This window comes from Conger conger, chromosome 1 (assembly GCF_963514075.1).
Source record: "Conger conger chromosome 1, fConCon1.1, whole genome shotgun sequence".
Taxonomy (NCBI): domain Eukaryota; kingdom Metazoa; phylum Chordata; class Actinopteri; order Anguilliformes; family Congridae; genus Conger; species Conger conger.
The window spans coordinates 81,338,766-81,482,061 of NC_083760.1; the positions used below are offsets into that span (position 1 = coordinate 81,338,766).

Consider the following 143,296-nt stretch of genomic DNA (forward strand, 5'->3'; position numbering starts at 1 on the left):
ATGAATTGAATTGGAATGTCAAAGGCATTCTAAATTCAATTTGGAATCGTGCACAACCCTGGTGCGCACATAGAAACGGTCTTTTGCGTGCAAGCATTCTCTCAGGAAAGTATTTTTTTTATCATTGAAAGCCTTTCTTCAGCTATCCTCTTATGACCGCTTTGCGCAAGCAAAGATGTCTATGTTCATCATCCCACAATCAACCACAAAGCAGACAGTTAAGAACACATGCCAGTAAAGAAAAACAGGAACGGCTGCAAAAGATAACCTACGCGAGTCTTGTTACTCATGCAAATAAATGATGGTTACTTCAAGGAGGAACCTAAGGGAGCCGCGGTGTTGCCACAGGCTAACATTACATTACATTAATGGCATTTGTCAAACGCTCTTATCCAGAGCGACTTACAGTTGATTAGGCTAAGCAGGAGACGATCCGGGGATCAAACCGCCAACCTTGCGGGTCCCAGTCATGTACCTTAACCACTATGCTACAGGGCTCAGCAGACTTCTGGTTGCAGTTTGTTGCAGTTGCACATTGAGGACCAGTGCAGCCAAAAAGCCGAGTTTGGCTGGCTCTTGTGGAGCGGCATAATTGGCTCGCTGCTCCAGGGGAAGGGACTAGTGGGATCTACAAACATGAATGGAGAGAAAGCAGGAAGCAAGCAAAGCAAGACAGGGAAGGAATTGTGGGAAACCAGAAAATTCTGAAAACACCCGAATAGTGAATCACGCAGACAGGGTAGAACTATATAAAGACACAGACCTCACAGGAAAAGACGAGTGCAATGAACAATGACTGTAAACGGAAACCAGGCATGAATATGAAAAATAATAAAGTTACAAAAACACAGAATAAACTAACAGACATAAATACAGGATACTACAGAACTATTGGGTCCTTTCATTCCATCACAGTACAGGAGACCCAGTTTGTCACCAATATATTGTTAAAAATGGCTTATACATTTGCAATGTTGGGCAATTTTACTGCTGATCAATATCACAATTTCTATGTCCTCAGTGACTGCATGTCTTAATAATAAGCGTCAACCATGTGCTAGAGCTTGACATTTTGTTCTATATAAGAAGATAAGCGCCCAAACTTTTTTCTTTTGAGATTTTATCCAGATTTTCAACACCAGAGACAGCCACAACCAAAACAACCTTGGGTGCCAATTTTTTTCTATCTTAAAGGGCCCCTCATTTGGAAAACAGTAACATATAATGCAGAGAATAATAAATTAAGAATGCCCCCACACTTCGGTTCTGTTTCATAGTTCCTTAAATATAGAAATAGCTATTTATACATTAATGTGTGAGATTGGTAGAATTGTTACAAAGTACACAACACATTTTTATTATTATTAATACATTTATTTAAAAAGGACAAATGCATAGAACATTGCTTTATATATAAAATACAAAGTCGATGCCATGCATACAGGTTTCTAGTTTCTAATTTCCAACCCCTGTCCAGGCTTTTTAAAATGAAAACAGGAAGTACAGAAGCATAAAATCAGCAGCACAGCTGCATAAATCATGAGAAATCTTACAACAATATTATTATTTTATTTTTATTATATTTTGTAACGCAATAAATATAAACTTTAAATATAGACAAAGGTCTCATCATACAAAAAATGACGTAATGAGGAATGATGGAAGCATATTGAATGTATTCATATCTGTGGCCTATATATAAATGCAGCATGTGTTATCCAGACAACTTCTGCAACAGCAACCCAAAAACCCTGTGATTTCCGGTTTCATAATATTCAGCTGAAATGCAATCAGCCATATTTCTGTGGAAATACATGTCAGTCCAGGGCATGACATTGTACCTACAAGTCCAATTACAGACTGCATAGGTCCTGAGAACGGTCTCAGCGGGGATTTACAGACTACCAATCAGCACATCCCAATCACAACATGAAATCCCCATCTTTCTTATATGAATATATTTTTCTCATCAGATCTTTCAGGAGTCCGAAATGACCTATTGTACCTTTAAAGTGCATTGACACAAAAACGGTGAGCCGCTCTCTATGGTCCAATAACTGCACTGAAATGAAAGGGGAGAAGGACCATTATTCTAAGGGAGGGAGATTATGGGGAAAGGCATGACACAACACAAGCAACGAGATAAATAAATGTGCACCCATCTGGATTCAAACCAATGTCCAGCATACACTACAGGATTTTTTGTGAAGATATAGCAGTTTTCAAGATCTTTATGAGAGGGACATTAAATGTGAGATGCTCTTTGTTGTTATGATTTTGAAAGTCGTGTACATGAGGCATAAGGCTTGCAGGACTAGGAATCCAATTTAAAGAGTGAATGCTCAGGCACACATCAGCCTCTTTCTGCCACCTTTGGTTTTTTCTTTCTTTTTCTTTCTCTTGCCTCCCGTATGAGGCTTCATTGGCAACGTGACCACGCCTTCCCTGTCCCTGCACTGATGCAATGAGGCTGGACTCATTGCATCAGTTTTTGGATAACAATCATCAGTGGAGGTGCAAGGCAGGAGAAAGGGCAGATGTGGTGGGGTCTGACAGAGGAAGAGAGGAGCATGTGTTACCTGTGTAACGGGACTACAGGACTACTCCCACTCACTGAAGGAATTAGTCCTGTCCTCATCTTCCTCATCCTCCTCTTTGACCTGCACTGACATCACCACTTCCTCCCCCATCTCCTCCTCTCCTGCAGTGAAGAGCAATGGAGGGGGCAGCCAGGGGGGTGCTTGACGTTTATGAGGCATATTTTGGTCTTTGCGTCTGTGAAGAGGAAGTTGCAGTGAGGCCACTTATTCTGATCAGGAGAGGGAGGGGCAGAGGGGGAAGAAGGCTCGGCGAAAAGTTTATATAAATAAGAAGAAAGGAGAAGAGGTAAATCGTTAAGCAGTTAAGAATAAGTAACCTGCCAATATGTTGCATGTTCCTCACCCTGAAAAAAGAAAAGAAAAAAGAAGTTCTTACTGTTACAGACTTTCCCGTATGAACTGCAAAAAAAAACATACCAGCCGTGCAACAGTGGTAATCCCTTTATGCTTTATTATCAATTAAAATGCATGATTAAGGTCGCTCATAGGGGTATGAATACACCACAGAAAACCAGCGTCCTTCCAATAACTGCGCGTGTGCTCACATGCCCAGCGGCTGCTGGTGGCATTGCCAGCGGGTATGTGGGTGTGGCAGTGCCCCAGAAGCTGAGGACTGACCCCCTGGTTTTTGATCTTTCGCCTGTTTGTGACTACGCTGTCTGCCCCTTCACCTGCTAGTAAACCTGCCATTTTCCACACCCCTGTGTCTGCTTCTGGTTCCTCTGTCCTCCCCGCCTCAACATAAATATTCAGGTTGTGGCGTTTTTGCACAGGATATTAGTGATCACAATCTGATGTGTGTGTCTGTGTGTGTTAGAAACGGCAGATGCCAAAAATACAATGTCAGTGTCTTCACAAAAAGGAACTTTTGTAGAACAGGGATTCCTATGTCATTTATTTTATTCAGACATAGAACTTGTTATATCCCTGAGCCTGACCAAGCCTTGGATAATTTCTCTCAACTTTTTAATTCCCCTTGCTGACAAACATGCCCCCTTTAAAAAATTCAGAATAAAACAACGATCAAATCCCTGGTTCTCTGTAGATCATTCTTCAGCCATTCATCCACCAGACCTCTGGGGCAAGAATCGCACAAAGAATCACGACTGACTAGCAAAATGATTGTAATAAAATAACACAGGGGGCTACCTGGTTAGCTTATGTTTTTTGTGATTTGTAGAGGATAGCTTCGTCTGAATCTCAGAGCTTGTTTCTACATCTTTTAAAAATTGTCCTCTGTTTCTGTTGGTGGCTGGCTTCCATTTAACCACAGGATTTATCTGAAACAGGCTCTGATTTTATTTTAACATAAGAATATGGCATTATCAAAACATGATTTATACTTACCTATTTACCTGTCTATTTTTCTTTCTTCCATCTAGACCTCTTCACATCACATTACACATAAAGTCAGTCATTGTAAGCAGAAGACATTTAGAATGATGACCACTAACTTTCAAATTGCCTAAATTAGGGTGCATGTTAGTTTCCATAATGGCTTCAAAACACCATACTTCTGTACACTGTACTTCAACAGACGTCAAATGCAAATGACCTGAATCCAAATATATAACATCCACATTATATTCCCATAGGCAGTACTATATTGTTACATCTGTTATTGTTTAATCCATAATTTAATGGTGTGAATGCATGCTTCAGTGTGGAATTGGCCTTCTCTGTGTTTCCTGTGTTAGTACTTCAAATAAATATACTGCTTAAATCAGAAGAAAGGCTGCTGTATGTATTGAGCAAGTGACTCTCTAATTTACTGTGTGAAATCATATTTTACTCAGCTGTAATCATGCATCATACACAATCAGGTGATGGATAAAATGGAATGCTGTGGAAAGAAGTAAAGAAAGTGTTTGACCAATCGAGATATAGCTTAATGCAATCAATAATTTTATTCTAAGGAATGACAATTACGACTTCACTGGTTTTTCATCTCTTGGTCCCTCAGACATCTGAAGATGACAGCAGTGACTGTGCTCTCCTGAATAACGTAGGAAGCATATTCTACCACTAGGTGGTGTACAGTTTCTATCAAAGGTGAGCAAACTTGCGTGATGGTAATAATAATAATAATAATAGTAATCATTTGGGTGCAGTGGGTAGCACTGCTACCTCACAGCAAGGAGGTCCTGGGTTTGAATCCCAGTCGGTCGGGGCTCCTCTGTGTGGAGTTTGCATGTTCTCCCCATGTTTGCATGGGTTTCCTCTGGATCCGCACAGCCATTGGGCCCTTGAGCAAGGCCCTTAACCCTGCATTGCTCCGGGGGAGGATTGTCTTCTGCTTAGTCTAATCAACTGTACGTCGCTCTGGATAAGAGCGTCTGCCAAATGCCAATAACGTAATGTAATGCCAGCTATTTTATGCATGGTCTAACAATGAAACTTAACAGACCTGTCCAAGAAACATTTGAGCCAAATATGTCCAAAGACGTATGGAGTGCACTGTACAGTCTCATTTGTTGAAACTACTGCAAATTCTTCTGTAAAAGTAGGGAATGCTAAATGTAAAATAAAAATAAAAGTACAAGACCGCTTAGGTAGTGATGAGCCTACGTTTATGTTTTTTTCACAATTAAATGAATGACAGGTGTACTTCGTTATAAGTTGAGCGCGTACGCCTTTGCGAGTTAAGCCGTGGTTACAAGTCATTTTCACACCCGTGCCCAATATTGAAGTCTATCCTGCAAGCCTTGCAAAAGGCATGATGACGTTTGTCAATACGGCCTGCACACAAAAACGGGAAATCATTAACTGCAAGAATTTGTTTATTTGTTTGGTGCTGCGTACTCAATCATGTTCGTATGGTAGTGGTAACCAAACATATTCTAGACAGCCGGCAGCATCAAGCACACGCTCATCGGCACATCTTATTTTTCCCTGAAGCGTGCTACATTTAGGTTGCCAGGTTATGTGGAAACAGATGGCGTGAGATGGTGTAGTGTGTGGATTGTGTTTAAAAACCAATCAAACAGACAAGACTAATTGATACGTTCATCATGAATTAACTTTGAGAGCTGTGGATTTACGGAGTTACCCGGGAGAAACAGCAAAACCGGAGGACGACGGGAGACAGCCTTAAATTACGGTAGAAAACTTGGAAAAACCGGATAGTTGGCAGTTATGTAAAAGTTCAATATAGTTACCACTTATGCGTTTTCATGACATCTCTCTACATTAACTAACATTTTCAGTGAATACAAAGCTCATTCAGAGATGTGAGCCATGTCAACTTCATAAAATATTACTATTTGCATATTACCATTTAAAAAATATTTTTTCATGGAACAGTGATAATCAGGCTCTGGTTTTTTATATTATGAGTGCTATTTGCGTCTCTCCAGCCCTGTGTTCATATTCCTATGTGTGTACATGCCTTCCTATGATTGAAAAAGGCTCACAAACATGTTGCTCACCTTCTGCCTGTGATTATGGTTTTCAAAATATACAGTTGACGCACTGACGCTGTACACCAAAACATTGTACAGCTGTACAATAATTCAAGCTCATTGGTTGAAAATTGTTTCTAATTGCCACAGCCACTGGCGTTTCAACATCAGCGTGTTCACAGAGATGGGGGAGGGATAACCTGTGTTGTGGTTTGAAGTTCCTCTCTTGACCGTTAGGAGTCCAAAATTACCTATTGTACCTTAAAATCATGTTTGCACTCTCCTTTATTTGGCCTGAGAGCAATGATGCATTATTGTTTAATCTTGCTGAATCTACCATCATAGCAGTCCAACAAGTGGGCCAAAAGCAGTTGGCTTTAAAGAAAATGGAAGGTTACATTCTGACTGATTGGTTCATCATATGTTATACTCCAGACTCACCTATTAATTAATTATGCTACTCAATTGAGCCCTTTTGAACCTTGCGCCTTCAAAGGGACTGTGAAGTGTAAATGTGTGAATGGCTTCAAACTACATTGAATGGCTTTATTATAGCATATATTAAGCATCAGCAAAAGCAAATGCATTGCAATATCGACTTATATCAGTGTAAACATTTCCATCTATTGAATGGGTGGAGTTATGACCAGACTCTGAGCTATTGGGTCAGGTGACTTGACAGTGGCATAACTAAGACCTGTCGTAACTAAGACCCCAGTGCAAATTACGCTCCCCTCCCCTCCCCTTCAATTACATTGTCCACACGCATACATTACATTACATTACATTATTGGCATTTGGCAGACGCTCTTATCCAGACCGACGTACAGTTGATTAGACTAAGCAGGAGACAATCCTCCCCTGGAGCAATGCAGGGTAAAGGGCTTCCTATTTAACAGCGGTATGGCTTTCATCTGCACTGCTGTCTGTTGAGACCCCTTGGTAAACATGTGTGGTTGTGCCATTTGTACAGTATAATTGCTATGAAATTATCACGCACATTTGTTTTGCATGCTTGAGCAGCCGTGGTGTGCCTGCGATGGGTAAACATACTGCTTAAAATCTCCAAATATGAAAAGTGCTTCACACCTTTCTTTTTTTTCTGCCGCCATTTTCGACCCTGCTCTCTCCTCTCAGGAGGAAGGAGTCAGCTTCGCCTCCATTCAGTTCAAAAAGATTCTGTATCCTGTTTTCAACTGCAATTCAAATCCATGAATTGAATTGGAATGTCAAAGGCATTCTAAATTCAATTTGGAATCGTGCACAACCCTGGTGCGCACATAGAAATGGTCTTTTGCGTGCAAGCATTCTCTCAGGAAAGTATATTTTTTATCATTGAAAGCCTTTCTTCAGCTATCCTCTTATGACCGCTTTGCGCAAGCAAAGTCTATGTTCATCATCCCACAATCAACCACAAAGCAGACAGTTAAGAACACATGCCAGTAAAGAAAAACAGGAACGGCTGCAAAAGATAACCTACGCGAGTCTTGTTACACATGCAACTACATAAAGACACAGACATCACAGGGAAAGACGAGTGCAATGAAAAATGACTGTGAACGGAAACCAGGCCTGAATATGAAAAATAATAAAGTTCCACAAACACAGAATAAACTAACAGACATAAATACAGGATACTACAGAACAATTGGGTCCTTTCATTCCATTGCACTACAGGAGATCCAGTTTGTCACCAATATATTGTTAAAAATGGCTTATACATTTGCCATGTTGGGCAATTTTACTGCTGATCAATATCACAATTTCTATGTCCTCAGTGACTGCATGTCTTAATAATAAGCGTCAACCATGTGCTAGAGCTTGACATTTTTTTCTAGATAAGAAGATAAGCGCCCAAACTTCTTTCTTTTGAGATTTTATCCAGATTTTCAACGCCAGAGACAGCCACAACCAAAACAACCTTGGGTGCCACTTTTTGAAACCATGTTTTTCTTTTTTTCTATCTTAAAGGGCAAAATGTTACTTTTTAAAATCAACTCTGATATAGAGTACTTGTACTTGTAACTCTATTAGAGTTACATGACAAGCTGGTTGGTGCCTTGCATGTCAGCCAATCGCCGTTGGTGCGTGAGTGTGTATGAATGGATGGATGAGAAGCATCAATTTTACAGAGTTTGCATAAAGGCACTATGTATATATGGCAACCATTTACCATTTACATGTGAGCTGAATAGAACTACCAACTGATTTTACACTGGTAGATTTGACATTGAGATTGTCTATGATTTGGATGCTGTAGACCAGGGGTCTCCAATCTTATCCAGAAAGGGCCGGTGTGTGTGCAGGTTGTTGTTTTAGCACAGGACTAAGACAGCTGATTCTACTCATCTAGGTCTTGATTAAAGACCACGATTAGTTCATTTGTATAATCAGGTGTGTTACTGCTGGGTTAAAACAAAAACCTGCACCCACGCCGGCCCTTTCAGGATAAGATTGGAGACCCGTGCTGTAGACGGTCTATAATGGTAAATGTCTGCATTGATATAGCGCCTTTAACCAAAGCCCTGTACAAATGATGCTTCTCATTCACCCATTCACAAACCAATGGTCACAGCAAGGCACCAACCAGCTCGTCAGGAGCAATTGGGGGTTAGATGTCTTACTCTGGGACACTTCGACATAGCCAGGGTGTGACCGAACCGGCAACCCTCCAACTGCCAGCCGACCACCCTTACCCCCTGAGCCAATGTCGCCCCTATATCCATACACTATCCTACCTGTACATGCTGCTAAACACCACAAAAACAAAGAACAATCGGAGAAAAAATTTACCCAAACATAGAAAATACATCATACATTGAAAGTGGGGATTGTTCTCTAAGGAAGCCAAGGTCAAACTAGACCAATTACCGGACAAGCTCTTACATGGACACCACAAGGAAACCAAGGAGCACCTGGAGGAGATCATCACAGGCAGAGCCCAAAAAACTGGGTATTCATGGAAGGTACTGGGGAGTACCGGACTAAAACAGACTGCACTGGAGGACTCTCGTGGATGAGATATGCGCCGCATAGGAAACAAATGGTTTAAAAACTACAGCAACTCTATGGCATCCGCAAGCCCACCCAATTCCTCTTCCAAGACACAGCTATCTGTTTCTCCCTTATTGTGCTTATAGTGATAGCTTTTTTTATCATCATATTAACCAAGCCTTTGTGTTCTTGCCATAGCAACCACACATTTCTCATCTTAAGTTCCTGTCTGGTGCTGGTTTTGTTAGCGTTGCGTCTGTGTTATTCACCCGTTTTCCCCACAGGAAACACCAGCGGTTTCCAGAAAACAAGCGCTTTTTGTGTTAGCACATTATGTTATTGAGTGGCTTTTTATTTATTTTTTTTCATTGGCAGTTGTCGGCAGTCGCCGTTGGTGTGTGAGTGTGTGTATGAATGGGTGAATGAGAAGCATCAATTGTACAGCGCTTTGGATAAAGGCGCTATATAAATGCCAACCATTTACCATTTAAGCATGCCATATTTCTTACATTTTATAGGTACTGCACACCACCAATGAGGATGTTTCATTTTTCTGACTGTGTAATTAGTAGCAGTCATGGTGAATGGGCTGTACTGGGTTGGTATCTGCAACTGCAACTGCAAACGTGTCGTAATGTCGTAATGACGGTTTATTAACTCAGACTGCATTGAAAGTAACACAAAATGTGTTGTCTTTAACTAGTCTTGGAGATGTGTTAAAACAATGACTGAATTACCACTCAGAAAGAAATTTACACAATTGCTCACAGTATACAGAAGCCACAGAACTAATTTGGCAGGCTACAGACAGAAAACCAGAGACTTGCCTGACACCAAACCATCTGGAGCAGAATGCATTTCTCAGCAGAGCGAGCAAGGGCTTATGGTCTTTGGTGGTGCAGCAGAGCCTCCTGGCTTGTACACACCCGGCCGCAGTGCCTGTCGGCATGGCCCTGGGTTCCTGGGGTCCTGGGTAGGACAGGCATTTCCTATGCCGTGCCGGCATTGCCTGGTGACTGTGACCAGCTGCTGGAACCCCTTCCCGCAAAGGGCACACTTTGCAGGCTGCATGGGGGCAAAAGAGGAAAAAGAGGTTAAAGGTACAATAGGTACGATTTTTGTGTTAAAACATTGTAAACGCCTTCATGTCATTGAAAAAGGCTTGCTGACATGACGACTCACCCACTGTCTGTGTTTATAGTCTTAAACTACTCATTTGGGTTCGAAAACATAGTCGGCGGGCTGACACATCTGTACCAAAACTTTGTTCAGCTGTACAATAATTCAAGCTCATTGGTTCCAATTGCCACAGCCAATGGCATGGGGGAAGGGGGTTTCAATGTCAGCGCATTCACAGGGAAGGGAGAGAGATAAACAGTGTTGAATTTTGAGGGTGTTTGTTGCTGCAATTCCTCTCTTGACCATTAGGAGTCCGAAATTACCTATTGTACCTTTAAAGTGCATTGACACAAAAACGGTGAGTCGCTCTCTATGGTCCAATAACTGCACTGAAATGAAAGGGGAGAAGGACCATTATTCTAAGGGAGGGAGATTATGGGGAAAGGCATGACAGGATACTGAAATGTCATGACACAACACAAGCAACTAGATAAATAAATGTGCACCCATCTGGATTCAAACCAATGTCCAGCATACACTACAGGATTTTCTGTGAAGATATAGCAGTTTTCAAGATCTTTCAAGAAGATCCAAAGAAAGTCTTTGCGTGATTACTGTGCACAACCGGAGCTCTCCTGATCCAGTCTTAAGCTAGTCTGCCACATTTACGAGACTATCAAAGTGATTTGATTTTATCCAAAGTCTTTAGGGACAACTTGTGTAGTGTGTGAAATTCCAGCAATTTCTATGAGAGGGACATTAAATGTGAGATGCTCTTTGTTGTTATGATTTTGAAAGTCATGTACATGAGGCATAAGGCTTGCAGGACTAGGAATCCAATTTAAAGAGTGAAAGCTCAGGCACACATCAGCCTCTTTCTGCCACCTTTGGTTTTTTCTTTCTTTTTCTTTCTCTTGCCTCCCGTATGAGGCTTCATTGGCAACGTGACCACGCCTTCCCTGTCCCTGCACTGATGCAATGAGGCTGGACTCATTGCATCAGTTTTTGGATAACAATCATCAGTGGAGGTGCAAGGCAGGAGAAAGGGCAGATGTGGTGGGGTCTGACAGAGGAAGAGAGGAGCATGTGTTACCTGTGTAACGGGACTACAGGACTACTCCCACTCACTGAAGGAATTAGTCCTGTCCTCACCTTCCTCATCCTCCTCTTTGACCTGCACTGACATCACCACTTCCTCCCCCATCTCCTCCTCTCCTGCAGTGAAGAGCAATGGAGGGGGCAGCCAGGGGGGTGCTTGACGTTTATGAGGCATATTTTGGTCTTTGCGTCTGTGAAGAGGAAGTTGCAGTGAGGCCACTTATTCTGATCGGGAGAGGGAGGGGCAGAGGGGGAAGAAGGCTCGGCGAAAAGTTTATATAAATAAGAAGAAAGGAGAAGAGGTAAATCGTTAAGCAGTTAAGAATAAGTAACCTGCCAATATGTTGCATGTTCCTCACCCTGAAAAAAGAAAAGAAAAAAGAAGTTCTTACTGTTACAGACTTTCCCGTATGAACTGGAGAAAAAAAACATACCAGCCGTGCAACAGTGGTAATCCCTTTATGCTTTATTATCAATTAAAATGCATGATTAAGGTCGCTCATAGGGGTATGAATACACCACAGAAAACCAGCGTCCTTCCAATAACTGTGCGTGTGCTCACATGCCCAGCGGCTGCTGGTGGCATTGCCAGCGGGTATGTGGGTGTGGCAGTGCCCCAGAAGCTGGGCCGGGGAGCGGCCGATGTGGGGGCAGTCACAGCAGGTGTAGAGAGACTGGCGGATGTGGCGGCGCTGGGGGCTGAGAAGAGGCGTGAGACTGGATGACGCCGTCCCCGCCGACCGGGCACTGGAACGAGCAGGGAACCGCTCTCCGCGGTTACTCCACACACCACATGGATGACACCGAGTGCAGGGATGAGCCTGACGTTACACACTGAATGAGTTTGTGCAGGGTGCTAAGATTTGCTGCATAGAAAACTGACCGCGTATTTGAATACAAATAATGCTCAATATTGTAAATTCAAGTGCATTGCACAGGAAGGTGGCTCAATTTTAGCCGACGTCATAGGTGTCGAGACCACAGGTGTCAAACTCCTGGAGGTCCCGGAGGGCCGCAGCCGACTGAAAGGAAACCACATAGATCTGCAGACGCTGCGGCCCCCTGAGATTTTAGTTTGACACCCCTGATCTGGTCCTCCGTCACACCAGGGGGACGCTGAGAACGTCGGTGCCGAACGAGTCGCTGTGGCGCCGAGCAGGGGAGGCTGCAGTGGTGGCACTTTAGGGGAGGTGGGCCAGCACCCGGTCCTGGTATTCCGCTGGGCGAGACGAATGGAGGTGGGGCAGCCGGGCCCACCCGTTCCTGAGGCCTGCCCCCAAACGGCCAGCACTGCCACACTGCTGGAGATATAAATTATTTTTTTACCTTTACTTTAGCCAGGGCCACATTCAGTCCCGACAAAGTGCAGCAAAGCGTTCGTTTAAACAGAAATGGTGGCACGTTGAACATCCTGTTACAAACTGTGGGCGGACTGACTGACGTAGAACGGTCTCCTTCTTTGGAATTTGAGAAGGTGCTTTCCACCAAAATGGAAGACAAAAACTATTTGTGATTATGCCAAAGTTTTCTATTCATACTCTTTGCACAATATCCCCCCCACCTACAGCTGTTCCTCTTAAAGATTGAAAATGCTTTCAAACCCTTGAAATTTATTCAAAACAAAAAAAGCTAAATACTCCTCAGTCCATATGAAGAAATGTTAAAAGAAAATGAATAATTCAAGTAGTAAGCATATGTGTCTTTTCTTTTTGTTGTTGGTGAAATTCTCATCTCTACTGTACCATTTTAATTAAAATGTTATATTTTACCCTGTTTTATTTATCATGTATTAAAGATGCACTACTAGGTTCTTGTGATTCTACAACTATATGCTTGTACTGTCTTTGTAATTAAATTCAATATACACGAGTTCTGTACACTTTGTCTTTCAAGTAATATAAATAAATAAGATGCGTTTAAAGCATAGGCCTTCGTAATTATTGGGCTACACCCACCAAACGGGAGCAAACATATCTCAGCCGGTTTCAGAGCCTTGAGCGAGTCAGAGCCTTGGTTTAACATCAGCTGAAGGACACACGTAGCCAAGTAGGTTAAAAATGCTGGCTAACACAGACACTTAATTGGCCGAAGTATACAAACACCATGGGTTAGTTACTAGTCAGATACATCTTAAGAACTTTTATTTTGTATAGCGCTTTTTACAAACGAAAGTAGCCTGAACGTCACAAGAGCACGTCGAGGGCGACAATGGCAGGAGAAACTCCTTGACCAGGAACGGGGAAGCCCATTTGGCTAATTGAAAAAGATTGGTTAAATAATACAGGTATAATATAACGTGAAGCCTGGCTAGCACGATTCGTACAGTGAGCGCAGGCTTTAAGGCTCGTTTAAGGCTTTCGGATTTATCATTGCCTCCTGCGTTTATTCCATTGCGTGCACGCCATCTTCTGGTTCACACATTGAACAGTTCAATGGGTTCACATCTCGCCAACGGGCACAACTCTGGGTAAAACAGCAGGACCATTGTTAACGAAACTAATTAGGCAGCCTCCTTATATTTAGCGAGCCAGCGCGAGGTGTTTTTATTGTACATTTAGCCAACAGTACCTCAGGTAATTTTATGTGCTTGACTGTGGCATACACTGTAAAATTCACTTTAGGATACGTTATCATAAACACACTAGAGACGGCTGAAAACGATTATTCGAAATCCTAAAATGAACTAAAAATAGACACATGGCGATATCTACATCGTATCAACTAAATTTTTTTTTTCTCTTACGGTGTCATTTTACTAATACAAACGGTTGGACATCAATCTATATTTTGTCCTGTTGTTGTAATATTACTAGGCCTACCTTGTATTCTTATTCTGGTAGGACCTATTATTGACACTGCGCTTAGCAGATCTCATGTTAATTTTAATTAAATTAACAATTTTGAAAATGGATACACAATTTGTACCTTAGGTTTCTTGGTATTGGCTTTACACAATTGCTGACTGCATATAATGCACTCCTCCAGAAATGGAGAAGGAAAACTACAAATATAAAAATTATTTAATTATGTCTAGAGAAATGTATTTAAGACATTGGAATGAGGGCGAAAGGGAAAGGCAAACCTTCAATCATGTACCACATAGATCTCACACAGGGCAGCAAAGGAACAGGGAGAGCAAGTTTCATTTCAGACATTTATTAAATATCTGGCAGCTTGATTGTCTTGTCTTCCAGTCTCAGTTGCTAGCCATGATTTTGTTGACCCAGTCGTTGTAGCGGCAGACTTTGGCATAAACCCCAGGGTAGCCACTCTCCGCACAGCCGTATCCCCAGGACACAACACCCTGCAGCTCACCATTACACACCACAGGTCCCCCAGAGTCACCCTGAGAGAGAGAGAGAGAGAGAGGGAGAGAGAGAGAGAGAGAGAGAGAGAGAGAGAGAGAGAGAGAGAGAGGGAGAGGGAGAGGGAGAGAGAGCATCAGAAATAATATAACTGTACTAGGAAGAAGCACGGATTGACTCACCTTAATAATGGATTGCCTCACCTTGTATAGATGAGTATCAAATCCATGGAAGGTGTCAGAATGCACATTAACAAACCTGGCAAGAGTCTTTGCCTCCCTCCAGGAATCCAGCACAGAACATGTTATCCGTAATCAGGTTACTGTAGGCATTCTTGCACTGGGAGTCGGACAGAATGGGTAGGTCCAGGCACTGCAATACCGATGCATAATTCACTGGAAGGCAAAAGTGACACCACGCAATGGTAAAGTTATGTTCAAGCCAAAAATATTATTGCGCTCATGGGTCTAAGGCTGAACAGTGAATCTCTCAAATGAGTTTAACTGCTGTAAAGCTCATCCCCCTTCTCATCTTTAGTTAGAATCGACTCAAAACGCACTTCTTTGTGGCAAAAAAAACACGACCGCAAATGTGTCCGCATACAGCAGAAATTTCCATTAACTTTCAACATGTTATGCAGCCTACTGAAGCACCTCCCCTTCTACCCACAAACCCTCTCACCTCCAGTGTTGATCATGTTTCCCCAGCCAGACACGAGGCAGATGTCACCAGCCTGGGCACAGCTAGTCGCCAAGGGAACAGGCTGCACGTACTGATTGAAGATGGCAGGCTCTCTCAGCTTGATGAGCATGAAGTCGTTGTCATGGTTATACGTGCTGTAGCCAGGGTGAGGTATGACCTTCTCGGCCCAGATCCGCTGCTCCGTCCCCTCCTCGCTGAATATGTCATGCTCCCCAAGATGGAGCGCCAATCGAGGAGGACTGGGGGAGGAGCTTAGGTCAAGACTCACCTGCACATACACTCAGTCAGCACTTTAATAGGTATTTATTACATATTTTTTAGACTTCTACTCCACTTAGAGTTCTGATGTGTTGTGTGTTCAGAGATGCTCTTCCACATACCACTGATGTAATGTGCGGTTATTTGCGTCTTCTATTATTCTTCTAATTTATTCTATTATTTGCGAACTCTAGAGACTACCGTGCGTGAAAATCCCAGGAGATCAGCCGTTTCTGAGATACTCAAACCACCCTGTCTGCCACCAACAATCATTCCACAGTCAATTAAATGTTTTCCCCATTCTGATGGTTGATGATCAACTGAAGCTCCTGACCTGTATCTACATGATTGTATGCATTGCACTGCTGTCACACAATTGGCCGATTAGATAATAGCATGAATAAGTAGGTGTAAGAGTAAAAATGTTCCTAATAAAGTGCACGGTGAATGTACATCTCCCATTTTAGGAGAATTTGCTCCATAAAATTGATGTGTGCAAACTGGAAAAATAACTTGGGATCACATCTACTAATTGGGATGCTTTAGACACACATGCTCCTTGTTAGGGACCCCTGTATATTTCTCACCACTACAGATAAAGGTGCGCTTTTTGCACAGGTTTCATCAATGATGCCAGGATTTGCCAAGTCGGATTCAAAAACAGCAAAGACACAGCAGAAGCACACATCGCATAACGAGCGCTACCATACATCAGATTTACATAGGATACAGCTACGTGATATCTGCAGACATGGCCATCATGTCAGCAAACTATCATGGCGTACAGTATAGAAAATGTATAATGAAAATGTTTTAAGGTATAACTCTAAACAGAAGTCAAAATCGGTACGCAGGAACATAACCGATACTCACGGAACGTAGCAGTGGGCCGCTGACACCGCCCACCATTCATTGATCAGAGACGCACCACACCAGCGAGCCCCGTTATCGTAGGTGAGGTACACCTGCCACGGCTGGGAGTGACGGCGGCATTCGTAACCGCCGATGATCTTGTCGTCCTCCCCCTTCGCGCTCCACACTGCCGCACACACAAGTTACGTTCAAACCGCACCGATTCCCCTATAACAGAGCCAACGAGCTAATGCTGAAATTAAAAGAATCACAGAGAGGTGCAATCACTGCCAAAAAGGGCCACTGCCACTCTAGTTTAACAAATTTCACTTTGCAAGCAACGTACACTCAGTAACCACTTCTTTCGACATTACATGACTTCTTGGGTCTCATGCGGGCGTTTGTTGGAGATGGTCTTCTGCATACGACTGTTGTAACGCGTAGTTGACTTACCATCACCTTCTTCCCCATTCTGACGTTTGGTCCGAACCAGAACACAACCTCTTGACAATGTCTGCATTGAGTTGCTGACACACTATTGCCATGATTTGCATTAATGGGATGGTGTACATGCCCAATAATGTTGTTGCAGTGTTAAGTATATGCACGCACGCACTCACTCACGCACGCACGCACGCACGCAGACACACTCATGACTGTGTCCTCAATGTAGTTCACTTACCAGCTGCCACAATCAGCAAGACGAATACAGCGGCCCTCATCTCGGCTTGAAAGTGCAGTCCACAAATGTATTGGGAGCAGAGTCACAACAGGTGTATATATGCACACACTTATATACATGCAGGGCAGCAGAGCCTCTGCCCTTCAGCAGTTGGGGCGAATTATTGTTCATGACAAATTTGACTGGACGAATAGAACACCTATACATAGACTGTTGGGCAGAGAACATAGGAAAAACGATAAAGCTTGGTGTGAAATATTCCATCTGTATAAACTTTTCTTATCCAGTTCGTCCATGACCTACTACAGTGCCAAGGTAATTTGCACACAGCTTGCATGAGACAAACCTCTAGGGAAAAAAAAAAAAAAAAAAAAAAGAATGCTCGTTTGCATTTGCAAGCCCTTTTTACTACCTATTCCTTTACCAATTTTGGAGAAGAAAGACTCCTGGCACATGCTGTCAGCTTTCAGTTCTTTTCACTTTGCAGTCCACCAGCTGACCCGTGAGGTCATTCCCTGGGTGGCATAGGAATTGCCATCATGCCAGAACTCCTACAAACTCCTCTCGGGACAAGCAGTCTGCAACTCCATACTCCTCTGTACGGTGCATTCTCACAATGGACCTCTGCCTTAGCTGGATGAGCCACCCAGCAGTCCCCAAATAACACAAAACTATGAGCGCTATAATAAATAAATACAAATAGAGATTGCTCTCATTGAACATGCACAATATACTGTATAATAATAATAATAAAAAGATTATGTTTCAGATATACCATTGATAATAAACTTTTAAAAAGTCAAGACTTCACACAATATAATACTGGCAAAACCATTTATTGTTTGCAATTTTATCATCATTTTTATGTGTGGATATTAAGCAAAAGCCCAGGAGAAAAGGGTATAACAGTGTCGCTTAACATAATGTTAAATGGAGGTAGCATAAGTGGTTTTAATACACATTATTGCATTCAAGTTTGGAAATGAAATCCAATAAATGCAGCATATGGTAATGCGGCATCAAAAAAACAGCTTACTTTTGTGAGCACAGTTGACTAAAAATACCCCAATCAACAAGAGCTTAAAGAAACTTCTGAACCAACATCTGTCAAAACAAAAATAAAAAATCTTAGTAAAATAAATGGTAGAGGCAAAGGGATTAATTAGTGGTCAGTAAGCAAGGCACTCTAAATGTTAGGCTGTACATACAGTAAAAATAAGTCTACATATGCTTCAAAATCATGAGCATGCAACTTTTTCAAAACTTTGGGCATAAGCTTAGCATTCCAAATACACCTTTTCCCCCCCATTATATAGCTGTGTAAGCAAGCATTTCAGAGAATTAATGAAATCACTGCTTTCATTTCATTTAGTGAGATCTCTTCACCCTTTAACACTGCAACACAACGTCCCATCCCTGGAGTGCCAGTGCAGGGACACACAAGACTTCAGCTGCGATTCATGACCTTACCTATGAATGTAGCAAAATTGGCAGATCACGAACACGACTGCACCAATTAAATCCAGAAAAAAGGTGGCAGAAAAATCCAGAAACCGACATGGCCCTCCATTGTCTACTCCTCTTCCATATGCACACATTCTCTACACTTTTATCATTTTTAGTTTGAAGAATGTATGATTTTCCCAGAAAATAACAAACATAAGGCAAAATATTTATCCATTAGAAATAAGTCACCCGTTTCATCTCATGATTAACCTCACAAATCTAAGCTTTTTCAGAAGAGCACAATGAGTAGAATGCATGCTCTTCACAGGGGAGAACAGGACGGGTGTGAGATAGGTGTTCAGATCAAATCAATTCACCAGCCAATAAATTTATCTTCTCATACATTTATCAACTTCTCATTTATCCCTCCCCAATGTAATTCACCAATTATCACCACTACCACAAAATCCCATGTTAAGAAAGGCCCATCCAAACAAACACATTGACCATGAAGGAATAGGAAATACAATTAACACAACAGTTTCGCCAAGGCACACAGGGCCCTACAGAAATCTTTGCATATATTCCCAGGACCACAAAAATTCAGAAGCTTTACAGATGCAATATTCTGGAACTGTGTCAAGTACATGAGGTAAATCCATCACACAGTGTGATGGCTGATCTACAGTGTTTTCATTAAAAAAACGTTTTTGGGACAATAGCTGAATGTTTCTGAAGGACAGGTCATTCTTTTTGTGTCAGGAATTAACACTGCAAGTGTGCCAAGTTGAAGCTTATTAACACAACTGAGCCACTTATTACAGGAATAAAAAAAAATAATAAGAATAAAAAAATAGCACTCCTGAAGAGCAGCAGGTATATGCTGGTTTTCCTTCTTACTCAGCGAGGTTAATTGCCAATTGTAAGGTAAAAACCCAGCAGATCTTAAGGCTCTGCAAGACCAAGGTTTCAGACCCAGTCTTGGAGTGTCCTTAATGCACAGTAGTATAACATTCATCCATGTCAGCAGCAGGAGTAGCAGCTTTAGGATTCACATGGAAGCCTTTAAATCATTCTGCCCCAATACAATGACCTCTCTGGGGCAAAGGAGAACCCAAGACAATGTAGTTTCTTCAAAAACTTCTGGACATGAAAGTTCACCCATGATGGTAAACGTAATTCTGCAGCATGGCGGGGAGCTCGTTGAGAAAATGTCCCCACAACACGGGCTGAAATATTTTGCACTGGTGGGTTTTGTATGTGGTCGGTAATTTAACTCATCTTCTCAGTTCCATTACTACCAAGCAGCGATTCTCTCACAACTGCCCGCTGGCATGTTTCATATAATGCAGGTGTAACTCTGACTCGTGAGTGAACCAACTGCCACACTCAAAGCACTCAAGCTCCCCCTCTTCCTTATCAACCTCTTCGGCTTCCTCTTCCTCTTCCTCCTCCGCTCGCTCCTCTTTCTCGGACTCCTCTTCCGACCGGTCCCTACCCACAGCTCCCTCCTCTGGCTCCCTGCCCTCCGCTCCCTCGGCTATTTCCATGTCATCCACCGTCATGACGATGAGCTTTTTCAGTTCCGTCACTCTTCGGCCTCCGGGCAGAGGCTTCCCCCCGATAGGGGTCTCGCTGCCTTCTTTGTAGACGCCCACGTGCTTTTTACGATGGGTAATCAGGTTGCCGAGCTGAGAGAAGGTCTTCTTGCACAGCTGGCACGTGTAGGGCTTGGCACCAGTGTGGGTGTTCCGGTGATAACGCAGCTCGGCCGGCACACGGAAGGCCTTGGGGCAAAGGTCACACTGATGCCGTTTGAGGTCGTGCCCCAGCAAGTGCCGGTCAAGTCCTTTCGCGTCCTTGAACCCCTTCGCACAGGAAAGGCACCAGAATGGCTTCCTCTTATGGATACCCTTGTGGGCTATCCAGGTCTGCTGGGAATTAAAGGTCTTGTTACACTGGCCACATTTGTAATCGTTGGAGACATCGTCGGGAGTGTGCATCTTTAAATGGAGAGAGAAACTGGCTTGTCGTCGGAATGTTTTGCAACACACAGGGCAGGTGAAGGGCTCCCGCTGTGGCAATTGCTGAAGATGCATCTTCTGATGATTTTTGAAGGACTCCAGGTAAGAATAGACCTTACCACAGACACCACAGGCATAGACTTTGTGTGAGCTGCCATAGACTGGCTTTTCCTCTTCTGAGAGCATAGCAACTCGGGGGCGAACTTTGAATACTTCTGAGGGATTAATCTCCCAGCCACCGGAAAACCAGGTCTCGTCATCATCGTTGTCATCACCACCTTCACCCTTTTTATCCTTGTCAAGCCCAGATCTTGCCTTTTTTATTTTCGTTCCTTCCTGAACTGGTGGTATTTTCTTAAACTTTTTTTTTTTCTTTTGCTCCTCTTCCTCGTGTTCATGCTGACGCAGGTGGATCTTGAAGGCTTCCCAGCGGATGAACTGTTGCCCACAATCCTGGCATCTCATGCTACGCAGCTTCACTATGGGAGGAGGAAGAAGAAAGCAAAATGAAAAAAGACCAATAGGACCTGATAACTCAGGAGTGCTCATCATTTAAAACCGTTCTCTGAAGGGCACACTTTTCAGGGCAAAAAACAAAACACACAATCAAGTTAAGAATGTTTATTTAGGCATCCGAACAGTACTTGTAAATGGACTTTCATTGCGAAGTAACCTTTCTAATGGCGGCTAAAACGCAACACCAAACGTTATATAGTTTTCAGAATGTTGTAGAAAGAAATGTGTTCCACCTGCCTTTCTGCACAAAAAACAACCAATTTGCGACTTGAAAGGAAAACTGCCGAATGCTATTCAGGGAATAGCCAATACACTTTCAGAAACTGGCTCCAATTGCAACCGACACATAATACCGGTAAACAATTCTGTGCAGACATTGATACCTAACAGTGTTAAACTTTTTACAGTCTTTAATGGAATGCTACTGTACACCCCTATCTGAAAGACCATTACCGTTTTTTTACTACATTTTCTATTATCATACCGCAATATGTACCGAATCATTGTATCCGGATAACAAAGATCAATAAACATTATAATGCAGAATATGAATAGGAAATAAGCAGGTCTACAGTTATCAGTGCCAGTGTGAGGTACAGAGTGAAGAGCTGAATCAAAAGCCAAGGAAGGCAATAACCCTGCCATGTCCTGTCTGAAAAAGGCTAGCAGTCATTGACCACACAGCCAGCCTCATGATCATGGCATAAGTGCGTTAATCGTTGACTGGGTTTGCTGTAATTTCACAGAACTGTGGCCGCATAAGCTGTAACATGATCATTCATCATTTACATTCTGAAATGCAACTCCTAAATCATTGACAAGCTAAGTTAAAAGCATATATTGACAGTGGCTAGTTGCAGTTATACTCAAGAGATTACTTACAAAAATGTTTAAAAAAATGTTACCTGTCCAAAGTTAGAGAATTATGGACTTTTATCCAAATGTAAATGCTAATAGTCCTACATATTGTACTAGAAAAAATTCACCAATGAATTTATATTTTAGAAACTGGTCTTTACTTCAAATCCAATTATATGCAATGCAATTGAAGAGGGCTGGAATTTCTTGATTGCAGAAACACGTGCCAAAGAATGAATCAAATAAACCAAGGCATGAGACATTTTCTTTCCATTACGGCAAAAGGCTTTTAAATGGCTTGTAAAGCACTGTGTGGTACACAGTTTAAGTATTCGGCTACTAATCAACACCGAGACAATCGGAATTCTCAAGGACCAGGACTTACTACTAATCATTGTAATCAATACCTTTCATCATGTATTACTTTCAGTTTGTGGAGAAAAAAGGCTTACTCTAGAAATGTATTAAATTTTACACCATCATATGAAGATCAGACTGGCAAATGGTTTAGACGTCTACATTTAAAAACATTTCAAGCAAAACACATCTAAATATTCATCATTAAATACTTCCTGATTTCAAACACTACATTCTTGGCTGTGCTTGAATAAATAAGCCTAGGGTATATACAGAAAAATGCAATTATGTGCCTGGGAAGAAAATAAAATTAAAACCACAAAAAGAAAATGAAACCACTAAATTATTCAGATTAGACAAAAATTTGCAATAAATTATGGAACATATACACACAAAAGCAAATGCGTATTTCAAATGCCTGCAAGACTGTAGTGAAAAATAGGGACAGCGAACATAGTTTTCTTATTTTATTTCTAGGATCTAAACTACTTTAGTTATTTTTAGACCACAAATCACTATGTTAAAGCTATTCACACACAATACAAAATAATGTGGGAAATTAGATTCAAATGTACTAAGAACTTTGGTATTACATTTAGTGACAACTTTTCAAGTTTCTGTTGATTTTATAAAAGCAAAGTTGACAATACAACATAGTAGTAATATCAGCTTTCATTGAAGTGTACAAAAAAAAAGGTAGAACCAGTATAAATAAACAAACCAATAGGGTGAATCGTCAGCTATAACCACATGAATGAATGTGATGACACCATCCGAGTAACAACTGGCTTGAAATCACTGTGTGCAGATCACTGAATGATCTGAACAACTGAATAGTTGCAACGACTACCCTCACTGCACTGAAACCCACATGACCATCTACACCACACCCTTTTTAAATACCATTACCACTCTTCACAAAACAGCTTGTTTCCTGTCAATTGAAATTGCAAACTGGAAAATAAAGAAGTGCATCCAATTTTAATGAGGGCACATTTTAAAGACAGGTAGAGTACTGTGTTTCCACCTAAAGACTTCTTTCCCTCTCACAAGTCCTAACAGAAACCTGTTTACTTAATGCAGGTTTATAACAATTCATAAAGCAGAAGAATAAAAATATATAGAGCACCAGTTTTGTATGAATAAAGACAATGAATTAAACTTAAGTTTTTATATTTAATATTAATGTTTTTAAGAATCAAGATTTGCAGCTAACTTTCTGGAGGGCACCTGTATACAGTACATATGCAAAAATGTATTTTAGTAAATGGATTTAGGCATAAGTCCAGTTCAAAAGAGAGCCTGAGAAAGAGGAAAAGTTAGTTTACTATGACCTGAAGAAGGTATTTAAGAACATCCGCCCTATTTTACATCGTAGTTGCATACTTGTTAGAAAAGAAATCCACATGACTGTCATGATTCGGGGTGTTTCAGAATCCCCAGCAAGTCAACTTTCTCTTGCAAAAACTATGAACAAAATGAATGAACAAAGGAGAAGCTGCTTGAGCCACAAGAGTTTAATTCGAGCTGAGGCTCCAGCAAACAAGTGGAAAGTCAGCAAAGTCCAAGCTTCTCAGGTTAAATAACTGAATGCACCACATCCTCACTGCAGTTTCCCCAAAATGTATTTTCTGTGAGTTTGCAAGCCAAGTTCCAGGTATAAGTCACACAAAATGGCTCAGTATTGTCCACTAGCATGCAAAATATAGTGCTGGTGAAGCTCCACTTCTCTGCTAAACGTGATTCCACAGTCAATGCAAGTCAGTCCATTGCCATCTCTTGATTGATCTATCAAGACTGAGTCCCCACCATTTTCATTCTGCTCTTTTTTGTCACTCATGCATTCCTGGTGATGGTCAATGAGCTCATGGACCTGGCTAAAGGTTCGAGGACACAGGGAACAACGGTAGGGTTCATCCATGCTGTGCAAGGCCTGGTGCTGCTGAAGGGCAAGGAAGTTCAGGAATGTCTCTTCACAGTGCGGGCACTTGTAATGCACAGGCGAGTCCTCAGAGTTAGGACCAACCTCAGTGGGTGCAGAAAAAGTGCCGAGTCTATATCGTAGGTCAGCTGGAAGGCGTCGACGGACCTCGTCATGCCATACAAGATGCTGCTGGAGCTGCGTCTCTGTCCAATAGCCACGGCAGCACAGTGCACAACAATACGGCCGGCTTTTGGCTATGTCCTTATGAGCTTCCAGTCGGTCAAGACTGGGGAAAGCTTTGCCACACTTCTGACATTTAAAGAGCCATTTATACGTGTGCTCAAGGAGTGTAGGTGGTGGTAGTGGGTCCTGCACCAGTGCCTCAGCAGATTTTATTTCCCTCTTTGCCACTGTACACACTTTCCTGTGATTATAGAGTGCCCCTTGAGAACTGTATCGCTTCTCACATCCAGGACAAATGAAGGATTTGGATGCAGCTATAGAGCCCACAGTCTTTCGGCTTTTGCGATGCATCTGCCATCGATGTGCCCGTAAACCTCTAGCCTTGTAGAAACGCTTACTACAGTCAGGGCAACCATGTAGCTTGAGTTTAACCTTCTTTGAGGTTATAGATGTGGGCTTCTCAGAGTCCAGTTCCCCATGTTGGGCAGATTCTTCACCTGAATGGACCTGGGAATTATGCTTCAGCATATCATTCTTTGAAGAGAAGCTCAGGTTACACTGGACACACTCAGAGATATCGGCATGGTGAGTCTGGTAGTGGGTAGCCAAAATAGAGGAACGGGAGAAACTCTTCTCACATTTTGGACAGGATAGATTGCTCGTTGAAGGCTTGCTATTGGACATCTGAGTGGACTCATGAGAAGACTTGGGCTGTGTCTGGGCTTCGGGTTCTGGGTGATGCATTTGGTGTCGTCGAAGAACACAATAGTAGAAGAATCCTTTTCTGCATATGTTGCAGCGATAAGGACCCCCATTCACAGTCTTGTTCTTGGAGGTAGGCATATCAGTTGATAAAGTGCTTGCAAACTTTTTATCAGTGTGCCACCTTCTGTGTGTCCCCAGAGCTGAATTAGTGCCAAAGCTCCTCCCACATTCTGGACAGATGTACAGACCTTTAGTTTCATTGGCCTCTTTAGATTTTGTCTCCTGAACTACAGCGACTGGAGAGCTTGAAGTGGCTACAGCAGTCGGACTCTTCCGATGAATTCTCTTATGAAAATTCAGAGCTCCAACAACAGAAAAACTTCTCCCACACTCATTGCATTTGTATTTCCCACCATCTAAGGACCTTTTTGGAGCACCCAAAAAAGATTTTGAGTCTTTGGACACACACTGTGCAAGCTCACTAGTTTGTTCAGTGACCTCATTGAGGCAGCCACTGTGTTTTTTCCTGAGGTGAAGTTGCAATTCTCTGTCACTAGAGAGACGGGCACGACAATGGGAACATTGAAATACTTGAGCCTTAGTCTCAGATTTTGATGAAGTAAATGGATATCCAGTCTCGTAGCCATGGCTCTTCATATGGAACTGGAGGGCCATAGCACGAGAGAATCTTTTTCCACAATCAGGGCAGCTGTACGTATTCTTCTCAAGCTGCTCCATCTGATGTTCAAAAGATTTCACCGGTGGGGGTATGCTTTCAGAGTCATGCACCTGCAGGTGCTTGAGGAAACAGGTGAGTATGCGATAGGACTTCCCACACACCGGACACGTGTGGTTCATTTGTGGCACAGAGCAATGTCTCTTCATGTGACAAGCCAAAACCCCTCCGTGACGGAACCGCTTACCGCAAATGGGGCAGGTAGGCCTCTTACTAATGGAACGGGTGTGGCCATTGACAGGGGCAAGTTCTTCAGACGTGTCATTGCTTTCCTTGACTTCTGTGCAACGCTGATTTTGCTTGTGTTGAGAGAATGCTCCAAATGACCAAAATCCCTTTCCACACTGCTCACAGTGGTAAACCTTTGGGCCAAGTAGGGTCTTCCTAGGATTGAACACTTCCTTTTTAACGCTGGTTGCTGCATCACTGTTGTCTTCGTCATGATGGCATGTTTTTCGATGGTTACAAAGTGCACCATAACTAGAGTAGGCCTTCTCACAACGTGCACACTTGTGAGTTCTATTTGGCTTTGCGTGGTGCTGCTGGTGAGACTGCAAAGCAGATGCTCGAGAGAACCGCATCCCACACACTTCACATTTGAAGTTCTTCTTCTGCAGCCCTGCAAGTTGATATAGCAAAGATTTATAAGGTTTTGGATCCTCATGCTGCCTCATGTGGTTGCGATGTGAGCCAAGTGTGGTACTCTCCTTACCACACTCACCGCACTTAAAAAGACACTTTTTCAAATAAACCTGTTTGGGAGCACTGTGGTTCCAGTTTTTCACGCTTGCAGCCCGCCCCATTGGTCTTCTATGCCACAGCCTGTGACAGCGTATAGCATTGGGACTGGAGAACATGCGACCACACTCTGGGCAATCAAAACTCATCTTTTGTGGTGGAATTTTCTCCTCCCCATCTTGTTTTGCCTCATAGTTGATTTCTACATCAGCATCTGCCTTTAATTTCAAAGGAGGAGGTGCCTCATCTAACTGGTTCAGGGGCACCGTTGTTTTTTTTGCTTCTTGGTTTGATTCACAGCCCATCTCAGGTTCAGTTTTTGACTCGGACAGTGGCTCTGGGTCATGGTCTTCCCTGAAGGAGTCATCTGATCCACTTACACTTATAACCTCCACAATTAAACCCTCAATTTCATTCTCATCCACAACTGCATGGTCATCGGCTTCATTGCAGCCAGTGTCTTCGCCAACCTGATTAGCTTGAGGGGTTTCCTGGGAATAGACCAGGGCTCCAATCGCAAAGCTTTCAGGCTTTTCCTTGTCACACAAGTACAACTTCTGAGGCGGAGACAGAGACGCTGGGGTGGCGACCGGTTTCTGGGCCGCCTTCCCAATGGCATCACCAAAAACATCGGTATGACAAAGCTGATGGGACTGAAGTGCCGTGGCCCTCGAGAAACGGCGCCCACAGTCTTGACACTCAAATGCCTTCTTCTTGAGCTGGCATACCTGATGCAGAAAGGATTTGGCTGGGGTCTCCCCACTGTGCACTACCCTCTGATGCTTTTCGAAGAAGGTGAGTGAAGTAAAGACCTTCCCGCATTCCTCACATGAAAAGGACTGTCCACTGCTGCGATTTTTGGCCCGCCTGATATGCCAACGCTGATGGATCTGAAGGGCAGTATGCGTCAGAAAGCTCTTGTCACATTCAGAACAACTAAATGGCTTCTTTGTGTCCTCCTTCAGCTTCATCACGGAGCATTTGGAATGAGAGGAGAAGCGCTGGTGTGTACTCAAGCCAACGCTGGTGCTGAAGGCGCGCCCACATTCATGGCACTCGTAGCGCTGCTCATGCTTTTTGACTCCTTTGACTGCCGCATCTCCATTTTCAACCACGGGAGGCTCCGGCGTAGAAAGAGACTTCTCTGCACCACTGTTGCGGGACTTGATCAGTTTGACCTCATGGCAACGACGGTGAGCGTCAAGCGCTGAAGCACGGGAGTAACAGCGGCCACAGGTGGGGCACTCAAATGACTTTTTCTTGAGGTGGGCCAACTGGTGGAAAACAGACTTGGAGGCCAGTTTGTGTGAACGTTGATGGTTGAGGCAGAGGCCGATTGAAGAGTAGGTCTTGCCACAGTATTGACATTCAAAAAGACGTTGCTTTGACACTGCTACTTCGGCCCCTGGTTCCTGTTTGAGGGCTTGGGTGCGGTGCTTAAGTTGGTGAGTGAAAAAACCCCTTGAACTCGAGAACTTTCGGCCGCAAACGGCACAGCACAATGTTCGGTGGCCCCCATCCTCAGAGACCAGCAGATCATCCCACTGCGCATCCGAGTCCAGGCAGACTATAGGGCCATCATGGATATGTTCACGTTGGTGCTCCAGGTAGGCCTCCCTCTGACCAAAGCCTTCACCGCAATCCACACAGCGGAAAAGCCAATCCCCTAAAAATAGAAAGGGGAAAATGGGAGGTCAGGGCCACTCCTGCTCTCAAAAAAGAGGAAAAAGAAAAAAAATTATAAAGCCATGAATGAAGAAATAATTGGAAAAATTAAATACAAACTCTTTCCAACCCCTCCCCCCTTAACAAATTACATCCACATGTTTATGAGAAGAACAATTTATTTCCATTTCTTGGTACAGATTTTTAAATTCTGGGGGTACAAAAACAAAAACAAAACAATCACTAACAAATTCACACTGTGACAGTACCCTATTTTTAGTTTGACAATTTTTTTTTTTCTAAATTGTAAAATAATATGCTCATACATTACCAGAATTCTCAATTTGGTCAAAGTAGCCAGCTAAGAGGTCCGAGGTCATGCACCCCCAGAGATGCCCATTTTGAGCCACAAGGGGTCAATTTGGTGACCTCTGGAGCAACGTGATAGTTCATGCATTCTAAAGCTAGCTGGCTAGCCTGTTCTGATCTTTACTAACATGCAGAACACACAGCAATATTTTATTTTAAATAAATTTGGCATCTCCAAATTTATAATATTAAGACAACAGTTGGTAAACTGTAAAAATACAGTTTAGGCAAGAGCTTTCACTTCCAAAACTCTAGCACACGCATACACACGCAAGCTCACACTGACAGGAAAAAAATGCGTGCGACAGCCTCCAGGCTAAATTTGACTTTGCCTAATCAACCTCAAATGCAGGCTACAGTGAAAGTCCAAAAAAAAATTTACTTAGAAATATAATTGCCCCTGTTGCCTGTTACTCAGAGATTACATGCAACAGGTGCAGTTCCATTTCCATTCAAGAAATTAATTAATTCTATTTATGATTTTTAAAATGTCCAAAATGTTCTTCAACTAACACCGTTGGCCATTGAAAAATACATTGAACCACAGGCTCTTTGTATGATATAGCAACACTACGAACATAACAGTAGCTTTTGTATTCATTTTTCACAGGCCCATTTTAATTGAAAGGATGTATTAATACCATTACTGCCATTATGATACCAAGAAAGAAATATGCAGCACATGACAGAATCTTATGACAGAAACATGATGGACATATGAAAAGTAAAACTGTTCTTCAGCTATGTTTTAGGCATGTAATTCGATCCGAACAACAATGTACAAAAACATTTCTGGGATTCACATTTATGCGTTTAAAGACTGAAAAGCAGAGTCATAAATTTGTCCCCAATTTAAAAATAAAATAAAAATAAACAAACATTGAATGAATGCCCACAAAACTACCAAGTTATCAAAATTAAAGCAGTTCTGCAAAGAGTGGACTGTAATTCCTCTGCAGTTACAGACTGATATCAAATGATGAAATGTGTTTTGTGTACTTCAAATCCCTTTGTCTAAAATAAGGTTTTGTTTAAAGATCCAAAACCATTCAGTGCGGTAATGCAACAATGGAGCAAATCGGGAAGGGGGCAAATACTTTCTCAGCGCTTTCTTCTTAGCCAACCAGCTAGTAAATACTCACGGGAAGACTTCACAAACAGTTCATCTTGAGGTTGATAAAAATGCAATCCCATTCAATAGAGGAATAAATACCCATTCAGGTTTTCGGAGTGATACAAAACATCCATCCATCCATCCATCCATTATCTGAACCCGCTTATCCTGAACAGGGTCGCAGGGGGGCTGGAGCCTATCCCAGCATACATTGGGCGAAAGGCAGGAATACACCCTGGACAGGTCGCCAGTCCATCACAGAGCACACACACCATTCACTCACACACTCATACCTACGGGCAATTTAGACTCTCCAATCAGCCTAACCTGCATGTCTTTGGACTGTGGGAGGAAACCGGAGTACCCGGAGGAAACCCACGCAGACACGGGGAGAACATGCAAACTCCGCACAGAGAGGCCCCGGCCGACGGGGATTCGAACCCAGGACCTCCTTGCTGTGAGGCGGCAGTGCTACCCACTGCGCCATCCGTGCCGCCTGATACAAAACAATGAAACCAAATTAACACATTATTTTAAACTGAAGTTATTTTATAAATTGATCAATGATGTACGCAAGAATAGATTTCACCCAGTTTAAAAACTTTAATAATCCAATGTGGTTATACTGGTAACTGCAATTGGACTCTTCCATTTTAGACAAAAGGGGTGTTACAGGTATGTAAAGATGTTTGAAGATAGGAGAGTTGGAAGTGGCAAAAAACTAAACCCACCAAAGTACAAAAGCTAAATCTTTCTAGAAAAATCTATTAAGCATGTAAATTCAATATATCCAAAGTAGAGGATTGGGAGAAATTTATGACATTGGTTTCCATAAAGGATGTGCACAGTTATTTGTATAACCAAATATCCGAACGGGGGTCAGTATTTGGTTACAAGCGTGAGTGAAATTTTGGTTAATCTAGGCTATTTTATTACACAGGGGTTTTAACAGCATTTCCGATAACACAAAGAAATCCCAGAGGAGCAGGGTGCCTTCACTAGCTGATAATATAATATATAATAACGTTACATGTCATATTGAAATGATTAAGTATGTTTACAGTTTTCTGGTAATCTAGTTCAGAAAATATGTTCCTTCCAAGTTACGCTGTCTAATCATGCGCTTTATTTTTTACTTTTCTGTGAGTGATTTTGATCTTTATGTGTGTGAGATACGTGTGTATGTATAAGCTACTGGATGCCTAAAATTTCCCTCGGGATGAATAAAGTATCTCATCATTATCTACCAGCACTCTATCTACCAGAAATTGAAAAAAATTCAAGAGGCACTGTGGTGCATGGAATGTATTCGGCATGGAATGTCCCTGCTCTTTCCCCCAGACAGCTCCAATTTTAGGGACCAGTAACATCAGTTCAGGATTTCAAAATTCCGAAAATGCCCATTATGCTCATTATAATGCCTGGCCATGGCTGGTCTTCCTCCCCCATCCAAATATGGTCAGCCTGAATTGTTTCTCATGCAAAGTAGCTGCTCTTTATACATACTTCTGTGTGAAAAATACATTTGTCTTCCTTTTCACATTCAGAATGATTCGGTGGTCAATTATATTTAATAAATATTAATTAATAATATAACAAAGATATTATGTAATAACGCTGGATTAACAAAGGTTTTATATGACATTCTTCCGCAGCAAACTGCAACCTCAGCAAACTGTTTACAACATTTAGATACCTGCAATCAATGAGCCAGCAAGAGAGAAAATTCTGATAATAGGTTAGTACCAAAAGTATAATTGCAATTAATTTTAAAACTAATAAAGCGCTTGCAATTATTGCTCTTGTGTCATGTTAAAGAGCGTTCAACCCTTTCACTCACTTTTGGTTTATGTCAAGTGGCCACTTTTTTTAAAATTCTTTTTAATTTTAGGTCTATAAAAATCGCAGATCGAACCGAACGCGCCTCAGGAGACGATGTTCGCCCTTTATACTCTCGCGAGACCCGCACAATAGAAAAAACACCCAAGATATGCTAGCTATGCTGCTCGCTAACAGCACAGAATAAAATAATAGCGGGCTGCGTTAAATGGTACAGACACACTCGGCTATACGGCAGTAATACCATATTGGTATATTACATCAAATATATTTGTTTTGATTTAATCGCCGAATTTCGTTTTTAAGAATGCTTAATCGATGATGGACATCAAGCTAGCTAGCTAGCTAGCTAACGTTAGCTAGCCAAGAAAAAACGAGTCGCTCGCAAAATAGCTCGCTGACCCCAAATGATGTTAACAAGCAAAGTTTTGCAGCAAGATTTGCGGCATGTGTAAATTGTAAAATACCATCCAATTTCCAATAAATAGTTACTGGATGCAAGCAATAACAAAATAATGACGAAAATATTAATACCACATTTGGGACTTCCTTCAACAATTAGCTAGGTACTGCTAGGCTAGTTGTAGGTTATGCTACACTGCTCTACCAGCAACGTTATGCTTTAGCTAACTGGCAAACATTATAAGAGTAAAGATTGAAGTCACTCACCGTCTACACTTTCATTGTCTCTGTCAGGTTCTTTGTTTTGGGTTCTCTCCAAACTGTCGTCGACATCGACTAACTTTATCTGGACAAACTCGTCGTCCTCGATGCGTTCTTCTTTGATTGCTATGGCTGGGGCAGCGTCCATCACTGCAGTTTCGTGGTGACGCTTGGTTGGTGTTGGTTCGGCGTGGCTTGAATCTTCGTCCTCACTTGATTCTTCCTCTTTAATTATTTTGGCATTTATATGTAGCGGGGACACAACAGCCTTCTTGACACCTGCTTGCTTGTTTTTAGCGGATAACTGTTCTACGTTTGTCTCTATACGATCTCCGTCTGCCGTGTAAACAGCAGCCATGATGGCTCACCTTGTTTCTACGCGCACCACTCAACTTGCTTCTTCTGTACACAGCACGGACTAGGCAACAGAGAAAGCGCGGCCGTCTGGTCCCAGGAAATTACGCAGAAATTACTACTGACAACTTCCTTCGTAGTGAAACATGGCTACGCGTTATTGTATAAAAAATAAAAGGCAAAAACATACAGGTCTTGCATACATGAGTAAATTGGCTTAAGTTTTAAGTTGGCAAAACGTTGGGAATCCGAGAATAATATATACATAAATATATTCACGTTTTTCTGAAATTGTAAACGTCTAATATATTTTACCTTAACGTGATCACGTGGTTGTTATTGACGATTGCTTGTTCGTTCTGTGTATTGGTCACAAGAACAATATAATAAATAGCCTACCTGCTATTACCCAATACAGAACCTCACTGAATTTAAAAAATAGTTTTTAGGCCTATGTGATTTGCTCAAAGCAACGCACTTTTATAATAATATATAATCAGCTATTATAGAAAACGGTTGTGTTTTCGGCATTGTAGTAGAGCGAAGTGAAGAAGTTTCAACCATTAATATTTAGCAATAGCCTTGAATTTGTACTCATGATGATTGTGATTGGTCACATGTTGGCCTACAAATTGTAACACTTATTAAACACTTATTGGCACCCCTGATAAATATGCACAAAAATACTAAAACACAAAAAGAAAGTTATTGACATAAGCTTTATTTTCCAACATGTGTAATGCTTTAGTTGGAATCAATCAAGTCTTACAATACTTTGTGCAAACACCCCTGGCAAAGATGACAGCCATGAATCTTTTCATATAGTTTGTGTTAAGGTTAGAGAACACAGCTGGAGGGGATTTTGACCATTACTCCATGCAGAAATTTTCAGGATCATTAATATCCTTGGATTTGTGCTTATGGGCTCCTATCTTCAGTTCAGACCAAAGGTTTTTGATCAAATCAGGAGACTGAGATGCCCATTGCAGAGCATGGATATTGGCATTTCCTTATGGATTTAATGTCTGGAGTCATTGTCCAACAGGACAATCAACCAAGGCCTAAGTCTTGCTTCCTAGCAGAGACAACCAGATTTTATGCCAAAATCTCCTGGTACTTTGCTGAATTCATTGTGCCACTGGCAGTAAAATATCTACAAAACATCAATGAGCCACCTCAAAATATGCAATTCTTAAACTGTGCTCCTTGGGTTCTTAATGGCATCTCTCACCATTTTCCTCACAGTCTGTGGGAACACCATGCACTTGTGTCCTCTTCCTGGCAAGTTTTCAACCATTCTATATGTTTTCCATTTTTGTATTATAGGCCCTACAGTGCCAAGTGGTATTTTTAACCATTTATGTATTTTCTGTAACAGACTTGTGACGGTCAATTACCATCCATCTCTTCTGAATTGACAGTTCTTTGGCTTTTCCCATGCTGGTTTTCATTAAAAAAAAAAAACCTTAACACTTAAAAACATTTGAAACATTACAGTAAATTTTTTGAAATAAAAGTATACACTCACCAAGCACTTTATTAGGTAATTATTGCTTGACTTCTACTGCTGTAGCCTATCCACTTAGAGATATGATGGGTTGTGTGTTCTTCTGCATACCACTGTTATAATGTGTGGTTATTTGCCTTACTGTCACCTTCCTGTCAGCTTTGACCAGTCTAGCCAGTCTCCTCTGACATCTCTCATTAACAAGGCGTTTCTGTCTGCAGAACTGCTGCCCACTGGATTTTTGGTAGTTTTTTGCACCATTCTTTGCAAACACCATTCTTAGAGACTAGTGTGCGTGAAAATCCCAGGAGATCAGCAGTTTCTGAGATACTCAAACCACCAACAATCAATCTGCCACCAACAATCACTCCAACAACCATTCTGATGGTTGATGTGAACATTAACTGACCCGTATCTACCTGATGGTATGAATTGAACTGCTGCCACACAATTGGCTGATTAGATAATCACATGAATAAGTAGATGTAATAAAGTAAAATGTTCCTGATAAAGTGCTCAGTGAGTGTATATTGTTCCCATATGTTTGAACATAACATAGGTTGTAGATTATTATCTGTGTTGTTTATTTTATGCAGGCTTTTCTCTTCATTTTTATTAAGGGTGCCAATAATTCGAGAAGGCGGCACGGATGGTGCACTGCCGCCTCACAGCAAGGAGGTCCTGGGTTCAAATCCCAGTCGGCCGAGGCCTCTCTGTGCAGAGTTTGCATGTTCTCCCCGTGTCTGCGTGGGTTTCCTCCGGGTACTCTGGTTTCCTCCCACAGTCCAAAGACATGCAGGTTAGGCTGATTGGAGTCTAAATTGCCCATAGGTATGAGTGTGGGAGTGAATGGTGTGTGTACCCTGCGATGGACTGGCGACCTGTCCAGGGTGTATTCCTGCCTTTCGCCCAATGTATGCTGGGATAGGCTCCAGCCCCCCTGCGACCCTGTTCAGGATAAGCGGGTTAGGATAATGAATTAATGAATGAATAATTTGAGATCCCACTGTATATGTTACCTTTTCATATGAATTATATTGTTCAGGTAGGCCTGGAACTTATCAACAATCAGCCTGAAGAGGCCTCCAAAACACTGGCTGATCATTGTTTTATCACCATTCATTTAAGGTACAATAGGTAATTTCGGACTCCTAACGGTCTGCAGCAACAAACACTCTCAAGCCACAACACTGTTTATCCTTTCCCTTCTCTGTGAATGTGCTGACGTTGAAATGCCATTGGCTATGGCAATTAGAACCAATTTTCAACCAATGAGCTTGAATTACTGTATAGCTGTACTATGTTTTGGTACAGAATGTCTGAAACCCGAATTTAAGGACTATAAACACAGGCAAAGAGTGAGTCAACATGTCAGTGAGCCTTTTTCAATGATAGGAAGGGATTTACAACGGTCTTATAATATTGTACCTTTAAATTACCTACAACCTATAAATAAACAATATGAACTAAAATGGAATTTCCAGTGATTATCTTAGCTATATACAAAATATATTTCCCATTAGCAACTTCATCAAAGTGTAAAATAAAACATTAAAATATTTTGGGCACCTCAAGGCATCAAAACAAATATTGGCAATGCTTTAAACAATTGCCTTACAATTATTTCTTTAAAATGAGTATTGCAGTATTTTATAGGTATTCTATAGTACATTGTACCGACATAAATACTTGTTTCATGACATTGACGTATGCTTACCAATGATGCTATTACCAACGTAAGAGCAGTGTTTCGCAATAGACTTGACAACTTGGATCTCTAAAAAAATGTATTTGGATTGCAATTATTTCATGCACGGTTTTCATTTCTCTCAACTAATCATTCTTTTTCCTACAGTACAGTCAAAGGTTAGTCAAAGGTTAGTCAAAGGGCACCAGGTGAGTCATTCAGGCTGCAGGTTCAAATCTCAGATGAGGTACACCCTTGAGCAAGTTGTGCAACCTGAATTGTTTAACCTGTTTTTAGTTGGACAATATAAAGAATGGCAGAGCAAATAGGAAAATTGTCATCCGTGTCAATATGAATTCTTCACAACTGACAATGTGGACATTTTATTTTGAAGAAATAAGAATGATCATATGGAGATGGTTGTGTATGAACTTTCATCTCTTTTATGTCAGAGATGTCCATTCGCATAAGCTTGTAAATGTCACAGAACAACATAAAATGGAGACTAACTTGAAAAGAACTGACCCAAATTTAAGATGTGACTACCCCTAACTGATCCAGTATGAACAGGATCCACCCTTTCTCCCAGCTTTTCTCAATTAAATTATGATCCTCCAGATAATGAATGTGTGGCATTCTGTCATATTTTTACTGCTCATCTCCCCCTCGTTTACCTTCTGTGCTATTCTCCTGTATGCTCAGCTGCGGCACCCTGGTGGCCCTGTGTGCGGCAGTGTCGGTTGAGATTGGAGGCCTGGTTGAAGCAACGCCCACAGTCACTACAGTGCCAGGGCTTCTCACCCGTGTGCACCAGCAGGTGGCGGGAAAAGTTTTGCACGTGGGCAAAGCCTCTGTTGCAGTGCGGGCAGCGGTAGGGCCTCTCCTTTCTGTGGCCCTGTTCATGGATCTCCAGGCTGTCCTGGGATAGGAAGCCACGTCCGCACATGTAACACAGAAACTGGGCTCTAACAGCAGACTGCCCAGCAGGTGCGTTACCCAGGCCCTCAGGATCTGTGCTCTCTTTTCTAGTAACTGCAAGAAAGGAAGGAAAGACACACAAAGAAAGCAAGAATAAGATAAACAAACGGAACCCTGTTACCAATGAAAAAGTCAACAGCAGCAAAATTAATCAGGCAGCCAATGGGCTTCCATTATCATGACAATTTGGTTTTAGGAAAGGATAAATATACGTGGCTTCCCAGTCACTGCTTTAAAGGTAGACCCTGGATACAACATGGAAGCAGAATGAGCAGGGCAACTCTGCCAGATTGTTAAAAACAGGCTGCAGGGACAGGAAACCCTGCCATGAGCACAGAAGGCTGCATTTTGCATAGATTTGCGTGCAGCATCTTCATTATTTTTTATGTCATGCTCATTGTGTGCAAGACAAAGTCCCTCTGGTGCAATAAGCTTCAGTCATTTACTAGCAAGTTATTATCATTGTAAATTGAGTAAGTTAAACTATAGCTTGCTAGCTAGCTAATTCAAAATAAAAATGAAAATGTTGTGTATTATAGCTATATAATGGCAGAATTGTAATTGTAAACTCATTGTATGCATAACAATGAACAAGGTTGAAGCGTGTTGCAGCCCCAACCTACCTCTCAGCCTCTGTGAACTTTTCCTGGTCTTCCTCTGGCTCGTCATTGTTGCCTCCCCCTGGTTGCTTGCCTTATGGTGGCCATGGTGATGTGAGCGCTGATGCCTCAAAACATTGCCTGATTGGTTGAAGGTCTGGCCACAATCAGGGCAGCTATAGGGCCGTCTTCCTGAGTGTACCAACATGTGCTTCTTCAGATTGGACCGGGAGGAGAAATTGCGTCCGCAATGAAGACACTGGGTGTCTGAAACAGATGTACCTATTGCTTTCACACTTGAATTAACACCTGGACTCAGCACGTCTAAGGTGATGACCACATTTGGATGTTGGGTCTTAAGGTGCTGTTCCAAACAGGACAAAGTGCTAACGGCCAGTCCACACAGCGGGCAGTTGATGGTTTGCACCTGAGGCTCATTTGTATTTAGGCAGACCTCTTCTTGTTCTCTCTCCTGGTCAATTTTCTCCATAATCTCCCCTTCTCCTCTTCTGCACCTCTCCCCTTCTGTCCCGTCATCCTTCTCAGTCATTTCCTCTTCACAGGCCTCCATTGCTCCCCGGTCAGACTGCTCCGGCTCAAGACTAACGCATACCTCTGTTCTATCCCCTGTTGACACATCCACTGCAGGCATCTGTGGGATTTCCTTGCCTCTCTCACTTTCTTGTATTCCTTTGATTCCAATCTCTGTTGTTAATTCCCGATCTGAATCGATGAGGACTGTGGAAGAACTGGCCTGCCCGTCAGCTCTGCCCAAAGAGAATGAGTTGCAGTTTTGGGTCAGTTGAGCCGGAGGTGAAATCCCACAGAGTGGATCTTGCTGAGCAAGGTCTGTATTCCCCTGGAGGGAAACAAAACATTGCTGATCCTGTAGTGGTATCTCTTGGCCCATCTCTGTCACTGAATCCAGGTTTTGGCACGTGGCAGTTGTAGTGGCACTTTGGTGCCTCTGCATGCTGTCTTCTGCTATTCTGTCTCTTTCTTTGGTTTCCTCCCCTCCCATGTTAAGTTCATCCAAACTAAGCTTGCACAAAGATTCAGCTGCTCTGCAGGTTTCCCCAAGATCAAGTTCACCTTCCGTTTGATTTCCCACAATTCCAGTGTCGACTAAAAGCAGGCTGCCCCTCTTGTTCAGTCTTCCTTGGTGCAGATGTAACTGCTGATGCCTCTGGCAGTTAGACTCCTGGTTGAATTTGCGGCCACACACTGGACAGCTATAAGGCCTCTCTCCTGTGTGGACCTTCCAGTGACGGTTTAAGTGGGACTTGCAAGTGAACTGACGACTGCACTTGGGGCAATTGTATAGGCCTTTTCCTAGCCCTACCGCAGGTTGTTCTAGTTCAGAATTTCCACATGCGACATTACTCAGCACAAGCACAGTGGGGGAGGACCCTTCATGCTCTGCAATAAGCCCGATCCTGTTCAACTCTGACCTCAGCGGGGCCAGAATTTCAGCTAGGCTACTATCCATGGCAGAGGAGTCCTGGCCCTCTTGGTCCAATGAGAAAAAAGATTTTCTCTCCTCACATTCCCCTAGCTTCAAATGCTCGTTGACTTCGCTCTGGAGGAGGAGGGCAGGAGCTGGAGAAGCTCTCGTTCGCGAGTGGATCTTCATGTGCCGCTGCAGATTTCCCATCTGGCTGAAGCCACGGCTGCAGACTGGACAACAGTGGGGGCGCTCACCTGTGTGGACCAGGATGTGACGCCGGTAGTTTGCCTGCCCTGAAAAGGATTTGGAGCATTGGGTGCAGCTGAGGAGTATCTCCCTATTATGGCACCGTTGACGGAGACCTTGTGTCTGAGGAGTGGCAAAGGATTCGCCACAGGGGTACTGGTCCTGGTTTGTGCTCGGTGAGTAGCAATGGCTCAGAGCACTGTCTGTGTTGTGGGTATGGAGGATGGCAGAAGGGGAAAATTGCTGTTGACAAGGCTCTTTCCAGGATGTTTGTGTCGAACCTGGAGGAGGGATGGGGGTGAGCTTATCATTTCATAATATGGGAGAAGAGCAGGATTATTTTGAGAAGTTCTGACACAAAAGTCAAACAAAAACAAAACCAGCCCTAAGATCTTGACAACCCCACAGTGGAACATATTATCAGTACAGACACACCCCACACCTGAGTTCTGTGCATGTTCAAATGAGATCTCAACAGACACCCTCTCCAAAGTCTGCGTCACAGTGCCACACGACTTCCTTCTTTTGCTTCTGCCTCTGGTTGGCATGACAACTCACACTGAACCTGGGAAAGCACACACAAATATATAAAGGAAAAAGTAATAAACTATGTAGGACAGCATATATGCAAAGGAAATGTTACCTTGTTCAACTTATAGAAACACTTGAGCGATGTCAAAATGACTATGAGTGTCACAGTAACTATGAGAAAGGTGAACACTTCCCATGCTCCCTTCCACTGAAAACTGTCGTATTCGCAATTATATTGCATACTGTCAAAGCATAATGTTTTGAAAAATGGATCTGAAGAAGCCCAGATAGTAGATATATTCATACCAGGCTCCAAAATACAAAATATTAGAAGTCCAGCGAGCTAACCAACAAACTGACATGTCAACACTTCCCCTTTTTGGTAGATACGCATCACATGAAATACAGTTAAGACGATGCATCATCCTTAAAAAGATACAATACAGCTTTCACGAAAAGAAGAAATGTACACTATGAAAAGCACTACCAACAGTACCTTAAGATGCAAGTTAGTGTTATCCCTAACTCTACTCTATGAATAACTTAGCCGAAATAACGCTGGGCAGCTAGGAAAATAATTCATACAAAATCAGGTCATTCTAAATGTGTGTTTAGCTAGAAATGAACAACCAGTTAACTTGAAAATAAACCAAAGAAGCGACGTGAACAGTTTGATGACCATGCTTTCCCATCTTAGATAAAAAGACTTCTAGCAGGCTATGGAGCTAAAAATCACACCGTTAAGTTGCTTAAAAACACACACACATTCGAGAAACCCAGCGACGCTAACAGTAGTATTTAGTTAACAAATGGCAGCTTATTTATGAGGCGGGCTATGTGATAAACATTTCTTTAGATTATGTATCACTTGTCTACCGATCAAGGAACCACTGTAACTGTTAGTTGTATGCGAAGTAACGCTAAGCTACACCCAAAGCTTGCTGCAAACTGTTCAGCGAGGACAGCTAACATTATTTAGCGCAAGGAAATTACTGACGCATCCTACCGGTAACAGTAACCAGTGGTTTTTCAGATTGTTGGCTTTTGCATTCGGTGTGTATATGTCACATTTACATAAATAAAAACTTTATCGAGCTTACCAGCTACTGGTATTCCTCTCCACCTGTTCATTCGGTTACAACTTGTATGCTAGTAAGGAAGCTAACCATTCTGAGCCGTCACATCCATATGACGTCACGGTCAGCAAGCAATACTGTACTCACCATATTATCCGAATAAAATACTCGAAAGATCAGAGAATATTCAGCCTCCGCGAGGCATGGCGCCCTTACCAGCTTACTGTTATTCCTCTCCACCCGTTCATTTGGTTCCAACTTCAGCGCTAGTTAGGAAACTAACCATTCCGAGCCGTCACATCCATATGACGTCACGGTCTGGAAGTGCGACTTTAGCGTGAGTGGCGCTCATTGTGTGTATTTTTGGGTTGGCGAAAAAAGAAAGAAAAAAATAAATAAAATGATGTCCTAGGTATTTATAGGCTATATGTTTAAAAATTGTGAAAACGTACAGCACGAGCAAAATAAGTTCCTCTGGTCTTCTGTGAAGGTCACCAGATCCAATGGCAAATTTTCAGGAGCATGCACCCAGGAGCATCAGTTGGCTTGCTGTATTCCCTACTTTAGGCTGAGAGCAAGAAAAGGGTGAAAGGACTAGACTTCGATGTTTGAAAAAAAACTTTAAAAAAAAATAAATGAAAGGCCTGAAAGTGTCCACTTTTTTTACATTTAAATGCATAATTGAATAGTGAAACGGATTGTTTCAGGCCTACATGTATGCACACATTTATTTTTCCAGTGCTACACCAAAAATAGTGACAACAGATTCTGTGACCCTACGAAAATGTGACCTGGATAAAACTAAGAATCGAATATTGTCAGGTGAGGATTGTCTCACTCATTGCTGTTGTCACTGAAGCATTTCTCACAGGGCTCAATTCACAGACCAATACACAAGGAGTCATCAGTCATGGTAACAGCTATCAAAATGTGAGATTTGCAGGGCACTGCTGAAACATGTGTACCATGTGTCCTGGGAATGCTCTGGCCAGTTTAGGGAGACAAGCCAGGGGCGTTATCTCCCTAAACAGGTTGTTGCCAAGGTTGTTCTGAATGCCCAACAATTCGCAATACTCAGTTATGTTGTAACTGAAACTTCAGTCAATGACACTGGCATACAAGTTAGAAAAAGCATTTTACTAAACACTTCCACCATTCATAAACATGTTGAACCATTACTTAGTTCGTATGCATTTCCACCTTTTTTTTTTAAATCATCTCATAGTATTTTCTTATCACTTTTCTGAACATGTTGCTTGTAATAGCTTTGTAATGGAACTGACAGTGGCAAGAGAACGACAATGACAAACTGTTCCAGCATTGCTTCCACAGCAAGTACATTTCCTGCATCCAGAGGCCTTTGTAGGCACTTGAGACTTATTGCAACACACAACAAAATAAATCACCACATGCCAATGTGTAATAGAGAATTGACACTGAGGTTTAGTTTTTCCCCCCCAGTGCTGAAAAATGATCTTCTCAATAGCAATCAGAAAAGAGAAATATTGTTAAATGATTCACCATCAGGAACAACTTAACTAGTTGGGTAAACTTATCAGATTTCTTCCAAATGCCAAAGCCAAAGACTGAACTGTTTTGCTCTACTTGTTTCCTCGAAAATTCCCTCCATGAATGGAAGCCTCAAAATGGACAAACCAGAAGTTCAAAAGACCACAATAAATCTAGCATGCTTCCAACTTGTGTTTTGATGCATAAGTACCAATAATGTGTTAAAGGTACAATAGGTAAGATTTGTGTTATAACATTGTCACAATCCCTCCCTATCATTGAAAAAGGCTCACGGACATGTTGAGTCAACCTCTGCCTGTGTTTATAGTCCTTAAATTTCTGTTTAAAAATATACAGTTGATGGACCTACACTCTGTACCAAAACATTGTATAGCTGTACAATAATTTGAGCTCATTGGTTGAAAATCGGTTCTAATTGCCACAGCCAATGGGGGGGGGGGGGGGGGGGGGGGGGGGGTTTCAATGTCAGCGTGTTCACAAAGAAGGGGGAGGGATAAACAGTGTTGTGGTTTGAGGATGTTTGTTCCTGCAATTCCTCTCTTGGCTGTTAGAAGTCCGAAATGAAAATTTAAATCCAAGCACATGACACACACCAAACCTAAAATGGTGGTGTTTCACATAATCCAACTAAAGGTATTACAAATAAATTCCCCCAAAAATATAGAGTTCTTGTGAATCTCAGTTGTGGACTGTTTCCCACTTTGCAGTGTTACTGACTTTCTACTGGAGTAACTGTTCTAAAAATACAATGTCTTTATACATGGAAAAGAACGCACATATTCATTGTAAATAAAGTAGTAAAATACAAGTGGGTCTTTTCCACTGGTCCCGGCAATCACTGTACCTGAAAGCCAATGTCCACGAGTATGACGCACGGCTGTGCACAGTCTGCAATTCAACAGCAAATGTTTTTAACAAAAAAAAAAAAACATTCAATGAGGTGTTATTCCAAAACAAGGCTGCACATCCAAGCTTCTTAGAAGGCTGCCTTGATTAGGCACAGCTTACCACTCAAATGAGAGGACAAACCTTTTGCCCAATGAATGGAATAGATTTAAATGACACATAAAATCATTTCATTTTAAATAAGCAATAGCAAAACCAATACCTAGAAAAAGAAAGATGGGAGAACAAGCTGATGTGTTAACACAGATAGGCCACATGGACCAAATTTCAATTTCAATTTCAAGGCTAGTTCCACAAAGATGACAAATACATTTAAACAAATCCTATGCAATGCAAGTGTACTTGTTTAAAAAAAAAAATGTAAAAAAAAAACCTTCAACATGATGAAAACAAGCATCAAAAATTAGGCTCAATAACTGATTAATTGATTTAGGAATCAGTCGTATCACTGAAAGTACTCACTTAATATGATGTATGCAGGCAGGTACAGGATCAGCCCACACACTATACAACTTTTCTCACTAAGATATGAAACCTAGCACACAATGCAGGCCTTCTTGCAGCTGTATGACCTCCCACCAAAAAAAAAGTTCCAGCAATGGTCCAACATTTAAAAATATCAAGACAATTATTGATAAATCCAGGTGCATTTTGGACTTAACCCCATACTCTGTAGTAGCTTGAAAACAAACTTAATGACCTTTGTCTATTTATTTGGCTGAAGCTAAAGGAAAAACAAGTGAGGCGGTTGAAATGACCGTTAAGGAAGCAATACTGTCAGTGCATATTATCCGTGAGTTTCATCGGTGGGAGAAACATTAAATCTCTCCCTGCGCATGCTGCATGTAGTGCAAGTGCAAGTCCAGCTCTCGGGGTAGAGAGCGCCCACAGATCATGCACTGGAGAAGGGGGTTGCGGGCAAACGGCAGAGGCCGGCCGCCGTCCGGCTGATGCACTTTGGCTAGCGGCGCAGGCTGCAGCGGAGGTAAGGCCGGCGGGCAGGGTAGCCTCTCGCAAATCATGTGCTTCGGCACGAGGTAGCTGTTCTGTGTGGAGGGAGGGAGCAAGCCGGCACCGTCGGGACGGTGGGGCTGAGTGGGCGGCAAAAGTAGGGACTGAGGTGGAGGAAGGGGAAGAGGAAGAGGCAAAGAAATAGGGGGAGGGAGAGCGAGGGTTTGCGAGAGAGGTAAAGCAAGGGCCTGAGTAAGTGCTAAGGAAACGGAGGGAGAGGACGGTAAAGCATGGTGCTGAGGGGGGGGAGGTGGAGGAGGAGGAGGGAGAGGAGGAGGAGGAGGAGGAGCAGGGGGTGGGGGAGGGGGCAGTGAGAGAACAGGGGTGGTCTGATCTGGATGGGCTTGGTGATCAGCCATCATTGACTGCTGCACTTTCTGCTGCTGCTGCTGGTCTTGCGCCTCCCCAAATTTACTTGGAGAATTCAGGGCCTTTGGTCTAGCTAGAGAAGCCTGAAAGCTGAAGATAGCGCCTCCATTCCCTCTTCTGGGGTGGGATTCCTCGGACTGGACTAAAGTCAGGCCCATTTTCGTTGAAGCAAGTGCATTACTCCACACCGTAGACAGCTGCTGGTCCTGCCCATTCCCCATTTGTTGGGGTGAACTGACGGTCTGGGGCACTGACGGGGGTGTCTGGAAGCCCCACACAGCTGCCCCATTGCCAATTTGGGAACGGGGAGACTCCCGTTGAGCTACACCCGTCGATGCTGCCGAGGCACCATCGGCCCAGCCCAGTGAGGGCGTCTGCTGCTGCTTCTGCTCTTGTCCCTCCCCAGATTTTGCAGGCGAGCTCCGGGCGTGGGGTACAGACGTAGGTGTCGGGTAGCCCCACAAGCTGGCAACGTCCACATGTGGAGGGAGTGGGGAACCATATTGAATGGTGCCCCGGCCCACCAGGGTTGAAGTGGGCACATCTGCCCAAGTCAGCTGCCGCTGCTGCTGGACCAAAACCTCTGATCTCCACTGCTGCTGCTGCTGCTCCTGTTGCTGTTGTTGTTGCTGCTGCAGCTGTTGCTGCTGCAATTGTTGTTGTTGCTGCTGCAATTGTTGCTGCTGCAGTTGTTGCTGCTGCTGCTGCAATTGTTGCTGCTGCTGCAGTTGTTGCTGCTGCTGCAGTTGTTGTTGCTGCTGCAGTTGTTGTTGCTGCTGCTGTTGCTGCAGTTGTTGTTGCTGTTGTTGCTGCTGCACCAAAACCTCAGGCCTCCACAGCTGCTGCTGCTGCTCCTGCTGTTGCTGCTGGACCAAAACCTCTGATCTCCACTGCTGCTGCGGTGTCTGGTGCTGCTGCCACTGCTCTTGGAAATTGAATTGTGGGGTGTAGATTGTTGGCGCCTGCTGAGCCAGCCTTCCAGGCCACTCAGGCTCTCTCGCCATGGCAACCGAATAAGAGGGCGGAGGCGGCATCCCTACGCCCTCTCCCCCTGCCCACCTGGGCCAGGCTGACGTCCACCTAGCCCCTCTCCGGCCCCTGATGCCCCTGCCTCTACCCCTGCCCCTCTGGGCTGCCATTGGGAGAGAGAGGGGCTGGCTGAGCCCCTGTCGCTTGCGTGCGTGGATCTTCTGGTGCACCAGCAGGCTGCTCAGCCAGGGGAAGGACTTGTTGCACTCCATGCAGTGGTGGGGCCTCTCCCCAGTGTGGGTGTTGAGGTGGTCACGCAGCAGGTAGGCCAGCCCGAAGCTCTTGTTGCACAGCTGACACTTGTGAGGCTTGTCACCGGTGTGGGACACCATGTGGCGCTGGAGCTCACTCTCCTCCCTGTAGCCCTTGCGGCACTGCGTGCAGCGATATGGCTTCTGCTGGTGCAACCGCTGGTGGGTCTTCATGTTCTGGAGGAAGGCAAAGTCCTTGCCGCAGTCCGGGCATTTGAAGGGTTTCTGGCCCGTGTGGATGATCAGGTGCTGCTGCAGGTAGCTGCTGAATTTAAAGCCTTTCCCGCACACTTTGCACTGGAAGGGCTTGTCTCGGGAGTGAATGCGCATGTGCAGCTCCAGAACCGAGCGGTGACGGAAGCTCTTACCGCACTCAGGGCACTTCAGGGGCTTACGAATTGCATGGTCCCCACCCGACCCTCCCCCGGGTACTTGCTCCGTGTTTTTGGGGCTTGGCTTTCTCCCTACCCTCAGCACCCCATCCTCTTCCTCCATTGGTATCTCATGGATCACAACGTGAGCCTTTAGGCTACTCAGGCAAGGCAGGACCAGGGGACAGTGGGGGCAGGTGAGGGGGCGTTCTTGAGTTCCGCCATTGTTCATCCTTACTCTCTCTGCCCCACCAAAACCCTCTTCTGCCTCATGGACCAGCATGTGTGCCTTCAGGCCGGCCACATTGGGCAAGATGAGGGGACAGAGGGGACAGGTGTGGGACCGTTCCTGAACATTGCCGTTATCCGCATTCACTTTGCCCACCCTTCCAAAGCCCTCCTCTGTAGGTTCATGGCTCTTTATGTGCGCCTTCAGGCTACTTGGGTCCGGGAAAGTGAGGGGGCAGCGTAGACAGGCGTGCACGAGCTTGCGATGCTGCCGCCAGTGCGCGCGCATGTTTTGGGCGAAGGCAAACTTCTTACCGCAGTCAGGGCACTGGAAGGGCTTCTGCCCCGTGTGCAGGAACTGGTGCTGATGCAGGAGGCTGCTGAACTTGAACCGCTTGCCGCAAATGCTGCACTGATGGGGCCGCCCCCCCGCCGAGTGCTTGCGTCGGTGGTCCTCCATGATGGAGCGATGGCGGAAGACCAGGCCACAATCGGGGCATTCAAAGGGCTTGAGGGCAGCATGGGACCGCTGGTGCACGCGGAGGGTCATTGCGCACTGGAAGCCCTTGTTGCACTCCTGGCAGCGGAAGGGACTCTCGAGGGAGTGCGTTTGCATGTGGGCGTTGATAGACACCTTGTACTGAAACTCTCTCCGGCACAGCGGGCAGCGGTAGGGCTTCTCCGGGGCCTGCGGGCAAGCGTGGCACCTCAGCTTAACCAGACTGCGGAACGTCTCCCCACAGTGCTCGCACTGCGGGCGCCTCCCTTCCCCGCCATGGTGGACCCTCTTCTCCAGACCGACGGACGCACCCTTCTCTTTGTGCTCGCTGCGGTGCTTGATCAGGCTGCTGCGATGCTGAAAGGTGAGGCCGCACTCCTTGCAGGTGAGGGAGGCCAGCTCGTCCTGGTGTGTGTGGAAGTGCCGATGCAGGTTGTACGTCTCGCGGCGTGTGAACAGCTTGCCGCACTCCCGGCATATCAGCCGGCTCTTCCGCTGCTTCACCGGCGCCTCTGCTTTCACCACCCCTCCCTCTTTCTCTCCCAGTTCTTCGTTTGTGTCCTTTACCATTTCCTCCTTGTCCTGGGCCGGTGAAGGTGATTTCACAACTTCCACTTCCTCCACTCCTAGGCTTGATTCCACTCCATTGTCAATTATTTTGGGAGAGATGTCCACTCCCATCTCAGGCACTGCACAGAAACATAAGTGATAGATATTAGCAGAATATTCAATACAACGTGGAGGGAAAATACAACAGCAAAAACACATTTATAAGTCATTGTTTTCGTATTTGCATAGGGTCCTGTTGTGTCGAAAGGTAACATTAACGTTAGCCAAAGTAATTGCGTGGCGAAATTATTTTTCTTAATTAACATATCTAGCTAAACAACAGAGGAATATTATTCATGGAAGCCGGTCTAGCTGGCTACAATAACCGACGAATTGTACCATAATATCCTAAATGAATTCCACTAACGTTACGCTGTAGTTGAATCACGCACTTGTAAGAAACTAATGTTAGCTAGCCAGTTAGCTTGTCTGCTAAGACCGTTAAAAAAACAATCGCTATGTTTACTGACCGTTGTTATCGTCGTACTCCACTGCATCTCTGTGCAGTTCTGACTCTTCCTCCGCATCTGACCATTCAAATTCCCGCTGGTTATCACAGGAAACGACGGGGTGCGTGTGGGCCTCGGCTTCGGGCGCTGTTAAGTCAATCACAAGACTGGGAACCATCGTAGCATTGTTTGTATGGTGGCCAATGCTAATTTCAGTCGGACTACCGCGCAACCCCGCTACACCATCACCAGATACATTAATTTCACAGTTGCTTTCATTCTTGTTTCTACTGTTATCATGATCTACTACACTACAAGGCGGACTCGACGTACACCCTTCCTCGTGTTTCTCTGCCATATCCCCCGGGTCATCTTCCAAGCTGCTGAGCGACTCGACCTGGTGTCTCTGGGGTTCTGGTGACTGCTCAGCGGCCATTTTTTTTGTCCCACGCTACCTCTGTTCCCTACTTAGAAATGTAAGAGACTACGTCACTTTCGTCACTTTCCATGGCGAGAACTAGGTTCAGCCCCCGTCCGATCGACCGCAACAAAACTAACCACAGTCTTCATCTCGGGCATATAGTTCTGACACATTTTACTCAAAGTTACAAAGTTAGTTCTTCCAGAACATTACGTGTGGTGTCGAGTCGAAATTTTAAATGAATTTTTATTAATTCAATTACTTAATTCAACATTTATTCATTTATGGATTGTTGATTTAAACTGACGCTGACGCGTTCTGGTATTTGTCGTATCACTGAAACATGACATTTATGTACCTGAGCATTATTTTCACTATGCACAGGTCTGAGAGGAGATTTCGACCAAACATATGTGCCAAATATATGCCAATTGTTTTTATTCCTGAAATTAGATCAGTGATCCGTCACTGCAACTAAAAAAATAGTTTCTAAGTACTTGGATCAATTATTTCTATCTTTGTTGGATTACGATTATTTACAAATGTAAAATTAATCGAGGTGTAGATCCAGGAAGTCATAATTAAATGCAGTCTAACAAAACAACTGAAATGCTGCTGTCAGGTTCTCTTTATTTACATTTAGATAATTCTTCCATACAACTTGACAGAACACATCCTTTAAATATTTACAAGATATAAATTGTGCAAAATTGAACATCAATGCTGAGCTTAATTTGCAGATCCCTTGCATTTTATTTTCCAGTTTGAAACTGCATGCAAGATAACAGCGCATACAATAAAACCAGCATATTTCTGTTTCAGAAATTTGGGATAATAAAATACTATTAAACCAGCGGCTAAAGTGCTTATTCTAAAGCAGGTCTTTACACAGGTGCATATAAAATGGAAAAACATGTTTCCAATTTGAATATCGCCATACGATGACATGAGCCAATAGAATTTTGATTGTCTATCAACAAGAATGATTATTGTGAGCTTTAATCTGAATGGATATAGCTTGTCAGTATTGTTATTATTAGAACTGATTTTACAAATGTAGTTGTCTGCAATGCTTAAAGGCATTATTGGGCTGAGAAGCTGAAGAAAACTTTGGTAATTCTGGGGTAACCTAATAATAACAATTAACTTCAACTTAAAGACCAAGCTTTACTTTACTTGTTTATTGTATTTAAAGCCTTTGTTTTAATTTCTCTGGCTAGCGCCTTCGTCGGCGTCTCTGGTCACCAGTCCTCCCCCGCCGTGGGCGTTGGGCTCTCCCAGCCATTTCTACTGACGGATCAGCCTGGACAGTACCATCTAGAATATCAGGTGGTGCCGGTATTGGTGGCACAACTGGGGGAGGAGGAATGCCTGGGTTTTGGGGCTGTTGTTGTTGTTGTTGTTGTTGTTGCTGTTGTTGTTGCGTTTCAAGGATTCCCAGTAGCCTTTGCAAAAGTACATTGTTCTGCTGTAAGCTAATGGAAAGGGCTTCCTGGGAGGCCACTAGCGTCCGTACATCACGTCTAAAACCTTCACCAAACTCTCTTAAGTGCTGCTCCACCCTGTCTCCGAGATGAGCCGCAGCTTCTCCCAAGCCCCTAAGCTCATCTTCCAGCCATGAGCTACGAAGGGGTACCTCCACAGGGCCATGCGGAGCCACAAGAGAAGGCTGAGGACTAGGCTGTGGTGTTCCGTTAAGGAACGGGGCGCTGTAGAGGGGGGACGGAGGCAGCCAACGCTCCGATGTAGGGGGTGGCCCCAGTCCCAGTCCTAGTCCCAGTCCCAATTTGTCCTCCATGTTGCTATCGCCTCCATCATGGTCCCCTTCACCTTCCTCCCCACCTCCTGACTGTTCCTCCTCTTTCTCAAAGATATCTCTCTCCATCCCATCCACAGCTCCACCGACCACTGGAGGGAAAGAGTGAGAGACAGAAGAACAGCTTTGATGACTGCACACCTTAAGTAAAACCTTTTATGCTCCTTAGAAAGGTTGGATTCCAAGATTTCTGTTGACAACCACATGTTAACAACCACAGGTGTCTTTAAAGACTGCTGAACAAATGTGTAAAGTAAAAAAAAAAAACTTTAGGTACTGTTCAGTTTCAGTTACAATCTTTCCACTTTCTACCTACCTACATCATTATCAGAAAAACATTGGTAACCGGCCTTCCCCCTGCTTCCTTGCCTCTGTCGAGCCTGCTGAAGCCTGGGACTCGCCTGAGCAGATCGGCCCAGCGTGGAGGCACTCCGCCCAGGAGGCAGGCAGCAGCTGCGGTGCCGGGCATCGGCCAGCCTGCCCCCGTTACGTCTCTTCAGGTCATCCCAGCGCTTCTTGACTTCCCGAAGGGTGCGTGGGACGCGGGACACGGCGTTGACCCGTTCCAGGATCCCGCCCCAAATCCGTTCCCTCTCCCGGCGCCGTAGTCTGCCTGCTGGCCCAAAGAGCTCCCCCTCACAGCGTGTCACCTCCGACACCAGCACCTCCAGCTCCGCCCCACTGAACCGGCTCTTCCGCTTGCCCCCGCCCCCAGCCACCATGGCGGCAGAGACACTGCTATCTACAACAGCAAAACACAACTGAAGTCATTTTTTCAGCTGGTTCCCTAAAAGTGTTATTTTCGGAGATACCGAGTCTCACTTCCGCTGTTTGTATTATATGGGGCTAATTGGGGGGGGGGGGGGGGGGTCAACTGCTTACTTTGTTCATGGGGGATGAGATCATCTGCAGACATTCCCGGGGCCATGATACTGGGGTGCACAACCACCACATTGAAAGGAAGGGCCCCCGGCAATTCCCCGTTGTCACAGCTCCCCTCCGAGTCGTCGTCCTCTCTAGTGAAGCCATCCTCAGACACTCCCCCTCCAAAGGGTCCTTCTGGAGACTCCACTTTAATGTGCATGGGGGGTGAGTGCTCATACAGCAACCCCCCCTCCTCGTAATACTCAGTCATGAATCAAGCCTGGTTTTCAGACACGCTGACCAGACCAGGCAACCTGATACACAATCACATTCACACAACAGTGGGCTGGACACCACACAGTACCTTTCCTAAACATGCACTTGACTGGTTTACTAACTGATTGGCCTGAGCAGCCTGACTGAAAATCAAAAGGCATTCACACACCTGCTCATATACAGTGATTTCACTTATCATTGAGCTAGTCTGCCAGACACACAAAAAGGCACCAATATCATGGCTCACACTATACCAGCTTACTTGCATATATTACCATTCATGCGTTTTGACAAAATAGCTTAAAATACTTTAAAAAAAATATTTAGTCATCACATACACACACCTGTACTGAGTGCTAAAGTGCTAAGGCATTTCCAAGAATTCACACAAAACTGACAATACAGAGATATGCAAACACAAGACATATATGTGCAAACACAAATACAGTACTAAAACATTAAGGCACAGAAAGACTGAGATCACGGCAACTGTACAGACATGTTCATTCACGCCACAATCAAACCAGTAACATAACTAAGGGGGTTGCTAACTCCTACAGAAAAAAAGGAACAATAGAAGAAATATTATAAGCCAAAATTCTCCAACATTCTTAACATTTCATCGTCAATACAAAAATGTGTAAGAAGTATGATAATACTAGCTATCTATTAGCAAGCTGATATCAAAAATATTAGCTGTCGCATCAATGCGCATTTTTCTGCACCACATCCGCAACGGTTGCGCATTCCGCATAAATTACGCTAGCAAGCTAGTTAGCCAGCTACAATACTGTCGTTAACATGACTAGCAATAGCAAAAATATTTCGAGTGAAAGTAACTACACAAGGCAAAATAGCACTTCTCACCTTAAGATGGTGATAACAAATAAACGAATAAATAATGATTAAAATAAATGAAAAATAAAATCCCCCTGGCCCTTTGCTACGTATGTCTGACTCCTCTTCGATAATGTACACAGACTTGAAAGCGTCGCTGGATATAGACGTCATCAAAGATAATTCTAAGACGCGGTTAATGTACACTGATGTTTTGGATACACGTGGGAAGTTGACAGCAACATTTAAGAACATAAACTGCCATGGTAATTTAGTGAACAGATGCAGCTTGTAAGCTATTTACCGTTATTATACTTTCCGGACTTTCATCGCGTAACATCCCCCCAAAATAATAAGTAGGCTAAAAAAATAAAAATAATAAAAGGACAAGTTCTTCGAAATAATAAATAGAAAATTCAAATAAAATTTTGCAGCTGAATTTCACTGTTGCAACTAGGCAGCAGGCACAATATCATCGTCGCGTTTTTACAAACGGCCCAGGTTATATTTGTTTCCACAAACCGCAACAACAATAACAACAACACACGCACACACACACGCACACACACAGACACATCTTTTATTGCTACTGACACAGCCAGTGTTGAAAAGTTGTAGAATATACATTTCATATTTGTCACACAAAAGTGGCCATAGCAACTTTGGCACAAGATGTATTGAGAGTAGCACAAACGTAGTAACATAAAAAGTGTGTTAGATATTTACACACCCTTTTTGATGGTGTATTTTTTAAATGTACAAGCGATCAGCATTAATGAAGCTTCATGGGTTGGATTGTACCACAGACAGTTCTGGTGTTGCCATGTGACAATACCACCCACTTGTGGCTGGTAAACAGAGTTTCAATCTCAAATCGGGGGATACCAATGTTATAAAAAAGCCCTCTTTATCACATTTCTATTTTAAATTAAACATAACGTTCAAATGTCAGATGTCAGTTCACAGGTTCATCAACCAGTACAACAATTCATTATCTCTGATCCAGGAAAAAAAGTATGAATGTACTTGCAGATACCATTTCAAAATCTCTCTGCGGTGACTGTAGACAGACTAATCAAAATGATTAAAGTGGGAATGTGACAATTTCAACCAGGATAGTTGTGACCATTCTGCTCATTTTGGTAATTTTCTGTAACATCTCAACAGATTTTGATGGTATCATCAATCCATCTCTATTTTTTTATTGAAATGGAATATGAATATAAAGTTTGGGGGATATTAAGTTTGTAATCTCGCGATGTGTGTGTACATTTACATTTTTACATTTACATATTAGTAATTTGGCAGACGCTTTTAATCCAAAGCGATTTACAAGTGCATAGGTTCTTCCACAAGTCAAAGCATCACATCCATAACTAGGAAAATACACATGAAATGCTGTTCTAAACATATAGTCATCATAAGTGCAATGTTTTTCTTAGTTTCTTTTTGTTTTTTTGGGGGGCTTAGAAAGGGGGGTGGGGGAAATCAGGAGGGAGGACTAAGGTAGAGTTTGAAAAGGTGTGTTTTTTGAGATTTGAGATTCCACCACTGAGGACCCAGAACGGAAAACAGGCGTGAATGTGCAGCTCGACCGCCAGGTGCACGTAGAGAGGGAACCATAAGGCGACCAGAGCTGGCAGACCGGAGTGGTCTAGCTGGGGAGTAGGGAGTGATCAAGGATTGTATGTAAGGTGGGGCAGTCCCCTTAGCAGCCTGAAATGCCAACACTAGGGCCTTGAATTGGATGCATGCGGCAATAGAAAGCCAGTGGAGGCCAATGAGAAGCGGGGTGACATGAGCCGACCTGGGCTGACTGCTGATCAGGCGGGCTGCAGCATTCCGGACCAGCTGGAGGGGCTTGATGGCACACACTGGGAGATGTGCTATATACATACATACACAAATACACATTGATTCCAAATTCCTCCTTTTTGATCTACTTTATATGGAGTGACCTCCATAGTGTGCAATGGTGGGCTACAGATCAACCCTGGTGTCTAATCAAGTTTCACTCAAAAACCTGTATTGGAATGGTTTATTGATATTGATTTAAATGTGCAGTCTGTGGATGCTTGTGTGACAATGAGCATAGAACAATCACAGATAAACAAAGGGACAAGGTATGGGACAACAAGCTTTCCGTTACAGTTCTCCACTATACTGTAGTTATCAAGCAGACTAGTCAGAGATTCCAGATTATTTTTATGACCAATTCAAAGCAAATATACACTTGAATAACAGTTTAACTCAATGTACAATGGCATTACAGCAACAAACAAAAAAGAGACAGTTACCGTTATCACTCCTATTCACGGGACAGAAATCAACATATACACAACATATACAGAAAAATATCTAATATCTAATAAATAATGTTGTGCATGCTGTTGTTTACCTTTTACTGGACTTCACAACAGTCCACTAATGTAATGAAAATGAATTTTTGCTGTTAACTCCCAAGTTAAAAAATAAAAATAAGAAACCCAAACGGAGCAAATCTGCTTGTGATGGGGCTACCGGTTATTATGACACTTAAAATTGCACAGTATTTTAACAGTTTATTTACACTCTTGGAAATTGAGCTGGTTTTGATCATCGACACTGCAGAATCGCCTTCCATATCAACAGCTGTCTTGGACACATTCTACACTGCAGGCCTGCTGCTCTCGTTCTTCCTCAAAGCTACCATACCTCTGCCCACCCTCATTATCCCACAGGTCATCCCAGGGTATGTATTACACTCTGGCCTTTGGGGGCAGGGGTACGTATGATCCTGTGTCCAGGTGAGTGGGGTTGGGACGGGGGGATTGCGAACCAAGGTGGTTTCAGGGTTTCTTTCGAGGGAGCTCAGGTCTCTTTTGGGGGCCAAGAGGAGCAATTCAAACCCTGGTTTTTTTCCCCCTTTCCCTCCATCTTTTCAGCTGGCGTGTGACTCGGTGTGGTGCTTCGTCAGGGAGCTCTCCTCTATAAACTTCTCGCCACACGTGGAGCAGCTGTAGGGACGCGGTTGGCCTCGTGGCGGCCTAAGTGAGAAACATCCAGGGGTTGCCTGAACGGATGTAGGCGGGGGTGGGTGCTTGGCGGTCATGTGTCTCCCCCACGTGCGAGGGTCCGCAAAAATGATGTGGCAGTGACAACAGCGCATAGAACCAGCTCCGCCTTTGTCGAACTTGCCGCCTAGGAAACACAGAAGGCACAAACCAAGAAAAACGGTTTAAAAATGGTTTGTGGAGCCTAAACACATGGAACCTTAAAGCAAATTGATCTTAAAAGCTTCATGTATACCAGGGATTTCAAATTCAAGCCCGGGGCTTGCAGTGCCTATAGATTCATAGTATTTATTTGAATCAGTAGCCATTTTAGGCCTTGGAAGAGGAGAGCAACAAGGTCTGTATCGGTTTCTGATTTTCATGCCAACTTCTGGCCTTCTGGCCAATCAATGACTTGTTTGGCATCAGAGATTGTAGCCCTCCAGGATTTGATCTTGAAATTCCTGGTACAGATGGATAAAAATGTAAGATGCGCAAGCTGCCCATGACGGGTGTCTGCTAAACACACACAAAAAGTGAACACAAACGGACTACGACAAACGACAGCAAAAAAAAAGGCACGCATCGTTACAGGCGAGGCGCTTGGTTTTGCCGTCGCTCTGCCCCTCCTGCACCCCACCGTCTCTTCTCCTGTCCTGCAGGGCGCCCTCCGAGCCCAGCGAGCTCAGGCTCCACTTGCTGTGCGTGCGCTGGTGTGCGGAGAGCAGGCGGGAGGAGGGGAAGGTGCGGTCGCAGGCGCAGCAGGCGAACACGGTGCGGCCCCTCAGCTGCCTCTCGTACTCCGCCGGGTGCTTGAAGCGCAGGTGCCTCTCGGCCGTCTCCGCGTCCCGGAACGTCATGAAGCAGAGCGTACACTGCGGGTTCTGGGACAGCTCGGCTGAGGGCGTTGGGATGTTCAAAGTCATTCGTCATTTTACTTAACCGTGCAGGTTTATAAAAATAAATGAATAAATAAATAAATTAAGATATTCTGCAAAAAAAAAAGAAAAACATTCTGGTGTATTTTAAAAAATGTCAATATATATTCGGGGAAAAAAATACAATAAGAAGGTGATAGCCAGCTAATAAACAAGAAGTAACAACACATAATAACACTTACGCAGATCGTTTGGTGAGCTGCAGGAGAGCATGGGCACACAGCAGTCCCCCTCCTCCTGCTTCGTGCCCTCATCCACGGCCCCCCGCTCCTCACCGTGCTCCCTGGCCCGGTGACGGCGGAGGGCCTTCAGGCTCCGGAAGCTGCAGCTGCAGTCCTGGCAGAGGTGGGGCAGGAAGGGGCCACGAGTGTGGGACCGCCGGTGGGCAGCCAGCTGGCGGAGGGTCTTGAGCGTGCGGCCACACACCCCGCAGACGTACCGGGACTGGCCCACGTGGCTCCGCTTGTGCAGGATGAAGGCGGTCGGCCTCAGGAAGCGATCGCCGCACACGGGGCACCAGAACTCCAGCTTGGCTACGTCCCTGTCGGGGCCGCCCCGCGCCCCAGTAACACCCGGGCAGCAGTGACCCGTCAGCTCCCAGGACGAGCTGAAGCAGCGCTGGCACAGTCCACAGCGCCACAGCAGGTCCCCGCCCGAACCACCTTCCGCTCCCATCGACGCCCACGCCTTTGCTTCTCTCCTCCTCTTCTTCTTCTTCACCTTCTTTCTTTCCCTCTCTCCTCCTGGAGCATCGGGGTCTTCCTTTTGGGCAGAATAGAGTGGGGAATGACCTGAAGGACATGAAGATGGGCAGGAGTAAAGCAGGTTTCACAAGAAAACAGAAACCAATTTCAATTGCAATGAAAAAAAAAAAAATAATAATAATAATAATTCAATCAAACAGAAAAGTGTGTAAAACTGAAAGAACAGAAACTCATTCACTGTGCTCGAGAAATACAAACCTAACGGCTCCTTCAAACACGCATCTTCACCCTCCTCCTTTTTTACGCACAGGAGGGAATCAGATAGCGATTCCACTTCCTCTTCTTCCTGCTTGACAGTGACCATCAGTGTCTCCAAGGTTCCACGGGTCACACAAATGGACTCCATCGCACGCTTGGACAGAGAGAAAGCCAAGTGACAGGCCATCAAAGTTAGACATTTCTAAAAGCACACGAGTCAATGGCTGCAACGAAAGTCAAGACATAATATTATGATATACATATTATTATTATTATTATTATTATTATTATTATTATTATTATTATTATACGGAAATACGAGCGGTAGTCCCAAAGAGATTCATTTTCATTTTGTTGTCATTTAAATTCAGTTGTGAGGTAGCCCAAGTACAAATATTTGACATGGTATGACAGATGTTGTACATTTAATGTTAGTGCTGCATGTTCCCCCAGAAACGCTTAAATTATTGATTGAACGTGTTGAATTCGATTATCCTCTTGACAACGTCGAAACGAAATTCTGAACGTGAACGTAACTGCCGTGCCTAAGAAGCTGTGAGGTTCCATGCACAGAACCGCCGTATAACACCCATTTGTCTGAATTTCTCCCGAGACCATACAGTGGTTGCAAACGTGCCAATTAAATGCACACTCAATTCTTTGTTACATTCTGGCGCATTCGCTCCCAATATATATTTTCCAATTTCAAATGCAACTGTATGTGAAATCCAATAATTGATTAAATGTAAATACAGGCACTGACCAGAAACCGAGTACTAGCTTACCTTGCCATATAGCCGAAGGTAATCTTACCTGATTTGCTCTCCGTTCCAGATAGCTCAGCGACTCAATATAGCGTTCTTAAGTGGCAGCTAAGTCAGCTCGTCATAATTTATTGTATTCATATTGTATTGTCTTTTTATTGTGCAATGGCCATTTACAATAAGTCTGCAAACAATATGAGTGGTTAGTGATCGACCGCTATCCATCCATTACTATCAGATGTCCTGAAATGTTTATTTCGCAGATGAGAAAGGCCGGTCGCTTTATGAATACGCTACAAGGCGGGATTGGCTCATCTTCCCGTTACGTTGTGCGTGGCCGCAATACCGTAATACCCATACCAAAATATGTGCACCGAAATCACTCCGTAGTGCTCATGGGCTATAATACCACCTCCCGACACACACAGTTTCATGCAGTATCTCATTAAGCATCTCAAAGTGTGTCCAGATATGTCATTACCTAGGATACCTGTATTCGGATAGAATACCACAAAAGTTGTGTCTTAAACAGGACATTCTGTAAAATTAAATGTATAATTTGGCATTTAGCAGACTAATCAAAAATAGCTGAGCCAACTGTCCAATTACAACCCTGTCATATGCCTTTTACTCAAGAGTGGCTTGATCTATGTCTCGCCACAATTTTATCATGGATGTCTGTTCCTTGCTTTTTGTCCTGACATGCAGTGTGAATTGTGGTACCTTATATACACAGGTGTGTGCCTTTCTAAAGTATGTCCAATCAATTCAATTTGCCACAGTTACACTCCAATCAAGTTCTAGACATATCAAGAAAAATTAAGTGACAAAGGCTCTGAATATTAACGTAACTGAGATTTTTAATACATTTAAAAAGAAATCGAAAACATGTATTCACTTTGTCATTATGGGTTTTTGAGTGTAGATTGATGGGCAAAGTGGCATTTGAACCATTTAAAACTACATCTATAACATGTAGAACAAAAAGTGAAGGGGTCAGAATAATTTGAAGCCACTGTATGGTAAAAACAGAACAGAACATGCTCCCATGACATCCCATTTCCCTTCCCTTGGCAATACCAGGCTCGTTACAACTGAGAAGGCCTCAACCAAGTTCCAGAAAGCCACATCACAACTTGTGTTAACTTCCATCTGTTGTAACATAATTGTCAACTGCATTTCAACAAGTGAACAATACTATGTATTTGAGTTGATTACAATTGTTATTAGTAGTAGTAAATTTATTTATATTCTGTAGATTGTCAAATTAACTTGCATATAATACTTTAATGATGTTGCAAATACTTATGCTTGTCTGGGAATACTATTCACTTAACAGAGATGGCTGCATTTATGTTCCTTTGTAGCGGTTGCACAGGTTGTCTCTGATTAAAAGCAGCATGAAGTGAAAACAGGAAAAATTAGTAAAACTCTTTGCTTTATTTGGTTAACCTTGTCAACAACTTTCTTCAAGATATTTACAAGAGATAAAAAAAGGAACCTCTTTAAAACTGTACAAACTGGTGTGGTGTTGTGTGGACTTCTACTTTGCAATGCTCCCACTTTAAAACGAAAAACATTTTTGTTTAAAGATCACATTGGCTCACCTGATTATATGCTTCAGGTGGAACAAACAAAAAGTAAATAAAAAATACAGTAATCTACCTCAAACTTCTTGCAAAAACACTAATTATACGTTAACTTACATCAGCAACCAAGTTCTCTGACACAAGCAAACGAAAAAAAACATTTTGCAAGACAATGCGCAGTCAGTTTTGTCTCAACTGTAAACACTGTAAAACAAATAACACCATGTAATATAATATTACAAAGACACTTTCTGTCGCTCCTCTCCAAGGACATGGGGACACTCAATACATTTTTATAAGCCCATTTGATGCAGTGAGAATGTCCTAGGGCACAAATGATGCAATGTGTATATGCTGCACAACTCAATCTTAAGACATACATTTGACTTCACAGTTTAAACAATGCTCAACAACTGAAATGACATCACAGTACCCATTTTAATGTGTTACCATCTGAAATGTCTTTGTGGTAGATTTACAAGAGGAAATAGGAAGAAAAAAAAAACTAATGGGAATAAAAATAATACAAATGGAGACATTTTAAGGTGTACTGAAAATTAACTCAAAGATCTCAGTCAAGGTAATACAAAACCATTACACTTTAATGCCCAGAGGCAGCACAAGGAATACATTTAATGATGATTGGTGATTTCTAAGTAAATAACTCGTATTTTTAGAAAAGCATACCAAGATACCTGCAATATTTGGGATGTGTGCAATCGCCACACAGCACTATCCTTTCCCCCCAATCACAAATATATCCTAACAGGCCAGTATTGCAAGTCTTGTCTATACCACTGAGGTATTGTGTAATCATTCCCCTTACCCATGTGACAATCATGAATAAAAATAACGGAATATTTACATGTACCAAGGGGGGGGTAAGAGGTTCTTTGTCCAAAACAGTAGACGTAAATTAATTAACTTTTAGTCTTTCCAAAACATTTCTGTATTTTATAGTTTCTTATAGCTCTCCCCTGGCATGCTGCAAGTAATGCTCATATAATTCTGGAACAACATTAAACTGTGCCCCACACTCAGCACATGCTATACTGTCCCTACAGTCCTCTTCATTATGGGGTTTGACACTAGGGGCACTAGGGACACCTCTCTTGGACTTCTCATAGGTACGGAGTGGCTTCTGGGGAAATGGTTTTTCACATTTGTGAGACGTTTGATCCTGGTTATGGCTCGGGGACTGGACGGATGTACTTGTCTGGGGATATTGTGGGAGAGGTTGAGAGTCAGAAAAAGGCACAGCTGCAGAGGGTGACAGTGTCTGAGGTAGGTGTGCGTTGTTTTCCAGAGATGGAAGTTTGCTAGGGTGACTGGGCTTGTTGCTTGCCAGCTGAAAATGATCAGGAGAATAAGTATGGCTGATCACAGAACCCTCGTGGGAAGATGGATTAGTGTAATGAGCAGAAACCTGGGCAACTGAAGATGAGGAACTAGGGTACACACTTGGATCATCCAGTGGGGCAAAGACATATGGACTCTTCTTTTGCAGGCCAACAATCTCTCCATTACGCCAAGGCTTCCTGTCCCTGGGGGGAGGGTGGGAGAGCTGATGGCGGAAGAGCAAATCCAAGTTTTTGAAACTGGATTCACATTCCCCACATTGGTATGGCAGTACATTTTGTTGTGCTGACATATCCAAGAGAGGGCCAGCTGGGCTTTTATGAGTCATCATGTGGTCCTGCAGGCAAGTGACACTGGCGAATAACAGACTGCAGTGAGGACAACATTCTGGGTGGGTATGACGATGTACAAGGTTGTGTCGCTGCAAGTTTCCCTGAAGGTGGAAACGTTTTCCGCAAACATTACACTTATGTGGTTTATGCTGGTCTCTCCGATGAGCCTTCAAAGCTTCTTGATGGGAAAATGTTTGCGGACATGAGGAACAAGCAAAAACTGTAAGCTCCTTGTGTTCCTGCAAATGCTGTTTGTACATTCCAGCAAAGCGGAAGCCCTGACCACACTTAGGACAGAAGAACCGTCCTTGTTTCTGTCGATGGACACGTTGGTGCAGCCAGAACTTGTTCCAATTTTCCAGCGTTTTTCCACAGCGCCCACAGGTATAGCTGTGACCACGGATATGGGTGAGCATGTGGGCTCTAAGCCTCCCTAAGTGCCTAAAGAGTCGACCACAGCGTGGGCACAAATACTTCCTTGGGTCAAATTTACGATCTAGATGAACTGACGTTGAGAGAGGGTGCCTTGAAGGGTGACGTTTACGAGGGGATTTTATGATCATTTGAGAATAGGCAGGGTTAGGCATCTGCCAGCATTTACTCCTTGAAGAATGGTTCCTCTGCTGGGAAGCATCTCTTTGTGGTTGAGGATTCATCAATTCAGGTTTCAAGGTTTTACGTTCAGGTAACTGGTAAAGCGGTCTCTGAGATGTTAGATCACTTGGAGAAAATGCTTGTTTGCCCTGTCGCTGATGCTGATAGTTGCTTTGGAGCTGTGAATACTGTAGCACATGCGGTTGAAATGGCTGACCTTTTAGCTTTCTGGATTCCTGCAAAGTGTCAGATTCAAGTGTATGACGTACAGTCTCCTCTATAATCTGCTTGCCGCAGGATTGGCGGTGGAAGCTGAGGTCACACATCTGCCTATATTGCCGACCACAGATATCACAAGCAAAAAATTGGACATCAAGATGTGATTTTAGGTGGAAGTTATACTGATGCCAAATACTAAAGCTCTTGTTGCAGGCTCGGCACTGGAATGTCACCTTGTTGCTTAACTGCTTACCACCGTCTTTATATACTCCCACGTGTGAGTAAAAATGAGTTCTCAGTGTTCCGAGCTGAGAAAATCCTTTTCCACAAAAGTTACAAACGTACGGCTTTATTGACCAGTGTATTTTTTCATGAACACTAACACTACATGCCTGGCTGAAGGACTTGCCACAAACTTTGCAGGAGTAAGGCTTTTCCCCACTGTGGACACGCATGTGGATCTTCAGCATAGAGGTGTAGCGAAATCCCTTTCCACACACAGAACATATATGGGGCTTCCCATCTTTTGAATAAGGAAAGGAACGATATTGCTTCTTATCCCCACCTTCTTCATTGCCCGCTTGCCTGGTCAAATGGTCCCGCTTTTCTGGTCCTGGGGCATGCTTCTGGCAATGGTCAAGAAGTTCCTCTTGTTCGGAAAGCAGTCCATGGAGATCGCCAGAGACCTTGTGCGTTTTTCTATGAGTGTTAAGATTTGAGAGTTGAGCAAAGGTTTTTCCACACTCCTGGCAGCTGTAGGGCCTCTCTCCTGTATGGACACGGCGGTGAATGACATAGGCCGAGATGTGATGAAAAGGACGGCCACAGAATTGGCACTCTATCGGCTTCTTCCCTTTGTCCTTAGCTGGGCGTCCTGGACGTCGAGCCTTAGAATGACTAGTTACAGGCAATTCTTCTTCTTCCATGCTCTCCACAGTGTCTTCCTCAACGTATCCTTCCTCCACTTCTTGGTCACTTTGTTCCACGCCATCCTTTTCCCACCCTTTTTTATCTAGTGGAGGGTCCTGTATCAATACCTTTTGCTGCAGAGACATTGTCTGTTCTTTCTCAACATCAGGGGTATTCAGAAAGACATCACATAATCCATCTTCCTCACTAAGCATTTTGGAGGACCTCAGGTTTGCTGGATTTAAGGTTTTTGATTCTGAAGACACAAACATTTCAACTTTGGTTTCCACTTGGTCTACCTCTTTGGGATTCAGCAGGACCGAGTGATCTCTCAAAGCATTTTCTTCAGTTGTTACAATTTGCGTCTGTCGGTCGTCTTCATTTCTGGATCTCGACTTTTGTCTTGTAAGCTCTGCTTTTACAAGTGGATCTGGTTCTAGACTATCAGTCTCAAGCGTGTTCACTTCATCGTTTAAAGCAGGAGATGTTGAAGTATTTGTTTCGTTCCACCTTTCTTTTTCTTGAAGCTCATCAGATGCCATGTCAACAGTTATTTTGCATGGTTCTGGCAGTGGTCCTAAATTCTTAATTGGCAAAGTTTGATCATCTTGATTTTCTGGATCACTCGCCAATCTTTGATTTTCTGAAATACTGTTATCGTGAAATGGCTTCTTTTCAGTTTCATCAGCAAAAATATTGTTCTGAGACTTTTCAGTATTGTGACTTGTAGACAGGTTGATTTGGTCAGAAAAATAGACTACCTCTGAAATTCTGTCTGTCCCAGATCTCTGTGGCACTACTTGGGTATGTGAGGGGAGTTCATTTGAGTTTTGCATCTTATGCTGATATGAAGTATTTGACTCCTGATTAGCGGTAATTTTCACATCAAAATCCGATTTCACAACGACTTCTACTTCTGCTTTGCCTTCAACGGATGGCAAAGACGGCTTAAGCATGGCGTCAGGTATTTCTCCCTTACCCTTTCCCCTGTCATCCCACCAGGATCTTTTTCTCCTGCGTCTCTTCCTTGAGCCAACTGCCTTTCGAGGCCTTTTTGTAAAGGGATCAGAATCATTAAAAAGCTGATCACCAGTTTCTAGTTTTCTTTTACTCAAATGTTTTTGTGTGACACTAAGCACCTCCTCCCTGCTATCAATCTGCGAAGTAAATTGTCCAACTGGTTCTGTGGGTTTTACCTCGGACAATGCCTTAAGTTCTTGAGCTTTCTGATGTCTAAACCATTTCCGTCGTCTGTCCACTTTCCGTGGTCTCTTCATTTCACTGTTTGCAGAAATTTTCAAACAGGACATAACCTTGCCAGGGGATTGCAAGGGGCATTCTTGGGAAGGATGATAACTTTGATCTGTTAATGACTCATAAGCCACATCTTTTTTCACTTCTTCCCTAAATTTCACAGTTGGAACCAATGCTTCATTCTTACGTTGTCTCCCATGGATTTGTGGTCCTTTATCACCAGATTTAGTGGACTCAATAAACCTTTGAGATGGTAAGAATGGTGAGTGAGACTCCGAGTCATTAATCACAGCAGCATCTAGTCCTGGCTCACATTTGACAGTGACTTTTTTCTGAGACATTCTACCTTTTCCCTGAATCTTCTTCACTGTTACATTATGGGTACCTTTATGGGACATCACTCCAATCTCTTCAAACTCAGCTTTATGGATTAGCACTGGTAATGCGACTTTAGCTGCTGCAGTATCATTGTGAATTTGACAGAGAGACTGTGCGCGGAGTGACTGGCCACTTTCTGCACTGAACTGCAATTGATTTATTTGTTTTGCTTTACTTCGCATTTTACAATTTGTCAACGGCTTCTTCTCAGTTGAGCGGGCAGACCCTGACACAGCTGTGGTCTCTTTTGAAAGCATAGGTAGAATTTCCTGGAAGGCACTGGGATTTTTTATCTTTGATAATGCAGTCAACACTGGTTGCTGAATTTCTTCAACTTTAATATTCACTTTACGTTTCATTTTGTTCTTTAGATGCTTTCCTTTTTTCCAAGTCACTTTAAGAGAATCACGTCCTTCAGATTTGGTGGTCACTGTACCCTTCTTAGTAACAGAGAGAACAGCTGAAGATGAAGTTTTTTCTGAATCCAAATTTGGAATAGGGATCTTGGAGACAGAAGACAAAAGGCGTTTACGGCTACTAGCAGGATGGTGTTCCTGCTTCTCAGCGGAGTAATTTGCATTCAATTTGCATGCCCGACTGTACCTTCTCAATTGTGATACTTGTGAATACAACTCCACTGTCTTTCTTTCCCGCTTTAGCCTATATTTGTGAGTTTGATAAGGAATATTTTCTGGGTGATTCTCTTCATACATGTCAGTGGCTTTCGCAGTTCTTAACTGCGGTAATTCTAACTGTTTTGCCATTTTAATTAGAGTCTTTTTCTTGAATGGCCGACCAATTTTACGTTTAAATTTTACTTCTGCCTCTCTGTTCCTGCAACTAACAGCAATACTGCCTCCATTGCCACGTTGCCTCACCACGGCACTTTTCTCTTTACCAGTTGCCTTCACACTGCCGAATGTGGCGGACATTTCAGCCATTCCTTTGTTTTGACTCTTAGTTTTTGATGGCGGCAATATAACTTGCTGGGAAACACTACAGTTCTGGGGCTCAAAAGAATTAGGAGTCTTTTCATTCAGGCAAATGATTTTCTTTCGGCAACCTCGCTTCCTTTGTACATGTGGCAGAGGTCTCACTGGGGTTGGTACAGCTGTGGCTTTAAGTTCCAATAGTGTGCTCCCCTTACACTCTGTACCAGTTACCCGTTTTCCTCCAATTACTTCCTGGTCCCGTTTCCTGGGCGGAGTGCGAGTCTCAGCTGTGCTTTGAATTACCATTCCCACAACTTGTTCCTGACGTGGGATTATGCAGACAGGCTTCCGAGCATATCTCCCTCTGCCTCTTTTCGTTTTTTGAACACAGTCAGTTTTCTCCAATGCCTTTTTGTCACTTAAGTCCTTGAGAGATGTCTCCACGGATTCGTTTACAGAGACACTGCAGTCAGTTCCCAAAATCCCGATGGTTCCCTCGGTTTCAATATTTTCATGTTTCTTTTGTGGCCGCCCAACCTTCTTTTTTGGATTTACATGAGGACAAGTTACAGGGTCAGATCCTGTGCTAGAAAAACTTACAGAGGGCACCTGGCACACATTAGTGTCTACAAGTCTTACATCGGTTTTACTTGAGTCCTTGTTTACAGCAGTGCCCATTTGAATACTCTCAAAGGATTTATCACTTTCTTTCATCTTCCATTCTCCAAGTTTCCCTTTCCTTTGGTAAAAACTTGAGTTCCTTTTTTCACATGTACTATTCTCCTCAAAGTAGTTGCCATGATCCTTAGGACCACCTACTGCTTGCCTAACCTGCATTTTTGAGAGCATGCTTCTTTTTGGTGGACCACCTTTTGGCCCATGTTTGACCATAGGTTCATGTGGGACTACTGCATCAACCAGCCCTTTCACTGCTTCCTCTGCACACTGTAACGTATCACTTTGAGATACATTAGGCATAACGGATGAAGAATGACAGTCTCTGAATTTATCGGTTTCTTCACAAGTCCATGTCGGAGTCTCTGTCAGCATCACTGATTCTGCCATTATAATCTTTTCCTGCTGCTCAATTGCTATTCCCCTTTCTCTGCCTTGCCCCTGGCATTTTTCCCCCCAAGAGTTCTGTAACAGCCTGGCACTGGCATGTAGTCTAGCATCACTCTCACCCGTTACTTTGTCTTTTTCCGAGAGATTGCTAATCCAGGGCGTGTGTGCAACTACATTCCGCCCCTCCCCTCCTCCCGGGTATCTATCAGGCTTTCTGCACATTCTCTCTGTAGCATCCTGCTTCGACCGAGTTTCAGTGTTTGACTTTGTCATACTGTGCCTTCTAACTGAAAAGGGAGGAAAGTCATCTTGAACGGTCGGTACGGGTCCACTACTCGTGGGTGTTACCTGTTGCTCATCAGCTAAGGTATTCATAAACATGTTACTACATTTCTTAGTAGATAATGCAATTCCTTGTTCTTGATTACTTAACCCTTTAGGACCATTCTCAAAGGCTGTGTCTAAATTTGTGCTCGGTTGCTGGCAAGGTGCTTTGAATGTACCAGAATCAGCAAGCAATACTCCCCTTTCTGAAACATCTTTTGCCCTCTGGTTCACCTCTTTCAGCAGCAAAATCTTTTTGGGTCTACCCCTTTTTTTGGGAGTCTGATTTTTACTGTGGGGCAGGTACTCAGAGAGTGTTGTGACAACAGCTGCTGGTGGGACATCTCCCACAGGGGGTTCTCCAATCTCTCCTTGCGTTCTTCCTCCAACGTTCATTCCACCTTCCTCCTCGTCTTTACCAGCCCGATGATGCGCGTCTTCCTCTTGAAACATCATACAGAGTCTTCTCTCACAATGCCCTTTTAGACTTCTTTAAGGGTTGTTTCAGGAAATGCAGTATGCCACTAAAAAGAAAAGATACTGAGATTAACGTATTATTAAAAATAGTAAGGCAATGCAAGCTAAAAAGATACAGTAGATACATATATTCACATTAATGTATCCATCTGAAAATTTCAAAAGATAAATGATACCTGCAAGTGTTTTTTGCTAAATTACAGGAGATATAACCACTCATTAACATGAAGAAGAATGACCTCTATGAATTCATACAAACATGCACCACAACTATGGTACTGCAATGTATGCAAAGGATGGTGTATTTGTTTAAAAACAAAATAATATTATTTTTGTGTTATTTTTTGGGGACAGAGGTGCAGACTCCATTTTTGTTTTTATTTCATATTCTGTCTAAAATCTGTCACAGCTATATGTAATGTAGTAAACTGTCAATTCACAAATTATGTTCTTCAGTAAACCATCCTGTAAACCAAAGCATTAAACTAAATTGCTCCCAATTTAATTTAGCCCACAAACATCCATGAGTGATTAATAGATTTAATTTATTGTTGACTTTTATCCATACATTTTAAACCAATGGCAGGTTTTCATTTGAGTAAAAATCAGGAGCAGTACACATAGACATGTTAAAGCAACTAGGGCTGGGCGAAATAACGATAGAAATATAGGCCACAATATGGATTCGGCTATATCGCCTATATTTCTAGAGAATCGATTTTGATGGCTACATAGTGACAGTGGATATATTTTGGCCAGAAAACATGCAACCGGAGCTTTCTGAGGGGGAAATCAAACCTGCTATGTAGATAATTGATAATTTAGTACTTTAATAAATAATCATGTCAGCAAGTGGATTTCATTTTATAGGCTAATACTGTTAGCTGTTGTTAGCCACGGGCTAAGCTTACTGGCAAAAATACTGGGATAATACTGGAAAATACTGGAAAATACTGGAAAATCCCAGACTGGGCTTAATGGGCTTAAAAAATAGCTTAACATTTTTTTGGACTTCACGGTTTAGGACATAATTAAACAAAAATACAAAAATAGAACACTTCTATTATTGTATGTTTGTTTAATTCCTTTCTTTAGGATGTGATGTGACATGACACTACATACCAACATTATATTAGACTAGATTAGATCTGAAAAAATGTTATTATGATAGCAGCTTGTAACTAACATTAGGAAAATGACACCATGAAGTTAAAAAGGTATAATAGGCCTACTTGTGTACAAAAATGGAGTTGTTTCTGCTATGTCTGGGCATGTTTTGATCATTTCAAAGGGAATCATAATTCATAATAAAACATAATTTGATGGCTTCCTACATCAGCGCCACTTGGTATATGGTATCCATACTTGAAATACTAGTAAATATCCTGGTTAAGTCACAAACCAAAAACCAAATAAATACTTATTCAATAATTACCAAATTATATATAATAAATAATAAATACCAAAATTGAGTCTGGCCAGAAAGTTGTAAATTGTCGAGCTACGAAAGCCATTTAAAAATTTTTGCTTCTTCCACAAATTTAATTTAATCATCACCAAATTTGACAGAGTATCCTGGGACTAAACCCCCAAAAAGTTTTGATGTTCTAAACAGTGTGTCCATGACAGCTCAATTCATTATTGTGGGCGTGGCCATTTTCTGTTAAACAGCTGTAACTCACCAAGCACTTTATTAGGAAGATTTTTACTATACTACACCTACTTATTCATGCGATTATCTAATCAGCCAATTGTGGGGCAGCAGTGCAATTCATACAATCATGTAGATACAGGTCAGGAGCTTCAGCTAATTTTCACATCAACCATCAGAATGGGGTAAAAATGTGATCAAAGTGACTTTGACCATGGAATGATTGTTGGTGGCAGACATGCACACTAGTCTCTAGAGTTTGCAAAGAATGGTGCAAAAAACCAAAAAAAAATTAGTGAGCAGCAGTCCTGCAGACAGAAACGCCTTGTTAACGAGACACGTCAGAGGAGAATGGCCAGACTGGTCAAAGTGACAGGAAGGTAACAGTAACGCAAATAACCACACATTACAACAGTGGTATGCAGAAGAGCATCTCTGAACACACAACGCATCATAACACTAAGTGGATAGGCTACAGCAGTAGAAGTAAGAAGAACCTATGCACTTGTAAATTGCTTTGGATTAAAAGTGTCTGCCAAATGACTAAAATGTATATTTTAAAGTCTAAAAAACAAGTCTAATAAATACCGAATAAAGTGCTTGGTGAGTGTATATTTTCCATCTCTGTGCAAGTCTCCCACAGGATGATCAGATTTTTTTTTAGATCTTACAAAATATGGTCCCCATCATCCAATCTGATATCAGTAGGCATTTGACAGGCTTACCGAAGTCCAATCATGAAACTCGGTAGAGGTGCACCGATACTATCTGAAGCATAAGTACTCGTACTCGTAAATGAAGTACTCGTACCAGTGTAAAAGTAGATTTCGCTCACGCTGAAGCTACGTGGCGCTGGACTGCTGTGCTACACACGTTTATGAAAACGTCATTCCTTTTCTGTTGTGTTATATAGACCGCCGTGTCGTGCTGATTGCCATGTCTTTGGTTTAGAGAACATTGTAGCGTAATTGGCGAGAAATTAGCTGCCAGTATTTCAATGTTGCCGTTTGTGTGTGCGAGTGCTTGCTGTCCCAAACCACGCGCAGTTAGCACGAACATGTTTCAGTATAAACAACTAATGCACATAACACTTATGTATTTTTAAAGATGTTGGTACACAATAGTCCATTAGAATACATTGTTTGCTCTCAAGCAGACTATTCTATTGGATCAGTTGTTTTCAATGCATTGTCAATGCAGCATTCTCAGTGTCAATGATGATAGAACAATGTCTGTGCTACATTGATTTTAAGAACTGTAAGGGACTTGCAAACAATTATGATAAGAAATATGAACAATATTATTCTGATAGTATTATACCTATAATATAGCACTTTTTCTATTGACCTACTTAGTATTACTTCAGAACATAATGATTATGTTGCAGATGATGTTGTAGTAGTTACTTTTTCCCGGAATACGTTCAACTTTGTCCTAAAAGTCGATTTGCTGTTCGTAGGTGACATTGCGATTCACATGCAAAACTTCAACAGAATGCAGGAAATTTCGTGTCTGAAACTAAAATAAATGCAAAATGCAAAAATAGTATATAGTATTTCTGCTTCTGGACATCAGTTAAAAATTTGCCCTCGCTACGGCCCTGAAGCCAACTAGTCTACACAGTTCACCTCGTAGCTAACCAGAAAGGGGGGCGTAACCCCAACTAGCTAGCTAGCTAGCTAGGTCAATTCACGACACACCAAGCAACAGCTAGCCAACTAACATTAGTGAACTAGCTGAATGCAATGTAGAAGTACCCCTAATCACGTTCAGCTTTGTGTTAAGTTAGCCAGCTAATATTACTCCAAGGAAAGAACCAACCTATTCTAGCTAGCTGGTTCAAAATATACTGCAATTCTGGGGTAGTCGTGTACGTTGTGAACTTCGTGTATGAAAAAGGAGACCTTTGATAACGGCTAGCTAACATAAGCTAGCTAGTCTAAGGCTCGCACAGCATCAGCCCCCATTTTGTGAGCCTATGATTTCGTTAGCTAACCTGTCTGATATAGACGGCTAACGTGAACTACACATGCAAGCTTTGTTTTGCGTACTTTACAGCTGGCTAACAAATCATTTTGAAAACGATGCTTATAACCGAAGTTGGTAGCCATCTAACTTAGCTAACGTTAGCTAGCTAATTTAGAAATAGATCCATGGACAAGTGCTGAAACAAGCAAGCTCGAGGAATTCAAGGGCATCCTACATTTTAAAGATGGGCGGAATAGCCACCAGTGCCCCAAGCTAGCTAGACAGTCTTAAAAATCGGAATTTAACTAGCTAGCCAGCCAGCGACGAAAAAATAAAAATAGCTAGCTTTTACAGCTAATAATAGTAGTGAAATACGGATATTTAGACTAACTAGCTAAGTACAATAACAAGATTGTAGTTCAACCTAGATCATATATGAACTTCACAGACACATGCTGTACGTTAAATTTATTTTGTGCTTTCTAGCTTTTTTATTTATTTATTTATTTATTTATTTAAGGTAACGATGGCTCGCTTGCAAAATATAGTGTGCTTCTGAGCGAATGGTAAGTTATACATTGATAGCCAATTAGCTAGGTACCGTGAACATTTTTCCTAGCACCTGCCGTTTCACTTAACGTTAACCATTAGGTTATATTATTGACTTAGTTCATGAAATAAACGTCATATATACATGTTGACCTCGCCCTTCAATAGCCCAGTCGTTGTGCACATTCTAAATTCCTTCCCAAATCACAGCCACTTACCTGCAGCACCAGTCCTTTTCGATTTTACAGCCAGTTAGCTAGCACGCTAGCTGCAGCAGTCCGATTCTTCGGCCTCAGGCTCTGTTTTCATGGTTTGTAGTTACAACAAAATGTAATCAAACGCAGATCATTTCGCCACTGACAATTTTCTTTCCAAAATATGCACACATACTTTGACTCCGTGCACGTGCCTGTTTCGTTAGTTTTTAATCTCCTTTTTCCCCTTTACATTTTGTACGCTTTTCTATTGTTTCTCATGCAACATCCGTGGTCGACCGGAAACCGGTGCTTCTTTGCTAGCTACAACCATAGACATGCAAGGCTACAACTAGCTTGCGAGCGTCTGACTTCACCGACAGTGGAGAGACGGCGGAAGTTTCGGAGGGATGAACAAAAATGTCTGTAAAAAAACACACACGGTGAGTTATGGTTTGGGCTGAAACGTATGGTGGAGCGAAATACTTCGAACACAATTATTTTTCAACCATGAACACATGTATTGAGTTGTTTTGTCCAAAACGTCTTTCGAAATTATTTTTCAAGCTTTGTTTTCGAAATTCTTATTGGCGCCCCTACAATTAATATTTCTCATCCATGCAGAACATCAAAATCCTTGATATTATTAGGTGTGTACTTAATTTCCCTCTTCAAATCAGACCACAGGTTTTCAATAGGGTTCAAGTCCAGAGATGAGATGGTGACTGTTAAACGCTGATTGTGTTCACTATTTATGTGTTGATTTTCATGTATATTTAGGTGATTTTATTTTTTACATTATTGGCATTTGGCAGACGCTCTTATCCAGAGCGACGTACAACAAAGTGCATACCCATAACCAGGGATAAGTTCGCTGAAAGACCCTAGAGGGAAATACAATTTCAACTGCTACCCGTACAACAAAGATTTTTTTTTTGAGAACAAAGAAACAAAGAAACAGAGCAAAAGTGACCAAAGTTAACTATCCAAACACTGCTTACCTAGCCAGCTAAAAAAACCGATACACAAAGCAAGTCACAGAGACAACAATTAAGGTTCACAGGGAGGTAGGGAGGGATGGGGAGAGGTGCTGCTTGAAGAGGTGTGTCTTCAGCTTGCGCTTGAAGGTGGGGAGAGATTCTACAGTTCTGACCTCAACGGGGAGTTCGTTCCACCACCGTGGAGCCAGAACAGACAGTAGTCGTGAGCGTGAGGTGGAGGTTCGGAGAGGGGGAGGTGCCAAGCGGCCTGTGGAGGCTGAACGAAGAGGTCTGGCAGGGGTGTAGGGTCTGATGATTTTTTGTAGATAAGCTGGGGAAGACCCTTTAACTGCTTGGAAGGCTAGCACCAATGTTTTGAATTTGATGCGAGCCATGACAGGCAGCCAGTGGAGGGAAGTAAGCAGGGGGGGGTGACGTGTGAGTATTTGGGAAGGTTGAAGACCTGACGAGCTGCTGCATTCTGGATGAGTTGGAGGGGTCTGATGGCGGACGCTGGGAGGCCAATCAAGAGGGAATTGCAGTAGTCCAGGCGGGACAGAACCATCGCTTTGACCAGGAGCTGGGTCGAGTAGGGGGTGAGAAAGGGGCGGATTCTCCGTATGTTGTATAGGAAGAACCTGCAAGACCGGGTCACCGCCGCAATCTTCTCAGAGAGGGACAGTCTGCTGTCCATCACCACACCGAGGTTCCTTGCACTGGGTGACGCCGTGAGTGTGGTATCCCCGAGGGAAATAAGAGAGATCCAGATGGGGAGAGGTTTTAGCAGGGATGAATATCATTTCAGTCTTGCCTGGGTTGATCTTTAGATGGTGGTTCTCCATCCAGCTCTGGATGTCCCTCAGGCAAGCAGAGATATGGGCTGAAACCTGCGTATCAGACGGCGGGAACGAGACGAAGAGTTGGGTATCGTCCGCGTAGCAGTGGTAGGATAGCCCATGTGCAGTGATCACAGGGCCAAGGGAGCGAGTGTAAAGAGAAAAAATAAGCGGGCCTAGGACTGAGCCCTGGGGAACTCCTGTGGCGAGGGGCTGAGGTGTCGATACCGAACCAGCCCAGGCAACCTGGAAGGAGCGACCAGAGAGGTAGGACTCAATCCAGTCCAGGGCTGTGCCACAGATGCCCGTTGCTGACAGGGCAGACAGGAGGATGGAGTGATCCACAGTGTCAAAGGCAGCAGAGAGATCTAGAAGAATGAGGACAGAGGAGAGGGAGGCTGCTCGTGTGGCATGGAGTGACTCACTGACGGAGAGGAGTGCAGTCTCTGTCGAGTGGCCCGATCTGAAGCCAGACTGATGGGGGTCTAGCAGGTTGTTGTTAGAAAAGAAAGAAGAAAGTTGAGTAGAAGAGGCTCGTTCTATAGTTTTAGAAAGGAAAGGAAGAAGAGATACCGGGCGGTAATGGATGATGGAGGGATCCAGAGTAGGCTTTTTTAGCAGAGGAGTGATGTGGGCCCTCTTGGAGGATGCCGGAAAACAGCCTGAAGACAGGGAGGAGTTGACAAGGGAGGTGACAAATGGGAGAATGTCAGGTGTAATAGTTTGGAGAAGAGAAGAGGGGATAGGGTCAAGGGCACAGGTTGTAGGGCGGTGGCAGAGCAGGAGTTGAGAAACATCAGAGTCTGTAAGGGGGGAGAAAGTGGAAAAGGAAGGGATGGGCCTAGAGGGGGGGATGGGCACAGTGAGGGGGGCGGTGGTTGTAAAGGATCTACGGCTGACTGTGACCTTCTGATCGAAGTAATCAGCAAAGTCATCAGCAGCAAAGGAGGACTGAGGAGGAGGAGGCGGTGCATTGAGGAGAGAGGAGAAAATAGAGAAATGTTTCCGGGGGTTAGAACTGGAGTTCTGATTTATTTATCAGGAACAGTGCACATTAATCAACATTTTCAGTGTCTACATCAATGTAAATGTGCCAGAGTTAGCTAATGAGCTCATTTTCATCTGTAGTCCCTAACCTGCATGTAGTTGGACTGTGGAGTACCAGGGGGAGTATTTGGGGTCATTGTCTTGTTGAACGATCTATAGCCAACCTTTCAACCTCCTGGCAGAAGCAACCTGGTTTTGTGCTAAATTACTGAAAACAATCAATTCTAACAAGAGCCTCTGGATCTCAAGCCGCAGAACAGCTCCAAAGAACCCATTATCCACTGCTATATTTTATTAGGGAGCTGCACTGCCTGGCCCACAAACTCTAATATTTAGTTGGACTGCCTTTAGCTTTCATTACGGCACGCATTGGCCATGGCATTGCTTCGAAAACCTTATGCAACATCACAACATTATTTGAGATCTTGTATTGACGATGGGAAAGTCACTCCGTAAAATCTTTTCCAGCACATTCCAAAGACTTTCAATGGGGTTAAGGTCAGGACTCTGTGGTGGCCAATTCATTTGCGAAAATGACTCCTCATGCTTCCTGAACCACTCATTCACAATTTGAGCCTGAGGAATTTTGGCATTGTCAGCCTGGAATAATGTCATGGCATCAGGGAAGAAAAAATCCATTGATGGGATAACCTGGTCATTCAGTACATTTAGGTACTCAGCAGACTTAATTTTATTGCCACATAACATTGCTGAGCCTAGACCTGACCTGTTGAGGCAACCCCAGATCATAACACTGCCTCCAGAAATAACACTTTCTCCCAGGCAGTATTTATCGCCAAGCAGGATTACGGAGTTTGCTGGGTGAATTCACTGAGTAAAACACAGTACCCTTTCAAAACTAGAACAAAGAAAAAACAGCTATTGCCTGTTTTTCTTAGCGAACCTATCCAGCTAACTCCGCTATCCTACTTCATGATATATCCTGCAGATGCTTTCCCTTGTATGTGGTCATCTTTGTCCCCAAACCTGTGGCGTGCATGACCAAAAAAGTTCAATTTTAGCCTCATCTTACCACATTACATTGTTATTTGGCTGGCGCTTTTATCCGAAGCAACTTTCAGTCGATTAGACTAATTAGCAATGTGGAGTTAAGGCCCGAGGGCCCAACAGCTGTGCAGATTTTATTGTGGCTACACCGGGAATCAAATCACCAACCTTGCAGGTCCCAGCAATGTACTTTAACCAGTACATGGGACAGCCTGTTCCGACCCAGCTTGGCAATGATGCTTGGCAAGCTGGGTCGGAGAGCCTCTATTTGTACTGAGTGCCCTCTTCCCCCTGATGGATTCCTTACTCTGTTAAGAAAGCTGACCTGCTACCTGTTTTCAAGTGTATGAAGACCAACCTTTGTAGACTAAAGCAAAATAAAAAAGGTAAACCATCTGACAAATGTACAAATATTAAATTCTAGTCACTAGCAGGTGTTAAAAATGTACTAAAACAAATATAGACTTGCCTACTAAAAAAAGCATTGAATTTCACTATAAATTTAGAATGCTAATCAGCACAAAAGCCTGATTTTATAAAACATAGCATATGCTATGGATTGACTGAATGAGTGAAAAATCCACACAATCCATATTGTCCATAATGAAATATTAGAAAGGGCAGTAGCATAGCAGCAATTACACATTTATTGTAATTGGCTGTAAGAGGATGGAAGCACCATTCTGTCCATGCATTCTGTTCACCTTGTATTTTTATTTCAGCACATTAAATCTAATTAATCTAATCCCATCCAGTGAGTAATTTTCATAGTCCAGGAACTATGCTTTGTGTGTGTGTGTGTGTGTGTGTGTGTGTGTGTGTGTGTGTGTGTGAGAAACCTGCCCTGTATGTCAATATTCAATGTACAAAAAATTATTTACCCCAAGCTTACCTTAAATATTGAAAGTCCAATTATTCGTAAAGCAATTAAAGACTGGTAGGAGGAAAAGGTTGACACCGCAAGATTTCATTCAGCATATTTATTACTTGAACTTGAACATTCTGCAACACAATACCCGAGAACACCAGGTATGTATACACAATAACAAAATACATTTAAAAACTATTTGTACTCGCATTGTAGAACAGGGGTTCCCAAACTGAAGTCTACAAAGATGACCCAGGGACTCCTCAGAGAAATCTACTTTGTAGAATATTTTAATACTTTAGTACATTTTAGATTAAAATAAGCCTTGCCTGGTTCACACATCCTTGCTAATAGTGCACTGAGTTAAATTATTCAATGTTTATATTGCATTAAATAGCGGTCTCATAAGTTCCTTTATACAGTATCATCATGACTCACATATGCATCCATGTACTTGTATATAAGAGTCACTGAATGGCAGTCTGCAGTGGGAGTTGGATAAAGCTGTCAAAAACCATTTCCTGGAAGAGGGCGGGCGGTGTTTCTCAGCCACATGGTGGTCATTCCAGGAGGCCTTGAGATTAAAAGGTTTAGGAACCCCTGCATTAGAGCATTATAGAATATAAAGTGGGAAAAGACATACAAGGACACATTTTAAAGGTTTTTCAGTGTGCGAGGCCCTATATAGTTCAATATTAGGGGGTGCATCTATAGAAGCACATACTACATATATTTGTCGAAAGAAGCGCAGGTCTTATTAGACGTGAACACATGTTGCATGGCCCAAAGGCATATAAACCATCTCAGTTTTGAATGTTGCTTGAGCCCTAACCCCCTAAACCATGGATCTGTCATTCCAGCTTTCAAAAGCTGGCCTGCCTATTAAATAGTTATAGTGTTTGTTGGTGAATGCCTGACCACCAATGAGACATGCACATGTGCCTTTCGGTGTGCTTGGGTCCAACGCTCTGGTCATGGTCGAGGTTGACTGGCTTTTGTTGAAGCACTTTCAACCACATAACAATCCTCATCAATCTCCACTTCACCTTTTTCTACAATAACTGGTTTGGAAATGGGTGCCATTCCCAATCCTTTCATTTTCAATGGTTCCCCAGTAATCCTATGGCTGCCAGTGCCACCAGTGTCTGGTGGCTGGTGTGGATATGATTTCAGATTACGAGAGGAGAGAAACCTAAATGTTACCTCTTCCTCTTGATGCCTCTGGGGCAACAAATACTGATTTGCCTGCTCCCTTGATGCCTTAGGCACCTCTGTGTGTTTGTGGACCTTATTTCCAATCACCTGCTGGGGAACCCGATCAGGCTGACTTGGGCAACGGTGCTCCTGTATTTTTTTTGCTGAGCTGAAGTGTCCCTGACACACACTGCAGCGAAGCATATTCTTTTCCCGCAGCCCATTCACCGCCCTATTTTTCCCAAACCTGCATAACGTCTCATGCTTTCGCAGCTGTATTTCCAGCTGGTAAGCAACGGGACACCACGGGCAGCGGAAAAATGTCTTTCCCTCTTGATCTGCCGGCTTCCTTGGCAGAACCCTTCCTAGGGTATATCTGGTTTTGGGGCTTGCAAAGAAAGTGCCACACTGATGGTGAGTTGGAAGGGACACCTGGCTGACCAGGAGCAGACCGCAACGGAGGCATCCATACACCCCTTCCTTGGTGTGAAATTGGTGGTGCTCTATCAGCTGATTCATTCTGTGGAAGGACAGACGGCAGGTTCTACACCTGAACTTCTTTCCTTTCTCAAATGCCTGACCAGAGTGCAGGCGTACCACAGGCAGAAAGCGTCTGCGAAGATCTACAGTAGCTCCACGGGCAAAACTGGGTTCAAGGGAGGCTGCTTTAAGGGTGGGACTTCCTGTAACCGATTTAACATATTCTGTCATTGGATTGGTGCGCTTTGGGTGAATAACTACCTTGGTTTCGAAAAACGAATCAAAGGTCAGTACTTTTTCTGGCTCCTGTCGTCTCATCGGATTCCAGTTCTTCAGGAAGCGGCTTAGTTCTCCATCTCCATGATCCAGCTGGTGACCTTTCATCTCAAGATACTTTTGAAATACCATGCCACAGGTACAAATGTAACTTACATTTGTGCATGCATGGTCCTCCAGCGAAACTCTGTTAGAAAATGTCTCTTTACAGCCAAAACAGAACAAAGGGTTCAATCCTGCTGGATAAGTGGTCGCAGGGTTGCGGTGACTTTTCATTAGCTCATAAAAGCTGTTCTGTTTTGAGTGAAAGGCCGGCAAGTTCACAGCTTCTTTATAGTTCTGAATATTCATACTGTTCCTTGAAGCTCTTTCCCTCTTATTCTTGGGTGTCCTTTTCTTATCTTTTATTTTTAACTGCCTGTCCTCTCAAAGAATAGTATGCTCCAAACTGCTCCAGTGTTCTTGTATCTTCATCCACACGGTATCACTGTGGCACAAAAGAAAGCATAGAAAGGAATTATTTGAAGTTACCATCAGCAAGTGTCTTTGGGTAGAGGTGTACAGGCAAATAACTCTTCAAAATGGTTAGAAAGATGGTTCTAGAAAAATGGTTAAAATCTAAATTGTGGCCTGATAATAATAATAATTACATATATGAATACACTCCATGTATACAGCTGGATATAGAGGAATTCTAGTACACTGCTTAAGAGAATGTCAACACTGCCAGCTGGCAACAAACAAAGTTCCCCATACAATTAAGCCATACAAATGTTATTGTTATTTTATCTTTATGTATGTTAATTATTAATACAATAGCAGAAACACTGAAAATGTACACTGCAGAACATAAAAATGTGTGATTTGCAAATGCATCTGGCTAGCTGCAATCATATACCTGTCACCCTTAATAATTTCATCTGCAGTGCCTACATTACAAAACCTTAGCTACGGACAGAAGTAATTAAAATAATATAGAACATACACGTTAGAAAAGAAAGCATATTACATAAGTTTGGGGTAAAAAATAATAATTTCAAGCCGTAAAGCAGCCCTAAATAAGATTATTTAAGAAATGCAGGATCATTAACCTACAAGTGCGATGTCCTGTTATTAAAAAAATAAAATCAGTGGCTGGGACAGCAAGATTGTTTTTTTTTGGGGGGGGGGGGGGGGGGGGGTAAAGAGGACGTGGTGGTCTGAATAAGTTACTTTCTAGAGACAGGCTGTATTCGGGGCAAGAACAAGTATTACATTAAATATGCAAAGTAACATTTTTTAAATAAATTCTCAAAGAAACTGATAGCCAGTGTAGTGAGGCATTAGCGAGGCTAGCAAGCCAAATCACGGTTAGCCACAATTAACCAAGCGAAACTGCATTATTTCACGTTGCTGCAAGTGTACCAGCATGATATAATGTAATGACTTGGATTGATTTTGACCAGTAACATTTCGGGTATTGTTCGCCCCAATCACCTTGCTAGCTAGCTAGCCATCACTGGCGAACGAGCAAGCAATAGCTATATTAGCTAACATAACGTTACCCTTTTTTCTGGCGCTAAAAGGATCCTACCGGATATAGCTTCTCGTAGCCAAACGGTCAGTAGTCAATCGATTTTAAGGCTAATTTATCCGCAAAAGAATTTATACAGAAGCTTGTTTATCTGTGATGACATATCCCATACACCATCCGAAAAAAAATAGTCGCTAGGTTTTTTTTTTACCTTTCAAAGTAGCTACAAGCATACAGCTAACTTGGCTAATCAACACTTCTATTTCTTCCTCTGTCCCCCGGTTGTTCTATGGTCGAAAAGTGAGTCGTGTTTGTATTAACCGTTGTGTTATTTAAAGTGCTCCTTCTAGTGGCATGGAGTATATCGTTACTAGGGGACCGGGGGTTCAGGGAGGTAAAGCGGACGTCCCGCTGAATGGCATTTTCGGTATAAGTGCTATGCTAGCGGATTTCATCATAGACGGCAAGAACAACAACTTCATATAAGCAAATTAAGCATTAAATCGTTCTACAAACACAAAATTACAAGGCTTCAGATAATCCGCAAATGATCCTAATGCAGTTTTTCACTGCTTTTAAAAAAAATGGGTATGGTCAGATTTCTGTACTGCAACAACAAAGATGACATTAACTATCCTGGGATGGGCAGTCTCAGGGACATATCAAGACATTCACGCCCATGGTGTTTTTCCCCCAATTGCCTCTGACATCGGTTGAAGGTTGCCACCGGTAGGTCATGGATTACACAAATGTATCCTATTAGTCTTTGTGAAAGGCCATTCATTTTTCCCATAGAGAAATTGTGCTTCGATCTGGAAATTCATATATGGGGCACGCATTTGCTCTGGTTGTTATACTTCCAAGGCTTATCCTAGGTCGTGTCCGAAATGGCTCACTATTGACTAACTAGTAAACTAGATTGGTTGTCAGCCATTTTGTTCTAGTGTCCAAATTAAAAAATCAAATACTATACTATAACCTAAAATAGCTACTGTATCCATTATTCAATAATCCAAAACCCTGTTTGTTCAGTAGGCTAAGTGGCACTGTTTGTTAGCTAGCTAAAACGCTATAATGTCTTATAGTTGACATTAATGTTATTTGTAACGAACAAGTAGGTTACATCCAGTCTATCGACTAAATGCGCCAACATCATTCTTTTAAACCTGTGTTCTGTTCAATTTTCGGATATAAATGTGTAGGGGGGATGTGTTCTTTTACATGTCTCACACATAAAATCAGCCAAGGCCATGTAGTTTAATGTTTTAAAAAATAAAATATTTCATAAAAATAAAAATGACTGAACTGAAGGGTTAAGTGAGCTGCATCTTTACCAGGCACTGCTAGGGAAAATATCTCTGGAGTGATGTTTTAAGTACGATGAATATGTTTGTTAATGGTTTTGCGGCCATATGCAGCAGTGCGTCACTGTTAGTAAACTATATAGCGCACTATATGGATATTCACTAGTTAGGGATTAATAATTAGTGTATAGTGAGCCATTTTGAACACAGCCCTTGACTTCCATCCACCAACATGGTAGATTAGACCCTAGCTAAATATTTCATATAGGGAGACAACAGGCTTTGGCTATCATTCATGTACTTATCAAAAAAAGTGGGGCAGGTTCAAAGCGTAAAATTTCATGCAGTGTAAATTCATTCCAAATGTGCAGAAAAATAAGTTTGAAAAAGCAGTCCCCACAGTGGATGAATAAAGATATATGGAAGTTTCGTAGTGGTTAAGGTACATGACTGGGACCCGCAGGGTCAGTGGTTCGAATCCCGGGGTAGCCACAATAAGATCCGCACAGCCGTTGGGCCCTTGAGCAAGGCCCTTAACCCTGCATTACTCCAGGGGACGATTGTCTCCTGCTTAGTCTAATCAACTGTACATTGCTCTGGATAAGAGAGTCTGCCGAATGCCATTAATGTAATGTAAAAAGGGTAGTGAAAGACTCTTTGAAAGACAAAGTTGCCAAAGTTGCAAAAACTTTGTTGCTTATCCTTTGCATGCGTGCAATGACTGCTTGAAGTCTGTAACCCATTGACATCACCAGGTGCTGAGTATCTTCTCTGTTGATGCTCTGCCATGTTTGTACTGCAACCATTTTAAGCTCCTGCTTGTTATCAGGGGTCAGTTGCCTTAAGAAATACATGTTCAATTGGATTCAGATCAGGCGAATGACTTGGTCAGTCAAGAATTTTGCACTTTTTGGCTTTGAAAAACACCTTTGTTGCTTTAGCCTTTTGAGATCATCAGCTTGCCGTTGGATGAAGCACCGTCCGATTAGTTTGGAGGCATTTGCTTGAACCTGAGCAGATGCAATGCTCCTGTACACTTCATAATTCATTTTGCTGCTGTTATAAGCAGTCACGTCATCAATGAAGACAAGTGAGCCAGTACCTGTGGCATCTGTGGGGTTAGTGGTGCTTTGGATCTTTCTGTTCCTTTTGGCCTCTGCATGCTGCTCTTGCCATCACTGTGATACAAATGAATCTTGGTCTTATCTGTCCACAAGACCTTTTTCCAAAACTCATTTAGGTACTTAGCAAGCTGTAACCTGGTCATCCTGTTTTCATGACCAACTACAAAATCTAAGGTACACAGCAAACTAACCAACTTAAGCTTAAATTCAATCCCAGGAGATTCCAAAATGAAACCACAACAGTTTGTACAAACAATTACATTTATTAACCAATTTGCACACACAAGGAGAACAACCTGAAGGCAGTCAAAGAGAACTCAACAGTACCCATTAAAATACATCTATTTTATATACATCCGCAGTAAACCTCCATAACCATACCACCCCCCCTCCCACCAGAAACCACCACTCGTACCACCTGTACACACCTTACTCCCCCTTACAAGGGGACAAAAGTGCAACCAGGTCCCAGTCCCAACCTGGCAAGCAGACTGTAGCGTCCTGGCACAGTTGTCATTTTTTCTTGCAATTACAAAACAGTGAAATCAGACTGATAGGAGAGAACTAACTACTCTCAGGAAACATCCCCCTAGCCCTGACTGGCATCCCTCTTTTAGCCTGTGCATGAACCCTGAAGTGGAAGTGAAAAGTGAAATTAATATATACAATGTGTCTAAGATGGAATATACACTCAGTGAGCACTTTATCAGGTATTTATTAGACATATTTTTCAGACTTAAATATTCTACTACTGTAGCCTATCCACTTAGTTATGATCCATTGTGTATTCAGAGATGCTCTTCTGTTGTAATGTGAGGTTATTTGCATTACTGTCACTTTCCTGTCAGCTTTGACCAGTCTGGCCATTCTCCTCTGACATTTCTCATTAACAAGGCATTTCTGTCTGCAGAACTGCTGCTCATTGGCCTTTTTTTTTCTTCTTTTTTTCACCATTCTTTGCAAACTCTGGAGACTAGTGTGTGTGAAAATCCCAGGAGATCAGCAGTTACTCAGACCACCCTGTCTGCCACCAACAATCATTCATGGTCAAAGTCACTTGGATCACATTTTTACCCAATTCTAATTGTTGATTTGAACATTAACTGAAGCTCCTAACCCATATCTACATGATTGAATGCATTGCACTCCTGCCACACAATTGGCTGATTAGATAATCACATCAGTAAGTAGGTGTAAAAATGTTCCTAATGAAGTGCTCGGTGAGTGTATAATGTGTTACACAAATGAGCTGTAATGTGTGCTGCTAGACTTGAGCTGTGTTGAGCAGGTGATGCACATGTAATGTGTTTAAATACATTAGTGACAGTACAAGAGAGTGAACAGAAAGACAAATTAAATTAACCATACTGTTGATGTGTGCTGTGTATGTGATATCCATCATGCCATGTCACTATCCATACAGGACGTTTCATGTTCCAGAGATGATTGCATAATCCTTTCAAAAATTGTACTGTATTCATATGTCCCATTGCAAGAGATTAGATAAGAGAAACCATCATGTTCTGCTCGGGAAAAATGGAAGTGCGAAATACAATAAAGGTAGGTTAGCTACATTTAAAAAAGATTAATGTACATAGTTTTGGAACGGAGTAACTGCTTTAAAAAATTATTTTTTCAGACGACAATATCCATTTTTAACAGTCTCGTGCTACATCCCTAGAAATACAAATGAAAGCATATGACAAATCTAGAAATTCATGTGGTAATTCCACAAGTCCCTTGTATTTCTCCTGTGTACTTAGTTCTCAATATTTCATGATTAATACACATGTATAACACACTTTCATCACATTGGTGTAAAAAATCATAAGATATACACAATAGGTGAGATTTTCGAAATACGTTCTAGTTTTTGTCGGGCAAATTACATGTTAAACTTGTAAGTAATATAACAGCCATTCTGTTCATTACATCCGACAGGCAAGTTCATTTATCATAATTTAACTGACGACACTATATAGTACATATACTATAAGAACTGCCGTAGGAATCACTCACTTCTGAAAATATGCTTAAAAGGGCAGACAGGACTTATCACCAGTCTTCATTTGTAGTCAGTACTACTGTATCTTCTCATGGAAGCAACTGTTTTATAGTGTCATGGTTGTACACATTCTCACAGCAAGAGGACTTCCTTTTAGAAAATAATTAGAGATTGAATTCCATTTTTTTAAAATTGTCTGTGCATCTGCAGCATTACATCATTATATAGTCATCACCTACAAATGGACAGATACTTGAAAAGTAGTGTTTTCGGGTTAAGAAAAATGAATTGCAAACATTTATGTGAACTAAAATGTAAATGCCCATCTTGAATTTATTCATTGGTCCCATCAATAATAGTTATAAACTCTTCAAATCATATCCTTTATAAACAGTAGAAAGAAATTCTAAGAAAATATGTGTTGAAGTTCGTGCTGAAGGCGCTATCTTAAAAATGATACTGCATGCAGGTAAGCTGAAAGGGGTAACATACACACATAAGATGTATACCAATCAGCCACAACATTAAAACCACCTGCTTAAACCATTCTTTTGTGATTAAAAATGCTTTATACTGTATAAACGTGTCTGTAAACACTTATAAAATATTTAATTATATGACGTGTACTTATATAAGCAGATAATCATAAGTGAATTGCATTCAAAGGTGTCATTTTTCAATGAAAATCGAAATCTTGGGTGGGAAAGTCATTTAAATATCTTGCTATGTACTGCTGTTCATGATCAAGAATTTCTCATATTTAACATAAAATAAAGACCACCTGCCATATTTTAAAATGCATGGCATCTAATCCAACATCAGTTTCACCCTTCTTCCCTCCATTGGAATTATATGGTACTGAATGTGGTGAAACGTATGTAGGAATAGATCCCATGCATTTTTAAATATGGGTGGTCTTTTCTTTTTCTTTTTTTTTTTAATATCAAATTCTACAGGTCCTGGAGCACCTGTTAAAAAAAACTGTTGAATGCAATTCACTTTTGGGTACTTATATAAGCAGATGATCATATCATAATATCATATAATGAAATATTAAGTGTTTATAGACAAATGTATACAGTTTAAAACATTTTTAAATGGAAAATCTGGTTTAAGCAGGTGATTTTAATGTTGTGGCTAATCGGTGTGTATGTGTTTATTTGATCATTAAAAACATGTTTCGGCCATCATCATGTAACTTGAAGCAGCACATTTTTTTTAGTAATAAACGCATGTTTATGCGTGTTGCAGGTTTCGCTTTAACAACAAGATTATGAAATAGATCTAACATGGAACTCAACCTACATTAGTTCAAATACATTCTTGCAGTCAACTGATTACACACATTAGAATACGATTACACATCACATTGTAGAAAGCGCAGTTCAAAACTATGACCATGGCAATAATTGTTGGGGGGGGGGGGGGGGGGGGGGGGGCAGTTACTGATGATTAGAAAGTAGAAATTTCTTAATTGCTGGAATAAACCAGGTGTTCTCTCTTTAATTAAAGCGGTCTGAAACACTTTCTGCCAAGGTTATTCCCTTTTAGTTTTTTTCAACGGTTTCCAAGTTTTATGCAAGATATAAATATTCCTCTACTGTGCTTAGCAAAGGATATTCATAATACTGCCACCCCTGCCACACTCTCCTGACCAAAACATTTTTCCTTCTTGCGATGAACCTTCCTTCGGTGGTCTTTCAGTGACCTGAGGGTGGGATAGCTGCGCAGGCACAGCTGACAGTGGAAGGCATTTGGATGACTGTGGGCCATCAGGTGCCCCTGGAGCTCCTCTACCCCACCAAATGCACGTGTGCACACGGGACATCGGATGAGCTTGCGGGACGGTTTACAGGGCAGGCTCTGCATGTGAAGCTTGAGGCTAACTGCGTTGGGCAGCTCCAGCTTGCATCGCGGACAGCAGTGTTTCTTCTCCATCATGGAGTTGCCCTTGCACCTTTTTTCTTTCAGGTGTCTGACCAGGGACCAGCGCTGACTGAATGTCTGATTGCAATTTTGGCATGCAGTGCGCTGGTGCTTACGAAGGTGGGCCTCAAAGACCTGCCAAGACGGCAGGTTGTCACCACAGTTTGGACAGATGTAGGACTCCTGGGCGTGCAACTGCAGGTGCTCAAACAGAAGCCGTGGGCAGGTGAACCCTTCTCCACACTCACAAGTTACCTTTCTTGGCAGGACAGATGGCAATGACATAATGCCCCAATCTCCTCCAATGGCCTGCGTTTTGTTCTCTGGGCCTTTGCTGCCTTTCGCCTGTGAATATGGTGGCAACACAAACAGTCTCCCTGGTCTGGCTACAGGAGCTGGTCCTTGTGGCATACTGCTCCTCTTTTTCGGGCCAGCGTAGCCTCCTTTCCCATTCCCTCTGCCGTTCCTTGGCTGGCAGTTCTTCTGATGCAGAACTAGGGTGTCCCTGTAACAGAAGCTCCTCCCACACTGGAGACAATCAAAGCTTTGCTTGCCCCCCACGGCTTTACTGACTGGCAATGCCACTCTCATATTTTGCTGCATTGGTGGCCTTACACCTAGATGACATTTCTTTTGGTGCTGATGCAGGGTGAAGCGTCGAGTATAGGTTCTTCCGCAGTGACTGCAGGCAAAATATTTACGGACTCCTAGAAAAGCCGAATTCTGAGAGCTCTTCTGATTTTGAGTGGAAACAATGGATTCCATCACACTGTCCACTTCATCGTCGTCATCATCATCATCATCGCCAGCACCCTCTGCCTCTAGGAGTTGATCAATTTCTGAATCATCAATTGGCATGGTCCACTTTCCCTTTCCTTGAAGAGTACTGCCACTAGCCATCTTGCCTTCTGTCTTGTCCTCTTCCAAATGGCCTTGCACAAGAGATGCATGATGTTGCACAGGAAAATCACAGCTTCCCTCAGTCTGGGATAGCACCATGTTTGATGGTGTATATTCGGCTGAATTAAGAAAAGGCATAAGCGTCTCGGGGGAATCTGGGCTGACTTCTATATGAGCACCGTCAGCTTGCAGGCAACGAGAAGATATCGCCTCTTTCACAGACCCCACATCAAAAGCCTCCACTTTGATATCCTCTGGACCTACAGTTCCCACCCCAACACTTTTGTGCATCAGTGACGATTCATCTCCAGCCTCTTCACTTGGCTCCAATTCTGCTGTAGACACTTGTTTTTGCTTAATTGTATTGGACACCTCAACCTTCTTGTGGGACGCAGCAGCCTTCAGGATAGAAGTCATCGCAACACACTTGTGCTTCTTTAGACGGTACAAGCGAGTATAGCTTTGATTGCAGAGGAAGCAGTGATAGTTTCTCTTTGCACTGGGGATGGTGGTGGGTTGTTGCAAGGGATTAGCCCCAATACTGTCCGGTCGGGTGGAGTGTGCATGGGCGCTTGTGGAAGAGGAAAGCAGAATTCCCACTGAGAAAATATCCTGGGGAGATAGCATGGTGGTCTGGGGACACAAGTGGTTCTCTGTAAAGGCTAATTTACCAATAAGCAGTCGGCCACAGTGGTGGCAGCCATTAATCCTTTCCTTCCTGTGCACAGCATGATGTAATATCAAACTGTCCACGTCCTGAAAAATCTTCCGGCAGCGGCCACATTGGTGTCGCCCCTCCAACCCATCATTGCCACTGCCCAACAGTGTTTGGCGTGTCACAAGCGCTACGACAGGGAGGAAGGTCCTATTCAAACTGACAATGTACCCTGCTCTTTTAGGGTGGGATTTACTTGAACTGATTAGATTCAAAATAGCAGAAGCTTGAGAGAAAGAGCTTCTCTTTGCAGCAGAATTGGCTAACAGTTTTCTGAGCCGACTTACTGAAGGTCCCGAAGATGATGCAGGCGATGCTTCGACACCCACCACAGTGCTCACCGCATTTTTAGATAAACTGTTCCCCTTTGTATGGTTCCAAGATAGCTGAGCTGGCGGTAAGCGCTTCATGAATTCTGAAAACAGCATCTTTTTCAAAGTTTTCTTGGGTTGCTGGAGGCCTAGGGGTAGGGGTAGAGGAAGAATGCTGCTGGAGGGAAAAGCATTTGATGGCAGAAAGGGTGCCGTTGCACTGCATCCAAAGAGTGAGGGCTGGTCCTCAGGCTGGGAGACAGAGGGAGACGTGGGCTGCCCAGGGACCAGCGGAACTTTGTTAAAATTAGACTGAGATGAGGTCGCCACTGAAAAATCCTCCATTATATCATTCTCAGGAGCAATCGCAGAGCCAGTCAGCAGCGGGATGCGCTGGAGGTCAGAAGGGCATGACTCTGAACCAGAAACCAGGTGGGACCCCTGACAAGAGGGTGGATTGGTATGGTCAAGTGGGCTGGAGGCTGTCCCCTTTGTTTTGCATTTGTTCTCCCCTTCTATAGAACAGTCCTGTACCTGCAGATCAGATCCTTGATTATGCAACTTTTTATGGTCCATCAGAGCGCCACGGTGTTGGAAATGTTCTCCACACTCACACATGAAACTAGATGATGTAGTAGTCAAGGCTCCACATTGATGCTGATTCATGAGCTCCTTGCTGGCAAACGCAGTGCAGCAGTGGGTGCAGTAGATCCCCGGTGAGCTTGGGGGCAGCTGAAGCTTCTCCAGCGGGTCACCATCATTGGCATGGGAGGCCTGGTGTACCAGTAAAGAGGACAGCCCTGGGAATGTGGCTGCACAAGCCACGCAGCGATAGGTCTTGGTTGGCAGATCGCCTCCAGTTCTGGTGTTCTGAAGTCCCAACATTGTTAGAGATCAAAAACTGGGATCGTTGTTGTCAGTGTTTCTTCTGTTATCCTGAAGCCAAGGATCAGGTAAGTTGAATGCCGAAGGAAGGAGGGTGTTCTCTAAACACTGTATTGACAGGGAAAGAAAACAAAGGTGTTAGGATTGATCTTCGCTAACATCTCATTTATTTTCATCCAAATCTCTCCACTCCACAAACTTGGGGTGACTGGTTATCTCCTCCCTCCTCTCAGTCACAGTGCCCATCTGTACTCGCTACCCAAAAGCAAAATAAACTTCCCACGATCATCAGGATGATTACTGCCCATCTTCAGACTGTACCTTGGTTTTGTTCTCATCCTCAAACACCCATAACTTTTGTACTAATTCATTTTAAACGACTTATGGTTTTTCTTAGAGCATGTAATGGATGCAATCTGTATGTCCTGATGATAGTGAATGTAGTTAATTTGTTTTTCTTAATGGTGGTCTGGGAATCCAGCTAGCCAGGTCAGGACTATTACTGATCTAAATCAGGCAAATACAGTGATGGTCTTCTATACTACAAGTTGCATGGGATAAGCCTCTACTAAATTAATGCAATGTAATTTGTTTCACTCATCGTCTTGAAGTGTTCAGACATATTTCTCCTTTTGAGGTAACTGCTGAATGAGTTTTTTTATGAGGTTTTTATAGAACCATTTTTATCTTGTGGGGTTTTGAAAGCAATTGAGGAACTCAATTAGAAACCCAAAAACACTGCATAATTATTACTTTGGGTGCATTTCACAAATGTTAAGGTCTATCCACTCTGTCAACTTGAATGTTTGGTTATGAAAGAATATGAAACTACTTTTTTTTGGCCATGGCATTTGGTGTAGTACAGGGCATATAAAGACAGGCACAGTGTCATAAGATATACTTTGTGCATAAAAATGATCATCCAAACCCTTCAGAATCTAGGTAACTGTCCATTATGTACCAATGACAGTTCCATAGATTCTGAGGGGTTTGGAGATCATTGGTCTGACTGGTGCTCCACTAGTGAGCTCATGTGAAGTCAGGTGCAAATTGGTTAAGAACACACTGAATTCAAGTACCTTAAAAAAAATGGCAACATGCTAATACTCTGACTCTTTATAGTAGAATCTTAATGGCTAGCTGAATTCTAGCTAACTAGATAACCATCTTTGCTGATTCTCATTTATTAGGTGTATTCAATTGCTTGCTTGGTGCAGGTATAGGAAAGCTTTTGAGTATCTCACCTTGATTTTTTAAATAAAAAGGATGCAATTCCTACATAAATTAACTGAAGTTAAAGGTGACAGTATGAACTTTAACCAGCACATTGGATCTGAAATTCATGGTTTACTTTCAAATCCAATTTGCTGGAGTACAGAGCCAAAAGAACATTTGTTCCGCTGTCCAAATACTTATGGACTGCACTGCATAACAATGTGTAAACACACCATTTTGATGTCTTATACAATAGGCACAGTATGTTTGGGTTGGATATTTCTCACACTATGGTGCTATACTCAATGTAGTGCAGCAGCTTTCTAGAAAATATGATTTAAACAACTGATACACTGTACAGATACTGTATCAGTTGTCAAGGATTAGTGCTGATACACCAGTGTTAGGAGTGTCTTTTATGGCTATTAGCAAATGCAAACATTTCACTAATGAAAAATACATGTGTGATGAGGTAGGGTAGGGTTAATTCAGGAAAAAAAAAAAAAACTTATTGGGTGCAAACAAGGTTTATTTGGGTGAACTATAATGTCTGACTACCTGCCCATCTGTCTATATCTATATATACGTCTACTGATCATTTAGTTTATTTCTATTCAAACTGGATGGAACAGTGAAAACGAATAGATAAATATGTTCTCTTAAATATACAATTCTACAATCACCAAGTACCTGAATCCTCATTCGAACTATCCAAAGACTTAATTTCCGACAAATTTATCTGCCAGTAGTTTCTTGACCTTGATTGCCAATCAGAAGGCCGTTATGCAAATCATTCATTAACATAGACAAAAAAAAAAAAAAAACACCAAACATGTGTTGTCCATTGCAATGGACGAAGGGGCTGATGGGGTTTTAAATCGTTGCCAAAACTCTCCCAGCTATATGCATGTATGTTGCACGCTCGGTCAAGGTGTAACTTGGCGGACAGCAGCCATCCAAATGTAACGTTACGCCCAAGGCTGCATCATGAAGCCATTCATTCACACACGTGCCGGTTTGCTGATTATTTGAAATAAATGGTAGCCATCAGCTATGATTGTATTCATATGTACCCGCATTCAGACATACTACATCCAGAATGTTAGGTACTTCTATTTAACCGGTGCCCAAAATAACTCTTCGTTCAAAAACACCTTGCCCTCCGGACCCAGCTAGTGCGATGCTATCAAAGCCAACTATGATGCTATGCTGCAACTAGACTGCTTCAATATTGAGCTTCAAGCATGCCCGTTCCCAGTTACTGGTGGCCAATCATTTGATTTAACGTTATCCATTAATTACTAAGCGATCCCACGTATATCCCGTTGTTTTGAGGGGGAAATTTATACCAAATACCACCTAAACATAGCATACGCATTAACGTAAACTTCAAATGCAGCTAACAATAACCAAAACAACATGCCAGCTGATGGAAAACTGGATGGTAGTCAGATTGAATAACGTTAAGTAGTAACGATAGTAGCATTTGATTAAAGGCAAAATTGCTAGCTAGCTATTCCGTTTTTATAATTCACAGCGCGAATTCTGACGGTTCTCACTGCTGGAGTCCAAAATCTAAAGTACCATGGACTGGTAGCATGTAACGTTAGCTAACAAGAACATTACTAGACTAAGTTCCATAGTTAGCGTTTTACTCAGCTAGCTGACCGGCTAGTGGTTTTCCCTGCGATGTATTGACGTCCATGGAATCTAACCGAAGAAGTGTTAATTTTCTATATAATTTTGCGTCGAAAACAACATTAGTAGTTACATACCAATTGCGTCTTCGTGACTAGCTAACGTTAGCTAGCCTGCGTACACAGCTGCCTATTTTCGCGTTTTGGGCCGCTTGTATCTTCTGCTTTGTTGCGATACACGACAGTTTGGTTTGAATGAAGTGCCAGATATGTTTCTTTCTATCTGACTTGTCCCAGAATCAGGTAACTAGCGAATTGGCTATGATTCTCAAGCCATGCTTTGTAAAGCTCGGAGAGCAGTTCTATGGTAACTATTCAGAATAACCAGCGGGCGAATGAACCGCATTTCCGCGCCCAGTCTTTCTTTGCAATGCATGATAATACTATACCTACCGCCTAGCGTTCGGAGGACAAGCTTTGCGTCTGAAGTGGATCTGCTATCATTTGTATGGTGTGGCCGATGGAGCTATCCCGCTCTCACGTCGCTACATAGGCACATCCGCAAATAGTTAAAGAGCCATTTGTATTTTTGAGGGGTTTTATTATATTATTCTCAAAATAAAAACTGCCAGATATTATGTTAAGGACGTCGACGAACTCAGACCAAATCTGAGGTAACCATGTTCCATAAATGGAGGTGTCATGCATTGCTATACAATCCCTTTGTCATCGATCACAAAGGGGAAATCCATGAACATCAGAGATGGAACGAAAAAATACTTAAACACGTAACATATCATTAAGCACTGCTAGAGCAACAATATCGTTTCAAACATCTTCAACAGTTGCCAATGCAGCACAAACAATGATTACAGAGATGGGCAAAAATACATCAAAATGTATTTTGATCCATTTACATTTGGTGTATTTTGTATCAAAATAAATTACAAAATACTGCAACCAAAAAAATGTATCAAAATAAAATACAGTATTTTGCATTTAGAAAATACAATAAAACACATTTCCTGGTGAGCTTTAGATCAGTGGTTCAAAAGCATCCACTCCATATATAGTGCCTTCCAAAAGTGTGGTAACAGTAAAAATAACAATTCATTATTTTTGCTATATGCTTATGCCATTTGTATTTCAGATCAATCAGCTTTAATTGCATGGTATTTACATTTGTACATGTTTTACCATTTTACAAAAACAATTGTTTCTCTGTTGAGTCCCCCCATTTTCAGATGTGCAAAATTAAGACAGATGTTTACCTTTGCTCAGGTGTTTCCTTTTGCATGGACTGTTCACACATAAAAGAGCAGTGAGTGTCTAGTCTTGGATTTAGCCTGTCATCTGTGGAGATTGCATTTGTAGTCAGCAGGCATGCACTATCATAAATGTAATTAAGCACTGTACAGGTAGGCCAAGGAAAACAATTGCAATCCATTACAGATTAATCCTAACAGATGTGAAGAAAAACCACAAGGAAATATCATAAGCCACCATATGCAAAGGACAGTAGAGCAGAGGCTAACTGCAAGGTGCAAAGCCCTCATCAGCAGCAAGAAATGAACGGCCAGATTCACCAAAAAATTCAAATAAGCCAGAAGGTCTTGAACAAAGTTTAATGGACAGATGAGACCAAAATACCTTTACCAAAAACATCAAGTGTGGGCAAAGGAAGGAACAGCCGATGGTCCAAAGCACCCCCTTCATCTATGAAATATGGAGGAAGTAGTGTCATGATTTGGGCATGTATGGCTGCTTCTGGAACAGGCTCACTTATCCTTATTGATGATATAACAGAAGGTGAAAGCGGTAGGATGGTCAGCCCCTTGTCCTGCAGCAAGACTATGCCCAAACCCCAAATATGCTGCCGACACAACCAAAGCATTCGTCAGTGGGACTAAGTGGACCAAGTCAGTCACCTGATTTAAATCCAATCATACATATTATGAACTTGCTGATGGGGAGACTGAAGACAGAAACCCTGCAAAACAATAATCAACTGAAGGTGGCTGCAGTGAAGGCCTGGAAAGGCATTTCCAAAGAAGATACCAAGTGACTGGTGATGTCGATGATGTAACTACTTAAATAAAGTAGCCTAAGCCTAAAGTAGCCTAAGCCTTTCCTTTGAGATAGGGGATAACGTTGGCAAACTTTTGGATAGCAAGTCTTAGACAAGACAAGATTTGGACAAGAGTATGAAAGCAAACCAAGCTAATTTTGTGATGTTTTGTAAGTTGTGTTAGATAACTTGGCTATGCGAATAAAGAACAACTGGGTTAAAAAATAAACGTCTCTGGTAGCACACATACTCACTGAAATTTGTCGGGCTGGCATTGGTCAATATTGCAATATTGCAATGATTGTTTACATGTGAGGTTTCTAGGCAATTATGCCAAGTCCTTTGTTTATAGTTTTATATTTAAACAGTAGATGGGGAAATCTGGTCTTCTTCACCAGCCAGGTGTATTGGTTATCTCTTGTACTCCCTTCTCCTTCCCATCCAAGGCCTGATAGGACACAGAAACAACCTTAGAACAAATGCCCCCTAAATGAGGTCACAATATAGTGTAGTATATTAATGCCTTCGCACAAGCCCCCTTGTGACAATGGTGCCGTCGTCCTGAGGCTGCTTCTGTAACTAAACTATGAGTGGAAGCAACATAGTCTGTTCTCTCTTTATTAGTAGATGATAAATGACAACTAAATCAAATAGTTTCTAATTGCCTCCATTGTCATGTAGTTCAGCAAGTTAAGAAGCACCCCCTGCCCAGTCTCATCTGCAACTTGCATAACACATTAGAAAAAATTCTTCCACCACAAAAAAAATAAAAATAATTATTTCATAGCAACAAGATAAAGCCAAAAACAGTTGGAAGGTATTCCAATACTGCTGTGAAAAGCGCTGCTCACTGAATAGCAAAATAATAGAAATTTACATCATTCTATCAACATTGCAGATTAAATGTTAAATAAATATACAATCTTACCATTGGCTTTCACATATAGAGATGTTCCTTTCAATATTGAGTGGTAATTTCTTGTCTTGAACAACCGGTTAATAAACACGCAAATGAAAAGTGGGGGTCTGCATTACATTGACCACACATAGCACCCAGTTGCTAATTACACCATGGTAAAAAAAAACTTTCACTTCATTCTGGTTTGAGAACTCTATACTCTGGTACAGAGGACAGTATACGCTTGCTAACGGTGCACAATGGTTTGTGCAATTGTAAAGTTAGAACTGAGGCAGAGGGTTGAGTATCATTTTGCTCTTTATCCCTAAATTATGAAATTAGACAATTCAACTATGTTGTAAATGACCATTTTCCAAGCCTCTGTGGTACTCACTCAGAAGTATAAATAATAAAATAGAATGCTACAAAAATAGGCAAGGAGTGGCCAGATTTCGAATGTGCTCAAAGAGGTTAAAGCGACTGATCAATGGTTGACAATTAAATATGCAATAGCATTCACAGGTGAGTGTGTGTATGTGTGTAAAATGATTGATAACTTCTGCCTCTCCTTTTCCAGTGCATGTTTCTGAAGGAATGTGTCGTGTTCAACACCATCTCCTGCCAGGCACCAAGCTGGAGTGGACAGTTAAACATCATAAAATGTGTTTTATGTTCAAGCGTACAGCATTGCATGCACCTCTTTAAATTACCATATGAGCAATGGTGATTAATGTGTGTCATTCACAAAAGATATGCATACCATGAGATTCTTAATACAAACCTGCAAGTGGTGTGGGCAAATATTCTAATACACAATGATTAGTCAGAGTGAGTATACAAGGAGAGATAGACGGCAATTGAATCACACCCATACAGTTGCAAAAGGCATTATGGCATTCAACATACACACAAGTAAACATATACTATATACAGTGCCCTCCATAATATTTGGGATGGAGGCCTTCTTGTATGAGTTCAGAACCACACAAAGTCACAATGGGGGTAGTTTCTCTGTGGAAAGAGACTGGATGCTTTGATAGAGGTCATGACTCAGGAGTGGTAAAAGGGTACATAAATAAATCCTGTATGTATTTACTAAGTCTTGAACCGACCTACTGTTGGAGTAGTAATTGACATGCTGCTCCAGATTCAACCGGGGAGGGTAATTGTGAATATTCAAACCGGGAGAGAAAGTCCTGTAATTACTCCCTTCAGCAGCATCCAGATTACTCATCAAGATTAGGGGAACGTGGGTGTCTCGGTGGCGCAGCCTGTAGAGCACTGACCGCATGCTCACTGCGAGCCGCGACGTCGGCGGTTCGAATCCGACCGTCCGACATTTGTTGCATGTCTTCCCCTCTCTCTCGCTCCCATTCTTCCTGTCTCTCTATACTATATACTGTCCAATAAAGCTGAAAAAGGCCTAAACAAAATATATCTTTAAGATTAGGGGAACGTCAGATCTACTATCTCAATTTACAAAAATGTGGCGAAAGGTAGACCCTACCTTGACTCCGGAGCAGCACACAGAGGAAGCTCAGTTGCAATAAGACTTTGCTGACATTTTCTTACCCCTACCAGGAGGAACAGACCTCATAGAACACCATATACATACCCCTCGGGGCACCACATTTAGAAGTCGCCTGTATTGATTACCTGAACAAGAAAATAGTGGTATATGAAGAATTAGGCAAGATGCTGGACATGTGAGTAATCGAGGAATCCCACAGTGATTGGTGCAGTCCCATTGTGCTTGTTCCCAAGCCCAATGTGTCTGTTAGATGCTGCGTGGACAGGCTGTTAAGACCGCATGCTACATATATCTGTGTCCTGAAGACTGTGCAAAGGGCTGGGTTCACTGCAAACCCAGGGTTGTGTAATTGGACTGAGGGTATCTGGGGCTCCTCTTGGGGCAGTGACGTGCAAGTGCTTTGGTAGATGTGGTGATCATTTTGGCATGCCCCCAACACAAGTTCAATAAGCAAGGGCATTCCTAGGGCTTGCAAACTACTATCATTTGTTTAACCTTGATTTTTCTAGTCTCGCTAGGCCCTTGGCTGACCTCACTCAAAAGGAAGCCTCAGATCTGGTCCAGTGGACGGAGCAGTGCCAGGTGGCATTTCTGAAAATACAAGCATGCTTGTGTGGCAGTCCTCTTTTGATTAGCACGGACTTCTCGAAACATCTTCTCCTGCAGACTGATGCCTCGGATTGAGGACTGGGGTGGTGTTGTCCAAGGATGTGGATGGGGAGGAGCTCCCTACTCCACCTCATTTAATAAAACACCAGTGCAATCCCAAATTTAAGTATCTCCCTGTGTCCTGCTCCTCTGTCCTCCCAGGGGTGCATCACAGCGTGATAAAGCCATTGGACAATCATGATCCCACAGTGTGGGAAGTTCTGACTTTGCAGCAGGCAGAAGGGATGTGGAAGGTGGGTGTTACCCAGTAGTGTTTAGTTACAGCTGCACCGGTTCTTACCCTGCCATCTTGCCTTTCACCTGCAAATTCATCCGACGCTTCATCCATAGCAACACCAAAATCAGTAGGTGGCGAGCCCCGTTGCCATTGTAGTAAACCTGCGAATTGACATGAAGATTGCTTTTGAAACAGGTGAGACAGTTTTGAATTCCTTTTGAACATCACCAAGAGATTGTCGGCAGGACAGTCAAGTCAGGGAGAGCTGGTCTGGGGTGGAAGGTCCAACAAGGTTGTTGAACAAGGAAGCTGGATAACCTGGGAAGGTGTGGTCAACAAGGTCATAAATTGGATTGACATGTGGAAGATGCCTCAAGCCAGGCTAATTTTCCTCATTAGGTCCACTTATGACACTCTCCCAAGCCCCAGTAACCTGTGCCTGTGGTATGGCGCCATGGACAACTGCCAACTTTGCAATGCCATAAACCTAAAACTATAGGACATCCTGTCAGCTTTGGCACAAGGTGGGAACGGTTGGTGCCCGCATCAAGTCTTGCGGAAGCTGGCAGATATCTTGGAGGCAAGCAGGGTGGAAGCGAACAAAGGCCAACCCCCAGCACAAGCGTGGCTGATCCACTTTGTGGCACAAGAAAATGTAACAGACCATCACCTAGGGAGAGAGAACTGCCCTGACACTGGGGAGTGACTGGAACTTGAGAGTGGAACTCGACAGGCAACTCAAGTTTCCAACCAAGGTCTCCTCAACCACTCTTCGACCAGACATTGTGCTGTGGTCCACCACATCCAGATCTGTGGTATGGCAGAGCTGACAGTCCTATGGGAGGAAGGGTTCAAGGCAGCCTAAGGGAGGAAGAAGGAAAAGAAGGAAAAAACCTCACTTACCTGTGCTTCCACCCACCCACAGCAAAAGTCAAAAGCCAAAAACACCAAGATCTACTTAGAAGGCAAAGAAACAGAATTGTGCAATTTGGGTACATTTAATTATAATGAATTCATGAGAAGATGTTAATGCAATGTAACAATATTTCTGTAACTGGTATTTCGAGGTGTTATTTTGGCAGATAGCTAGCTCATGTACCTTACAGTACAGGTGTACTTCTTAATAAAAGTCACAATTTAACCTCAAGTCAATTTATCTTCTTCTGGTTTCATGGGAGAGCCGTTTTATCAGCAATATAATTTAATATATTTTTATTCTGGCGGCACGGATGGTGCAGTTGGTGCACTACCACCTCACAGCAAGGAGGTCCTGGGTTCGAATCCCCGTCGGCCGGGGCCTCTCTGTGCGGAGTTTGCATGTTCTCCCCGTGTTCGCGTGGGTTTCCTCCGGGTACTCCGGTCTCCTCCCACAGTCCAAAGACATGCATGTTAGGCTGATTGGAGAGTCTAAATTGCCCGTAGGTATGAGTGTGTGAGTGAAGGGTGTGTGCGCCCTGCGATGGACTTGCGACCTGTCCAGGGTGTATGCTTGCAGGGTGTTTTGCCCAATGTATGCTTGGATAGGCTCCAGCCCCCCTGCAACCCTGTTCAGGATAAGCGGGTTCAGATAATGGATGGATGGATGGATATTTTTTATTCTTAAAAAAACTGAGAAAGGGTCCAGTTCCACTTCTGCGCTGGCAGGTATGGGTCAACCTATATGCAATGCCTTTTGAGAGCTGAAAGTCTTTTGAGCATTTCCATAGTAAGTTGGCATATTTATGATGAGTAGTTTTTGAGACAGAGAGCTTTGTTTGACACCAGCGCCAGTTTGCATCTATCAATATATCTATCTATACAAATTATATACAAGACACTGAGCTAGCTAGCTAACATTACTTGACACTGGTGCTGAGGCAATCTATATATCCATCTATCCACTGCTGTCTGTCTATCTATCAATCGATCCGGTGAGAATGTGTTAAAGTGATTAAATGTAATATCAGTGTACCGCCTTGGCGACAGGGTGATGGAGCAGGTGCAGGTGCAGATGCACACTGGCATTGGTGTCAAACTAACATGGAAAGGCTCAAAATACTTTCAGCTTGTCAGAAATATAATAAATAGTGGATATTGTCAAACACGGTTATAGTTTAATTTAGGTCAAATACCCTATTCCCGCTGTCATACCTGCCCCCGAGAAGGGGCGTGGCTATGGTGGTGACTTTTTATTTTAATGCAATGTTTTAATTTTCACCTTTTGCAAAGCACTTTGAGATCACCTCTACGATTAAAAGTGCTATATAATTAAAATGTATTGTCATTACTGGCCATGTATGGCTGCCACTGGAACTGGCTCACTTGATAATGTGAATGTGGATACCAGCAACAGTTGTGAATTACATGTATAATATGTGATCTGCTCTGCTCCAACCAAATGTCTTAAAACTTGGACAGCACAACAATGTGCAGCAAGACAGTGCGCCCAAACACCCTCTTAAAGCAACAAGGTTTTTTGGGGGCGAAAAGTAGATCATTCTTAATTGGCTCCAAATGAACATGTTTTTCACATGCAAAAGATAAGGCTGAAAGCAAATGCGCCTAAAAGAAACCAGAACTGAAAAAGGCTTGGGTATGTGGAAATACCTAGTTTCTGGTGATGTTTATGGGTCATCAACAAATGCAAAGGATTCCTAAACAAGTACTAAATAGACAACTTTGTTAAATATTACGTTAATCTGTCCAATTACCTTTGGTCCTCTAAAATGTGTGGAGACTATGTATAAAAATGGCTGTAATTCCTACCCAGACCACCCAATATGGATACAAATACCTTCAAACTAAGGTGGAGTCTGCATTGTAACCTGAGATTTATGGTTTCATTTATAGGTATTTATTAGACCTCTTTTTTATTCTTTTGCTGCTGTAGCCTATTCCTTTTTTTTTTTTTTGACACATTGTTTCAGAGATGCATACCACTGTTGTAATGCGTGGTCATTTGCGTTACAGTCACCTTCCTGTCAGCTTCAACCAGAACTGCTGCTCACTCAATGTTTTTTTGTGTTTTGCACCATTCTCTGCAAATTCGAGACTGTGCAGCGTGAAAATCCCAGGAGATCAGCAGATTGAGATACTCAAACCACCCTGTCTGGCACCAACAATCAAAGATCACATTCCTTCCCCCATCTCACAATTTGTCTGAAAAATAGCTGAACCTCTTCACTACGTCTGCTTTTATGCATTGACTTGCTGCAACATGATTGGCTGATTAAATATTTGCATTAACAAGCTGGTGTACAGGTCTACCTAATAAATAATAAAGTGATCACTGAGTGTATGGGTCAGTGACGTGACGTCAAAAAATGTTATGTCAAATGTAAGGAACTACGACACCATTATCACAACATATCAAACAGCCAAGTCCAGGAATGTAATTGCACTGAATGAATGGACATATTTCTAATTAAGCAAGTCAGTTCCAATTTAGGTTTTAGAGCTTTTCACTTTATCCTGCTGGGTAACAATTTCAGTCAGCCTGGATAACACAGAGGCATAATTTAAATGGATTGAGATGAACACAACAGTATGATACCATGTACTGAAAAGCATTACATATTTCACATCACTTCTATAGACCACTTCTCTTCATTGTTGGCAAATCTATATTAATGTACATATGTAAAAGTTTCAGTTGCCAGCTTTACAATTAAAATAACCATTAAAAATATACAGCTCTGTATAGACCAACAACTCAAATTACTGGAATTAACTGAATTCACATGCACATGTAACACTATATACATTTACCTTTAACTGACCCATATCCTGCACCTGTATACCTATACATTATAAGTTACATACAGTGCCATCAAAATAACTCAATCAACTGGAAACCGAACTACCTGGTTTATTTTTCAAATAGGAAAGATTCACAACCATACATTCCATATAAAAAGATAGATGAGTGCATACAGAAACAGGAATAAAAATACATTATAGTACTCAATCCCTGTCCCCACTACTGCACAAAATTTATCAAACTACTTTTTTTCCCCCACATGAATCATGTCACAGATTGTAATCAGTACAAGTCTTTCAAATAGGCAAGTTTAACAGGGACAGCCAATATGGGGGAAACATGTCCAGGACCAATTTTGTGGCAGACACATACAGGAATGCAACAACTATTTACAATATAGATAATACAGCATGGTGTTTAGATACAAGGATCCAGAAGACACAGCCCCTGTTAAGATCATTCATGTAATTATGATACACAGGGAAGAGAAAATACTTCCAGATCCACTTAATATAATACTGGTAAGTACACTTGAAGATTGTGGTCTAATGAACACAATCACAATCAAAAATATTAAATGAAAGACAACAAAATCATCAATAATATGAAACAGGAATCAGTCAGAGGCAGTGAACCCTTAACGGCTAGACAATAGTAAAGTAAAAGTATTGCATGTGTTGTCCAGAAAAGGAAATGTATTTAAATCTTTCACTAGTATGAGTAAACCTAGTGGGCATTAATAACTACATGTGAAGTATAATGTACATATATACAAATTGACTACACCAAAATGCAGACTATTTATAATAATCAAAGTTGGAATTTTTTACACTACAGTATTAAGCAGGACTACATTTTCACCACTAGTTGGCATTTATACACACTGCAGCATATGTGCACCATGACATGAACATGCAATTTATGCAATGTGATGTGAAATGAATGGGGAAACTACAGAATGCCACTTTGGTGCCCCAAGTGTGAAGCTGTCCTAGGTACACTATAAAATATTTTCTCCAACTCCATACTCCACAACTGGTGGCATTGGAAAAGGGGTATTAGCTAGCACATTGCAAGTTCTGTGGGGAAGGCTGTTCAGTGACTGGGCTGGAAAGAGCGTGGGGAAGGCTGTTCAGTGACTGGGCTGGAAAGAGCATGGCGGGGGGGGTGTGGATGGTGAGGCAGAGGAGGCATGACTGTTTTGATGTTCCTCCAGCAGATGGAAGAAGGCAAAAGCCTTGTCACATTCTGTGCACTCGTACACAACCTGCCCAACATGCGTTTCCTGGTGCCGCCTCAGAGATGACAATTGGCCAAAGGATTTGTAGCACATGTCACAACGGTAGTCACCCCCAAATTCATCCATACCGCCTATGACGGGCTGCGTGCTGTATGGAGAAGTATCTTGGGTAGCGACTGACAATTTATTTTGGTTGTGAAGATCTTGGTGAATTGCAAGAGATTTTGAATTGCCAAAAGATCGAGGACACATATCACAACGGTAGGGCCGCTGATGGATGGCCTGGTGCTTCTTGAGGTATCTGTTTTTAGCGAAGCATTTTCCGCACACCAGGCACTTGAAGGGGCGGTAAGTGGTATGCTGCCTTTCATGGTCCTCAAGACTCTGTTTTGAAGAAAATCGTTTAGTACAGACAGGACAGTTATAGAAGTCTTCACCCACATCAACCTCCTCTTCCTCTTCAGTACTTTGTGCCAGTGCAGTTCCAGCTGGGGATGGCCGCATTTTTTGCAAACCAGAGGAGGATGGTACTTGTTGGACACAATGCGTTGCCGTTTGCTTCTTATGGGCACAGTTGTGCTGACGGAATGCATCACTGCCTAAAAAGCTATCGCCACATTCCGTGCATTCGTACTGAGTAGAGGCAGTTAGGTGGCATTGCTCATGTTGCGTGAGGTTGCTTTTACTTGCAAAAGTCTCACCGCAAACTCTGCATTTGTAAGTGCTCTCAGCATGTATGGAAAGGTGTTCAGCTAATTGCAGGGCATGGCTAAAACTGAGTGGGCAGATTGGGCATTTATATATGTTCTCAGAGTTCTTTCCACTTACATTTGAACCAGTCTTCATACTCTGATTTTCCGTTGCATCTCCAGTCTCTTCAATCCCATGGCTTTTCAAGTGATTGAGAAATTGATGACGGTAGGCAAAACGAATGTGGCAATGATTGCATTCATAGAGGTATGATCGCGATACCTGGTGGCTGTGCTGGTGTTTCTTCAGGTGAGCTCCGCACAGGAAATGCTGGTTGCAGTCCGTGCAAGAATAAGGACGTTCTCTGGCTGCAAGACACCCATGCTCTGAAAGCTGCTCTGGATCTTGGAATCGTTCACAACAAATACCACAGCGATATTTTGGCTGATCTGCATTAAGAGGGAGAGAGGATGATGGCGAACTCTGTGGTGGAAGCAAGGGAGGGAGGCTCTCCTCTGGTTCAGTGTGACTCTTGCGGTGCTCAGCTCGGCTGACCTTACAGGTGAACGTGCGGTTACACAGGTCACAGGGAAAGTTTTCATCACGGTGAGTGGCCATGTGTTCTGCAAGCTGTGTGGGTCCGGTGAAGCTGAGCTGGCATTTTGAGCAACGGTGGGGGCGGTTCTTACCATGACTGTGCTTGTGCTTGCGTAAAGCAAATAATGACACAAAACCACGGCCACATGTTTGGCATTGGAACTCAGACTTGTGGCTGCGCTCGTGCTGCTGCAGATTGCTCAGTTGGAAAAAGCACTTGCCACATTCTGCACATTCATGAGGCTTCTCACCAAGGTGACATCGTTGATGATCTTCTAAGCTTTCTGATGTAGTGAATGTTTTACCACAGACATGACAAGGAAAGTATGGAGCAGAGTCCGAGTCATCATCCTCTTCATTCACGGCTAGATCAAATTCTGGTTTGGAGTAGATTTCTCCCCTAGTCTGGTCATTGAAATGTGCCTTCCTCCACTGCTTGTTATGCTTAATCCTGTAATGTTTTTGATATGATGCTTTTAATGTGTAGGATTTATTACAGAATCGACAGGCAAAAACATTTCCTGTCTGTATTGTACGGTGAGCTGTACTGGTATGTATGTTCAAAGATGTATTAGTCCAATATCTCAAGTTGCACAAACTGCAGACAAATGGTCGACTAGGGTCATGACAGTGCCTGTGAATCTCCAGATCTGAAGGATGACGGAAGGTCTTCGGGCATTCGGGACATAGATAAGGGGTCTTGTTGCTTTTATGCATCTTCAAGTGTCGCGACAGCACGGCAGGCTGATTAAAAACTTTGCCACACTCGTTGCAGCGGTAACCAGCTTGTTTTTGCTCTTGCTCCTCACGACCATGGTTCTCCAAATGGCTAATAAGCAGAAGCCCATCTGTGAAGCTTTGATCACATTCTGAACATTGGTACTTGTGAACAATGTTAGAGGATGTTCTGGGAGAGTTCAGTTTCTCAAGAACATCAATGGAATCTAGACTCTCTCGGTTGCCCTCCTTGCAAGAGAACTTAGTCTGCAGCACCCCTGTCCCTGTTGTTTTGGATCCACTGTTGAACACCAAGACTGTATTCTTAACGGGATCATTCATGTCTGTGAGAGTTGGGGTCTCTGTATTTGGCTCTTCCTTTGTTACAACCAGTAGCGAACATACTTTATTGTGTTTCCTAAATTTGCTCTTGTTCCAGAAACCCTTGTGGCATCTTTTACAAAATAAATTAAAATTGCCCATATGGGTGCGCAGATGCATTCCAAGCCCACTGTTATTAAAGTAACGCATGTTACAATATGGACATACGAAAGGCTTATTTCTATCACTCCGAGTATCCATAGTGGGCACCTTTTCTGTCACTATGTTGCTATCTCCTAGCGCGACTTCATAGCCTTCATCCACTGGTTCTTCCTTGACACGTTGAATACTGGACAACTGCTGCTGAAGAGGTGGAGGTGACTTTTGAGGCTGCTGGTAAGTGTCCTCTCGATGTGCAGTAAGGAAATGTTGCTGGAGTTGAGAGAACAATATGAACTGGGCATCACAGTTAGCACAGGAGAAGCCCCTTTTCTTTGGAGACGCACTATGACTAACAGGGCTCTTGGCGTTGCGATCAGGTGTTCTCCGCCTGACAACACAGCTCTTCTGGTGGCTCTGCAGTTGTTGTCGATTAAATAGGTCACCACACTTATCACATAGCACACTCTCCTCACTTTCCTTTCCAAACTTGCACTTAACCAGGTGCCTCATCAAATAATCACGACGAATAAAGCGCTCACCACAGTTGGCACAGCCAAAAGGTTTCTCTCCAGTGTGTAAACGGGTGTGCACTATCATTTGATCTTGATTTCTGAAACGGCGGGGGCAGTAAGCACATGCATATTTCTGTTTGTCAGAGTAGTGTCTCTGAATCCTCATTAGAAGTTTGGATGTCTCCCTGCACGGCTTGCCAGTGCCACCTTCCCTTGGAGAATGCACTTTGATTTCTTGAGAACTCCAAAGTTGAGAGGAAGAAATTGTCCTACCATTGCACTTCAGAGTATGCTTTCTTAATGTACATTCCTGGGAGAAAGAAGTGCTACAGTGATTGCAAGAGAAGGGTTTTACGGTAGTATGACGCAAGGCAACATGACGTGCCAAATTAATTTCACTTGCAAAACATTTCCCACAGGAGCTGCATTCAGCCATTTTTCCCTCTTGTGCTTTCCCCTTTGTACGGTCTGGCTTCTTTTGACAGTTGTTCCTCAAATCCTCTAGATTGAGCTTGAAGATGCGCACTTCCAAGCGTTGCCGCTTACCTTTGCAACGGTTCTGGTGCAGCTTGAGATGATCGTATCGGGAGAAGCAGCTTTCACAAGTCTTGCAGTGGTATGGCTTGACTTCTGTGTGTGTCAGGATGTGACGCCTTAGATTTCTGGCCTTCATGAAGCTCTTCGTGCAGAATCTGCATTTGTACTCCCCCTCAACCTCTCCACTTTTACATTTTGTGGTCAAGGCTAGGGACAGTGGTTTATCTTTTACATTCACCTTACTTGTTGACTGACGGCTCCGATAAACACCATCACATAAGCGCTCATGTTCAAGGCAATGTGTTCGGCTTGTATATTTACGGCCACAGAGTGAGCATTCGTGTGGTTTATCCCGTGTATGCACAAGAAGGTGTCTCAGGAGGTAACATCGATACCTGAAGGCTTTTGGACAATGGGGACATCTGTGCTTGAGTTTGTCAATGTTTCTGGTCTGATTTGCGGTTCCATTTTTCATTGGATTTGCTGGCAAAACAGAGCTCAATCCTTCACACTTTTTCTCATGGATAATTCGGTTGTACTGCCGACAGAATTTCTGTCCACATGCTCTGCATGTAGAACCCTGAACCAGGGAGGTTTCAGAATTCTTTGGGTTTGGGAAATCACAATATTTCTCATGTGACTGCAGCTTCAGTTTTTGAAAGCACTTACCACATTTGGTACAGGGAAAGAGAATCTTCAACATGTGATTTTTCTGGTGTTTATACAAGCTGCACGGCCAAACGAATGTTTGTGGACAGTATTTACAGGTATGAATTTTCTTAATTTCAAGCATCTCACCGGCATTCTCACCATCCCGACTACTTTTAAATACTGGCTCTGTGTGCGTTTTGGAACATTTCTCTTGGTGTGCTTTCAGTGCCTCATTCCGTGAAAAACGGGTTCCACAGTTCTGACAGTGATATGGTTTTTCTCCAGTGTGCAAGCGCACATGCCGGACTAAAGCGGTGCGACTACAGAATTTGCGCTTGCAGACAGGACACTGATTTATAGAACGTTTTGGCATGTGTGTCAAGCAATGTATGCTCAGTTCCTTGCTACTTTCGAAGACACTGTGGCAGAGCGCGCACTGAAACACCTCTGCATTTTCTTGCTTCGGCTTCTCCATTTTTGGAGGATCTTTTATCTGTTGAGGTGCCTGCTTTGTACGCTTATGTGCAGCCACGTGCCGGAGCAAGAAAGCAGGGTATTTGAACTGCAACGGACAGTCGGGGCACTGCAGCATCCCCTTTTTATTGTGAGCCTGTCTGTGCTTGATTAGCTCACTAATGGTGGGAAGTATTTTTTTGCAGACAGTGCACTGTATCCTTCGCTTGTGTACATTTTTGTGAGCGTCAAGGTGGGAACGCCGGAAAAACTTTTTGCCACATTGCTGGCACTGATATGGTCGGTCACCACTATGCAGCCGCATATGCTGCTTAAGGGAGTATAATTCAAGAAAACACTTTCCACAAAATCGGCAAGAGAAAGGGGGGAAACTGGCATTTCCTTCACTGTTGGATGCTATATCAGTATCCTCCGTCTTTAGATCAGGAGGTGGAAAGGAAACTGGGTAAATAATTGCTTCCTGTGTCTTCTCCTGCACTTTATGTTTATGCATGTGCTTGTACTTCCCAGATGCATGAGCGAAAGTGGCTGGACAGAAGTTGCACTTGTGGCGTAGAACATTTTTTTGTTCGAGTTGCATTATTAGCTGTGGCTTTTGCTGCTGCTGTGGCTTTTGCGGTTCCTTGGAAATTTTCCTCCGCTCCTGATATTCTCTTTTTATCCTCAAGCTCTCCCTGCGAATATACTGCTTCAGGCAACTTGTTCTTATGTGTCTGCTGCGATTGGATGGATTCGCAAAAGTTCCCTTGCAAAGTGCACACTTGTACACATCACCCACCTTGCCCTTTCCTTGTTTTGAATATTCTTTCAGACACACCTCTCTTATGTGCCGGAAACGGTTGTAGGAATATTTGAAAACACCTCGACAAATGGGACACTTGTATTCCCCCACTAAAGGTTTCAATGGACTTGCAAATTTAGCAGGATTCCCGGTCCTTGGGCAATGTTTTCTTCTGTGTCGGGAGAGATTGCAAGAATGTTTGAAGACCTTGTGGCAGTTGTGACACTTAAAAGCCCTCTCATCTGTATGTGTTTGACGGTGAGCAGCAAGTTGTGCCCTGAGGCGAAAACTCTTTCCACATGTTTCACAACAATTCTTGGGCGGTTGTTTTTCCTGGAAACAGTCCACAAGCTTCACATAGCAGTCAAGTAGTTTGGCATGTGGAAAGGCAGATGGTACCTCATCCAATTTAATTTGCTCCTTTGAACTACTGGTGGTCAGTTTTTGGCTCACCTTGTTTTCAGCAGCATCTTGCAGCCTTGGACGCGTGCATCGGTTTAAACGCTTATGGCGATTCAAACTAGAAGACTGAGAGTAGTACAGGCCACATTTTCCACACCTGAAAGGTGTAACACCAGTATGCTTACGCATATGTTGGTAAAATTCATACAATCTCTGGAAGGTACGATCACAGTATTGGCATTTGTGTGGATTGCATCCAGTCCTCTTTCCCACCTGTAGTGACTTCTGTCGGCACATGGAGCTTTTAAGGGGCAAAGAGGACTTTTGAATGAATACGCCTTTAGCATCAACTTTTTCACATTTATGTTGTGTGGCAAGGTCATCGTCAGTGAAGTAACATCCACAGGTATTGCATAAATGGAAATTGTGCTGTGAGTGAACACAATGATGGTGTTCAAAAAGACTCCATACATTTTGAGCCATCATTGGGCACTCTGCACAGTGGTAGCCTTTAGTCCTAGCAGAATCTTTGAGCAACACAACAGGATGCAGGGACCGCTTCAAATGGCTTGGAGACATTAACTGAACTGTATTTGTTTTGCTGACCCTTACATCCTTTTCTACTTCATCCAATGTTGACATATGATCATCTTCCAAGTTGGTTACAGCTCCGCCGAGGAAGACACTGAGCAGGGGAGGCTCTTTGTCACTACTTGCTGAGTGCAATTCCTGAACCTCGTTCCTGAAGGAAGTTTCAAAATCCACTGGCACCAGGGTAGGTGGTCCAGCCCGAAGCATCCAGTTTTCATGCTCAGTCTGATCTAACAATTTCCCATCAGGAGACACAGCTTGCTCTTTGTCAGTTAGCCTTTGCACTTCCTTCCCACAGCTGGACTTTTGCCTGCCACTTGTGGAAAAGTCCTTCAGGCCTAAACAGCGTTCCAGGAACTCAAAGCTGCTACGTTCCTCGTTAATGTTATGTGGACTATGGGAATCACCCCCTCTGTCCTGATGGGTACCATCTTTATTAATAGACGCTGTGCTAAATTGTCTTTTATCATTAATTTCTAAATGAAGCCTTTGAGAGAAGCTCCCTTTCTTGGAACTATTGGAAACATGTCCCTTTCCTGGCATGTCACTGCTGATAGTGTCATTACAGTCAACTTTTTCTGCAGCATTTGCTTCAAAGGCACTGGTCCACATCTGAGGTTCAACACCTTGATAGTCGGAGCTACTGAGCGATTGTGAACCATCAGAAACCTTTGCCATTGAATGATTCTGATCAAAGTCCTTAACCTCTCTTATTGGAGATTGCTCTCTTCCATCCTCAAGTGGACTGCTAATATTTGAGTATTGATCCTCTTGGCCTTCAGTAGTATCTTTTTCTTGTGGATTACCTTCAAGGTGTTTGGTAAAATCCCCAGTTCTGTCCCAGACTGTTGAAAGGGGTGACAACTCCTGACAACAAGAGAGATTCTCCGAGGTGCTACTGCCAATTGCATCTTGTTTAGAGTCAATGCTTCCCTTAATGTCTTTAATTGGACAATTGTTGGAATTCGACATTGTGCGCAGAGAAGAAAAGGATAATTCCTCTGAGCCTATTTCCCAGGTATTCTCTTTTTCCTGAGTTCGATTACGGTCAAGATTCAACTCAACACAAGGAGACACAGTTCTGTCAATATCAAACTCCGAGCAGCTGCTTACATCTGAATATTGTTCTACAGCAGATGAGCTCAAAATTGCAGAGTCTGTTTTTGTATCATGGGAGTTTGAGTCCGCTCCAATATCTCCGACACTGCAATTTTTGTCTCCCAGCAGGTTCTTTTGAATATCTAACAGCAAGCTTGGAGCAGCCTCATTGTTCCACTGTAAGCCATCATAATTCTGTTCTTGCACAGAGTTTAAATTACAGACTGAAGAAATTTCATGAGAGACTAGTGTACTGGAAAGGTGATCGACGTGGTGTCCTACATTTTCTTCCGGATTTGACAGAACTCCCGATATCTGAGAACGACACAGTGTGTTCCATCCATGTGCCATACTGTTCCTTGGGAAGATGGGGTGAAAAAGGTTCTTGTTCCAGAACTCTAAAAAATAAAAGGCAGAAAGGCAATCAAATCAGACACGGTTTACCCAGTTCCTGAACAATGCAGTAACTATACAATGACTATACTATGATTGTTTGCCTACTCATTGCATTTCACATACGACAATTCTGAAACACTGGAATGGAACAGTAAATTAGAAAATTTATAAATCATAGCCTACTGTAACCAATGAAATCTAATATTTTGGTTGTAAATAAGCCTTTTGTTTTGGTGAATTGAACTTTGCAGTTTCAGTAGCCTGCTTATTTAAATATTTACTCAGCCTTTCATGCATCCACCTCCCCTGAAGTTGCAGTATTTACAATAAAGTTATAATCATGTCAGTCACATCAATGACCTACAGAAAATGTGTGGGCCTGAAGTTAGTAGTACCGCTACCTGTGTGTCAATGTCAAAGGCTCTTGCGAACAGCAAAATTTGCCCTACAACTGTAACATTACAGTTTGTTCAGTGTCAGTCAATTGCCAAGCTTACCATCAGCTTGCTAAATACCACCACATGTCAAGAGTTATTGCATCACAATTAAGGTTGGTTGTTTGTCACACATTTTTAGCATTTTATGAAAGTTCTCTGCTTTCCATGATTTCCTTGCAGTTTTTAATGGTAATGCCTACAGTATAATTAAGGATAATCATCTTCAGGGTTTATCTTATGACAAAATCTGTTTTCACGTTTTATTTATTTATTTATTTTTTAAAACACTGGATAAATCTTTTACTTTCATTTGAAATATTGTCCTTTTAACCATAGAATTTGTAAATGGAACATTGATAGTGCGCATTCCAGGTGATTGGATAAGTTGTGCCTGCTCAAGCACCTGCACATTTAATTATAATTGTACATTTAAAAAATAGGTTTAACATTGACGTAATAAAGACAAAGGCATTCTAATTCAAAATAATCCAGTTTAACCCAATAAATCGCACAGCCAGTAGGCTTATTTGCATTTGCATTCAATCCTTTTTTTTAATGGTGAAATGTTCAGTCAGTCTGGTCACAGGATATAGGCTACCGAAAGCGATAAAACAAACAATTCTATTTATATTTCCATAACTATTTTATGATACCACTGTTTTAGCGACAACGGTTCCTTATTTTGTAACAGGTGGGGAGACCTCACCCTCTAATGGTGCTCCGAACAGAACAGAGGGAAGCGGCTACTTCCACTAGAAGTTAACATCCTTTCCTGATTTATGATTCTGGTAAATGGTAAACGGTTGGCATTTATATAGCACTTTTATCCAAAGCGTTGTACAATTAATGCTTCTCATTCACCCATTCATACACACACTCACACACCGACGGCGATTGGCTGCCATGCAAGGCACCGACTTCGACACAGCCCGGGCGGGGGATCGAACCGGCAACCCTCCGATTGCCAGACGACTGCTCTTACTGCCTGAGCCATGTCGCCCCATGATTATGGTTGCTGATTGGCTATCCCAGACACTAAAAGACTGATTAATGTGAATTGGACCAATAATTATATCATAAAAACAGAAGTAATCAAACTTTACATACACACACACACACACACAAACCAAAGCTGATCTGGAAGTAATTTCTTATTTATTCATCATGAAAATTGCACTGTTCGGAACCAATTATTGTGAGCAAACTATCGGCGAATCTACGTTATGCATTTTAGAACGTCACAGATAACACGAATCAGGATAAAATTGGTATTCTTTTCACTGCAAGGGTCCAAACAACCAAATGCACAATACATTTTCCAATACAAAATCCGAAAACATTCCAAATGCGGAGAAACATCAATAATTATTCTAATTTTTATTACTTTTTTTACTCCGGGCGAAAAATCTGTTTAAAACCGAACTGTCCTTTTTTAAAGATTCTGGGAATTTTTCTGGGGGTAATCAGTCAAAACCAACAATGATGAGCCTTAAGTATGATATATACAGGCCTATATTAGCAAGTGCGGAGAGAAAACTGAGCCGATGTACACAGTTTCTGGAATGTGCTGGGATCAAGATTCCCGTCTCCTCCTTGTCAATTGTTGCAATTGGATGTCGGACAGCCCCTGTGAACAGTGTAGATCCTAGGGCTCTTTCCCCCCCATTACAGTAACACTGTCAGAGACAATAGGCACTCCATTAAAGACGGAAACCTTGCAGTGTACCACATGTTGTGTACCAGGACAAACGTTAAAGAAATAAAAACAGTGCATGAGCTATTAATGAAAATACAGTAGTTTTGGGTTTCATTTGGTGATGCCTTGGGAGATCTGCCAAAGCAGCCTCATACTGTGGAGGGTTAGGACTGTTAATATTAAGTAAATAGCCCTTTAAATAATTAATTAAAATGACAAATTATCTAAATAAAACCAGTTAATCCAAATCACAAAGTAATAAAAAATAACATTAATTTGAAATGAATTTAAGACGTTTCCAATCAGCTTATTACTAAATGGTGGAATTCGGACAATTCAATTTGCAACACATACCTGTATCCAGGCAGTTCAACTTTATTTTCACTTGCCAATGCTAGTTATTCAACGAAATCACCTTCCAAGCCAAACCGTCAGCTACCACAAAATTACAGTGAGATGATACCATGCCGATATCATGAGCTGTAATTTCTTTGTTCCCGACACAGCCAGGGCAAGTATTCACAGGCAAACTGAAAGGCTCATTATCGACTGGTCGTGACTTACGGTTTGGTGTAACGAATGAAAACAGGCCGGTGTGGGTTTTATTTGCATTCATTAGCTACATATTTTAACGGTGTCATTTTCAATCACTATGGTAACAGGATATACCGTTTGAAAGTGTTCGGTCTGTATAACATATTTTAAGATGCCATTGCTTTAGCGACAACAGTTCCTTATTTTGTAACATGGGTGGCAAAACAAGCAGAGGGACCTCGTCTTCTCTGCATTTTGGAAATCCATATACTACCGAAATAAGATGATGTCAGTGTCATTTTCACAGCAGGGGTTCAGCAAACCAAATGCATAATAATGCAATTCTAAAAACATGCTAACTGAGAAACAGGGATAGAATGTCCATTGTTTACTTAGAATTTCTCAGGAGGAATTATCATTGTTGCCCGTTTTGCCACTGAATACTTCTACAAAAGTACTTGTACATATGAATGCTATTACCTACGTTTTGTATAGGCTCTCTGGAACAAGAGCCCATATACGAACATCTCTGACCAGTATCAGTCATCCTGTTGCACAGAAAGGGATGATCGCGGGTCGACAAAAACTTATTTTGAGATTTTATGGCCAAATAGGTTTACATTTTTTGCGATGCCTATGTCTAAATAGAGGATTTCCTTTGGTGGACTGTCGCATCTATCTAGCCTCTCAAGTACTTGAGTGAATATTTCTGAGGAAGACAGTGAAAATACCTTTGGCTCCACAATAGAGGGCATTTTCCACATTGTGACCCAATTTTATATCAGTGATCATCTAAACATTCCAGTACTAGCACTCCAGTGCGGCATGTTCTCAGTGCTCTTCAAGCATTTTCAGCTGGTATTACTGCTGGTGACCAAATAGCCAAAATGTATCTAAATGTATCCATAGTTTTCAAACACAACTTTTTGACAAAAGTATTGTCAATCAATTCAATGTATTTGAGTCACAAGTCTCCATAAGAAAAAAGAAGAAAAGAACACAATCCTAGGTTAAGAAAGAAGATAAGATAATATATGTTCACAAGCTGCTTTTTAGGTATTTAAAGTAAACATGTGATGGACAAGTAATCAATTTGTTAGTTTTTCTACATCATTGATTGTGACAAAACCAAAAATAAAAACACTGATGTTCATATCACTCACGGATACGTACCAATCAGTTTTTTGTTTGTTGTCCTACCATGTCAAAGTTCCTTGACCCTCAACCCTCCCCCCTCCCCACAGACTGGATCCATCACCACTCGGTGATTAAGTACTGGAGGTAACATTGTGTAGCTTGTGAAGCAATCTCATATGCTATTTGGGGGCTTAGGGCTGGCATTTTGCATTTTTTGACTTAAGATGCTTAATCTCTTCAAGTTTAGTAAAAGGAGTGTCAGGGGTAATTTTGTTAATTCCTTTCAATTTAAAAGCCTGTCTGTTATTTTGGTTTTTTACTCCAGCACATTGAGTTTGTACTTGTTCCCCCATTTTAAAGTACTACAAGTATTTGTTTAACTGACTTCACAGATGTGTTTCCTTTGGCAGGAATATTCATGTGTCGTTAGTGAATGCAGAAGAGAGCCGTTGATGCCTAGTCTTGATTCTAGACTTGAAGAGAGCCGTTGATGCCTAGTCTTGATTCTAGACTTGACTGCAATTGCGTTTGGAGACTGTCGTTGGGGTGTGACAACATGAGGAAGGCAGCAGTGTCAATGCAAATTAAACTGGCCATCATAGAAGGTTCAGGAATTAAAATCAATCGATTATGAACATTGCCAAAACCCTGGGCATCCCCAAGTCAACGGTCTGGTTCATTATTAACCAAAAAAAAACAACAGAAATTAAAAAAAATAAATAAACTGGTGAATTCGATTGTGTCAAAAGACCCCGTTGAGTGAGGAAGACCACTGTAGTGGATGACCAGAGAACAATCTCTATGGTGATGAAACCCCCTCCCCCCGACAACAATCCAAAAGATCAAAAACATACTCCTGGATACTGTTGTAGATGGATCAAAGTCTACCATACATAAAAGGCTACACCAGCAGGACTGTAGAGGGTACACTACAAGATGCAAACCACTCAGAAGCCTGAAGAACAGTAAATAGAGATTACAGCTTGCTTAAAAAGCACCTAAAAGAGCCCCAAGAGTTCTGGAACCAAGTCTTGTGAATAGATGAGACGATGATTAACATCTCCCAGAGTGATGGAAATTGTGGAGGGAAAAAAAAGGAAATGCCCATGATCCAAAGCATACCGCCTCATCCGAGAGGTGGTATGCTTTGAGTTATGGTTAGGGCCTATATGGCTTCATCGATGATGTGACTGCAGATAGAAGTAAAACGATGCATTCTGAAGTCCACAGGAATATTTTATCTGATCAGACAAATAAAATTCCTCCAAATTCATTGGACAGTACTTCATCATGCAACAAGACAATGATCTAAATCATGCTGGTAGGGCAACAAAGGGGTTTTTGATAGCCAAAAATTGGAAAATCCTTGACTGGCTGAGTCAATCACCGGATCTGAATCCAATTGAACATGCATTTTACATGCTGAAGAGGAAACTGAAGGCAAAAATTCCCCAAAACAAACTGAAGATAGCTGCAGTACAGACAGCTGCAGTGCAGCGTCTGCATCTCAGACTTTTTAAGCAGTCGTTGCATGCAAAGGATATGCAACCAAATATACGGAGGGGTACTAAAGGTTCTAGAATTTCTAAACGGTTCATTCGATAAGGATGACAATACCCTCAAAGTGGCCTCTACTCGACTAGTGCATAGCTTAGCCATTTCATGATGGCTAAACTAAATAAATACAGTAAATCCTCAAATTGAGTCCGGGATTCTATTTGAAGCCGGACACATACGAATTTAATAAAAAGTAAATCAGGCAAAATTAAAAATTAACTCAATTTAGGTTACTTGGCTACGCAATAAGGTTTCCATGTATTTATAGCACAGCGCACGATCAATGAATTAATGAAAGCGGCTGCCTCGGCTCGCAATAAACAGACAGGTGGAAATCCCGACACTCTTTCAACTACATAAAACTTAACAGTGAACCATCAAATACCCCCCAGATTTCAGTGCCCATCAGTCCCAACATTTAGCAATAGAATGAAACAGTCCAAAAGTTTATTAAATCCCAAACCAAAGCGAAAAATTTTTGATAGCCTACCGGTATGCTGCTCCAAACGAAGCGCATGTCTCACAATAAAACGCACTTTAGGAAAAAAAGATCCTTAACTTGCTGTTATCTACGCTAATTTGTTATTGTTCATGAAGGCGTGTCTGGCAAGTTGTTATTTTATGGATTCTGGACTTGCATGTGATTTATTGTGTTTGAGAATATTTGCAATAAACTAAGTCTGTTAAGACTGACACTATGACTTACCAAACAGTGTTTCCTGATTAGCCGACACTAATTGATTTCTGAACGGTTACAGGAAGTGTTGAACAGTGTTGGCCCACTTTAAGTGTAGCCTTTTACTTTATTTCTAAGAATAAAATTCTACAACAGAAGCCAAATAAGAAATAAAGTCCTGCATCGAATACAAGCCTGCCCCAAATAAAGGCCTGTGCTTTGTGCAGCCTAAGTAAATAAAAGACCCCGGACACAATTTGAGGATTTACGGTAATCAATATTTAAACATAGAAAAATAAATGTCACATGCTAGATGTGTAGTACATTATTGAAACTGAATAATGCAAAGCCTGTAGGTCAAACTGAGAAAGGGGCCATCTCACATCTGATTGCAACAACTGAGTTTGGGAATTTTGATCAGTGCTTTCCAGATTCTGTAGCTTTGTGGCATACTTCAGTGAATTCTTGTGGCAGATTAGCGCCGTCTACAGTCTATGAAGTCGGATCACCCAGTTCAGTGCAGAAATCAGTGGAAAACCACACCTAGAGGACATAATCCAGCACAAATTTTAATTGGCTCCAACTGTATCCATCAATATATAGATAATCTATGCTCTCAATAGTATGAATGAAGAGTGTGATGCTGAGAAGGTTTCAGTTATAGCTATAACATTGTATTTTTCCATTTCGTATTTTAATTTAATTGTAAACATATGCCAAAGATTTGTACTCGCCTCATGCCAGAGTTGCTCCTCTCGAAACAGAACAAAACGGTAATAGCAGCATTGGCTTTCAGTGCTGAAAAAGGAGAAATCCTTGTATTACAATTAGCATTTAATACACAGTTAGCATTTACATTAAAATAAGCAGCATTTCTGTATATAGGGTATATCTTGTCAATGCAGGACGCATGTTCAACACAAATGCCATTCTGTGAAATTATTGCACAGACGATCATAAAAAGCAACGGCAATGCATCAAAGGCAGTCTAAACCAAGTGCAGTTCTCCATCTGAAGACAAAATATATTGAAAATACCAGCGCAACAGATGATGTCACTGCCACAATACACCAGGAATTACAAATTATATTGAGATCAAATGCACTTGACTACAAAAGACACAGAATCTCAATTTCCAGTCAACTGGTTCCAGTCAACGATGGATCAAAACTGGATAGTCTAAAGCAAGTTGTTCTCAACAGGGAAGCCGGGCCCAAAAGGGGCTCTCAGGGAAGAAATTACAGAAAGCTTCTATCACAAAACATCGAGACGCAAGTAATTATTCATCATTCTATTCAAAGCCACACCCGTCCAGCTCACAACTTTATGAAAACTACAGCACATCTAGAAACCCCGATGAGATCTCGTCATCAGACCAAGAGTGAGAAAGGCAGACGGAGCTCATTGAGCAAGGCTTACCAATTTGGCATAATTTGAAGCTCAAAATTAAGCAGTTTTATGATTTTGTTAAACATTTCTGTTTGCTTTGTAGCTAGTTACAGATCACTTGAGTCGCCTAGATACCTCAACTCAAGGCAACATATGTGACTGGTGTTGTGCAACAGTCCAATTAATGTGTAGCGGTTAGTGTAATGTAGGTTATAAACTCGTAATAGCAGCATAACTTAAAGGTACAATAGGTAATTTTGAAGCGGAGTGCCGTTACCCACACCCCCCCCCGCCAATATCCACGATATACCACAGGTTCGAGTTTCATAACGCTTTTATACAACAGTTACCACATTTATCTTTCAAAATTTCACTAAAGACAACACAAACTTTAAATTAATGTATGTTTAATGGTAGTATGTTCCGCTGAATAGTAGTTTATTGGTTGCTAAGCAACATTATTGTGCACATTAGCTAGCAATAATGAATCCCCCACTCCACTACCATTAGTAGGAATAATGTATCCACACTGTACTAAGCTTTGCTAAGCAACACTATTGGAATAATGTATCCCCACTGCATTGACGTTAGCTAGCTTGCTAGTTTACGTTACATCAGACGATACTGACACTTGTTTATCAGGACACTGCCAGATGATGTGCAGTTATTGAAATAACTCAGTGTCGTTTTGCTTTGCCAGGGTTTGGTGGTCTTGCTTGTATTTAGATCCAAGGATGCGGCCTAAGTCGTATTTTTTCGTTCCTACTCCTTTCCAAATCAAAGGACACTTTAAAACACTCATTTTATTTTACTTTGGCAGGTTACTAACGGGCGAGATGTGAACATTCCATTTAGCCGTGTGTATATCGTGAATATGGACACGGCTGCAATGCCAATTGACCAATAGAGACAATGGACCGGACCTATCCATTGTATAATCAAATTTAGAGCATGTTTGCCAATTCATAGTGACTTATGAATTAATCCAACTCCCTTATTAACATTTCTGGTAAGTAGCCTAAATAATATGCGCACTTCACATTACATTAAGTAAAACATTCTATAGGCTACATAAATTGTATTTAAGACATTTTCTGGTGCAATACCAAATGAAGCATAGGTTCGCCAAATTACCAAAAATGCAACTGATATGGATGCAATAACGTTACGTAGTTCAACGTAACACAGTGGATACAGTGGTTTCTCCTGTTCTCTTATAGCCTAAAAAGCAAAGTGGCTTTACAATGTTGATTGCCTTTGCCTTTACTTTCATCAAGCTGTTCAGTGAATAAATGGAACCAAATTAAAATTTCATAAATTGGTAATGTTAAATAAGGTTTATATTAACGGTAACTCCTCCAACTTCACCTTATGCTAGACAAATATTGGATATATAGCTAGGGAGGGGGAAATGGAGCTTTAGAATGTAGACCACTGTGTGTGCACGTGAACTCTCAACAATTCATTTTTCAGACAAAACATACTTTGCCTACTTTTTGACTTCACAGCAGAGGTGGTAACTTACAAGAAGTAAGTGCTAGTGAGTTGGTAACCGTTAATGATCCCCATATGAGGTAACATGGTGCAGGTAGCACAAGTGAATAGCAATAACGCATAAAATGTGCTGCTTAACAGTGCTTGGTCATTTGAACGATAAAAATGAAAGCATTACATTTCTGTCAATGGCAATAAATGGCAAAAGGTCATCTTTAAAGTTATATAGTACTGTACAAAGGTTTTAGGCAGGTGTGAAAAAATGCTGTAAAGTAAGAATGCTTTCAAAAATAGAAATGTTATTTTATTTTTTATCAATTAACTAAATGCAAAGTGAGTGAACAGAAGAAAAATCTAAATCAAATCAACATTTGGTGTGACCACCCTTTGCCTTCAAACCAGCATCAATTCTTCTCGGTACACTTGCACAAAGTCAGGGATTTTGTCGGCATGTTATCAGGTGTGTGATTAAACAATTATACCAAACAGGAGCTAATGATCATCAATTTGATATGTAGGTTGAAAAACAATCATTAACTGAAACAGAAACTGCTATGTAGGAGGGTTAAACCTGGGTGTGGAACAGCCAAACTGCTTCCAAGGTGAGGTTGCTGATGACAGTTTAATGTCAGAAGTCATACACCATGACAAGACTGAGCACAGCAACAAGACCCAAGGTAGTTAAACTGCATCAAGCAAGGTCTCTCCCAGGCAGAAATTTCAAGGCAGACAGGGGTTTCCAGATGTGCTGTCCAAGCTCTGCTGAAGAAGCACTAAGAAACGGGCAACATTGAAGACCATAGACGCAGTGGTCAGGGAAACTTAGTGCAGCAGATGAAAGACACATCATGCTTACTTCCCTTCGCAATTGGAAGATGTCCATCAGTGCCATCAGCTCAGAATTGGCAGAAACCAGTGGGACCCAGGTACAATCATCTACTGTACAGAGAAGTCTGGTCAGAAGTGGTCTTCATGGAAGAATTGCATAGGACTCAACTATGCATGAAAAGACAGGAACTGGGGTGCAGAAAAATGGCAGCAGGTTCTCTGGCTGTAACAGAAGTTTCTTCGCCAAAGGGCTGGAGAGCAGAACAAGAATGAGTGTCTGCAGGCAACAGTGAAGCAAGGTGGAGGTTCCTTGCAAGTTTGGGGCTGCATTTCTGCAAATGGAGTTGGGGATTTGGTCAGAATTAATGGTCTCCTCAATGCTGAGAACTAAAGGCAGATACTTATCCATCATGCAATACCATCAGGGAGGCATCTGATTGGCCACAAATTCATTCTGCAGCAGGACAACGACCCCATACAAATAGCCAATGTCATTAAGAACTATATTCAGCGTAAAGAAGAACAAGGAGTCCTGGAAGTGATATAGCCCTGATCTCAACATCATCCAAGTTCTATCTTTGATTACATGAAGAGACAGAAGCATTTGAGGCTGCCTAAATCGACAGAAGAACTGTGGCCAGTTCTCCAAGATGTTCCTTCAGAAACTGTGTGCAAGCATACCTAGAAGAACTGATGCTGTTTTGAAGGCAAAGGGTGGTCACACCAAATATTGATTTGATTTAGATTTTTCTTCTGTTCATTCACTTCTTCTGTTCATGCATTTTGTTAACTGATGAAAATAAATAATATTTCCATTTTTAAAAGCATTCTTGTTTTATACCTGCCTAAACTTTTGCACAGTACTAGCTATACATTTTCTGAATCGTCATTAATTTCTCTTGGCTGCCATCGGTGAGTCAGTGTGATCTGAGAGTTCCGTTGCTATGTAAATTATGTCAGAAGGACACAGCACGATTATTTGCTACCTAAACTTTGGCGCACGCTCGAAAGAGTTAACATGATTGGAGCCTGACATGTCTATTTTCAAAATCCATTTAAACTATTCAAGTGACCAGGGACTTTGGACTTATTAGGCGGGACATAAGCGTGCTGTCAGTGCAGAGAGAGGCAGTAAGCACTTTTCTCTCTCCCAAGAGAGCACACAAATTAATGTTACATTGAGGCATGAAACTAGCGCGTCTGACAATGCAGTTGGCAGCAGACAACATTAGGCTATTGATTTCATAATTACAAATACCATTGAATATATATTATATAAGATATAATTATGTTTTACATAGTAAACGGCCAGCTACCCGTGAGTGGTTGGCCATTTGGCCAGCAGAAGGCGCTTGGGGAACACTCTGACTAATCCACCAGTTACACAAACAAAGCAGAGCTAGTCTACCTTGAGCAATTTCAAAAAGAAAAGTACTGGAAGCTAAAATTGCCTATCTCAGGCAAACAGGAAGTAAAACAAAAGATAGTTGTGCATAACTGCAAATACAAAAGAGGTTTACAACAGAGCCTGTAACAATACCAATATGCGTTATGGAAAGGTTGCCAGAAATAGTTTAAAGACAATCAACAAATGACCATCTGGAGTTTCTGGAGAGACCTATAACTTCAATTGGAACCATAGGTTAGTCAGATGAGACAAAAACATTTGGGCTATTGGTGGGTTTGTTTGAAGGATACAAATGTCGAAAAGGATGTTATACCCATAGTGAAACGTGTAGATTATGACAGTATGGGGGTAAACTACTCAAGACTCACATTCTGGCAAAAAACCTGGTTTCCAATGGCAGGATTGATGAGACATTTGCAGCTTCCAATGGTAGGATTGATGACACATTTGCAGCTGTTGCTGAGAGTGGCACTTAAGTACAATTATCAAATGTTTGTTTTGATGAACTAAGTCATAATGACCAGATAAGATTTTCTAAAATGACAAAGGGCAGAAATGACTAAATTAATCCGTGACCTGGGGTGTCTCGGTGGCGCAGCCTGTAGAGCACTGACCGCATGCTCATTGCGAGTCGCGAGGTCGGCGGTTCAAATCCAACCGTCAGACATTTGTCGCATGTCTTTCCCTCTCTCGCTCCCATTCTTCCTCTCTCTCTATACTATACTGTCCAATAAAGCTGAAAAAGGCCTAAAAAACATCTTTAAAAAAAAAAATGTATCTGTGACCTATGATGGTGGCTCCCTTTTTCCCACAGCGGTAGTTTTTCTGGTTGCCAAGGTTCGGAACAGAAATGATCAAACACCTTCTGGATAAGACTTGGCCTTCCAGCACGATTGGGAAAGTGACACATTAAATCAAACTAACGGTTGAGCCCTGCCTTCAATGCTTTATTTTCCAATGGATGGCAATAATTTTGCAGCAATGTAATCAATCAATTAGCTCCATGTGCCTTCATAAAGTAGCCTTCACAAATAGATGTATGGAGCCACTTAAAATTTGGTAGCATGGTATATTTTAGTATTGGTATAAAGTGCCTTGCAAAAGTATTCTTGACAGTTTTCCTGTTTTGTTGCATTACAACCTGTAATTTAAATTGATATTTATTTGGATTTTATGTAATGGTCAACACAAAAGTCAACAAGGACAGGCAACAAGGAGACCAACGATAACCCTGAAGGAGCTGGAAAGCTCCACAGCAGGGATTGGAGTATTTGTCCATAGGACCACTTTAAGCCATACTCTCCATAGAGCTGGACCAGAAAAAAACCCATTGCTTAAAGAAAACAGTTTGCCAAAAGGCATGTGGGAGAATCCCCAAGCATATGGAAGAAGGTACTCTACTCTTACAACTTTTTAGTTTACATTTACATTTTTGTCATTTCGCAGACGCTTTTAACCCAAAGCGATTTACAAGTGCATAGGTTCTTCCACAAGTTAAAGCATCACATCCATAACTAGTAAAATACATATGAAGTGTTGTTCTAAACATAGTCATCATAAGTGCAATTTCTTTATTTTTTTAAGTCAACAAGGAAAAACGCTATGTCTGGCACAAACCCAACACCTCTCATCACCCTCAGAACACCATCCCCATGGTGATAGCAGCATCATGATGCGGGGATGTTTTCCCCCCATTGGCAGAGACTGGGAAACCGGTCAGAATTGAAGGAATGATGGAATGGCACTAAATACAGGGAAATTATTGAGGGAAACTTGTTACAGTCTTCCAGAGATTTGAGACTTTGAGGTTCACCTTCCAGCAGGACAATGACCCTAAGCATACTGCGAAAGCAACACTTGTGATATATGGAGAAACATTTAAATGTCTAATTTTTAAAAAATTAGATCCTGCATTACAGCAGTAGCTATAATCAGTTGTGTTTTGTAGTTAATGTTTATTTAAATGTTTTTAAGGCTGTTCTATATTTTGACTGGAGTTGTGGGTTGTCCACACCAGTGGGGCTGTCGCATTTTAGAGTAGCCAAATGAACATGAACCACTCCAAAACTAGGCTACGGCAAGCTACATTTTGAAGAGGATAAAACTAAATATGTTGCATCACACTTAGGTTCAACAATATTTTGAAACCCGAATTTAAGGACTATAGACAACATGTCAGTGAGCCTTTTTCAATGATAGGAAGGGATTTAAAATGTAAATCCTGTAACAAAATTTTAACACAAACATCTTACCTATTGTACCTTTAATTTTGCTAAGCTAAATAAAATCTTTCTTGATTCCATGGAATTGTTAGTCAGAATATACCACTGAGCAAGATTATTACAGCGCAGATTAGGAAGGAACAGACTAGAGCGAAGAAGTTTGTGAAGATACAATTCTTGCCATCTGTAACATTTATTTTTCCATCAACGGCTGGCCTCCCAAACAACGGCGGCATATGGGACGTGACTGTTGCATGTTGTTAGTTAGGAAATTAAAACAGCTGTGCTGTAAGCTCACTTCAAGGGTGACAAGTTCAGTTAGACAAGTGGTATTGCCAGCTTGAGACAAATAAGTCAAAACAACTGGATAGGATTAATAAATTATGGACTGGGAGTTGAATACCCAAATCAATTGTAAAATTAAGACACAAGCTAGCCTCCTTGAGCAATAGTAGACAAGTGGAAAATGGTTGATTTCCATGAAACCAAGCAACCAGATTTCTTAAAATCAGATAAAAACCGCAAACTCACAACCACGACCGCACAATCACCCCTTGTCAGTGTCATGCCTTTGAAATATTTGAAAATATTACCAGAAATACATGGCTATAGACATGTTGTCTTTTGTGCAACCATAAATTAAGCCATTTTCTGCCCAAGTTTTTTTTCCTGAAATGATGCCCCTGTTGAGCAGCAACACATCTAATACTGACTTATTTTGGCAGTGGTCCAGCCTATTGGAGCATGCTTGTACAGCCTATTACGGGAGCCATAAAAATAGATTTGTTAAAATCGGTTAATCGATTACATTTCGCCAGTTAACCGAACCATGAAAATACTGAAAATGCCCATCCCTAGCAGAGACTTTTCCCCATTTTCTGATGCTGTCTGAGGACTCCCAACCCCCTTTCTGGCTTTTCTTTTGGAACATATATGCTATACATGTATAGGCTAGCTGTGTCCACGGACTGGCGTTCTGGTGACTAATCTGATGTTCCTCACTTTAAGTTGCTCTGAATAAGACTAAGTGTGCCAAGTCTATGGCTGGGTAGATACCGATTCATTTCAATTTCCGTTTCGACAGACCAATACAAAACTCAATTGCAGAATTTACATCAATTAATTTTTTCAACTGATGCATGTAGGTTTTCACTACAGGGGGCCCTCAATAGGTCCCAGTTACATGCCAAATGTTCCAACAAAATGTCACTTTTCATGATCTGACCAATCACAGCTTAGGTGCTTTTCAGTTCCGCCCTACCAACCCTAAACGTTACCCGGCTTGTAACATTGTTTCAAATACAATGGCAAGAATATGGAGGAGAAGCTTGCTTGCCGTAGTACAGGGTCAAAGTATCCGTACTAGGGCAAGTATCCTTCGGTTTGTTGAACGTGTCAAAAGCGGTGAATAAACAAACGAGCGATATCTTCTGCAACAGACAAACGGTATACGTTAGAATGTTTAGGTGAGATACAAAAGCCACGAGCATCACTTTTTCCCCCTCAGTGCACCGAACCATTTTTTCCAGGCGCATCGTCCCAGTCTTTCCCAGCACTCTGCCAGCACTTTTTCTGCCAGAAAAGAAGCGTAGTGGACACAGGCCCTTAGTATAGCCCCACAGTTTCTGTGATAACAGAATCACAAATTGAATCGCGGAATTGAGAGTTTAAAAAAAAAAAAGCTATCACACAGATTTCTTAGGGCCCTTACATTAACCTCCGAAGACCCCCACTCTTTTTTGGTATGCGTTTTTTATTTCTCTTTGCTATTTGGGCTTATTGGGACCTGTTAAGTATAAAAACTAAGCATCATCTTTTGACATGATGTAGTTTTTGAGGTATCCACGTATGTGTACATCGGGCCCCAGTTAAGCAGAATTAAGTATTATGGTTGTACAGCCCAAAATGTGGAGTCCACGCATATGTACGCCAGGTCTTAGGAGGTTAAGTCATCAGCGCTAAAAGCTGACAGATTTGAAAATATGCCTACGTAATGTGAACATTGTGAGAAGTAATTTATTGAACACTTTTTTTTAAACCAATGTAGCAGTCTTATGAAGAATCTGACAACAATGTATATAGTCTTGAAATGGTGCGTTTTCAACAGCAAAAGAATTCAATAACAAAATTTATTAAAATGAATATCAATGTTTTTGCACTCTGCAAAAAACATGTATTCAAGTCCTGATTGGCTACTGAATCCTACAACAATGTACAGCCTAGGAGTGTTGGGTACATTTGTCGACCCGATGCTGGGCTAACGTTTTTGACTCGAAGGAGCCACAAATGCTCGCACTCTCTTCCTTATTGCCATCACCTCCAGTATTTGGCTGTCTGAGGTTTTTTAGCTTTTACCTTTCCTCCTTGACATTATCCCAAAATGTCACAAAGGAAATATCTGTGTTACTGACAGTTTGGCTAGCTAGCTAAATGACCACGCTGTGGTGCACATCAATGTGATCAAGGTAACGCTATTAATAAACAAGTCATCATTTTTATGCCGAATAAGCCATGCAAATTACAATGAATCGAACATTCATAACACGAGTTTAACCTTACCTGCTTAAAAATAATGTACTTACCGATGAGATGAGGTGATAACGCAGTTTGTAACAAGGTTAATAAGGTAATAAGAAATGGCAGCTTGCTAGGTAACATTAGCTTGTGATAGTTGGAAGCGACAAGTGTTGAACGTCACTCCGTGCATAATGAGGGTAAAGAACACTGATCTCAGTCCTGGCGTTTTCCTAGTGCGTTCACATTTTAACCAACAGATGTCGCTGGTGAGCTTTCCAACAGAGCAGCCCCACTGTTGCTGTTAATAAAAAATAAAAAAGTCCTTGTCGGGGGTCAACTTTTTGCAATAAACTGGCGGAAACTATGCATCCAGCCAACAACTTACAATTTTCATAATCACAAACACTTCAATTGAGTTTCGGTAGCGCCGTCTAGGTTCTTGCACATTAAACAATACATAATCATACTTAAATATAATTCATATATCATTTTCATACTTAAAAATATTGTAAAACAAACATGCATAGTAATTTACTATGATACGTTGGGTCTGTGTTCACTTCCGCACAATACTTGTCAAGACAATGCTTGTCTACCGGTATTGGTTATTTCTAAAAAGTGTTTCGGGCTGTGACTTTTTTCTTTGCGCACTGTATCTACAGGGGACGGCCTGTAGCGTAGTGGTTAAGGTAAATGACTAAAAAAGGTTCTAATCCTGGTGTAGCCACAATACAATCTGCACAGCCGTTGGGCCCTTGAGCAAGGCCCTTAACCCTGCATTGCTCCAGGGGAGGATTGTCTCCTGCTTAGTCTAATCAACTGTACGTCGCTCTGGATAAGAGCGCCTGCCAAATGCCAATAATGTAATGTAATATCTGCATATGGCCAGTAGGAGGACTACAAGAGGAGACGTGTGCGGATCGGCTACTACAGTGGTGCGATAGCTGGGCTCGCAAGAGATGGCCTTGGTGGCTAACCATTAAGCAAGTGGCTGGCTAGCCGGTAATGTTAGGTAGCTGCTATAATAAGCGAAGTTACTTGTTACTTGTATAGGTATTGTTGTTTTTATTGGCTGTTGTATTCTAGCTGCCAACAGTGGTATGCTAGTTTGAATGTTGATTGTACTCTTCAAGGGTTCTGAATTTCTGTACGTTTACACTAGGACTCGGAACTGTACTGTCCTCTCAGGTCTACTCTTGCACTCGTTCTTGTGATTGATTTGCACTTTGTTGTACGTCGCTCTGGATAAGAGCGTCTGCTAAATACCACATAATGTAATGTAATGTAATGTAAAAAAGTAATTCATCAGCCGGTTGGCTGTGATAGCTGGCCCCCCCTGCACAGTATCGCATATTTTCAGGAGATGGGTCCCTCTCCTGGGCAGGGAGCTCATGCCGAAATAAGATGTTCTGGGAGATGTCTGATAAAAATAAGAAACAAGCAACTGATGCGTTTGGGAGTATGAATGCTTATGTTGCAGAATTTGCCGTGCTTCCAGGCAGGTTAGAGGAGATGAAAGCAGTGGCTAGAAGAGATTAATTTGATCACCACTAATGTTTAGCTAAAGCTAGATACCACATACCTTGGATATGTCAGTCAAGCATTTTTGGCATATTTTTGACTACCTGGCTGGTATGAATGCAATGCTATTACTGCATTGCAGTCCACAATACAATGTTACAAAGCTACACGACATTGCCAGGGCAAAATATTGGGTTTCATAGGCAAGAGGGCTTCCATCACTGTAGGCGGGCTTGAGATCGTAGGTTGGAGTCATTTTTGATGACAAACAGAGAAGCAAATCAAGGAGAGAAATGCTGCAGTCTGCCTTTAAACATTTTCTGTCCATTATTTTTTTTATGGCCTTACCTTGCCATATTAAACAATCACTCTATTCTGAAACACTTTATATTTCTATGGTTGGACCGTGACCTATAAGACAATACGTAATCACCCTTAAAACACTTTCGCACCCTACTTATTCAACAGATTGCCTCAATGCAATAAGTTCTTAAAGCACTTCATATTTTAATGTAATTTCTTTTTTTAAATGGTTACACACCATCGTAGGTTACAGCACTCTATTTGTCCTTTGCAGAGAGAGTTGTTTGCTTGTAGCATTCGAGATTGAAGAGAAAGCAAATCAATTTAATTAATTCCTTTGCACATAAAAACAAGGAAAAGAATGAAAAGTCTGTAAACTGGTGGAAAGGGACACAAGCGTTTAACAGACTAATGACAAAGCTAGTTGAGCAAGGTTGTCTCAGGAAAACATCCGGATACAGTAGCTAGCTAATGGCACTATTGTTGTAAATCACTATTAATGCAACTGATTCCTTCTGTACACTAATCGATTACCATGTCAACTTTATCCTCTATGATTTGAGTCATGAAGGTGCCCCTGCAACACAAAATGCAAGCAACTGAAACTAGTATGGTTGAAAAAAATATGTCCTTCCTTGTTGTTAATGAGATTTATGTAATCTAAACAAATTGTTTTGGAAAAAAGCTTGTAAGTTCCATTTTCAGTGTTAACAGTGATAGGTAGAGAAAAATGTATGCCCCTGTATTAATGCTAGATTACGTGCTACCTACAGCTTTCATTTTTATAGAATGTAGCGTCACCGAAATGATTATAAAAACCAATGTTTATGTGTATTTTGAGGTGCTGTGTAAATACCATGTTCCCATACCTTCATAATTTAAAACAAGTATTCACCAAGTTAGAATACACATCACCAATCACATCGACAAACAGTTATTGTGTCATGAAATACTAAAATAGTACAAAATAGTTTTACACCTTGAATGCCACGTGCTGCTCAAATTCGTTTTCAGTTTACCTATGCTATTATTTCTGTTGTATATGAGGGCAAGACTTCCAATAGGTTTTTGTGCAGACACGTTGTGTCATTAATCAGCTCGCCCTTAACAGCCGTTGTCATTTTCAATTAAGCGAAAAGGTAAACCTGCTCATAAATACAGCAGAGGCTCTGTATTCCCCACGGAGAACATTTGTTGTTCATGTATACAATTCAAATCATTAGCTAATAATAGTTAAAAATGAGGACCCATAAACGCAATAAACAAAGCTAAGGACGTGCATTCCCAATCTTGTCAGGTTCTTACTCTACAAGTTAACCTGCGAACACAAATTGTAAATATTTAATGTAGTCATATTTTCACTGGGGGAAAAAAGCGTCACGTGTAGTCGTTACTCCTAAGTGTATACTAAACGCTGTCATGCAATTAATTTCGATTGGGAGTAACGTTAGTTAGCATCAGTGAATTCCAAATGACATTTAGCGTAAATACATTAAGCGTTAGTAAACCGGGATACAAGTATGTACATACAGCAAAAATGCAAGGTTTCAAGAAAGGAAGAACAAGGGAAACAGAGGGGAGGGGTTTTGTAGCTAGCTTGTTAGCAACGGAGTAAACGATACGCACCTCCGCCATTTAGATTGTCTTTACAAAATGAATGTTCGCTAACTGTACACTGTACGTTAGCTTCCTCTGCTCCACTGTGCAACGCTTAACCTCATGGGTATGCAAGAGAATGGATATTCTGTGGCACTTTTGAAAGACCCGGCCATTGCTGAAGGGTACGGAGAACTCGCCAGTTTCTTTAATCGTTCTCCATTTCGCTTTCCTTAGGTAGCTAGCTAGTTGGAAATGGCTTCTCTGCAAAAACTCTATGCAGTTCTGAACGTTTCTTCACTTACCGTAGCCGTCCTCACGTCCGTTTCATTCCCCTCCTGTTTATCTTCCAGTGTCCGTAACACAGATACAACCTCACGTATAGCTAGCTACATCTCCATCTACCTCATTTCGTTTTTCAGTTTTGTCAATGGCGACTTGAAGATACTGTAAAACTCGTTTGCTGTTTTTTTTTTTTCCCCCTTTCTCCGTGTCCGACGCATTTACCAGACAATGTGGCCAAACCAGGGGCACTTTTATGACACCACTTGTAAGGAGCCAATAGGATTGGCCATGAACGAAGTTAGAGCCCACCCCCACTGATACGGGGCTTCAATTTACACGATCGGTTTCTGCGCATTGATATTTCTGCGCATGTACGTAGCGCACAAGGGCGCTATCGGACACTAATGGCGCGGCTACGGGCTTTAGGCAGGCTAAGACAACAACAACTGGTTGTAACACATCCACCAAAATGACGGTGGTGCTTATACCTTTATGTTATTAACATTTTGTCTCCTACTGTATTGCTTAACCAGTGAAACCTGAAAAGTACCTAACTGAAAGAGTGAAATTCTAGATGCAATCTGATTTGTAGTTTTTAATGGGAAAAACCTTGGTTTAACCTTGGTTAAGCAACCCAGGGGAAAGAGTAACCTATTATGGCCACCGCAGTCAAAACAGGAGACAATCGGGAGCTGTCTGTGGTTTTTGTTACCTTACGTATTTTAATTATGCAAGAATATGGACCCTAGTTCCTACCTTGCTAATCATCCCCAAATTTTTGGTGTCATTATGCTGATTCCTTGCTTATATTTCTAGAAAAAAGACATACATAATGAATTCACTACTTTTTTATTTATATTGTGCTTGTCACAGAAGACGCTTGTCAAAAAGATGCTTTACATCCGTATAGTAAGCACAGCAGGTTAAAGAAAACTCCCCAGTGGGGAGAAAAACCCTCAAACGGCAAGAAAAAAACTCCTTGATTGGAAGACACCTTGGAGGAACCAAGTTCTTGAGGGGGAGCCCATTCTCAGTTGGCCAACAAGGTATAAAGGTAGAACGCATATAACAGAAATGTAATGACAAATTTGTCAAGCAAATCAAATAGGTTGAGTGGGTATGAGTTGAGGTATTGAACTAGCAGGTCAAGTAGAAGGTCCACATGAAAGGATGTAGAATGTGATGTTAAGAGGGGTAGGGCGATGCATCTGTAGCTCCAAGGTATGTCAAGGCATGGACATGAACAAGGGGAGGAACAGGGCTGCAGTGGCCCACAACAATTGGGCAACAAAGACTAGTAAATCTGTGCAGAAACTGTCCCAAGATGGTGCCTGTGAATGTGAAAGATAACTCTTGTTTAAGGACTCTTTGACCAAGGCTGTTGATCACATGTATCCCTGTGGAAGGAAGTATTTATTTCCCATGCAGAACATGCAGAATCCAGGATCTGAAGGGAAACAACCTTATATTCTGAAGTCGCATTCTGCACTGAACCATAGTTTCATGTTGACATTAGACACAAAATTCAAAGACAGTCAAGTCAGCTTGATTGCCCAGAGTTGTATTTTCTGGCTATGAATGATTATGTAGCTTTCTGATTACTCACATTCCTCTGTCCTAATAGAGTATGTTTTTCATTCCATTGTCCCATTCTATATACACCTGTGAACCCTCCTCTACAACCCAATGGATGAACAACTTATACTATGAGGGAAAAGGAATGTGACTGTAATCAGAAATCATAATCATATGATTCATAGTCAAACATTGAACAATTGGCAATCAAGAAGAATCCAAGTCAAACTGTTTTGGGTTACCTTTCTATACCAATTTCCAATGTAATCTTAGGTCAATTAACCCATAAACTGAGGATAAGGTCGATGGACCAACATTGTCAGGAGTTCTGGCAAAGGAAACGGGGCAATGGGATCAGAAATATTTTGTAAAATACTTGCTATATTGCGTACTTCCTAACTAGATATCCTGACCATAGTCCTATCATCGCTGCCGGAAGGAACAATGGAAATTGGTGTGATCATTCATGGAGTCAAGTAAATAGTTTGTGGATCTCCTTAATTAAAATTCCTAAGACTTTGGCAGGCTCTCGTGGAACAACATAATTGGCTCGCTGCTCCAGAGGGAGGGACTTGGCAGGGTTCGAGCATCGCTGTGCACAACAGCACCCCGGGCGCCTCGGAATCACAGTCACGAGCATGAGACAAGATGGCTTGAAGGCATGTTTTTCTCCTTCAGGCCGCAGAGGGACGGGGTGTGGGCGGTGTATCCCCCAGCTAACACTAATTGGATTATATAGGGTACAATTGGCTACCAAATTGGGAGAAAAATGGAAAAATCATAAATAAATGTATATATATATATATATTTAAAAAATATGTGTGATTAAATGCACTGTGGAATACAAAGTCAAAAAAGGACACAGTATATGTCACTTGACAATTGACTGTAAAAAAGGGTGATGTCAAACGGTGACTTTCCTTGGGCTTGTGAATAGAGTTTTGAAGCCACAGAAGAGTAGTTTTGTGCCACCATGTTGTATAAATTGGAGAGATGCGATAGGGAAAGGGGGGGGACCTTATATATAGTCATGAAGTCAGGACTCGGTCCAGGCAGTGTGATTGATCATTTGGGACCATTACAAAGCTTGTGGGAGTGATGGCATTTTACACATGGTGACACTATCACATAACAAATCGGCACATAGGGAGACATTAGACAAAGACAAAAACACCTATTGCGATTACACGTTCTAGTGGGAATAAATTATTCACTTTGTATTTTTGACCTCAATGGTACCATAGACTACCAATGAATCAGGTAGCTAAAAGCCAATTTCTCGCCAAGACCAGGAATTGAGCTTCAATATCAAAGCCTGGTTGTGGCCCCTTGCGTGCAACTTGTTTGTTTAAAGTTAAAATGTTGCAATCTAGAATTCTCAATGGATAACATGAGGATATCCTGTGGGAATTGTACTGTGCAAATAACCGAAACCCTGAAGTTGCATATTTACCACTCAAAATGGGCCTCACACAAGAACCACTCTTCCGAACAGATTTGTTCTTAAGACCCCGGCCGATGGATAGGCATCAAATTTCAAAGCTGGGTTTACCTTTCGGTATACCACTCAGAATCAAATAGACCCATCAGGCTTGGGAAGCACAATGGGACTACACCAATCATTCCTCGATTACTCCTACGTCCAGCATCAAGCCCAATTCTTTCCTCTACTTTTTTCTTGTGTTCAGGTACCTGTAATCAAGTTAGGCAACCTCTAACTACAGTGCCCGGAGGGGTGTGTATGTGGTGTTCAATAACGTTTGTTCTTCCTGGTAGGTGTGATCTTGTATTTGCGCTACCTTTGCTTGCTGTTCCAGAGTCAGATAGCTGTCAAGTGGGACCAGACACGTTTTTTTTAGATTAGGAATTTCTGGTCCTAAATCATCTGACGTGACATCCGAGAGTCTACCTCTCTCCACAATTTTAGCAAATTGAGATGGAAGATCTCGTTCCTCTCCCCTATCAGAATGAATAACCTCATAGTCGACACTCCCTATATGCCATGTAACCTCAAAAGTTCCTTGCTACTTAGCAAGTAATTTGGAGGTGGATGACAGGAGTAATACCAGGACTTTTTCTCCCAGTTTAAATACGCTCCGCTGTTGTATTGTCGTCTCTGACGTTCTTGAGCCTGGAGCAAATGTTTACATGCAATTTGACAAAGTAAGTGCAGCTTTGCTTGCAGGTCGAACACTTAGTTTGGCTTGGACTTTCCTCACAAGTTTCCTTGAACAGGACAGGAAAAAGGAGTGGGAGGTTGGGGTTGCTCTATGGATTCTTCTCTCCGAGGGACCGGTGGTTTTCTGCTAGTTCAATGGCCACACCCAGGGAGGTTGGCTTGTGGCAACAGAGCCAGTTGGAGTTCCTTTTCGGGAGCCCCATCACAAACTGTTCGAGGGTCACCTGCTCCAGGATTGCCTCGGGGGTGCAGCACTCGGGCTGCAGCAAGCACCGGTAGGACTGACTGCCGCAAACAAAAGTTATCTTAGTCTCTTTTGGTGGCCCTTCGGCTTGAGTCCCACCCATTCCCAGATGGTGGCATATCCGGCCAGGGCCCTGGCCAAAAAGTACCAAAAGGAAAACATTGAAAAGCCTGAAGCCTTTTGGAACAAAATGTTTTAGACTGACAGAACGAAAATTTAACTTTTTGGCCACCACCAAAAAAGGTATGTTTGGAGATAAAAGGGTTAAGCCTTTGAAGAGAAGAACACTTTGCAAACTGTGAAGAAGGTGGATCCATTATGCTTTGGGGCTGTGTGGCTGCTGGGGGCACAGGAAATATTGCGGGTGGAAGGAAGAATGGTTTCCTCCAAATATTAAGAAATTCTAGAGGCTAATGTGCAAAGGTAATTCCAGACACTGAAGTTGAAGAGAGGTCGGGTATTCCAGCAAGACAATGATCCAAGGCATACCTAAAAAGTAACAGTGAAGTAGCTCCAGGAAAGATGAATGAAGGTTTTGGAATGGCCACCACAGTCCCTAGACTTTGCATGCAAGGAGGCTAAATAATATGTATGAGCTAGAGGTGTTCTGCCAGGATGAATGGGGAAAAGGTCCAAAAGCGAGAATCGAAAGACTCTTAGCTGGCTACAGGAAGCATTTACAAGTTGTTTTAGTTATCCAAGGAGGAGTTACAAAAGACTAACTGACAGGTTTTTAAAATCTTGCTTTAAAATGAGAAGAAATGTGTCATGGTAAACTTTGCACCATTTAGAGGTCAGGTTTGCTTCTGTTAACTTGTAAACCAAATTGGACGGTGACAAATTTGTGTAAACTGAATGGACTGGAGAAGGGTGATTTTTCCTTGAACCCTGGTGACAAGGGAATCTGCTTGAAAATAAATGAGCAGTACCCAGCCCAGATCATCCACATGAGGCATCGTATAGGCATCAAATTTCAAAATTCTATTTACCTTTTCCTTGGTCCAGGCAGAACAGTCTTTAATTATACAAAAATAGGGGTGTCACCGCTCTCTGCTGGATGACTAGCCTACTATCAATCTTTATGACTGGATCAGTAACTTGACTCAACATTTCATCCCGAGACTGTTCATGGGTGAAGTCAGTCACTGACTAAGGGAGGGTCAATTGCCTCTGCTTCGAAACCTATGTCAGATATTTCATCTCACCAGGAACTAGGAAGCTTCAGCTAGATGGCCCCTGCCTTGGATCACCTGTGACCACCTCATCCCCCAGGAAAAAGGACAATGAACACACAACCCTTCCGCCAGTTTCAAGCTTGCCATTTCTTGAAATCCTGGCCAATCATGTCTCAGAATCGACCATACTATACCTTTGTCCTGCAATTTAAAATTACTTGCAGTCAGATAATAATGTACATCCCTGTGCCCACACTGAATGGCCACCTCCATGAGTAATGTTGGTGCAGAAGGGTACGGTAGCAACCCAAAACCAACATCACCTTGGTTGTATCCCCTTTCATACATATTGGTATGAGATATGTCTCTGCTGGAGTGGAGGAAGGATGCATGGTGCACGGGGGATGGCTTATGAGGTTTACTTCCATCAGGGGACAATCTTTTTTCAGGTACTCTTCCTGACTGCAATGCGAGCAACCCTGCCCTGACATTTCCAGTGTACCTGCCTGACCTGAGTAAGAGGGAAAATATAGGGGCTAAGGGTCATGTGGGACAGGGATGGCATTTCGGAAAATGGGGACTTCGGGATGGGGCAGGGTTAAAATGGGGTACCAAGGGGTAAAGGGGGGCGACATGGGACATGGATAAATGGTCTGCTTTGCAGACTCGTCTTCCCTGCATCCTCTCCAACAGACAGTTGATTCTCCACTAGCTGGATGGCCACACGGAGGTTGGTTGATGGTACCAGATTGGTATGTTATGTGCAGTAATCGACCATGTGCCTGCATTGTTTTTTTAATCTAGTTTTAATACTATTTTCCTCACATTTTACAAAATACACTAAATAATTAATATTTTGTGGGGTTACTATTCCAATGGTAAGGATCCCCTCAAGAGAAAAAAACACATCTGACTGTAACCTGTAACCAAAAAACGTGGGGCATTAATAGAGAGAGGAAAGGTGCTACTGAAACATGGGAAGCTCAGCAATAACCTGATGTGTATGCTTTGGATCTTAAGACCTCTTATGGAATCTATGAGTCATTCTTGAGACTTGTCACCTAGCACTCAAGAGTTCATGGAATTGGTTGGCTCTGACTCTGACATTCAAGTACACATACCACAGTGCCCTGAACACAATCACACTTTAGAGCAGGGGTCTTCAACCTTTTTCAGCCCAAGGACCCCTTGGCTGAGAGAGACACTGAGCACGGACCCCCACCCCAAATTTAGTATTGATAGGCCTATTCATCTTATATTTGGACTCTCAGTCACGAGCGCCCACGCCCCCAAAAGAGCGCGCACACACACACACACACACACACACACACACAACAGGATTATACATTATCTGTAACGGGTGCTTTATACAACTCGTTTCAATTTATTCTGTTTATTATTGACATTAATAAAACAATGCAAAACTTCACAATGAACAAAAAATACCCCCCAAAGTTCAGTGCCCATCAGTCCCAACATTTAGCAACTGAATCAAACACTCCAAATGTAAATTAAGTCTCAAACTGATCTCCCGGAATCGAAAAGAAGGGTTTGGCTTACAGTCAGATGCCGCTAAAAACAAAGCCCAATTTCGACATTTAACGCACGTTAGGAAAAAAGGATCCATTACTCGCCGTGATCCAATAACTCTAAAATAAAATAAAAGAAAATCCACAGCGATCGGTAGATACACAAAAAGGGTCACATTTTAATTATGGAGGGACAAAGAATTAAGCTAATTGAGTATGGATGGAATATCTCATAGGCTCCCTGGTGAGTGGCACAGAGCTTCTCTATTCTAGGACAGATGGAAGTTGTGATATTGGGAGCATTAAGGCCACTTTTTAAGGCAACCATAGCTCTTGCACCGTCTGTGCACATCGCGACACATGTTCACGGAAAAAATCATCGATCACTTTGAAAATCTCAGAACTTGTTGTACGCCCAGGCAGCTGCTTACAAAAAAGAAATTCCTCCTGCATCTCATTTTGGTCGACAAACCGCACAAACTCCAAAAGCTAAGCGTCGTTTGACACATCGGCGGATTCATCTAATTGCAGTGCAAAAGAATCTGCGTTACGGAGTTTCTCTACTAGTTGCGCCCTCACATCAGCTGCCATTTCATCAATCCGACGGGCGATGGTTGTGTCTGACAATGGGATGCTTTTCAATTTTTTTATGTACTCATCATTCCCAAACATTGTTTTGCACATATCACTAGCTGCAAGCAATACTAAACTTCCCGCTATTGTGTAGGGCTTTTTTGTCTGAGCGACACGTAATGCAACTTGATAAGATGCTTTTTAAGCTAACTCGCCAACTTTCTGAATATTTACGAGTCTTCTCTCGTTTGCGTTTATGGCTATTCATTGAAGGGGTGTTGGCATCCTCTGAAGGTGGGTCACCCGAACCGCCATCAGTCGTGTCTGACGTGGAGCTTTTGTTCCGGGAAATTACAAAACGATCCATCATTTCACATTTTATGGTTATCGCTAACGTGTTTTGGCACAGCATAGCTAAATGTTGCACATGGGGATCACATGATCGCATGCATGATTCATGGGTAGCCTACTATGTGTTGTTATAAACAAACAGGAAGCGTTTTTCTTTTCTATATTCTGTTAGCCTATGACATTTTTAATTTTTGGAAGAGGAAAAAAATTCTTCAGGTGAAATAATTTGCCGGACCCCCTGTAGTACCTCCGCGGACCCCCTAGGGGTCGCGACCCCCCAGTTGAAGACCGATGCTTTAGAGCATACATGCCAGTTCCAGTGGCTTCTAATTGAGTTTGGGTATTTGGAAAGCTGCAAAAGAGCTGGAAAGGAAGACAGAGATGTGACGTGAAATATGGTGGTTTATTAACAGAGAAGACTCATTGGTTAATACAGGGAGAGGAAATAGTGACATCTGACATCGATTGATAAACAAACTTTCACATGCTGGTTAAGTTCACAAACAAAGTACATGCCCAAGTAATTATGTACAATGAAGGCTAGGCTATGGTATCAGAAGAACTCCATCCATCCATCCATCCATCCATTATCTGAACCCGCTTATCCTGATCAGGGTCGCAGGGGGGCTGGAGCCTATCCCAGCATACATTGGGCGAAAGGCAGGAATACACCCTGGACAGGTCGCCAGTCTATCGCAGATCAGAAGAACTGTTAAACAGATTCTCCCTTAATGTTTCTTTGGATTTCCCTTAAATCAAATCCCAAGCAGGCCTTCCACACCCCAAATTTACATTTGTTTGCCCAAATACAGATTCTGGACAGGAATCTGCACCATCAAGAAACCCCCCTACTCCTTCAGGCAGAGAGGAACTTCACTCTCCTCCTCCTCTGTAGACACAGGAGAACCATCAAAATCTAGTGACAGTAATAAGATACTGGCATACGATGGCACCTCAGTCCTCCTTCACTGCTGATGACTTTGCACATTTCTTTGATGAGAAAATGGCAGACATCTGCAGATCCTTAGCAACCACTGCCCCCTCTCTGTGCCCCTCCCCCTCTCTATGCCCATACCTTCTTTCTCCACTTTCTCTCCCCTTAGACTCTGATGTTTCCCAACTCCTGCTCTCCCACCGCCCTACCACCCGTGCCCTTGACCCTCTGATCTCCTCCTCTCTCCTCCATGCAATCACTCCAGACATACTCCCATTTGTCACCTTGTGAACTCCTCCCTGTCTTCTGTTTCCCATCATCCTTCAAGAGGGCTACCAGCCATTCAGAACCGCAGACAAAGCACAGGGATAAGCGTTAGGCAGTCCTCCTAACAGATAGCACTAATGTTACAAACAGATAGGAGATGACATCACAATATTACATGACTCTTTCTGACTAATAATTGAGGGGTGACATGGCTCAGGCAGTAAGAGCCGTCATCTAGCAGTCGGAGGGTTGCCGGTTCGATCCCGCCCAGGCTGTGTCGAAGTGTCCTTGAGTACGACACCTAACCCGTAAATGGTCCTGACGAGCTGGTCGGTGCCTTGCATGGGCGGCCTGTAGCGTAGTGGTTAAGGCAAATGACTGGGACACACAAGGTCTGTGGTTCTAATCCCAGTATAGTCACAATAAGATCTGCGCAGCCGTTGGGCCCTTGAGCAAGGCCCTTAACCCTGCATTGCTCCAGGGGAGGATTGTCTCCTGCGTAGTCTAATCAACTGTACGTCGCTCTGGATAAGAGCATCTGCCAAATGCCAATAATGTAATGGCAGCCAATCGCCGTTGGTGTGTGAGTGTGTGTATGAATGGGTGAATGAGAAGCATCAATTGTACAGCGCTTTGGATAAAGGTGCTATATAAATGCCAACCATTTAACCATTTAATAATGGCTTAACGGTAAAAAGCAGAAATGCTGCTCACTCATTTAAAACGACATCCAGCGCAACTTGCTTTCCGTGAAATCGTCCACCAAGCTCTAGAGGTCCAAATTCCCAGCTCTGTCATTGATTCAATTGAATGTATTGATAACCCACTTAGTCTGTCTTGTCCCATTCTGCTACTTAAGCGGTTCTTGATAGGTTTTTAGTTTTGAGAACGAGTGTTTGGCTGTACTGCCAAACTAAGAAATAGGAAAAACACATTATTAGTTTGTAAACATGGTGGAGGTATGCTATGCAAATCAAATGTATTTTTAGCATAAGCAAATATCTCCCGGTTCATCAATTCAACGCAGCAGTCTTCTTGTCGCCGATGCACATTGCCAGTCAGTCCCGCTCTTAGCTACACCCCTGGCGCTTTGACATTCCTGTTCAAATTGGCTTAAAGTTCTTGGGTGGCTTAAAGCTTGCCATTCTTGTGTGTTGTGAGTTAACTACCAAACTATTTCCAACCACTTCTGATACCAAGTCTAATAAAGTGCACGCTCTCTTGCCTTTACTTGGTTTATTGAAAATTAAAAGTATACAGCAATAATGGTACGTCTTTTGTCACTCTCAGATTCTCTGCTATGTCATAATAATGACATAGCTACTGATGTCATGAACCTCTCTTGTTATTGGCTATAGCTGTTTCACACTTTAATAGGGCCATTAATCAACATCCTTGACAGAAACATCTATGCCTCAATTCTGGAGTGTTCTTGATCTAATTGACAGTTAAAAAGGGGATTTTCTTCACAATATAAATAATCCTTTGGTCATCCAGAACAGTGGTCTTCTGTGGTCTACCAGGCTGTTTGCTATTGCATAGTCCCCAACAGTTGATTCTGACAGACCCAATGTTTTGGCTCCTAAATGCAAATTCCATGCACAGAATCAACTCTTGGCCTTTTGTTATCTTTCTAGTGCACGATGCAACAACACACATCTGGCCAAGAAACAGTGGACAATGTCTAACCACAATTGAAATCCTTCCTCCGTGGCTGGTCAACAATATAGCAGCCAGTTATGAGCCATCCTGCAGGATTGGAATGCAGGACATCATTTGATACAAGAGGGCATGGCCACACACTGGAAACTTGTATTTCAACATGAGTCTGATTGTTTGAATGTTTGGCAAATGTGTGACTGTTTCACTCATGTACACCTGACACATTGAATTAGTACCCAAGGCACAATAATAGCACAGGTTTGCACTTGTACTTCCAGGAACTAGTCTTAGATCTCTCACACACAGATCTGACATGATCTGTATTCTGATAAGGGTTGTGCTGTTGTCCAGGGGTAGGCAACAGGGGTCCTTGGCAGTGCCTAATGTTTCTGGGTTTTGTAACCTTTTTAAGTGCCAACTAGAGTATGTTACTGGATTCAATATCTCTTGACGCTGCTGCTTGCATCAGCTGCACATAAAATATATGTGACAAAGAGAATAGAATTAAACTGGATATACATTTAACATTTTTCATCCTTACATATAATTTTGCGAGCCAAGTTCATTGCTGCCTTTTGTATCCAAAAATACATTGATGATGTACAAATAGATAAAAGAAGAAAAGAACACCGCCCATTTAAGCTCTGCAATTTTATTACCAAAACTTGCTTTGACTTCAAGTCTTCCTCAGTACATTTATATTCACATTCCAAACATTTCCTTAAGCATACACCTAAAGACAATTTTGACAACATGCAACTATTCAATATTGCATGAGTCAAACTGGTTCAACACACATTGTTTTCATTGTAACCAATCATACATTCAGTGGTCACATAATTCAATAAAGAAATTGATCACATTCTGATATTATCCTTTTTAATTTTATATACACTCAGAGCACTTTATTAGGAACACCTGTACACCTACTTATTCATGCAATTATCTAATCAGTGGGCAGCAGTGCAATGGTTTGAGTATCTCAGAAACTGCTGATCTCCTGGAATTTTCACGCACAACTGTCTCTAGAGTTTGCAGAGAATGGTGTGGAAAAAAATAAATTCAGTGAGCAGCAGTTCTGCGGGCAGAAACGGCTTGTTAATGAGAGAGGTCAGTGGAGAATGGCTGGACGGCAAAGCCGACAGAAAGGTGACAGTAATACAAACAATAACACATTACAACAGTGGTATGCAGAAGAGAATGGTGGATAGGCTACAGCAGCAGAAGGCTTAAGTAAAAAAAAAAAAAAAGTTTCATAAATACCTAATAAAGTGCTCACTGAGTGCTTCTGTTCAGTCAATGTTTAGTGTTTAAATTCACATGCAATATATCTCAATACATTACTCTAATGATACATTGATTTAATTAACTGTCATATGATAACAGCAACATTTTCATGTGAAAGATTATTGAAATGCATTATTGAAAGTGATCAATTTGTTAATCAAATTATGTTGTCAATTAAACTTAGTGTATGACTGGTTATAATGAAACAATGTATGTCAAACCACTTTGAGTGTGCACATTTATTTGGCTTATGTACAGATAGATAAAACCTGTATTTTAACAAGCATCTTGAGGCCAACTTCTTACAGAGCTAGCTTCCTATGTTGCGCATAGCTGCCAGGAAGGTATTGACCTCTTTCTATTGGAGAATAGAACTGGATATTACAAATCAGGGAAGTCAGGGAAAAATTGTGGTCCCAACATGCTCTTCTCAGCCAGAGTACTCATTTATGTTGCCTTGGAATGAAAGAGGTCTTTAGAGATTATTCCGTTTCATAAAAATGATGCAAACTTCCTATAACAGTCAAAATATTAGCTGGAGTGTCTAGCTACAAAATGTATTCATAAAAGCAAACCGATTGGTATTCTGACCATGCCAGTGACAACTGCCACCAGCAGCCCCACAGGGTGATCTGCACACCCAGCTAACACAAAACATTCTCACAATGTTGCTGCCATGTAGTGGCAAGGTTATAACATTGACAATACATTCCAGGAACATTGAGAACATTCGTGTTAGCTGGGCATGCAGTACCATGCTACTCCTCTGTGCAAGCCCACCTAGTGAGATGTAATAAGCAGCAGCAGATCTTGTGCTTCAGAGAACAGATGCTTGTCTGCACTCTCTCAAATTGATAGCAGAGGTTGCAGCAATAAGCACTGGTGAATACCAGGAGGCATTCCAAACTGGGAGGAAAAGGTATTTAAAAACACATTAGAAAATTCATGAAGGACTTCCACGCCACTTCCACCCCCCATAATACCACATTTGCTGTACACATACTACCATTGGATTAGGTGCCAGAGGACCCTCTATGCTAGATTTTGGGTATTGTAGATGTTAGGTATACCACTTAAAAAAAGAATAATTAAATGAAAAAAATAATTATTCATTATGTCATTAGTGCTTTTCGATTGGTCCAAAGATTTGCGTGTGATGAAGGACACTTGAGACCTTAAAATGGCTGTTATAGGGGTATTTGGGAGTCAGTTGTCAAAATAAAAATACAATTATGTGGTACCTACAAAGGTTGTGCTTTTAGAATAATCAGGTAATCTTAAGATTTTCTGTGTTGCATTCAAAATAAGACAAAATGTGCTGACAGATTCATCAGATTCACTGTACACTGTATGTGCCTCATTGCACATAAAACTTAGGCCCAATGAAATGCGAACACTAAAAATAACTAAAGTTCAAAAATGGCTTTAATACAGCACCACCATGTCTAACTAGTTGCAACAGCTTCACCTAATGCTCAACTGAGAACATCTACCAAATAATGGCTATACAGCCTGAAATACCTCTTGAACTTCAACAAAAAGGCAACTGTTGTACAATACTGCTGTAATTACTGTGACCATATGGAGAGAAGGGGGAAGTCATAACATGGTTCAGTAAATATAGATTTCAAACATATAAAACACACACTTCCATTTATTGTTATGGCACAAAATATTTACCCATGAAGGGCATAATTATTCATTTGGTGATGGAAAAACACACAAGACAAGAGCTTGCCAATTATCCTCATGTCTGAAGCAATGACAGTTTCATTTCCAAGACTTCACAAAATGGTCCTCAAATTCCATGATTAAGATGGTCAAGCCCTCTCTTAGGAAAAAAAACAAAACATGATGTAAATTCTTGCACATCCAC

The 143,296-nt window shown here is 42.2% G+C and overlaps 10 protein-coding genes across 33 annotated transcripts in view; 1 reads left to right on the plus strand and 9 right to left on the minus strand.

Moving 5' to 3' along the window:
• LOC133136979 (B-cell receptor CD22-like) overlaps positions 1–358 on the plus strand; it is a 13,166-nt gene extending 12,808 nt beyond the window's left edge. For all 11 annotated transcript variants that reach the window (XM_061254909.1, XM_061254917.1, XM_061254986.1 and 8 more), the window contains one exon: positions 1–358. This exon is cut by the window's left edge. The gene's annotated coding sequence lies outside the window, so the exon portion shown is untranslated.
• A 13,994-nt stretch (positions 359–14,352) lies between these two features.
• On the minus strand, positions 14,353–32,629 carry LOC133126048 (trypsin-2-like). 5 transcript variants are annotated; one of them, XM_061237882.1, is made up of 6 exons: positions 17,012–19,753; positions 16,634–16,638; positions 16,351–16,502; positions 15,199–15,458; positions 14,776–14,912; positions 14,353–14,558 (listed from the first exon to the last, which is right to left on the minus strand). In XM_061237882.1, exons 1-6 carry the CDS (start codon positions 17,049–17,051, stop codon positions 14,409–14,411), a joined length of 744 nt encoding a protein of 247 aa, XP_061093866.1. In that variant the 5' UTR covers positions 17,052–19,753; the 3' UTR covers positions 14,353–14,408. The 5 variants fall into 5 exon arrangements, with proteins under 5 accessions (XP_061093866.1, XP_061093856.1, XP_061093851.1 ...); XM_061237872.1 differs by lacking the exons at positions 16,634–16,638; positions 17,012–19,753 and adding an exon at positions 32,155–32,622 and having other exon boundaries at positions 16,351–16,516; XM_061237867.1 differs by lacking the exons at positions 14,353–14,558; positions 14,776–14,912; positions 15,199–15,458; positions 16,351–16,502; positions 16,634–16,638 and adding an exon at positions 32,517–32,629 and having other exon boundaries at positions 17,832–20,960.
• Positions 32,630–35,958: 3,329 nt separating this feature from the next.
• LOC133138953 (zinc finger protein 892-like) lies at positions 35,959–40,881 on the minus strand. 4 transcript variants are annotated; one of them, XM_061258134.1, is made up of 4 exons: positions 40,790–40,881; positions 39,409–39,531; positions 37,298–39,247; positions 35,959–36,728 (listed from the first exon to the last, which is right to left on the minus strand). In XM_061258134.1, exons 2-4 carry the CDS (start codon positions 39,512–39,514, stop codon positions 36,379–36,381), a joined length of 2,406 nt encoding a protein of 801 aa, XP_061114118.1. In that variant the 5' UTR covers positions 39,515–39,531; positions 40,790–40,881; the 3' UTR covers positions 35,959–36,378. The 4 variants fall into 4 exon arrangements, with proteins under 4 accessions (XP_061114118.1, XP_061114127.1, XP_061114110.1 ...); XM_061258143.1 differs by having other exon boundaries at positions 40,721–40,821; XM_061258126.1 differs by lacking the exon at positions 40,790–40,881 and adding an exon at positions 40,598–40,721.
• Positions 40,882–43,242: 2,361 nt separating this feature from the next.
• On the minus strand, positions 43,243–48,261 carry zgc:66448 (uncharacterized protein LOC327401 homolog). The gene is made up of 2 exons (XM_061253345.1): positions 47,847–48,261; positions 43,243–47,456 (listed from the first exon to the last, which is right to left on the minus strand). Exons 1-2 carry the CDS (start codon positions 48,259–48,261, stop codon positions 43,828–43,830), a joined length of 4,044 nt encoding a protein of 1,347 aa, XP_061109329.1. The 3' UTR covers positions 43,243–43,827.
• A 595-nt stretch (positions 48,262–48,856) lies between these two features.
• Positions 48,857–52,200, minus strand: si:ch211-261d7.3 (myb-related transcription factor, partner of profilin). 3 transcript variants are annotated; one of them, XM_061259878.1, is made up of 4 exons: positions 52,070–52,200; positions 50,945–51,756; positions 50,379–50,804; positions 48,857–50,154 (listed from the first exon to the last, which is right to left on the minus strand). In XM_061259878.1, the coding sequence occupies exons 2-4, from the start codon at positions 51,195–51,197 to the stop codon at positions 49,463–49,465; spliced, it is 1,371 nt and encodes a 456-aa protein (XP_061115862.1). In that variant the 5' UTR covers positions 51,198–51,756; positions 52,070–52,200; the 3' UTR covers positions 48,857–49,462. The 3 variants fall into 3 exon arrangements, with proteins under 3 accessions (XP_061115862.1, XP_061115871.1, XP_061115879.1); XM_061259887.1 differs by having other exon boundaries at positions 49,883–50,154; positions 50,383–50,804; XM_061259895.1 differs by having other exon boundaries at positions 49,966–50,154; positions 50,432–50,804.
• Positions 52,201–54,063: 1,863 nt separating this feature from the next.
• LOC133126135 (zinc finger protein 771-like) lies at positions 54,064–58,004 on the minus strand. 3 transcript variants are annotated; one of them, XM_061238004.1, is made up of 5 exons: positions 57,785–58,004; positions 56,972–57,125; positions 56,192–56,800; positions 55,712–55,969; positions 54,064–55,219 (listed from the first exon to the last, which is right to left on the minus strand). In XM_061238004.1, exons 2-5 carry the CDS (start codon positions 57,117–57,119, stop codon positions 54,960–54,962), a joined length of 1,275 nt encoding a protein of 424 aa, XP_061093988.1. In that variant the 5' UTR covers positions 57,120–57,125; positions 57,785–58,004; the 3' UTR covers positions 54,064–54,959. The 3 variants fall into 3 exon arrangements, with proteins under 3 accessions (XP_061093988.1, XP_061093971.1, XP_061093979.1); XM_061237987.1 differs by having other exon boundaries at positions 55,664–55,969; XM_061237995.1 differs by having other exon boundaries at positions 55,664–55,969; positions 57,757–58,004.
• Positions 58,005–59,156: 1,152 nt separating this feature from the next.
• si:dkeyp-84f3.9 (uncharacterized) lies at positions 59,157–71,759 on the minus strand. The gene is made up of 2 exons (XM_061237935.1): positions 71,554–71,759; positions 59,157–67,214 (listed from the first exon to the last, which is right to left on the minus strand). Exon 2 carries the CDS (start codon positions 67,144–67,146, stop codon positions 60,289–60,291), a length of 6,858 nt encoding a protein of 2,285 aa, XP_061093919.1. The 5' UTR covers positions 67,147–67,214; positions 71,554–71,759; the 3' UTR covers positions 59,157–60,288.
• A 4,606-nt stretch (positions 71,760–76,365) lies between these two features.
• LOC133126119 (zinc finger protein 761-like) lies at positions 76,366–80,019 on the minus strand. Of its 2 annotated transcripts, none has more exons than XM_061237968.1 (2): positions 79,943–80,019; positions 76,366–78,705 (listed from the first exon to the last, which is right to left on the minus strand). In XM_061237968.1, exon 2 carries the CDS (start codon positions 78,567–78,569, stop codon positions 77,241–77,243), a length of 1,329 nt encoding a protein of 442 aa, XP_061093952.1. In that variant the 5' UTR covers positions 78,570–78,705; positions 79,943–80,019; the 3' UTR covers positions 76,366–77,240. The 2 variants fall into 2 exon arrangements, with proteins under 2 accessions (XP_061093952.1, XP_061093960.1); XM_061237976.1 differs by lacking the exon at positions 79,943–80,019 and adding an exon at positions 79,792–79,934.
• Positions 80,020–85,774: 5,755 nt separating this feature from the next.
• On the minus strand, positions 85,775–92,256 carry im:7147486 (uncharacterized). 2 transcript variants are annotated; one of them, XM_061237957.1, is made up of 2 exons: positions 92,207–92,256; positions 85,775–89,009 (listed from the first exon to the last, which is right to left on the minus strand). In XM_061237957.1, the coding sequence occupies exon 2, from the start codon at positions 88,899–88,901 to the stop codon at positions 85,785–85,787; it is 3,117 nt and encodes a 1,038-aa protein (XP_061093941.1). In that variant the 5' UTR covers positions 88,902–89,009; positions 92,207–92,256; the 3' UTR covers positions 85,775–85,784. The 2 variants fall into 2 exon arrangements, with proteins under 2 accessions (XP_061093941.1, XP_061093932.1); XM_061237948.1 differs by lacking the exon at positions 92,207–92,256 and adding an exon at positions 91,892–92,117.
• An 8,707-nt stretch (positions 92,257–100,963) lies between these two features.
• On the minus strand, positions 100,964–108,893 carry znf1035 (zinc finger protein 1035). The gene has a single exon (XM_061251631.1). The coding sequence runs from the start codon at positions 108,755–108,757 to the stop codon at positions 102,008–102,010; it is 6,750 nt and encodes a 2,249-aa protein (XP_061107615.1). The 5' UTR covers positions 108,758–108,893; the 3' UTR covers positions 100,964–102,007.
• Positions 108,894–143,296: the final 34,403 nt, after the last annotated feature.

Excerpts from the sequence above, each read along its gene's own strand:
- znf1035 (XM_061251631.1), bottom strand. The coding sequence starts at position 108,757 with ATGCTTCGGGCTGGACCACCTACCCTGGTGCCAGTGGATTTTGAAACT.
- im:7147486 (XM_061237957.1), bottom strand. The coding sequence starts at position 88,901 with ATGTTGGGACTTCAGAACACCAGAACTGGAGGCGATCTGCCAACCAAG.
- LOC133126135 (XM_061237987.1), bottom strand. The coding sequence starts at position 57,119 with ATGGAGTCCATTTGTGTGACCCGTGGAACCTTGGAGACACTGATGGTC. Across the intron at positions 56,801-56,971 it reads GTGTTTGAAGGAGCCGTTAG|GTCATTCCCCACTCTATTCT; the intron begins GTTTGTATTTCT and ends CATGTCCTTCAG. Across the intron at positions 55,220-55,663 it reads CAAAACCAAGCGCCTCGCCT|GCGGCAAGTTCGACAAAGGC; the intron begins GTAACGATGCGT and ends TGTGTTTCCTAG.
- LOC133126119 (XM_061237968.1), bottom strand. The coding sequence starts at position 78,569 with ATGAATATTCAGAACTATAAAGAAGCTGTGAACTTGCCGGCCTTTCAC.
- LOC133126048 (XM_061237852.1), bottom strand. The coding sequence starts at position 32,506 with ATGGCTGCTGTTTACACGGCAGACGGAGATCGTATAGAGACAAACGTA. Across the intron at positions 28,165-32,154 it reads AGACAATGAAAGTGTAGACG|GGGATTGGCTTTTCCGCTGT; the intron begins GTGAGTGACTTC and ends TTCTATTTTTAG.
- zgc:66448 (XM_061253345.1), bottom strand. The coding sequence starts at position 48,261 with ATGGCCGCTGAGCAGTCACCAGAACCCCAGAGACACCAGGTCGAGTCG. Across the intron at positions 47,457-47,846 it reads GGAGTACGACGATAACAACG|TGCCTGAGATGGGAGTGGAC; the intron begins GTCAGTAAACAT and ends GTTTCTGTGCAG.
- si:ch211-261d7.3 (XM_061259878.1), bottom strand. The coding sequence starts at position 51,197 with ATGACTGAGTATTACGAGGAGGGGGGGTTGCTGTATGAGCACTCACCC. Across the intron at positions 50,805-50,944 it reads TCTCATCCCCCATGAACAAA|ATAGCAGTGTCTCTGCCGCC; the intron begins GTAAGCAGTTGA and ends TTGCTGTTGTAG. Across the intron at positions 50,155-50,378 it reads TTTTTCTGATAATGATGTAG|TGGTCGGTGGAGCTGTGGAT; the intron begins GTAGGTAGAAAG and ends CTTTCCCTCCAG.
- si:dkeyp-84f3.9 (XM_061237935.1), bottom strand. The coding sequence starts at position 67,146 with ATGATGTTTCAAGAGGAAGACGCGCATCATCGGGCTGGTAAAGACGAG.
- LOC133138953 (XM_061258134.1), bottom strand. The coding sequence starts at position 39,514 with ATGCCAACCAGAGGCAGAAGCAAAAGAAGGAAGTCGTGTGGCACTGTG. Across the intron at positions 39,248-39,408 it reads TGAACATGCACAGAACTCAG|GTTCGACACAAACATCCTGG; the intron begins GTGTGGGGTGTG and ends TCCCTCCTCCAG. Across the intron at positions 36,729-37,297 it reads AAGTTCACAGAGGCTGAGAG|TTACTAGAAAAGAGAGCACA; the intron begins GTAGGTTGGGGC and ends CCTTTCTTGCAG.